This window comes from Lagopus muta, chromosome 7 (genome assembly GCF_023343835.1).
Source record: "Lagopus muta isolate bLagMut1 chromosome 7, bLagMut1 primary, whole genome shotgun sequence".
Lineage (NCBI taxonomy): Eukaryota > Metazoa > Chordata > Aves > Galliformes > Phasianidae > Lagopus > Lagopus muta.
Window position 1 is genome coordinate 2,589,712 of NC_064439.1, and position 127,927 is coordinate 2,717,638.

Here is a 127,927-nt window from a genome sequence, read left to right on the forward strand (position 1 = left end):
CACAGCAAGGGGGTTGGAACTAGGCTGTCTTTAAGGTCCCTTCCAAACCAAGCCAATGGTTCTGTGATCGTGGGAAACGTTGTGGACTTCTAAAACTCTCAAGTAAAAACTCCTGTTGGGCTAGGAGGTGACACGCTAACCTGATGGTCTGGCATAAAGTTGGTATCAAAATTTAGTTATCCAACACAACACTATTTACTCACATACATGTATTTTCTTCAGTGCTTAATGCTGAATATATATATTCTTTTTTAACTTATGTTCTACCTCCTTGCCACAATTGAGATTCCTGCAAGTTTGAGGTGAGGCTTGCAGTTCTGGGGGGGGGTTTCATCTGTCCTAACAAAGGCTTCTAAAACTTAGATGTTAGTTAGCCCAGGCTTGCTGTGTAGTTGAGAGACAGAAAAGAGCCACCCCTAGAGGGAGATTCATCTCTAAAGGAGACACCTAGGGTTAGTCACACAAATCATCAGCTGGACATGTCCTGTTCTATTTATTGAACTCTTTTATTGTTTCAAGTTAGGTGAAATTAACCCAGTCTTCACGTTCTTTAGTCAGATTGAAAGAATAAATCACTAAAGCCATTCCCCCCAAGTGCAGAAAAGAGCATTAACTTCTCCCAGGTTTTTTTCATGGCCATTTACCTCTTGGTGAATCTTTCATGTTGGATCAGAGGGCAGGTTGCATTGGCTGTATCTAACATCTCCTGTGTCTAGCAGAGGCCAAGAGTAGATGCCTTGGGAAGAGCAGAACAGAACAAACACAGGGTTCCACTGGTGGGTACTTCTAGCAACCTCCAGCATAGAGATTTCTAATTCAGTTCTATCTTTGAGTTCAAAAAATCTTCATGCATTTTTCCTCAATGAATTTTGTTTTGCTTCTTTTAAACCCAGCCAAATTTAAATATTCATCCTCAGGTCCCAGCAACAATGAGTTCCACTGTTGAAACTATGTCCCATGAGGAGACAAAACACTTTTATTTTGCTTTTGACCTGTTAATTGCAGTGGATGTCTCCTAGTTTTAATATTATGAGAAATGGTGGATGGTTGTTCTATATTCCCTTCTCAGGCATGTTGTCTCTCCATGCCTGGCTGCTTCTGGGATTTCTTTTTTACAGATCATGTCAGCTTTTAGCCCATGGCCTCTACTTGCAGAGCAGTTCCCACCTTCTTTATGCCAGCAAGGTATAAACACATGCTTGGTGAGCTAGCAGAATTCCAACAACTTTCTTATTGACTTGTACTACTTTCAAACTTCACATGGAACAAAATAATTTCCTTGATATAACACTTCTGATAACTTGCTGAAAGGTGAACCTCATTTTTCTTGAGTTAAGCCAGACCATGCTACTGTTATGACCTTAATGTTAGTTTTGCATTTAGATGACATACAAAACATCTGCTTGACAGGTATGACTTGGTGGCCTCCTTGGCTATGGCTGTTCTGCCAGCAGGCAAACTGGCTCAGGCAACCTGCACTAATAGCCAGGGGGTGTTTATATGCCACCACTGCTGATGGATGTAAATGGGGTTAGGTAAAAAAAAGATCTTTTGGACTTGAAAGCTTTAGGATCAGGTCCATTGCCTTGTCTTGTATTTGCACATCGCCTATGACATGGAGTTGACACTGAGGACCACTAGGAGTGATCCTCAGTGGTGGTGGGCACTGGAGACACATCCACAGAGCAGGCAGTATGATTGTGATCGACACTATCATCACAACAATAGCAGCCAGATCTCAAACCCTCCTAATTACAGGGGAGGAAAAACTAATTCAATGCAGTTGCGCAGCCAGCCTTTGGGTTGCGCGTCATTCCGTACGAATTTGGAGTGTCTGCTGCATTTTCATGTGTAACCTTCCTCTTTCTCACAGGAATAACATCTGCAGTTAAGACTGGGTGTGCCAAGCAGGCCCTGCAGACCTGTAGCAACCAAGGAACTTATTCAGAGCTCTTGAGGACCACTCATTTATCACTGATTAACAAGCTTAAAGGTTAGCTCCTTCACAGCCCTCCATATGCCAAACTCCTCCTTGGTGACCCAGCGAGGAAAGATGGGGGACGGTGTTCTCACTCCACATTTGAACCAGTAAATGTGTGTTTATTGATTTAGCTGTTTATATCAGCCCAAGCCCTTCATGTACCCACTTCAGGGCTATTTGCTTATCCTGCCAGCTCCACCTCATTAGGACACTCTATTGTCCCAGCTGACACTGCAGAAACCATGCCTCTGAGAGAACTCCTGCAAAGTCCAATCTTCTGTTCTGCAGCTTGGAAGATAAAACCATCTGCTGGGTGTTTGAAGGTGCTGTGTATCATCTCAGTCTAGGTGTGATGGTAATCAATATTTTAAAAAGAAACAAACCTATCTTTATTCACACCAACTAGCTGAAGGCTACTCGCAATTTCAACTGTGAACGTGAGTATAAAAGAGGGGTGGGACCCCAGTTACCTCTTTATTTTTGAAAGCGCTTGGAATCCAAGCTTTGTGAGGTAACAGCACGAGAAACAGAGAGGGGAGCAGCAATTTCAAAGGAAGAATTTTTCCTCGGGAGAGCTACAGATTGTTGAAATCAGAGTTCCTGTAAGGTTGCTCAAGACTGGGCTGGAGTTATCAGTCACTCAGGATGGCTGGTGACTCAGCCAGGGCAATCAAGTCTCTACTATGGTTCAAGTCTCTACCCTGTCTGATAGGGAGGGGAGCCTTGCACATGCATTTCTAACTGCTGCCTGTTGCCCTTGCTGAGTGGCTGTCCTGGGATAGTTTTCTCACTGAAGATATCCAGTTTTGCACAGTGACCTTGATGTTCCCTGGTTGATATTTCCAACATCAATGACTAGGACAGAAAAAACAGGTCCAAGACCATGGATGCTTGCATGAAATAAATCCTCACCATAACAAGCTGGCACCTCATGGCTACCACCACTTCCTGCACGCGACAGTGCTGCAGAATTGGGAATGGCCACTGTCTCACGTATCCCAGGAAGGAATATCACAGAACTAGTTTATTTCTCATTTCTCGAGTGCTGGCTGAGAGGTTCTCAACATAGCCTTGTTGTACCTCCTCTTTGACAAAAGGAAACACGCTTTAGGGTGTCAGGAAATGCAGAAGCTGGAATAAGGCTTCGAAGGGCCAGGCTCAGAGCATAGATCTATTTTAGATGGCTGTTTGAATCTGCCTAATGCTGCAGACCTTGCATGGAACCAGCCTGAAGAGAAGTGGAGCTGACCTCCTCTTAACACTACCACCAAGTTCATTACTTAACTCTTCACCTGTTGACACTCGCAGGCAAATCCCAGACCGGATTGTAGCCCTGTGGAATGTAAATCTGGCTATGTGCCTCTAAATTACTGTACGATGAGGGAAAATAATCCACACCTGCAAATAAAAGAGATCAGTAAGCAAATTCCAAAGCCAGGCTGGGTAGCAATGAAACGGCAAAGCTTTCAAATTACATTGGGTCACAGCTTCTTTCTTCATGGCCTGGTTAGCTGCTGGTCAAAGAATTGCTTGCTGCTGGGTTTTGCAGCTTCAAAGATGCTGTATTAGACTGATTGCTCAAGCAGGATTCAACTTGCAGATTAAAACATCTCAACGTGTGTAGGAGAGTACTGCATGTGCTTGGAGAGTCTAAACTCCTGCTTACAGCCATTGGAGACTGAATTTTCAATGTGTTTGCCTAAACACAGGTATCTGATACCACCTGGGATAATTCCTTTGAGTATCCAGCTAATGATTCAAGGGGCATGGGTCTCCTACAGGGCCCTTGGTGTAACAAGTACCAAGCCCAGGCAATGTTGCACCTAGGGAAGCTGAAATAAAGCCTTCTCTCGACTTTACTGACAAAATATGGGAATATGAAACAGGAAGTTCACAGGAAATTTTGGTTCAATTCACCTGCCTAATCTCAACGGTCTGTTGGTTTTGGCACATCTTGGGTCATCTGAGACATCTTCTTAGAGCTGCCAGGCATGACATAGATCCATGATGGTTCTGGAACTGCTCCTGGAGGACAGGCAGGTTGCTCCAGATTGAAATGCCTGCAGGACACTGATAGGCTTGTTTGTGGTTCTGTGGGCACCTACATTTCTGTGTTTGAGTCTGCAAGCTGAATCCCACTCCTTGTAATCAGTGAAGCCTGTGTGGCAAGTCTGCAAGTTTGTGGAGGCTTTGGATACCTTGCTCATATACAGGTTTGTTTGACTCTTGGTGTCTTGATTCCAGGCTCATGTTCAGGCACAAGGACACTGTGGGCTCTCAGAAGCCTTGGGATCATCACATAGAGACCAATTTGCACACATGCTGTGGATCTAGCATATCTCAGACCTGCCTGAGTTACTGTTTGTATGCGAACGGGGTGCTTGTGCATGGAAGTTGGATGTTAGGAAAAGTTTATTTTCAGAAAGAGTGGTAATGCATTGGCACAGGCTGCCCAGGGATTAATGGAGTCACCGTCCCTGGAGGTGTTCAAGTACCATGGAGATGTGGCACTGAGGGACGTGGTTTAGTGGGCATGGTGGGGATGGATTGATTGCTGAATTTGGTGACCTTAGAGGTCTTTTCTAACCTTAATGATCCTTATGAATTTATGAATCTCATAAATTTCATAAAATCTATGGATTTTATGAAAGAAGTCAGAAGAGGTGATGTGCTACCAGCATTATGGCATGTGAGCCTGGCCACGAGTTTGGTTAGGAGGAGTAGTCTTGTCAGTCCAGTACCAACTCTTTGCTGGAAATGAGATCTTTGCCCAAGTTCAGAGCACTGTTTGTCAAAGAAATGCTAAGATCTCAACTCTGCTCTTTACAAGGAGGATAGATACTTAATTCTCTCCATGTGTCAACATGTCTGTGTACATCAGTCCTTAAATTTCGCTTGGAGATAGGACTAAACCCTTGTCTGTGTGGATCTAAGAGCTGCCACTTGGTACTGGAATGGCTTTAGATTACTTCTATGGGCGATGTTGTCATGAGCAAAGCCCTCTGGTATGGCTAAATGTGACCATAGTTAGACCATGCTACCTACCTTACAGAGGAAGGGGACAGTTCTGCAAAAGAGAAGACTTTGGCAGTTCCCCCCATGGTGAAAATTTCAGGTCATGGGGCAGCAATGGATTATGAATACCAGATTCTCTTCTTTAGTTCACAATCTATAGGGGTTCTAAGGATCTATAGGGGTGGGTTAATAGCAAATATGCCCTCATGGAGAAGGTAAGAGTCACTGAGATGTGCACAAATTTCTTAGCTTTTTCTACATAAGCCAAAAACCAACCAAACAAAAAAAACCCCAAACAACAGTACTCTTGCTTGAACCTGGGGAAGCAGGCAACTCAGCTTGACAAACTTATCTCAAGGGCTCTTTAACAAGAATGTTTATCATTTATTTCAGGAAAATATGCTGAGCCTGGTATGCCGAGAGCTCTCTGTGGTGTTTGACCTGTGTTATTTGAAACAAGGTGTGGGTATGTGTTTGGGGGGGATATTGTGTCTGGGACAACACAGTATGCTACTTGTCACCCAGGACTTTCCCATAGAATCATAGAATAACCAAGGTTGGAAAAGACCTCCAAGATCATCCTGTCCAACCTTAGGAAATGGTCTTTTTTTTTCTTTTTTTTTGGCTCATTTAGAAACATTATAGGAAAAAAAACCAACAACAACAACCCAGAAATGTCCAGAAGATGATCTATGCCATCACAGCAATTTGTTATAAGAAGTGAGATGAATCTCTGGGTGTATTCAGCTCCCTCAATTTTCTATAAGGAGGTCAACAAGGATGGACATAGAGGAGATATCTGGCCTGTGAGGGCTAAAGCTGGGTGGTTTAAATCCTTCCTAAGTGAGTGGCTAAGGATGCAAGAAGACCTGTAGGATGTGGTCTGCTTCTGTTTTTGTGAGTATGGTAGCAAACAGGCACGGAGATCCAGTGAAAGGAACACCAGAGCTTTCCCCATCAAGCTGCCTTACCCTAATTACGTCCTATAGGACAATAGGGAATGGTTTTAAACTAAAAAAGGGGAGATTTAGATTGGAAGTCAGGGGGAAGTTTTTCACAGGGAGGGTGGTGAGGCCTTGATGCATGTTGTGAATGCCCCATCCTTGGAAGTGCTCAAGGCCAGGATGGATGGAGCCCTGAGCAGCTTGGTCTGGTGGGGGGCAACCCTACCCATGGCAGGGGGTGGAACTGGGTGTTCTTCAAGTCCCTTCCAACCCAAACCATTCTATGGTTCCCTGCCCCAGAGGTGCTCAGCTGAGAAATGGGTTCGTGGCTGTTTAAATGTACATGTTCCATTCTGAACTGGATTATCACTGCAGAAAGTGGGCATGGGTTTGGCACGAGCTCAAGTGGCATCTCTTCTTTCACAACACACAGCTTCTGTCCTACAAGGGAATATATGTATATTTCTTCCTGACCTCTTTCCAGCTATATTTCAGCCCATGATATGGCATAGCATTCCATCAAAACTGGGGGCTGTGAAATGGTTGGAGAAATACCCAAACGCAGGTTAAAATTAATGCTTTTTTTTTTTTTTTTTTTTAATTTTCATTATAAAGTTAACACATCTATCAAACTTAACTGGTAACAAAAGAACAGTTACAAGACATCTCTAGTGTGCTGTCAGTAGAAAAGAGGGTATTGGAAAAAAACTGGAAAAGCCAATGAGGTCACAAGCACAACAGCAGAGCAACAACACTGTCCCGATGAGTTATTTCCGCAAATATATACTCTTACTAATATATACATTTATTCATAAAATAAATAATCATTAAAAAAAAAAATCATCAGACTTAACAAAATACTGAGGAAAAAAGTGACGATCCTACTTTGTACAATAGCTTTGGAATTTCAGGTTGTATCATACATGCATTCTGTACAAAGGGTGCTCAGTGGGGTGGGGGCAGGGGCAGGCTAGGGAAGGGTTACAGACAGTGACGTAGCTCTGAACAGGGTGATGTGATCAGGCAGACAGTCTGTGGGAAGGGAAAGTAACAGCAAAAAACCCACCTACAAGAAGATACTTGTCCTTGACTTCTGGACAAGTATGTTTCATATTATGGGGAAATCCCCTGTGGTGCTACAGAGCTGTGTTTTATGCCTTTGACAATGCTGGTGGGCTCGTCAGATAGTCCAAAACAATGAGAGGTCTCCTGTTTGGGCAGATTTTGGCTGAGGAGTGACTGAAAGTGATGTCACAATAGAGACATCTTCACTAAGATGAAGAGGTGTAAGGCTGAGCTGCAGTCAGTGGGGGACAGGTGGGCAGCAGGGCAACCAGGTCTGGAGGAATGAGCATCAGTGGAATGGAGGTTCCACTGGGGAGGATTTCATCACATATAGGAGGATCTGGGAGGTTTTAGGAGCCTAAAAGGGAACTTGGCCTTGCCGTGCTTAGCAAGTGGTGGCAAGTGCATGTTGGGAAGAAGGTCTGATGAAATGGTGACTTCCCTCAAAAGCATGGGTGACACTTGGCTGCTTGCTGGCCTATGTCTGTGGCAGATGTGCCTTCAGGCTTTTTGGTAGAGTGGAACGAGTGGTGAGAAATAAATAAATACTAATAAATAAGGAAAAGGAACTTGAAAAAAGAGAGGAAAATGAGGAAAGCATCTCCTCACACCTTCCCCACTCTCCACTTCCATGCAGGGCTGTCCAAGACCTCCCTTGGTCCACAGAACATGTATAAGAGCAAGGTATACAGAGAGAGACAAGGAGACAAATTCAGATGGAGACATGCTCGTGACTGTTGTGCCTCAGGAGCTTTCTCTGTCTAGATAGTATTCACATAAGAGCAAGATTTTGCCTGTAGATGACTTGGTGGGACTTGTTTATTTTCATTATACGTTCACCCAGAGGAGCAGCAGAGATGCTCTCTTAGGGTCAAACACATTACATACCGTTCAGTAAATTGGTTTCAACTATTTTTACAGAATAGGTCCCATTCCTGCTCCCTATGGAATGCTTGTAAGTTGGGCATTGTGGAAATGATGCCTCCTATTTTATATCAGTCAAAGTGGGAGCAGAGCTGAGCTCAGACACAGATTTCTATCTTAGGGTCTCCAAAGTCTCAGAGATTGAGACACCCACTTGTAGATGCCCACAAGCATGTGTCTCCATGTCAGTTAGATGTCTAAAGACCTATATTTTATGGGGATCGTCAGCACAGTCAGTGGGGCGCAGAGCATTCAACCAGCCCTATGGTGGCCACTGACATTTGGCCAGCTGAATTGTTCTCTAGCCTTCACTGTGTACTGACTAGGAGATCAACTGGGTTGCTCGTGCATAGACATCTAGTGCCATCTGAGATGCCCTAGGGTTTCTCAGACATCTGCATGGGGCTGGCAAATATGCCATGGGACTGAAGGGGAGGCTGCACTCTTCAAGAGCAGCTGCCAGAAGCCATTGGGATACCCTGGGGCATCCAAAATGATTCTAGATGCCTATTTTCAATAATTCAATTCAGCCCTACATGCTACATTTAGGCAAATGGATCTCATCATCATTGCTTGTATGGGACTTCAAGGACCCAGCTCACATGTAGATACCTACATTTCCTGAATCCCATTCTCAGGTACCACTGCTTGGGAGTCAGATTCTGGCCTCCCATTAGTGCTTGAGAAAAATTCCCCCATTTCTCAAAATAGAGGCCAGCAGAGCCTCTGCCTCCCTCCAAATGGAAACGCCTGCACCCAGCAGCAGCTAACAGAGAACTGAGACTGCAGGATCCTGTCCCAGTGCTGGGCAGTGATGAAGTGCAGTTCATTAGCTTTTGTCAGAGCACATAAGATAGAGCTGGAAACGTAATGTGGGGTTAAGCCATGCAGAAAGACCATTGTGCAAAAAGGGAGCCAGATCCCACCACTGCTGCCCCATGGGATAAGGGAAATCTAGAAGAGATTCTCTCCTGTGCTAAGTCTCTGTTGTAACAGACAAGATTTAGCTTGGGGGGAGATGGAGAACAGAAGTACAGCTATGGAGAAGAGACAGGGCCTCCTCCCACCCAGCTCACATCCTCTCTCATCATCTGCACTCTCTGTACAGCTGTTCTCCCAAACAACCAGCAGATCTGAGGAGGAGCCAGGAGTCATTTTCCTATGGGCAGCTGATGCTGTTTATTAGTTTTAGCCTGTGGCTGATGGCTGCAGGGCAGTTTGATTGTGGCCTTTTTGTGGCCCTATATTATCTTCCTGAAGCCTATCATTAAAGCATAGAGGGAAGCCTGAACTAATTTCCATAGCACAGAACCCAGGACTGGATTCATGACTCCCAGCTCCTGCATAGTACTCAAGCTGTAACCCTGAATACCCACAAATTTTCTGCACTGAAGCCTTTCATTGAAGCTAAAATGTGACCCAGAGCCCATAAGACAAGAAAGCGTTTCTCCAGTATCTGAATTTAAGGTGGGGAAATGGCAAACACGAACACACGTGACAAATGCGTTACAATCCATGGACATTCCTGTGGCAATAGAGCTAAATGCACAGAAAATCCAAACGTATTTTAGACTGAATATCAAATGAAATTGTACTATGAGGTCAACAGGGTTGATGTGCCTGGTGCTAACTCAGAGATTTCTGCCTCAAATGGCATTTTGTGGTGCGGCAGTCCCTGCAGTCCCCTCTCAAGATTAAACTCTGACTGCCTTCATCGTGCACATGAAGCACCTTGTAAGGAGTGAAAATAATTTGGGAGACTTCTGAAATATTTTGGAGAAGTGCTGAGCGTGGCACTCAGCTAAAAGAGATAGGAGACAGTAATAGAAAACGTGCTTTCTCCTCCTCACATGCTTTTTTTTTCTCTGTGACAGAGACATCTCCAAATTCTAGAACTAAACTGAGACAATAAAAAGCTCCTACATGTTCAGTTTCTTTCATAGAAAGAAAAGAGATGAGACCAAATTCTCCCCTTGCATGTAACTCTGCTGACTCGAACAAGGTTGGATGCATGGTGGCCATCAAGCCCATCTGCTCAGCAAAAGGAAAGGCTGGATAGCAGCATGTAAGAGGAATTAAATTATATACCTTTGTTTTTATTTTTTACTTGTGTGTTACTTTTCTGGATGATATTCTTACTATAAACCTCACCACAAGTGAAGGCTGAAGGGAAGGGCACCAGGGACCATGGAGGTTGAGTTGGGGATGAATGATCTTTTCCTTTTGAGTACACACAAGCACAAGCTGAGGGGGAAGGAAGTTTCCAGAAAACCATCACCAGATAAGTGAGCAATTCAAGCATCTATGCACAGACATCGCGAGACATGAGTCCTTTTGGGTACCCCATGGTCTCTGACACAACTGACTAGATTTAGCCCGTGTGACACAGGACCTGTGGGAGTCCCATGCCATTGGAGCAACAGCTGCATTCCACTAGAACATTTCAGGCCCTAAAATGTGGCTAGACGTTTGTATCATTGAACAAAACCCAAAATCTCCTCTGCGAGGAAGACCCTACCATTCTGAAAGACTTGGAGAAACTGAGGCAGAAGAAGGCTTTGGGTTGCATTTAGAAAGTTCTCTAAATGAGGCCCCATGTATCTGAGATGACAGATAGGGAGGGATGGTGCCTCACTGCTCATTGCAGTGGGAACCCTGATATGAGACACCAAGAGAAGATAACAGAGTGGGATCTTAGTTTTTCAAACACATTTCCTGAATTGATGTGCATAAACTATTGAGGTCCAGAGTGATTTCTCCAAAGCCATGGGGCCAGATGCAGGCTGAGCATGTATACTCATCAATCCCTTACTCCTAGACCCTTAGCAGGAGCTCCCTTTCCCCTCCACATGGGTAGAGTCAGACCTTGGACTAGAACCCTCAGATGGACATGAGATCATGAGCAGAATAGAGAGGCATATGTCATTGACTTCAATAGCAGCTGCTCAATCCCTTACACTATACAACCCCTTACTACTATTAGTAGATGACTAGTTACATAATAAAACCCATTAAATATGCATAGGCTTTGTTAAAAATACTTTGAATGGGCTGGAAGTCCCCAAGCACTGAGCCTGACCCCAGCTATAAAAGAAGGAGTAGTTTCCAGCCCATCTCAGCTGATGATCAGATTGTAGCTTCACCTCTTTGACTCATGGTGGACTTCACATCATCAGACTGTACTCAGTCTGAAAGTTCATCATCTTGTATGAGCTCATCAGCTCAGGTCAGTGGAAAGACAGAGGTACATCCAGAGGGCAATTTACCAAACCCAGCTTAGATACCATCCTAGCCCATGATGAATCACTTTCTGCACTTGTTTGTGTCTTTCCATTGATCCTAGTAGAAAATTAGACAAATAGTTTAGAGTAGATGCTTGACTTTGACACAGACATAGAAATAGATCCCACTACTGCAGTCAAAAAGCTGTTTCTTCACCATTAAGAGGCATTTGCTCAGCAGACATCTATTTTTTTCCCCATGCTTCCCAAAGAGCTCCACCCACTAGTGATGTTGAGCTTGATTCCGGTGCAAATGCAGGAACTGCGAATGTTAGCATGCTGAGGATGGCACGGGGTCAGAATCCAACTCCCATGCAAAGAAGCCATATCTTTTGACCCATTCCTTCACTGGCATGGTGTACAAGAAGGAATGTGAAAGCACCTTGCTTAAAGATATTAGGGTAAATTTGGTTGTGGGTGTGATCCTGCTGAAACCAATGGTTTGACACAGAACATCACCTGCAGCAATTTGCATTCTTACTGTTTGGATAGAAGTCTCTGGCAGGAGATGTCTAACATCTCTTGCTGAGACTGCTAGCACTGCATTATATGAAATAAATCAGCCTTATCTTCCCTTATCCCACCTTTACAATTCATCATTGCCTTCCCAGAGTTTTCTTTCCTGACAGTTTGTGTCTGAATATTTGTTACTGTGGCAATGCCCCCCTGCAATGGCCTTCTTTTCCATTTGCTATAACGATCAGATTTTTCTTTTCCACTTGACTGTTTTATAAAAATCAGGCATCTATCCATCCATTGGTTCATCTTTTTCTCAATTCTTAGTCATCTGTTGCTTTCTACCAGATGATGTGTGGCCATCCACTGTGTGCAGTGTTCACGTGTACAGATCAGTTGTTTCTCTTTCCATTTCTTTCCTTCTCTCTTTTGATATTTCCTTCCCTCTCTCCTGTATATCTCCTCTCATTTCATTGCAGCTATTTTGCAGTGCACCAATAGAAGTGCTTCCACCAATACACAGAACTTGCTTGTGTCCTTGGGCACAGCCCTGAGACATACAGTGATGCACAAACTGCACCAGCCTAGGAGTAGTCTCAGGAGATGCCTTGACTCAGAGACAACCCTTGGAGGCCTCATTTCTTCCTGTTTTCTGATTAAGCTCTGTTCATTCCCTATCTCTTCTGCATATTCTCTCAGTTCTGGGAATAAGCTGACATTCTGGGAGAGAAAAGCACTCTGGTTTCTCTACATAAACTTCCAGGGCTGAACTAGCCAACAGTCATAATTACATTGCTTTGCTGTCCATGAAAAGACTCCTGTGATTCACTGGGAGATGAATCACAACTCATTTCACTCCCTGGATTGATAGGAAAGAAAAAATGTCAATCCTTGGTCTTTTTCCAAAGATAGGAACTCAAGGTATGAGTAATACAAAGAGGACACTGGGCAAGCACATTAGAAGTTAAACAGACTACAACTCCATGTTTGATTCAGTACTCGTTTATGCCAGTAATGAACAGGAATAACTCTGGTGTTGTAAATACCAAGGCAATGGGCTGAGAGTTTGGCCCAATACCCACATAGTTTAAGGAAGCCTTGATGCTTGCATCAGAAGTGAGAGCTCTTTCTGTACCTGGCAATATGAAATTAAAAGTAGAGTAACATGTATAGAAGGGGAGTTGGAAGTGTTCAGCAGAGATGGGGCAACACTGCACAGTAGAGATTTGGCTCTGTGTCCAAACTCTGAGCTGATTCAGAGTCTGGATTCCATACATCTTAATGTGTGCCACTTTTAGAGATGGGAATGGCTGTAGAAAGTAGGTGAGGAACCAAATTTGGGGAGAGGCTGAAAATGCTCCAGCTTTGGGGATGAAGTTTGGGTCACTGTCATGTAAATGCACAGGTGACAAATTGTCATCCAGAGTCAAATTCCTGACACATTTGTGGTCTAAGGGTTTTGCTAAGTGCCCAGGGGAAGCCTGCATGAGGTGCGGAGAGTGGATGGACTAAGTGCACTTTCCACTCTTGGTGATGGCATGGGAGAAATAAACATTTTCCCTTTCCTCCTCTTCTGGAGCAAGCCAGGATGCTGAGGAGCCAGATGTCCTCTTCCCAGCAGCAAGAGTTCATCCCAAGGAGAATAGCCCTGCACCATGTCCACAATGAAAACTCACTGGCTGAGCCTCGTACTGGGACACAGGTGGAACAACACGCCCCACCATCTCCTGTGGGACCATCTCCTTCTCAATGCACACACGGAGTCCTCTTCCCTTCACATACCAGGTTCTGAACTTTTCTGTACCAAGCACGTCACCTTGTGCACCAACAAGGCATTTGCAGGAAACCACTGGCAGTTCTCTCTCCCTTTCCTTCGCCTTCTCCCTCCCTCCCTCTGTGTAGGTGCCACTGCATCCTATGTCAAATTTGGCAGAAGCTACTATGCTAAAAAGTTCACGCGAAGAGCCTGCCCACTCTACAGCTCTATCATATATTTCTAGACTTCTCTGGTTCCAGGGCAAAAGTAAAGGAGAATTTCATTCCTTTTTTTTTTTTACATCATTAACTTATCTGCTTTTATTTCTTTTGCTGTTGTTGTTGTTGCTCTTATGCACAGAGTCTGGCCGTTTGAGTATGTAGATAGATCTCAGAAAGCTTAGTGCTGGTGTCCAACACAGCCTTTCTCTGGCTGAGGGAAAAGGAGATATCTAGGAAGATGCAAGTCTTTCAAAGGACACTTAATCACACAAATCACTTCAGGTGGGCGAGAGCAGAGCCAATCCATGCTTTTGCTGATGCTCTTCTTTCCAGCTCTGCGTTGCTGGCCAGCTAAAAAGCCACTGTCTCCTGCGGGATGCATCATTGCGGCGTAACTTGTGTGACCGCCAGATGAACCTCAGGATAGCCCAGAAGTCATTAGACCTATTCTATCCAACCAGTTTTTAGCCTTTAATTTTTTTTTTTTTTTAATTCTTTTATTATCAAAAAAGTAGACTTCTCTCTTGTCTCCAACCTCAAAGGAAGTAGGCTCGAATCTGTTTCTCCTCTTGGAGCCCTGCAAAGGGGCTTGCCTGCTTTACTTGCACGTGTGGACATCGTAGACTCGTATGCATTCCTGGCAGCGGACGTAGCAGCACCAGTGGAAGATACAGTGGCACTTCTCTTTCCGTTTCTCAGTCCTCGTGTTGTGCCCGCGGCCGCAGCACAAAAGGTCACAGCCGTCAATCCCATGGGAAGTGACGTTACAGATCCTGTCACGAGTCCCGAAGGAACCCGTCTCAGGGTTGGGCTCACAAAAGTTGGGTGAGTTCTCATAGTAAACCAGGTCCTTCTCAGTCGGAGCCTTGAAGAAGTTGTATTTGGGCCGCAGGGTCTCGACCCAACCACGGGATTCCCGGTGTTTTTCCACCACCATTTCCGAAGCGCTGTCGTATTTGTCCTTCAGGTAATCCCCGATGACCCTGAAGTCAGGCTGAGACCACCAGCAGGTCTTCACTTCACAGCTGCCCGAGAGGCCGTGACATTTGCACTTCAGATGCATGAGTTCTATAATAGACTGGAAAAGAGAAGACGAGAAAAAGCAAAGAAGAGGGAAGACATTAGCCTGCCATCGAAACACATACTGCATTTTCCAATTCAGCCAGCATTTAGAATCATAGAATCCTACATATCTAAAGCTGTAAGTGTTTCCATAGATACATTTGCACCTTGTGAACAAGAATCATCTTTTTCCCTCAGTCAGAGCGCTGCTAAGGTACTGAGGCAAACAAAACATTCACAACTCGTTATTTTCAGTAGCTATCTCAGATTCTCACCTCAATTTTAAACACCTATCGAGTGCTTTCAGTACAGGTTGAAGTGATTTCGTATACATTAACATTTTCCTACCTGTGTTCATATATGAATATTTCAGTGTTGTCACCCAAGGACATGATTTGGACATGCAGAAAAGCAAAGAATGGAGAAACCTACTAAAATAATGCATTCAGGAGTGAAATACACTGCTATTCCATTTGAAAATCAAAGGAATGAGAAATGTCCTAAACATCCAGACCATAACTCCATTTATTATGTATGTTTTCATGTTTGCTTCATCAAACAAGTTTCCAGCTTTACTGGTAGCTGTGTTCAGAAACCTGAAAACGAATGCATCATTTATTTTCAAGCAAATATGATTTTCTTAACACCATTTAGAAGGAAAAAAAAATTCAACTTCTGAATTTGAAAAGCTCACATTTCAACATAAAGCTCTGTCCTAGAATATATGGGAGGGAGATTATTGATCATTGGTTGCCCTCACCACTCATAAAATTAGTCCAGAGGTTTCTATTGATGCTGCCCTCAGGTATTCTCAGCCTTATGCAACTCACTTGATAATCTGCACTTTCAGACTGATCAGCAAATTTCTGGGTACGTGAACAGACGAGTGGCAGCCTGAGTCCAAGAGATTTGCCATGATTCAGCACCTTGATGTTCACCAGGTGCTTTCCTGTGTTATTTACAGAGTATCACATGCCACAAAAGAGGTTGTAATTAGCAATGAGAGAGAACCACAAAACGTTTGGTCCGTATAATCATGCTGAACTTAATCAAAGCTGCTGGCCTGGTGGTAGGGTTTGAACTCATATGGGAACTAATATGAAACACTGCCTATGGGCTCAAGCTTAGCTCAAACCACTTGAGCATGGAGGGTTGGAACAGCTACCCATGGGTGCTGGCATGGTGAGAATGACAAACACCATTCCATGAAGCAGAGGATTTCAGATGTTCAGAATGGTTGAAATCTGTAGAAGATCCAGAGACAAATCAGTGCCAAAACTGACAGTCGTAAGACCTCTCCAGACCTGAGATCATAGGGATTTTGCTCACAGCGCATCTTTTTCTGAGATTCTCACTTTAAATCCCTCCTTTTCAGCCTACCCAGCTTCCCCACAGCCCTCTGTATCTCATCACCTATCCCAGGAATGCACAGTGCCTTGGGTTACCTGGGATAATTTGGGTCAGGGCTTGAGGAAACCGCATTACTCCTTGTATTTGTCTTGCAGACAAGTTCTGTTTCAGGTGGTATTTCTTTATCTTGATAGATTGTACTCCATCTTTCAGACCAGCTGTCTTATGGTGTGAGGTGGAATAACTCCACAGAGGTTAGACAGCATCCACCTGAAGTTCTCACACAAAATCCTAGCAAAACAGAGGCTTCCTAGCATTGCACAACTGTGCTGGCTTTGCTATGGCTCTGCACAGTCATACATCCTCCTAGGCATGTGTGAGGGCTTATCCAGAAGGAAAAAGACCACATTAACCTCTTTTGATTGCAGTGATGTATCTTTCTTCCACTGAGGGATGAACTAATTTGAGTTTACTACATGAGAAAGAAAAGCAGCTATCTCATAAGAGCAGTGGAACGATCCACATTAGCAAAAGCTTTGCGATTTAGTTGCACAAATTGTTTACCATAAATTATGTTCTTTGGGCGTTCATGGACTGTTCTTGAGATGAAAAGAGAATGTCCTGTGATAGGGACTTTTCCACCTTACAAAAAAGATTCACTGTTTATGAGTCAGCCACGGTGATGAGGGCAAAACTTTGTACTTTCAGTTCCCTCGTATGTTTTTTTCAGTGGCAGAAGTGAAAACGCACTAGCTGGCTTTGGGGCATGGTCCATGTTAAATCTGAAGGCACCAGACTCACATTCTCTCTCATTTTCCTTTAAATATTCCCTGGGAAATAGAACACTGTTGAGAAGAGGGGTGGTGGGAAATGCTCTCCTGCTTTTCTCCACCCTCAAGTCTACAGGACAGGATGGGGATAGCAGGGGAAAAGGCTCCAAGCCATTGAGTTCCCTTCAAGAGCTCCTGCAGGATCACACTCCACAGACACCATCAACTCAGCTTTCTCCACCAGAATGGGCCCTTCTACACAACATGCCCGGAGTGGTACAAATGCTGGGGACTTCTGAGGCACAAGCTGAGATGTAGATAGATTTTATAGGTCTGTAGTATGAAATAAGGGGCCTGCAGTTGTACATTTGGCTACCTAAATCTCACTTTATGCAGCTGAGTTCTTTTATAGCAAGGCCTGGATGCACGTGTTCTGCGTGACTGCTGCACTCAGATTAGGATTCAGCTGCCAAAACACAAGGACATAATATCATTTCTGAGCTCCTTGAGTGTCCAAGGCATCAGATCACAGGTAGAAGAGGACCTCCAGAAGGCCCACAGTCTTTCCCATTACAAGTCCAAGGACAGACTGGATGCTTCAGAATATCTTCCTTGGGTTAAACTAAATTGCCTTTGCTTAACCAGCTGAATCCTGCCCATAAACTTTGGTCCATCTCTCTTAACTTCAGATGTCTACAGTACAGACATCTCTGGCCATATAGCTCTCCTTCCTATACCCAAGTACAAATAGGGCATCACCCAACTGAGCTATTTCAAGATCCAAAACTTCATATTCCACCATGATCCACTTACTACGGAGTGATATGGACAATTAACTCTAAGTTAGACATTTACATCTGAATGGGTGAATTTACTTTAAGACCAGGCACAGGGATACATTGGTCACCTCCCAGCAAAGAACAATTTTGGGACATGTATCACCACTTCATGACATAAAGCAGCCCAGATTTATGTTTGATTACTCCTCTTAGTTCCCTCTGGAGATAAGAAATCAGTACAGGAGATCAAGAAAGGTAAAAACAAATGTCCTTACGGTCCTTCCAGCTTCATTGTTGTGCCTGTTCATGGCTGACCGAGCATCCGGTCTGTTCTCTCGGGCATCAGCGAATTCCCGAGACACCATGCTCCCAAACTCCACGTCCTCACTGCAGCCTCCCCATTTCCAGCCTTCCCCTGGAGAGCCCTTATGACGAGTGTCACAGCCGCAGATGGTGGCCGAGCCTTCGGCACAGGACCTGGTCACTGCAAAAGCCACTCCGGCAGAAGCAATGGCATGGACGAAGGCGGATTCCCTGGTAGCTGTGAAAGAAAGAAATCGGTGAACATTGGCCTGCAAAAGGACCACGTGTGGCCATGATCAAGGCTGAACATCTTCTCTTGAGGGCATGGCAGAAAGCCACGAAACTCTCCTCTTGTCTGTGGCGCAAAGACATTGCCTTACACTAGGCAACTGTAGAATCGTAGATTGGCTTGGGTTGGAAAAAATCTTAAAGATCATCCAGTTCCAACTCCTTTGCCATAAGCAGGGTTGCCCCTCACCAGGTCAGGCTGCCCAGAGCCCCATCCAACCTGGCCTTGAGAACCTCCAGGGATGGGGCACTCACAGTTTCTCTGAGTAACCAGGCTGGATGCAAGCTCACTGAGGTCAGAAAACACAATTTAACTAAGTTAAAAAAGAGAGCTGTTGGAGAGAGTCCAGAGGAGAGCCACAAAGATGATCAGGGGACTGGAGCACCTCCCCTGTGAAGACAGGCTGAGGGAGCTGGGCTTGTTTAGCTTGGAGAAAAGAAGGCTGCAGGGTGACCTCAGTGCAGCCTGCAGTACCTAAAGGGAGCCTACAAACAGGAGGGGAGTCAGCTCTTGGAAAGGGGAGATAAATGCAGGACAAGGGGAAATGGTTTGAAGTTGAGGGAGGGGAGATTGAGGTCGGATGTCAGGGGGAAGTTCTGTGCTATGTGAGTGGTGAGGTGCTGGAACAGCTGCCCAGAGAGGCTGTGGATGCCCCGTCCATCCCTGGAGGTGTTCAAGGCCAGGTTGGATGGGGTCCTGGGCAGCCTGGGCTGCTATGAAATGGGGAAGTTGGTGGCCCTGCATGTAGTCAGGGATTGGAGATTCATGATCCTTGAGGTTCCTTCCAACCCTGGCCATTCTGTGATTCTATGTAAGTTCTTAGGATGGAGCTATGGCAAAACAAAAAGCAATCAAAAATGAAATATCTCAGGGCATATAAATTATATTACATACTAATTTGCAGGCAGCGCATCACTTAGCCATGCACAGAGCCTCAGTGTTGACTTCTGATGAATAGAATTTGGGCCATAAAAATGCAAATCTACAGTTAACATCAGCCTTTGTATTTCATGGTGAGACCAACACTCAGTGTTCCTTCACCGGGACAGCTGCTGATGGCTGGAAGGTGGGTGAATATCAGGATGGACAGATGCTTCCTTATCTATCTAAGCATTAACCCCACCCTCCACTCTAAAGCCACCTTGGAGATGGTGCTCAGCATATGGCATCATCCAGGTTCCTAACACTTTGCTCACTTTGCCTAACTAAATTCCTGGCCAAGGGGACTGGAATGAGCTCTACCTTTCTGTCCATTGCCTCATATGCTGGATGGGATCAGCCAAAAGTTTCCACTACCTCTGAGGAAACCTTCCTTGACAGCCTTTCATCATAGATAGAGATGGGAGGAGAAGGGCAGCTCAGTGTTGGCCTGGCTTTCCCGGTTTCCAGTGCTTTTTCCTCAATATACTGAAAAGAAAACCTTTCAAACTGCTTTGAAAATAGGAATGTACCAAAGGATCGGCTTTATTTTCAGTTTTCATTTCATTCTGTTTCTTCACTCACTGGAAATGACCATGGAGTTCAGCACTACACCTCAGAAAACACCTCTGCAATGCGTTTTGGCTTCAGGAAAATAACATTTTATCATTAAAAAAAGATTGTTCTCAATCCCTTGAGGCAGTTTGAAGAAGACAATGGTTCTGCTAACCTGCGTCCTTTAACCTTGTATATTTTGCCACATGAGCTCATCTCCTGCCTATAGACCAATTGACCAAGAACATTTTGAATGGTTGAATGATCAGAATAGGACAGTACTGAAACATGACTGGACCCATGAAGGTAGGAGGTCAGGTTCCAGTTGATGCAGCTTCACCAACTTTCATCGAGCTTTGCTTCATCTCATGATATACCTCCACAAATCCTCCCTAGTGTTCTCTGCACCACTTTTTGCTGATCTGAGCTTTCCCAGGGCATTTTGGCTTAATCTTTAATTTCTAGATGCTTCCAGGCTTTACAAACACAAGGAGAGTTTAATATGCCAAGCCAAAATACCAGTGTGTTCTCAGGGAGAAATCAAACCTGCACGCTTGCAGAGAAGTCTCGTCTGGACTGAAGGCTTAAGCAAGAACTTGTGCAGTGCTGCTTTGCTTTGGGAAGACTACCAAACACAGCAATAGGCAAATCAAATAATGTGCATGAACTTACAAGCAGAAGGTATGAGCAATGTCCTGGAACACAACGTTGCTGAGCATCATGAGGTTAGTAAGTCCCTGGGAGCCAGAACCAAAGGAACACTCAGTTCCACAATGTGATTTTTAAAAATCCCTATTCAGCATCTCTCCACCCTGAAGGATCCCAAAGCTGGTGACCATGCAGCTCTTTGGTTGTGCAAAAGCTTGGCTTCAGAGCATGACCAGGTGAGTCCAGTTCTAACAGGACTGAGGACTCAGCACTTTGCTCTTGCCTAAGCTCAAATGGGTTCCAGAAACTAAACCTCTGCCATGGGGAGGTTGATATGGTGTCTCCAAGGAGATCGATGGCCAGTCCCATGGTCTGTGAAAGGCAAATGCTTCTCTCAGAATCCAGTCAGTTAAACTGCTAGGATGAGTTCCATTATCCTCTGGCAGAGAGTTGAAGGATACAGTGACCAGAGAATAGCTGAAACATCTCTGCTGCCTCCAGCTGCAGCCTAACTAATCCTAAAATTTTTCATATGATCAGAAAATCATAGAACTGTTCAGGTTGGAAAAGACCACTATGATCCCCAAGTCCAACCCCAACCCATCCCACCATGCCCGCTGACTACATCCCTCAGTGCCACTCGGTCCTTGAACACCTCCAGGGATGGTGACCCCACCACCTCCCTGGGCAGCCTGTGCCACTGCCTCACTGCTCTTTCTGAGAAGTTTTTCCAAATATCCAACCTGAACCTCCCTGGCACAACTTGAGGCCATCCCCTCTTGTCTTATCACTGTTACATGGGAGAAGAGGTTGGCAGAAGAGGATGTTAGCAAATGCCTTGGAGAATCCCCTGGGCTAGGACTGAAAAGAAAGTAGCTGCAGCCACAGTGTTTGTACAGAAGGCTTTGTCCTGAGTGTGTGTGAGAGGAGTAGCCCTGTGTTAGGAGGGTTAGGAGTCCACAGGTCCTGCATCCTACCTGGGCTTTGGAGGGATTCATGAGCTCAGAAAAGAGGTGTTTCCCTGCATGCAGCTGGAAACCCAGCAAACCCAGGGAGCATCAGGCAATGCTGGCAGAGGGGCTGCAAAACTGCCTTTTGCAGGGCTTGGGCACAACTAAACAGGGGAGCACAGGAGCACAGCTTTTTCTGCAGGTACCCAGCTCTGCCTAAATCCCAGTCCATTACATCAACTGTGCACTGCTGCTGGCCCTTACTGAAAGCCTTCAGCTCCGGGAAGGTATTGATAGGATTTGCCTTAAGAAGCTCCAAATTATACTTGGCTCTTCTCTTCCCAGAAAAAAAGAAAAAAAAAAAGAAAAGAAAAAAAAAAAAGCCCACTGCCTTTTACAGCCTGTATATGCCGTAATCACTCCCCTGCTTTTGAAATGCAGCCACCCCTGGGGTGGAGTGCAGCCACCACTTAACAGCACACAACAGGAAGCAAATAGCATTGTATCTGATGGTAACTACCTGGGGAATGCAGGCAGGCAGAGCAAAGCTGAAATCTGGCCCCGGGCACTGAGGTTAGGAGTTTGTCTCTTGAGAAAGTTGCAGCCAATCTCTTTAATGACTGCATGAAATTAGGGCACTGGGTTTACTTCTCCTGCCCCTAACTTCAGGCAGCAAGTTCAATATTGACGCAGATGGAGGAGAGCCATCGCCTGAATCACGTCCTGCCACCTCCCCAGTTATGGGACTGAACTCCCATTACCGAGCAGACATGACCCTATGGAGCACCAGAGAGCTCCCCAGGTTGTAGCTGGAGGCGGTGTGGCTGCAGGAATGGAGAAGGAGTGTATAGAGATACAGATAAGCAGAAGGAAAGCATGCACTTGTAATGGAAATGAGGGGTTATTAAGGTGCCATATAAAAATGCAAGAGACTTAGCAAAGATAACAGGAAAGTGCAGTATGTTGGTCAGGTCGCCTCATTCCTCTCTGGGTGGTTCTGGTAGCAGGAGACAAGCATCTCGTTAGGACTTGAAGAGGGCTTCTGGAAAGTCATCTGGCAAGGGAAGGTTGCTAGGGACTCATATCTCATGGGGATGCTGGCTTAAGAGCATCTTAAACACTTTGTTTTCAGTGCAGCACAAGGTCACCATAGCTCTGGCTTGTTTAATTCCTGCCTGCTCCTGCTCTCAAATTTCCCTGACTTGGGGGGGATCTAAGGTACCCTGGTACTGCGTTCAGTTCTGGGCACCTCACCACAAGAAAGACAGTGAGGATCTGGAATGTGTCCAGAGAAAGGTAATGGAGCTGTGAAGGGCCTGAAGCAGAAGTCTTGATGGGGAGCAGCTGAGGGAACTGGGATGGTTCAGCCTGGAGAAGAGGAGGCTCAGGGGAGACCTCATCATTCTCTACAACTGCCTGAAAGGAGCAAGACAAGGGTTGGCTTCTTCTCAATGATATGGAAGGGCATGGCCTCAAGTTGCACCAGGGGAGGTTCAGATTGGATATTAGGAATAACTTCTCTGAAAGAGCAGTGATGTAGTGGCACAGGCTGCCCAGGGAGGTGGTGGGGTCACCATCCCTGGAGGTGTTTAAGGACTGTGGAGGTGTGGCACTGAGTGATGTGGTCAGTGGGCACGGTGGGATAGGTTGGGGTTGGACTTGGGGATCATAGTGGTCTTTTCCAACCTGACTGTCCAACCAATCCACTGTCATTTCTGGAAATAGTTTTCTAAAGAGCCCGTTCTGTGAGGCTGGGAGTCTGAATGGTGCATGTAGAACACCCCTGTGCTCAGCAGGAGCATCATTTCAGGATGCAGAACGATATGGTTGGGCAGTATTAGTATATGAATTCAAAGTTCTGAAGATGATGTGATATAAGATTCGATTTCCTGCTTTTGCACAGCTTTCTTACGGGACTTGGTCAGCCTGTGCTTCTGCTTCCTTATCCACACACCTGAAAACAACCCTGCCTATCTCCCCAGAGGCCTGCAATGCTCAGTTTAGTGATGTCTTCAGAACCGTAGGCAGAAGGCGTTGGAGCTGAACAAAGGTTCCATCAAGATGTGTGATGAGAAAGGCAAATGAATAACCACATAAATATTTTGACTGTCTGACATACGAAACCTGCTCTTATAGGTTCTGCTGCCCAGACAGTGACTTATTTTTCCTCAGTCTTTCTCTTGGTGACTAAAAGATGAACCCCAGGTCAGACAGATATTCCAGATGTGAGGGAAGAAAGACTGGTGAAGCAGAAGGACAAATGTCATGGTTCATTTCTGTTTTAAAAATCCACAGTCCACTACTTCTGTACCATAGCACATAGCACCTATTTTCTCTGCTGTTGACACCCTACATCTTTCCTTGCTCTCTGCTCAGTTGAATAGAGGTAGCAGCAGGCTCCTGGTGAGAGGGCCACATAACCCACACTCAGATATGTTGGGAACTGAAACTGCAAATTCTCTGCCCTGGACCACAGCTGGAAGAGCTAGGATGTTTCTTAGAGAGGGAGGAACTGCTATTTCCACTGGGGACTTCTTAAAAGAAAGCAGTGAGATCTGTGCAGTCTTAGAAAGAAAAGAAAGGGGGGTCTCCTGCTTGAGGTGGCTCTGGGCTGTACACCTTCCGAGGAAGGAAGGAGACCTCAGCAACCTGGAGAACAGAGAGATGAGCATCAGGGACTCGGCATCCCACTTTTCTGGGTGCTCCTATTGAAAGTATGGAAGTTCCTCAGTATATGGGACCCTGATGTCTCTAGGACAGCTACTCACACTATTCTGTGGAGCTAAACCTCCCATGCCAGCAACATTCTACTTGCCAGGATTTAGCTGCCATGCCTTTTAATACATGGCCCTTAGTGTGAAACACTGACTCGGTACCTTTTTGGCCTGGGTGATGTATGAACATCATGAAAACAACAGAACTGTCACAGATTGCCCCTGGAGATGTATAGCAGTGAAGGAAAGAGTCTCCAGGTGTTGGACACTCCTCGTTGATCATTAGTGTCTCTGCTCTTGAATAGAGGATCATTCTCCCAAGCCTACCCTAGGAATGGCACTGCAGCGATGTGGCTGCAAACTTCAAATTTCCAGCAATTTCTTTAGAGATCTTGGAAGAATTATTTAGGAGGCAGGTTAAAATGAAGGAAATGTCCCAGCTGCTCAACAGGACTCCAAGGAGGAGCACGCTGCTTTCTCTCTGCTTTGTTTTTCAAAGCTAACACAGAAGAGAAAGCTAACTGTTGCGTCAGCTATTTTAGATGCCCAGGCAACCTGTTTCAGAAAACTCATCTCTGAGGGGTTGAAAGTGTAAAGCCTTTCCAACATTTGTCTGGTAGGGCATGCACCCAGAGAGTGTGAGAAAGGGTTTAAATTCCCTCCCTGGCCTGAGGGAATACAAACCCACAGCTCTCATGCTAGGATTTGCACAAGAGTTGACACTACATTGACTCTGGATTAAAAAATAATCTAAATAAAACTCTCAACCAAAGAAACTGGAAATAAAACTGGATGCAGGCTGGCGATTCTGGAATTTGGAGTCAGCACAGTCCCACCTCTTATACTGAGAGCCTTTCTTAGTGGCTCAGGCTCCTCCTAGATACTATGGTTGGGATAAGGCATCATGGATACTACAGAGGTGGAAGGAATTGTCCAAAGACGGTGAGGAATTTGTGATATGAGCTTTGAGGGATTAGGAAGCCTACTCTTTGACTCAAGTCCCCTCAGCTCAGTCAGCCTCTGGTGCTAAACCTACCAACCAACAGAATCCTCAGAGCCAAGGACCAAGGATTCAGTACATGGAGATGAAGTCTTCCCCCATACGATGCTCCTTGCACAAGATCAATCCCTTCTGCAAAAACTGATGAGGAAAGAAGTGAAGGGTCACACCTCTGATCATTGGATGCATTTTTCCCCCAGGGAAAGGAGGAGGAAGGGTGAAATAAAAAGTGTCTAAAGGCAGTTTATTTTTATGTTCACAAAGAAGAAAATGGTATGCCAATCAGAACTATTAAATATTGGCATAGCACCAGAGGAAAGTGGGGAACAGGGAGCCCCATGGCACATGTTGTCTGAAAGATTCATCCATGCTGCAGAGCCAGTGTCCAAGTGCTGGAGGGGAACAAGAGTTGTTCCCATAGTAAAAGTGGGGGAGGATCACAGAGGTGTCACAGGGAAAATAGTGGGAATGCTGGAAACAAAATATTGGCTTTCATAGCCTCAGATATATTCCTCCTGCTTGTAGCAATAGAAGATTTCAGTTCAGATAAACCAATTAAAAGGAGTTTATAGAAGCTAACTGGCTCAGCTTCAGGCTTCCTTTAGCTCTGCTCAAGAGTGGTCCCAGTGTTCATGTTCCCCTCAACACAGCCTTGCCAACTTCAACACATCCTGCATCACCATCTCCAGGCCTGCTGCTGGAGTCTCCTCAATCACACCCTGAGCACAGTGAGAGGGGATCCTTTTGCCAAGGCTGTGGGTTGTTTTTAAAGATTCCCCTTCCACCCACTAGGGAAGGTGAAGAGGAGCAAGCGGTGGCCTTGGATGCGCTCATCACAAGACAGAAAGGGCAAGGTATGCTTCTTGATGGTAGGGCAAAACATTCCAAAGAGCACATTCCCAAATTCAGCAGTGCATGCTGTATTCATGCTGCCTATAATTATGCTCACTGTAAGGCAGTTTCCAAAGTCAAAGCAGTAGGAAGAGATCTAGAACTTGCTTAAAGCTTCCTTTTCTGTACTTGGTGGTCCTCCAAGTCTAAATGCCAAGTAGTCAAGTGCCAGGCTCTGGGTTTCCATTTAATCACAACACTGTTAGTCAGGCAGGAAGCTTTCAAAGTTATTTTCAGATATCTCTGGGGGCTTTAGGGAGGCTACAGAAAGGTTGGATCCCAATGATTGCATCACCCAGTGGGCTACAAATATTGACCAAAGTCCCTGTCTGGATATGAGCAACCATGTAACCTGCCTCAGTTTCCCTATTTGCAGAAATGCACTAAATTCATACATCACAGAACATAAAGAAACACTCATGGATGCATTCAAATGGTGTGCTCTAATGACTCACACCCCTGACCAGATCTGGTGTACTATCCATAGAGGATAGTCAAAAAGTTCAGCTTACACCCCATAGCTGGAGCTTTAAGTATTCTATCAGCCTGCAAAGGGCAAAAGAGAGAATTTTTCTGTTTGCTCTATACTGCATCCTGTCTCATACAAAGAGCAATGCTCATGCTTGGGTCACTCTTGCATAGAGCCTTCCAGGGCATATGGATTAGTGGGGAAATATTGGTGGTAGGTGGATGGTTGGACTGGATGATCCTGGAGGTCTTTTCCAACCTTGGTGATTCTATGATTCTATGATTCCAGGAGAGCGTTGGTACCTCAACCTGCATGTGTGCTGAGCTGTGCAGACCATGGCTACTTCTAATAAGCACCTCATCTGGACTTATAGGTACTGCAGGTCTTGACTGTAACTCCAAGACTCTCCAGAGCAGCTCTGTATTGCACAGGGAAGACATGTCCACAACTACTCAAACCTCCATCAATCCTTTCCAGAAGAGCAGGATTGCATGGGATCCCTTGGACGAGAGTCTAAGAGAGTAGAATCTATTATGGCACAGGATCCCTGGACACAGAAGGATCAAGTCCTTTCCCCTACCAGCCCTTTGTAAGATGACAGTCTCGGCATAGATGCACAGACTGATCTGAATGGTTTGGAGCAACATGCTATTGAAATCCGAACCTGCTGCCTTTTGGTGATGTGTAGGTTTGTCTTGGGTCCCTTCGTCTTTAGGTGCATTTCCTAAGCAGGCTTCTCTCTGTGCTTAAGGGAGACTACTTTGCAAAAATCCCAGTGTTTGGTGGCTGCAGGTAAACAACAATATTAAGTCTAACCTCCAAAAGGGATGGAATACATGCAGCTCTCCCACTGCAGGCTTCAGAGCATCCAAGAGTGCAGAACGCCCACAGATCCCACAGAGCTCCCCCACAGCTCCACGCTGGGCTCTGCATGATGCCACAGCCTCTGCCCTTCACCACAAGAAGCCATGCCAACTCCATGCCCAGCTGATTCTGCACTGTTTCTCATCAAAATCCAGCTCCAGGGTTTGTTTGACTATTTTATCCTCGTAAAAATCAGGCCCCAAAATGCAAAGACTTATGCAAATGCAAAGCATAATAACAAGAAGCTAACCACACTTTTGCATATCTTAAAGGAAAGGTTAGGTTTGGGTCCCATCTGTGTTTTGAACGAAGTTCTGATTGAGTTCTTGTTTCCTCTGAACCAGCCTGCTAGTGTCAACACATCCCTGCGAAGATGAAAGGCCCTAAAAAGACATTTGATCAGATTAGCCGTGATTCAGATCATTGGAGGGAAATTATTAAATGGGCAATTCCTGCCAAGGATAAGAGAGAACGTTGGATGGAATGAGGTTTGGATGAACTCGGTTTGTAAAACCCTGAAGGCCGAGTTCCTCTAAAGCATGCGAACAGTGGCTTTTATTTGTTCTTTTATTTATTTATTTATTTTCTCCTGTTGGTTGCTTACAGTTATCATTCCACTCAGCACACTGAGGCTGCAACCCCCAGTGCCTGTGCTCCCAAACAGGTAGAGCCAGCTCATGGAGCGGGGCCAATGCGCGCTGCCTGCTGAGCAGAGCAGGGTGGGTCGGGGGCTGGAATGCTCTCGCTAATTAGCTGCTGTCAAAATAACCCCAGGTGACTGCAGGTAAGCAGACCCCCAAGATAAGCAAATCAGCAGGATGGCCTGGTATCAGTAACCCGTGTCTGCTGCTCGCAAAGCAAACATCCCCCTATCTCCTTCTCTATCGCCCAATCTCTCTGTCGATCTAATCATTGTCATGTATGTCTCTCTACCTACCCTGCTCAATGCAAGCACGTTTTATCTGTCTTTCTGTTGGCTTGGCCATGTGTGAAACGCTCAGCGGTGGTTCCCCCCCACCTCCCGTAAATGTCTTCTGAATATTTCATCTCTGTCTCAAGGCCTGAAACTCACCGTCTCTCAAACTGCCCCAAATTACCCTTGTCTCCCCATCCGCCTGATGTCCCTGGAAGGCTTGAGACAAAAGGAAGCTGTGTGCCAATTGGGGGTTATTAGCAGAGATACACCATGCTCATTGTGGCAGGACTGAGTCCTTAATGAAAAGGGAAGGCGGAGAGGGAGCAGGGAAGGACAAGGCTGAAATTCTCCGCGGCGCCTTCCAGGTTAAAGGGATCACCGGGGTCTCTCCTGGCCTCGAAAGAAGGCAAGAAGAAAAGACAAGTCCCAAAGAGTGCTATGCAAAACAGCCCCGCTGGTCAATAGGATATGGGCAAGAAAAGAAAAATAATTGTATTCTGTTATCAGAAGCAACATGGTCCAACAAAAGGATTGCCTTCGCCCACCTGAGAATGGAATGCGAGGCTCCATTTTGCTGCTCTGATCGTATTTGACAGCCCCCCTCGAGACTGCCTGGTTGGTATGGCAAATCGTCCTTATTACCTGCTGGGGTGAATGAATCCCCCTTTGTGCTGGCACTGTCACGCCGCATTAGGTTGACAATGGCCCCAGATATTTTATATGAAATTTGCCCTCACTTGTGATTAGCCAGCACCAACTAAGTCATAGCAACCTAGAACTATGCATTGGCCGGGCCCCGTTGTCGGCCGAAAGGGAAATCCCTATTCAAATGGTTTAATAAAACAATCTAAAGGGCGTGTGAATCGTGAAAAGCATTTTCACTTTTCTCTTTAGCTTAATCTCATGGTCGCTGGGATATTGTGCTCCGAGCAGACCCCAGCAGGGTGTGGGCTAAGGTCCCCCATCAACTTCTTTTACAGCCTCCTTTTCTGCGAGTTAATGATATACCGGTGTGATTGCCTCCCGCAGCAAGAAGAAACACGCATTTGATGAAAAGGATGGACCTCCTAACACATCCTAAATGGCAACAATTTCTCATCCAAAGGTCACAGGTCGTAACCTGGATTTTGAATCACCACCCAGATCTTTTTCAAAGCCTGGCTAAAGCTGGGGGATTCTGCCAGGCCGTTTTGCACACAGACAGACACACACACACACACACACACACAGGCACTGAGCTATCTCTACTGGGGTTCCCACTTGAGGCTTGAGTTTGGTGTTAGAAACAATGAGATTTTCCCATTATTGTTATTGTTATTATTATTTTTGCCTACAGTTTGCTGTCTTTTGCATCCTTTCAACCCTGCACTGAGAGGGAAAGTGCAAGCAAGTGATGGGCAATGCAAGGTGCCTCCTACACAGCCCAGAGCTGCACCCAGAGCTTGAGCAGCACCCAGTGTGCAAGTGGAGGGGAAGGAGAAGTGCAGGGTTCCCCTTTCTGGTTTTCGCTGCTACTTCTCGCTCTGGCTGGGGAGCAGAGGCAGGATGTGGCAGCAGGCAGAGTCTCCACAAGGCTGAGGAAGAGTGCTTCAGTTTCAGCATTTACCTAAACAGGGGAACGTGGTGCATTGGTGCATCTGCAAAACGTAACTGGAAATCCCCAGGGAAACAATCTCTTTCATGAACCTCCCACAGCCAGGCTTCCAAGGCCAGAGCTTTGGGATGCAGAGGAACTCCTTTTTTTTCCCCTTTGCTGTTCTCTATTCCCCCTACCCCACCCATTCCAACATAAAGTGTTGGCTGGAAAGGGTTCTTCCATTGCTCAATATTCTCCCTTGCAAGAAGAGAGGGGCTGCAGGCTCACGCACAATGAAAGCAGCCCATGCTCTCTCCAAGTTCCCTTTTGGCTTTGGAAATCTACATTAGCCTCTCCCAGAAGATGTTCACACCAGCTGTGGTATGTTTCCACTGCAGCTTTCCATCTAATCGTAAGCCATCTGGGGCAAGGAGTGATTTTGTTATTATGTGCTTGTACAGTATTCAGCACAATGGAGCCCTGATCTCTGCTTGGGGCCTTGGAGTCTACTGTAATACAAATAATTAACCATAATAGAGCTGGGCAAATATCTTAATAAAACCATAGAATCAATTTGAGGCAATTAAGCAATTTTTTTTTCGGCTTGCAGAAGCTTTTGCTTTGCAGGCTTCAGTTGAAAAAGGAAGGAGGTTTGGGTGCTAGAGAAACTTCAGGGGAACTGCTCACTCCCCAGCAACCTTTGACAACTCTTTCTTTCCTTCCCCTTTTCCCTTTTTTCCCTTTTTTCCCTTCTTTTCCCTTTCCTTCCTTCCTTCCTTCCTTCCTTCCTTCCTTCCTTCCTTCCTTCCTTCCTTCCTTCCTTCCTTCCTTCCTTCCTTCCTTCCTTCCTTCCTTCCTTCCTTCCTTCCTTCCTTCCTTCCTTCCTTCCTTCCTTCCTTCCTTCCTTCCTTCCTTCCTTCCTTCCTTCCTTCCCTCCTTCCCTCCTTCCCTCCTTCCCTCCTTCCTTCCTTCCTTCCTTCCTTCCTTCCTTCCTTCCTTCCTTCCTTCCTTCCTTCCTTCCTTCCTTCCTTCCTTCCTTCCTTCCTTCCTTCCTTCCTTCCTTCCTTCCTTCCTTCCTTCCTTCCTTCCTTCCTTCCTTCCTTCCTTCCTTCCTTCCTTCTCTTTCTTTCCTCCCTCCCTTCCTTTTTCTTTCCTTTCCTTTTTTTTGGGGTTTCAGTTTCACACAGCTGGAGAGGCAGAGATGTTTTATGCAACTACCAGAGCACATAATACACTTTATCAACAGCTTGGGAAAGAAAACATGATTTGGAGTCTGGATCTGTGGTTCCTGGGGAATGAGGGGCTCACTCTCACAGCTTGACTTCAGAGCAGCTCACCTGCCCTGCCTCTGCCTCAGTTGCCCTAATTTCTGATCCCTGGTACTTCAGCTAGCAGCTGAAGCAATGGGATTGAACATCTATTTAGACAGAGAGGAATAAGAGAAGTACAAAGCCTGGGACACTGACTGGATGATTTACAAACAATTTTGAGTCAGGAGATAAGCTCTGGATGACAGATATTCTGGTTATAGTTGAAGCTGTTGTTCTCTGCAAGCGGAAAAGTGAGCTAAATATATTGAACATCTGTCTAAAGATGTATTCAGTTCTGTACTTGTCCATCAGAGTGCATGTAAGGACAATACAGAATGGAGTGTATTTTCTAAAGGTGTGCAAATGAACAGATCTATAAGCTCATCAAAGCTGTAACCTCAAGAATGGAAATACACTACCCTTTTCTGAAGGAAATAGCTCTGTTACTCCATAAAGACATCTGCTGGCCAGGTGGGTGCAGATCTTGAACTTTGTCATGCATAAATCTTATGGCCATACATCCCTGTGCAAAGGCAGTTTTGCTAAGAGGAGTCTGTGAAATGGTGATCATCCTGGTCTTGGTCCTGGTCATGGAGAAATGGGTCCTTCTACTTAAAAGCTGATCAGGAGAATCTGAACCACGGTGCTTTTAAACTACAGCTCTCCCTGTGTTGCACATGTATGTCCATAATGGGTCATTTTAGCTGCCCTATTACTCTGCAGAATAGAAAATGTGTCATCAGTTTGAATCAGGAAGCTGAGCAAGAGCATGCAGGATGAATGCTTGGCTAGGAGATCATCTGGCAGTCTGTCATATTTAATGTAAAGCCAAAGACTTTAGCTCTTGGTAAATACTAAGACCACGGAAATTAGATAAATGGAAGATCTCCTTCAGATTCACTGTCAATGTTGGCCTATTTAACTAGGGTGTCAAGTGTTAGACAGAGTTTAATAGCAGTACCGACAATACAAAGCTTGTAGCTTGCATCTACTTGTGATTTTAAATACTGGAAGATCTCACACAAACTGTCCAGGTTGGCCCCACCAAATATGTGCCAGTAACTACACTGAGGATGGATGCCATACAGTTCTCATTGTGTGGTGTGGACAAATGTCATAGAAGCATAGAATCATGGAATGGCTTAGGTTGGAAGGGGCCTTAAGGATCGACCTGCTGTGAAACATGCTCTCAGTGCAGGGATGAGCTCCATGAGCAATATGTCTCCAACTGGAACATCCAACCTGATGCCCACCAAGAAGCTTTCACACATGATAGTTTTCTGTTCCTCACTGAGTCACACAGATTTCTGAACTGGTGACCAGCGAACAAGTTTAAAATTAGGAATAGCTGTTAGTACTGTAAAGCTTTGGTCTCCTGCTACCTGATCCCTCCCATAATCAGAATGGCAGCAGAGTTGTTGCAGCATGAGATAGCAACCTGACCTCAAAGAAACCCAACTTGCTGCGAAAGCAAACGATACCTAACACCTCCAGACAACTCTTTCTCAACCAGTCATCATTTGTATTCATAAAACAAACCAATTTCATTAATCTTATGCTTAAATTATTTTAAGGTTCCTTAACTCACACAACACCCACCCACCTAATTAGAGAGATGCATTTTTCTCACCCAGCCCCATGTCATACACTCGTCAGCCTTGTGGTGAGTGGAGCTGGAAGAGTGCAGACTATGGAGATGCTCTGCTATGGAGATGATCTCTTCCAGCCTGATCTGCACATGGGTTTGATCCTCCCAGGCAAGGAAAATGATGGACACATAAACTGCATAACTGCCAGGTGGTGTTGAAAGCTGCTTTGAAAACAAGGGGTGTGAGCAAGTGGGAAGAAGAGACAGGTGCTGTGGGTTTTATTTCGCAGAAGAAATGTAAGGTTCCAGCTTCCACCTCTATGGGTTCATCTGCATTAATCCATCATAAGCCAAATGAAAACCTTTGATGAAGCAGTCTCTTCCTCAGGCTACACATCACTACTAGTTTTGATTCTTCTCTTTTGCCTTGTGAGTCTGCTACAGAGCTTTGAGAGAGGTGCCTGCCCAGAGAGGCGGTGGGTACCCCATCCCCAAAGACACTCAAGGTGAGGGCAGATGGGGCTGTGAGCACCTGATGGGGCTGTGTGTGTCCCTGTTCACTGAAGGGGATTTGGACAAGATGGCCTTTATGGGTTCCTTCCAACTCAAATGACTCTATGACTCTATGATAGCACAAAATCTTGCAACGCTTATACCTCTTATTCTTTTAGTTTCAAATACACTAAATGCCTGTTTGCTCTTATACCAGCCCTGCCTTCATGGCTGACAACTGATCATGATGTTATTCCTGATTTTGCATCCCAAATGCTCCTGTAGTTCTTCTGCAGGGTGCAAAAGAGCATCCACTTCCCATAGCTGGACTGGGCAGCCCAGAGCTGGTGGGAACAACGCAGGACCCCTGCCCCAACACATCAACTGGGATGAGAAGCAAGAATGATGACCTGATCTGCATCCACTGTCTTCAGTGACTTTAATGGGAGTGGAAGGCATTTATCAGGCTGCTGGATGAACCCAGTACCTTAAGGGTTTACTAACAGCACACATCGCTTTCATCCCTGCCTATCTTACAGCAGCAAATCAAAGTCACGCATCTGTGGTCTCTTGGGATGGGAGCTGCGAAAGATTTCTCTCTTGCTATTAAATGTAATCTCCCTTGGTGGCAACGCTGACACTGCCCTATGTAATAAGTGGAGGCGGATGGTATGTGAAGTGTGAAAAAAATAAGAGAACAACCAAGAACCCTTAGGAAATGTCTTTGAAAATCAGTTACTGAATAAATCTGGTAAAGCAGAAAATGTAGTTTGGCCATCAGCAGAAAAACATGGGGCTTGATTCTCCTCTTGGCCTGGTGTAAATTAGAGAGGCTTTTGTCTGATCTTGTGGAAGGAGAAGTTAAGCCAGTGTTACTGAGGGTGCCTCTTGTTACAGAAGTATTATTCTGAGGCACCTCACTTCCTGCAGTTTTGCAGGAAGCTGTTGTTTGGAAGCACTTTGCTCTGAAGGAAAGCACTTTAGAGATGCACTGACCGGCTCAGAACAGATCCAGAAAAGCTTAAAATCATAAAAATCAGAGCTGGACCTTGCCCCTCTCTGCCTAAAGGCAGGATCCAGTCTGCCTAAGCTATCCCTGACAGATGTTTGCCTAACCTGTTCTCAAAAACCTCCCAGGTTGGGGCTCCCACCCCTTCCCCAGGCGATCTATTCTCATGCTTCACTACCCTCACCATCAGACCGCACTTCTGAAGGTCTAACCCCAAACCCCCACCTGCGATTGAAGTGGACGTGAAGAAGAGCTCATCAAACTAACCTGGTCAAAGCAGAGGAGGAGGCGGAAGTGGGGAGAAAGGGAGGAAGATGAAGGAATGTTGCAGAGCAGTGTAGCATCCGTGATAGAGCTGGGAACGGAGCTCAAGTCCCTCGGCTCTGTGACTTGTGTGTGAGTCACAGTATCAGCGGGGAGCCCTTACCTTATTAATCCCAGTGGTACCCCTCCTTCCTCCTGGCTTTTTTCCTATGCTCCCTCTTCTCACTCGTTTCCATTCCTCATGGTAATTTCCTTTGCCTTTCAGCACCTCACATGTGCCCTCAGAGGGAGAGGGTGTTGTAACATACGCAGTCTTCGGCTGATTCATCCTTTTGCTTGTACATGACTAACACTCGTGCTATTTGTCTAACTATTTCTATTGATGTACATTTAATATGTAAAAATTTAATTAAAGCGTTATTCATAAAAAAATATCTGGGCCAATTTAATATTATTTTTTTTTAAATACCCACAGGGAATATTCCAATTAGGAGCTAAACACCGGAGAACAGTGTCAGATTCCACCCCCATCTCTAATCAAAGCAGAAGGTTTTGATATTATAAAGAAAAAGCCACCAAAACCACAACATTATTTACAGGCATTCACTCTGCAGGTGCAGAGATCAATCCCAAGAGTAGCTGAGAACTTCCAGCTCTTGGTGGAAACCAGTGGAAGATACTCCATGTCTCTGAGGAGAAGCCAACCACGCACCCAGAGCCAGCTCCTCACATAGTGGGGATCTGTGCTAATGCTCTGATTGGAAAATTTGCTGAATCTTTCTAATCAGCTTGGTCCTGCAACCTTTAATCATGCAAATAGCTCACGTCTTCTGTGCAGCTCCAGACTTGCCAGCAAAAGGCTTGCAGGAGTGAGTATGGAAATGGGAATTGGGATTTGTGCTGGCACAACAAAGCTTTTGACGTCTACAGGCCTGAAAATGCAACCTTCCAAATGGATGCTTCTCCAAAGTTAGCAGGGAGGGGTAAAAACTCTTGGGCTTGCATATTGCATGGCCCAACAAGTCTCTGTAGTGGACAACGTGATTCAGGACCTTTGCAGAAATATTAGCATTTTCTGCTTCCAGATAGACAGGGACAATGCAAGTAAAGGAGGCAAATAGAAACCATGACCCTAAAAGCAAAGGAAACGTCATCCAGATTTGTTTATGCTAACAGGATCCACTTGGTTTGGGTCTTGGGAAAAGGCTGAGATCCAATCACCCAGTCTTTAGTTTAACATCATCCAGATCTGATTCACAACCTCGGTCAGAAATTTCGGTCTTCAGCAGTTTAGTGTAACAGTGTAATAGTGGTTTAGTTTGAAAGTCTGCCCAGGACGACTCCCCACAGGAAGGCTGGATGTGTTGTGCGTAGTGCCAAGCGGTTGGGATAACAGTGAGGACACAAACGTGACTCAGGGTGGGATCCCAGTCAGTGCTGATGGATGCCTAGGGCTTCTCCAATCCTTCCCAGCCTTCTACTGTCCATGACAAGCAACAAAAACACCTCCCAGTGCTCTCTAACAAACTCAAAACTGCAAAAAAACAGCAAGAAGCAAAACATTCAGTCCCTCCCATCCCAAGTGATCACCTTCATCCCAAACCTTCATCTGCTCTGTGGATGACATTTGCCCAGAGGCCTTTTTAAGGTTTTTCTGGACTTGTGAAAGTCTGGAGAAGCTTCACTGTCGTTCTGGAGCAGAAATGTCATGGGTTTTCTCAAACAGGGACTTAAAAGTGAGGCCTGTGGCAATGGTGTGCGTCACCAACCGAAGGAGTGCTCCAAACTCTCTAGCAGGAGACTGTAAATGAGTCAGGAGATTCACTCCTCAGGGAGATCTCCAGGACCATTTAAACCCAACTCTTCAGGCGTTTTTATGAAGTTGCAAAGGCTCAGCCATTTACTTGAAGAGCCATTTATGTCTCCAGAGGGAGATAGTAAGGACTTGAAATATGTGCTGCTACGTGATTTGGAGCAGCAGCCTAGCAGTACACACGTAGGAGCTGTTAGATATGCTAAAATGGGAACACAAGCCGCCTCTTGGAGACTTAAGGAGGGATTATAGCAGATGAGTCCTCATTTAGTTTTCCAGAAAAGCAGTAAAGATAAACCTGGCTGCTCCTTTGCAGGGTGTTAAAGGGAGATTTCCTGGTGGGTGGATCTCCTCAGTGGGGCTTTATTGTATCGGCAGTGGGGCGGGAAGGAATGGATTAAGCAAGTGGCAAAGGGGATATGGAACCTTTGCATGTGTTCACAATGGAGATGAGCTGGGGAGGGTGGAAAGCTGTCAGCGGTCTAAAGGCAATCAGGCTTGGGTCCTGGCTTATGACTGACCACATGGCTGCTCTTGAGCTGAATTTCTTCAGGAATTCAGCTGTGGATCCCATGCTGGGTCTGTCAGTGGTGACCAACAATAGGGCTCGGGTGTCGTGGGGCCTGCTGGACACCCTTCTGTGGGAGGAAATCAGCCACGTGGAGATGGTGAAGTTGAGCCATCCAACATACTCCAAACAAAACTATCCTGTGTTTGAACAATGGCAGTGCTGGAATTATCTCCAGCCCATAAATTACTCATTTTTATCCTCGTCTTCTTGCTTTTCTTGACTGTGTACTGTTTTTATAGTGTATTTCTTTGTTATGAAGTAGATTTTGGTATGTTCTCCTCTTAATCTGCATGTTTGGTTGTCTGTGCTGGATATGCATAGGCACTACAAGCATCACAATAAACTCAGGTGCAGATTTTGGGGACTGAGGGGAGCCCATAGAAAGCTTAGAAGCTGAGAGCAGAGCTGAGCAAAGCAGAGCTGAGAATGGTTTTGACTTCACCCAGATGTGATCTCCTCTAGAGAGGAGAGATTTTGGTGGGGAACTGCAGAGATTATTCAGATTTCAGAGCCCGTATTTACCCTCATGAAGTACAAGTCAATCTTTGAGGCTCCAAGTCCTGCTAAGTAAATGCATTTAACTTAAGAATCACAGAATCACAAGGTTGGAAAGGACAGAATCACAGAATCACAGAATGGCCAGGGTTGGAAGGGATCTCAAGGATCATGAATCTCCAACCCCCCTGCCACATGCAGGGCCACCAACCTCCACGTTTAATGCTAAACCAGGCTGCCCAGGGCCCCATCCAACCTGGCCTTGAACACCTCCAAGGACCTACAAGATCATCTAGTCCAACCGTCCTCCCATTATCCTTGCTACCACAAGATGCCAATTGCCCACCATCTGGAGATTCCTATGGTCAGAAAAGCGTGAAAATGAAGAGTTCTCATCCAGTAAATCGTAAGCACAGAATACACATACTTCACACTGGTTAACTTCAGTAAGCTAAGGTAGGTTAAAACAGTATTTAAGGCAAAGCATTTTGGGCATTAGCTCAGGTGAGTAAGTTAAGCTCAAGGCAGGTTTGGGTATTAGTTTGGCTGAGTAGCTGAAGTTCAGGCTGTCAGAGCAGGGGTGACACCCCAGCAACTCCTGAATCACATCTGGCTCTCCAATGTTTGCATACATCAGCTACGGCGTGTGGTTAGTGGCAGGGCTATGCTGCTCAGGGACTAGAAAGCCCAGTACTGCTGTTAGTCTGGACTGTGGCTTGCTTGCCCAGGCCAGCTCCAAAGGAGCAGGGTCATTGTCTAAGGTAGCACTGCTGCACCATGACCTTCAATTTTCTGATCTATGTTGCATGTAGCTCACAGAGTGGAAGATTTGCTTTCGCACACTGGGATTCATCTCAAGCTATCTGATCCCAGTCAGAACCAAGCCTAGATCATCTGTCATTTTAATCCAGGTTACCTGGTTTGGTTACTCAGTGCGAATTGCCCTTCTTATTCTAGAAGGGTTGATAGGATCAAAGAACAGTCTGAAACATCAGTAGGCACAACCCTCTTGAGAGGAGGAGCAGCAACTGAATAGCAAAGGAGCAATCAGCCCCACAGCCCCTCAAATACCCAAAGACCCAGCCCTAGCAAGAGAAACCCAGTATGCTGTCAGCTTTTGGTGAAAACACAGTAGTGACCAACACCATAAAATACGTAGATGCACGTAGTTGAGACTGCTTGATGGAGTGATCTCACTGAGTTGCAACACTGATGATTACAGCTTCTTTTCCAGAGAAGCTGTAATGCTGATACAAATGTTTTTTAATTGCATCTTTCCTCCTCTGAAGACTGTGTAACTACTATTTTGCCGTGAGCAGCAGGTATCAGGCTTGTGCCAAGCTCTAATGGTGAGTGTGGCTGTTAGAGCACAGTGTTACCCATTTCTAAAACATCTATTAGGAAAGTTAGGTTAAACACAGAGAGATGCTTGGATTCCTTTAAAGAAGCACAAAACAAACCCCTTTTTCACTCTTTCTTCTCTGTGGTGTTTGAAAGCACCGGCCTCAACATGAATAACGAGCTAAAATACAAGCATTTGGTGGAACAGATGTTTTCTGAAGGCTAAGGGTTGTCCTGGGTCGAAATGACAAAGCTTCAGGGACAGCTTTTAACTCCTACATTTGATTATTAGTTTCTGCTATGTTTGGGCAAGCATAGGAAACATGGTAGTGACAGAGAAGTTCAAAAGCTTCAGTGTCCACTTGGCCTCTTGAGGGCCACCACAAGAAGGCAAGATGCTGTTTGAGAGCTGCATGCAGCTCCATGGAGCTGTGCAGTATTTTGTTCTATTTGCATTCTCCTCAACTTTAAAACTGTATTGCTGGATCCAGGTTATACTTAATAAGGTCATATGGAGGACTTGGCAAAACACATCATGTGTAGGTGCCTTCCTCTCAGGGGCTCACAAAGTCATCTCCAATGCTTTCAGGCACAAGTGATGTGCGTGGTAACATCTGACTGAGCAGACACTGCTCAGGAGAGCTAACCATAGGCAATATTCCTAATTTAAGCTGTACTATATTCTATCTCTATTACAGCACTGCCACTGTGCTGGGCAATGACTGAACATCCTACAGACTGGCTCTCAAGATTCATCTACATACTTAAATTCAGCTGTAGAGGAATCTATATCCAAAATGCAGTTAGGAAAGCAGACTGAAAATGCTAGATGAACACAGACATCTTTCTCCACCAAGAATCAACAGCACTAAAATACTTTGCCACCTTTTGTTACTTCTCTAAGAAGAATCTGTGCAATTTCCTGTTGGAGCATCTTCATGATGGGACTCAGACTTTTATGACAGGGGAGAATGAGTCATGGGTTTGGGGCCTACCTGTTACAGCCCTCATTTTATAGAGCTGTAAGGCTGCTTTATGAATTTAGGGGTCCTTAGGAGGGCACTGCTGATACTTCACTCTCAGTAAATTTGGATTCAGGCAGCTTGTCAAATTGAAGGAGTTATCTGAGGAGTATGCTGTGCCTCAGGCTAGTAATGAGGGCCAAAAGAATCAAATTTACATATTATGGGAAATTCTGGGTTGATTTTTTTTTTGAGAGAGAGAGAGTTCAAAATTAGACAGAAAATTAGACAGAAAATATGAGTGTCTGAATGGTACTACACAATAAAAGACTGGGAAAAAAATGTTGTCGAAGCATTTATTCTTGTCGGCATTGGAATTTTGACAAGAAAGCACCATTCTGCTTCAATAATATCCAAACACTTCAATATTCTACAAAATATTAAGTGCTCTGCAATGAGCTTCTTTGATAGTATAATGACTTGCTATTTTGACACAAGATCATGTTCGAAATGAAAAGAAGTAAAATGAGTTCTTTTCAAGAACTCAAGTCATTCTGAAAAGTACAAAGAATGAAAGTCAAAACTGTCCTTTTTTTTTTTTTTTTTTTTGCCTTGAAATTTAGGAAGTCTTGCAAAACATCTCCATTTTGATGCAGTTGACTTTTCTGATGGAAAAAAAAAAAAAAAAAAGGCCCAGAAAATAAATAAATACATTTCAAGTAAGGTTGGATTCTGTGCGCTTAGCCTAAGGGGTCCCCAACTTTTTTATGGCTCCAGGTCAATAGAAATATCTCCTAGTGCCCTACCCACCCATTCACACTCCCACAACATCCCTGTGGCAACAGCTTCCCTGGGAAAGCAGCACGATTAGGAAAGGATAAACCATAATTATTAGCTATCATTTAATGTGATTTAGCACCTGGAAATAATGGAGAGGAAATTGTGCCAGATGCTTAGTCAACAAACTGCAGCCTACCAGGAAACGTTCCGCGATGCATTACTGCCCCATTGATCAAACTTGAGAGCAACAGCTACACGTAGGCCAATAAAGCTACCTAAATGACACTGCAAGAGCTTCAGAGCCCTGTCTACAACCTGCTTTTAGAAATATCCTGTCCTTTCTGTGGTCCTCTCCATGAGAAATGGATATGGAGCAGAAGCAGGACCTGCTCCACTGTCTCTATCAAAGTTAAAAGCAGAGCCTGAAACAGAACTAGAATCTCTCTTTTCTGCCTCGTTCCCCATCCCTGGCTCAAGCTGGGTCTGGAAAAGGCAGCTAGATAACATGTATGATTTACAAACTGTTTCTGAGATGAGACAAGATGAAATAAAACGATGCTCTCCATTCCTCCACTCATGACCCGTATCCATTTCCAAGTTCCACCTCAAGCCTTGCGTACAGCAATGTATTTCCCTCTTTCTGGTGAACATTCTGCCCTTCTGTCTGTGCTTTGCCTTTAGGTTCTATGGTCACCTGCATCCAAAGCTCCAAAGCCTGCTTGAGTTTCACCATGTTCACTCCTACTTCCTAAAAAAGTCTCCCTGCTCCCAACCCCAATCAAAACATCACCATGACCACTTCATTCAAGTCTTTCCCTGAAGCATACCCATATTGAGACATATTCCTAGTCCACTTTTATGAGCTCTGTTACAGTGCTGTGCTGTGGGCCAGAGTCCTAGAAGCATCTCAGTGACCATGGGAGGTGCTGGAGTAGAAGATGGAGCACCATATGCTTCTGTGCTTAATGCCTTGGGGGTCCACCTCACATCATCCTCAGGTACTTTGTCTTCACCTATCTTATGCTGTTTGTCCAAAAAATGCCTCTCTTGTGCAGCACCCCTGACTACCGGGGTAGTCCTGGTAGTCCCTGCTTACTTTGTCCCATCCCTGGAGGCATTCAAGGCCAGGTTGGATGGAGCCCTGGGCAGCGTGATTTGGTAGGTAGCAACCAGCTCATGGCAGGGGGATTGGAACTGCATCATTGAATCATAGAACCATTAAGGTTGGAAAAGACCATTAAGATCATCTAGTCCAACCATCAACCCATTACCACCATGCACACATGTTCAATGTGTAACCATGCACAGCATGTTTAAACCAAATGGTCCTTAAGGTCTATCCCATCACTTCCAACCTAAGCCTATGATCCTGTACTTCTGCAGGTGCTGCTTCCCACAAATTCTGTAACTTTGTGTCCCCCAAGTGTTTGGGAACCCCAGAATTCTGCTTTACTTCTCCATCTAGCTTTGTCATCACTGCTCAATCAATAGTGCTGCAGCTACTGCAGCAAGGCCCTAATCACTCCAGCACATCATTCACAGGTAGAACAGAACAGAAACAGAGTCATAACAATCCCTTTTAACCTTTCTGTCTTGCTGGTTCCCAACTCCTGCCTCTCTGTTAATCCTACGGATCTTCTTGGATGATGAGAGTCCGTCCTTTGATGAATGTGCTCCCTGAAAGACGAGGGAGCAGGGAACCATAGGAGTCAATCCATTAAGAAACGCACTTTCTCCTGCAGCAGAGCCTTGCAGGGACTGTGCTATCTTCTGCTGTGAACAGCCTGGGTTGTGCTTTGCTTTTTAGCCCCATGGGAAGTGCCAAGAAGGGAGACAGGCTATGGGGATGACCTCTGCATCACATCCATTCCCCTGCCATGCAGAAAGGAGTGTGTAGGGCAGATTTATATGCTGTTTTCCTTCTTGCTGCCCTACCATATCTGTCTGGGGAGACACTGGAGGAAGTTGCCTGCTTCTTATATACAAATCCAACCAGATGATCCCACAGCCCTTAAAATCCCTGCCTCTATTCAGCTCTGCCAGCTCACAACATAGGGTTAAAAGAGAAAGAAAAAAGAAAAAAAAAAGGGAGCCACATTCACAAGCTCGGATCCCTCTTTGTCAGAAGACTTTGCTTGTTTGGGACATTTGGTACATAGGAGCATACCGTCATGGACCCCAGCCCAGGACCGGTCCCATGGTCGATCACAGCCGTGCTGAAGGTTGAAGCCACCACGTCCCCTTCCCCCAGTGCCCACGGCGGTGGCCTTGCTGTCCCCTTTTCCCTCCCTGGCGTTCGTCCATGCGTGTGCGTGTTTGCGCCGCCCGTTGAGCGCCGAGGGCCCATTTGGGGCCGGGATTCTCCCGGGACAAAGGGATGCTAATCAGCTCCCTCTACTGTTGCCTTTTGTCTAGGACTAGCTCCCACGCTTGGACTTGGCACTCTGGGATGCGGCAGAGGGAGCTCCTTGTTGCAACCAGCCTGAGCCCAGTTGGGGAATGCGATGTATCCAGCAGGGAAAGGGGGGCGAGGGGGAGGCGGGGGTTGGGGGAAGGAAATAAATCTATAACTGCCAGCCCATCGCATTGTGCGCTGCCGGAGGCAGAAGTTTCCAATGCCTCCCGCCGCCGGGAGAGACGGCACAGGTTTTGTAGCCACGAGCTGCCTTGCTCCCGTTCCCCTCCCTGATCTCCAGTCTCCTGTTTTAGTCGCCATTCCCCACGTCGGGGCTGACAGCTGAAAGCTGGTGAGGTGGGAGGTAGGAGGAAGCACAGCAAACAAACAGGATCGGCTCCTGGCGCTGCTGCCGTTTCCTTTTCACCATCGCTACTCTCTCGGGTTTAAGCTCGTGCCAGGGGGTTGGCTGCAGAAAGCAGCTCTTTGCATGGGCTGTCTCTCTGCAGAACCCTCTGCAGAGGTGCAAGAGCCAGATCTTTATTCCAGGTGGGAAGGTGAACAGGGCAAAACCTCCTGCAAAGAAAACCAGACTACACCTGAGCCCACCCAGCCACACCAGCCTTCAGCTGACTCAGCTGTTCGCTTTGGAGAGGCAAATGCAACCAGCTATGATGCTAACACAATCCTCTGGGTGCCATCCTATCACAGAATAGAATCACAGATTAAGATGAGAAAAGACCACTGAGATCATCCTGTCCAAACCCAATCCAGCCCCACCATGCCCACTAAACCATGTCCCTCAGTGCCACATCTCCTGGTACTTGAACACCTCCAGGGATGGTGACCTCCCTGTGATATACTGACTTATGTAATGCACACAATACACTGGCTTATATAAAATATACATAATATGCTGGAATAACATACTTATGGCTGACTCGTCTCCCAAAGTAATCCCCAGCTCCATGCTCAGCTTATGCTGACACTGAACACAACCAATGCTTCTGTCCTAAGCCAGGAGCTGCCAGTCTGTTTCTCAGCAGCACTGGCAAATCTCTGGCCTGCAGTATTTATGCATCTTGATGGCTGAGAGGAGCTTGCACAGTCACATTTTCAATCCTGATCCTTCCAGTTTCCTTCCCCATAGTTACAGGGTAGAGTTTGTAGATCTCCGTTGTTGATACCAGGGCAGCTGCCCAAATTGCCATTAGCGGAGAGGTAGACGGGGTGTGGTTGGAAATCAGATCCTCTTGGGAAGAGTTTCATGAGAGAGCAGAGAGTACCTCCTACATGTAACTAACCTCCTGGATGGATCAGTATCTTGTGGCTTTCTGCTCATGCCTTACTTTATTGCAGCAGTGAAGAAGCCTGATCTAGAGCAGGGAAAGGGGGGGGAGGGGGGGGGGGAAAGCATTTGGCACGGAGACAACAGAGATGCCAGAATGCCATCAGGAAAATATGATGAGGTCTGCTAAACGTCTTAATTTTAAATCACGCAAGACATTATGAGATGGGATTATGGCTGAAATAGCATAGGATTGCCTCGGTGGTCCAGGAGATCCTTTCCAGTGCTGGGTTCTAATGTTACTAAAATGGTCTTTCCAATAGAGGCTGGGTGTCAGGACCACTTTCCAACAGGACAGAGATGGGGGTGGGAGCTCTCTGCCCCCAGAGTGGGCCTCTAAGAAGCACACATGCAAGGCTGAGGCTGTAGCCCTAGGCTCCCTCTATAGTCAATGGAGAGGAATAAACATCTTGGTATGATTCATGTTATCCTGAGATAGGTGTCTCAGATAGGTCAGATGAATTGCACTGCGGAGATAGTGATTGCTCTCCACTGACTACAAAGGGAGCCTGGGGTGACTAGCTCAGACTTTGACATCTAACTCTGGGAGATGAGATCAGCACTATCTGAGAGCCCGTGGAGCAGTACTGTTACAACACAAGAAAAAAAAAAAAGGAGACTTGTGTCTCCCAGGTATTATAACTGAATTTGGGAGTCTTTGTTCTGTTCCTGCTGAACCTGGGGAAAAGCTCAGATGCGTTTTGTTAGGCACAAGGTGAGCTGTGTCATCAATGGGTAGAAGGGAAAAAGGACACCTCGACAAAGCTGCATCTTGAGAGAGACACAGGCCTTATTTCCAGAAGATCCAGGATCTAAGTTAAGTTTAGCTTCAAACAGTGCCCTGCATTCCGTGCAATACCAGCTGTCACCTGAATCCCCACATCTCCAAGCCTGTTCTGCCCCTCGTGTGGTCCTGGGAGCAGAAAATTCCCACCAAAGAGCCAGCCTCCCTGCTTTCCCATCCTGGGTTGACGTAGAGATGCAGAAATGTCAGGGTGTGAATAGTCTCACCCCAGACGTCTACAAGACATCAGATGAGTCATGCCCCTGAGGACCCCAGCATCAGATGAAACTCCCATGACCTGTCTTGCTGTCTGATATGGTGCACCCAAAATTTTGCTGACCCATGCTCTTCTGCAGCCCTCAGTTTCAACTTTTGAATTTCCTGTGGTCGAGAACAGTGTCAGAAGTTCTCCCAGGCAACGTGCTTAGAGAAAGAAGCAAAGACAGTGCTTTGCTCTAGAAGAGTTGTCCTGAATCTAGGAGAGAGAAATATAGTGGATGGTTGTCAATGCCAGAGCAGTGCTGCATTGAGACTACTAAAAGGAGTGCTGTCTATCCCTTGGTGGTACGTTGAGATAAGGCATCTTTTGGAAAGAGATGTCCTAGTGAAATTCAGATCTGGGGGTCATTCCAGAAGTCTGGAGGTGAAATGCTCCAGCATGTGCCATGCAAGAAATCTAGATGCACTGGCAGTCCTGCTGTGCCTTAAACATCAACACTTCAGGAAAGAAAGCAATGGAAGGAGGGCAGAGGCATCTGTATCAATAACATGCTATTATTGCTGACCCTTTCCTTTGCCAGATGGCCACCAAGAAAACAATTTGGAATCAATTTCTGAAGGATGCTTTGCTGTCTACAGGGCACTGTCCTCTGGGGGAATGGTTTTAAACTGAGACAGGGGAGGTTTAGGTTGGATATTAGGAGGAAGTTTTTCAGCCAGAGGGTGGTGTGGCACAGGAACAGGTTGCCCAAGGAGGCTGTGGATGCCCCATCCCTGCAGGCATTCAAGGCCAGGCTGGATGTGGCTCTGGGCAGCCTGGGCTGCTGGTTGGTGACCTGCACACAGCAGCGGGGTTGGAACTGGATGAGCACTGTGCTCCTTTGCAACCCAGGCCTTTCTCTATGATTCTATGATCATGAGTGAAGGTTTCAGTAATTCTGCGGGATTCATGGTCGCCCTGGATGACATGCCATCCCACCTTGATTTGTGCTGGACAGCAAGACCTCCACCCAGCTGAAGCAATGGCATGATCTCAAACAAGTTGTATTTCACATCATACCCATCCCGATCTCTGCATAGACTGGAACCATACCACAGTGAGCATCTCTTTGCCACGAACAACAGGGCACTCCATTGTTTCCGTGGCTTTGGTCATTCCCATTTTAGCAGGGCCAACAATTATTTCCGGAATGAATTTATGCCCCTGATCCTCCACATCACCCACTAGGCTCTCATTTGTCCAGCAGGGAATTTGATGTATGTCCTCAGAGGGCACATCCGACGGGCGCAGATGCTTGACAAAGCCACCCGCCCCGGCTCGTCCGAGCCCCATTGCACGCCAGCAAATGCCCTGATGTACAAAAAGGAGACGGAGTGGCTTCCAAAGGTTGCACGAGTGTTAAACTCTAATAAACAAGCCCCATCGGTGAAAGCTGAAAGAACCTGAGCCCTCCCCAACAAAGCATTTAATCCAGTTTGGCGTAACCTTTGACATTATTAGGGATCGCAGTGACCCTAATCCAATCAGATTGATTAACTAAAGCAGAGACCCCATAAGCTGACCCCCCTCTGGCCTTTGCTATTTAGCCCTGACCAAACAGTGGGAGAGACGTGCCATATTTACACCACAATGGGTCCGCGCTGAGAACCTGTTTCATTACAGAGAGACTTAAACTCCCATTACTCCATCAATGTATCATTCTTCAATAGTTCATTAAAAGCTGCTCCTCCACAATAACTATTAACCATTTCTCAGCCCATCTGGCAGGTTTAGAGCCCCAGCCAGTCTTTAGCAGAAGGAGGTGGGAGTGAGTGAAAGAAATAGACAGACAAGGGCTCCCTTTTTAAATTTAAACCAACCGAGGGGCTTAAATAGCTTGAGGTAATTTACTTTTATTGAAAGGGGGAGGAGACGAGGAAACTTTTATTTTGACTTAATTATGTGCTGAGGTCCTTTACAGAGACAAGGCTGCGAGAAGCTTTCATTGTGTTCCTTCTCTTGAGATTGGTTCATATTTCTGACCAGAGGAGTCTCAAAGAGAGCTTGCACTGTGCTTAGAGGGGAGAAAACGCACCACAACTTAACCATAAATAGTGTCTTCAGTCCCTAAATGTTAAAAGCAGGTCAAGTGGCACCATTCCTAATAGTCACTTGAGCCTGAGATGGAAAATGCCCGCTGGGTTGCAGGGTTCACTTTCTGTTGTTGGTGAAGTCATGTCCTTCTATGACATCCTCCAAACTTTAACCCTGCATATTTTTAAAGACAACTTAAGCATTTTTCCTTCATCCTTTGGAAACTGAAAGCTATGGAAACTGCCTTACAAACAGCCCAACCTCTCAGATAAGTTGCCGGGCACAGCTCTGACTAGCGCGGTTTCTCAGCATCGCATGGCTATATCCACAGTCTGCTTCACTGCCTCACAATATACAGATGGAAAAAAACATTATGAGACCCAAGGAAACAAATGAGAACAGATTTTTTTTTCCTTTAGAATTCGTTCTGCTACAAAAGCTCAAGTGAAGGTTGTTCTCTCCACAGTACCTAAGATTTGAACTTCAGGGAGGCTAGAAACTGGAGCAGCTTAACACAACTGATGGGCAGCTGGGTAGGTTTAACAAGGAGATCAGACCTGCTTCTTTTCCTACAAGAGCATCCTGTTCTCTGTACATCAGCATAAGACACCTGAAAAACCCATTTCCTAGCAATTCAGAAGGAAGATCCAATGGTGGCACCTATCTGAAATTTTCTCCCCAAAACTGTGCAGGGCAGGCAAAAAACCAAGGGACTGAATAGCTGGATGGGTTGTGGGGCTTCTGCTCCTATATGGCTTGAGTTAAAAGGCTATGGGCCGTACCTGTCAGCTGTTGTCTCCAAACAGAGGTCAGCCTGGATCCTCTGAACATCACTGTTCCCTTGTGATGTGCTCATGAATACCGTTGTGATTTAATATGTGATTCGTTCATCCTGGCTAGGGATATGCTAAATATATATATATATATGCATACTACATATACAATATTTATATATTTATATGCATATTATATTTATAGGAGCTAAAAGAAATGGGATTTCTTCCCACAAACAGGCTCATGGGGAAAAAGATTTTGGTTTCAGATCAGAATATGGCTGTTAAGGGGAGCAGTCTGGTGACAGTTTGGCACTGCTGAATCACAACTCAAGCATAGCCCTGAATTAGCAATGAGATAGCAAAGCAGCAAGGGCAGCTCAGACAGTGAGGCAGCCTCAGAGAGATTGGGGCCTAGGAAGCGTTTCCTGAAGGCATTAAAATCAATCCTTTGCAATCAAAGAAGTCCAGATAGTTATGTTAGGGAAAAAGGAGTTGCTTTAGTGACCATCTTGTGCTGGGGGTGGAAGACGGGGCCCCTATTGACAAAGATGGGGAGCTGAAGTCGGATCTAGAGTGACTTAAAATTCCAGCCACAAAACAGAGTTTTGCTTTCTTTCTCTCTCTCTGTTTCTCCTTCTCTCTTTCTGGGTAGGAGCTCAAATATGTTCCTACCCTGGGGGATCTGCCGCACAAGAATGTGACTGAGCTGTTTTTTCTCCCCCCTCCTGCTGTAGGTGAAGCAAAACTGAAGGGTGGTTTGATTCTCCCTCAAGGAACAACATTCTTCAGTTATGAAATCGTCCCAGCCTTCTCTCCCTCGCTGCGCCCAGTTACTGAAAGCCTGCAGACTCGAGCACGGACGGACCCTTCGTGCTGATATAGCTGTGAGATAAAGCTTGTGGGATCAGAGCCCCTTCGGTCAGCAAGAAAGTGAAGATCACTTCTCTCCTGCTAGCATTCCTATGGGATAACATCAGGCGTCTCAACCAAGATGTTCTGCATGTCCTTGAATTGGGCTTGTTCAGCTTGGAGAAGGCTCTGGGGAAAGCTCATTGTGCTCTTCCAGTACTGGAGGGAGCTTATAAGCAGGAGGGGGAGCAATTTTTTACGTGGTCTAATGATAGGACAAGGGGAAATGGCTTTGAACTAAAAGAGGGGAGATTCAGGTCAGATGTTAGGAAGAAATTCTTTGCTCAGAAGGTGATGAGGCTGTGGCACTGCTGCCCAGAGGGGGTATGGATGCCCCATCCCTGGAGGTGCTCAAGGCTAGATTGGATGGGTGCTGGCAGCCTGAGCTGGTGTGGAGCAACCAGCTCATGGCAGGGGGTGGGAGCTTGATGATCTTTCAGATCCCTTCCAACCCAAGACATTCTATGACTCTATGACATCAAAAGAAGACAAAGGTGTTAAGTTAATTGGCTCACTTACTCCCTGTGCCCAGCGCATGCTTTTGGGAAAGTCACCCTGGGCTTGTGCCTATGGGAAAATATTTTGCTCTGCTGACCTAATTCAAATGCTGTAGTCACCCGGGAGTGATGTACCTGGAATGGTTGCTTTAATTCTGTGCCAAACATTGTGATATGACACCTTGATATGGGCTTAAGCGCACCACACTGCAGCTCCTGCAGGTGTAATTGTTTGGGGCTGATCTCTGATAAACCTGAATGGTGACACTGGTGTTAGCATCGCGTCCCAGCTCTAATAGGGTAACAGCATCCACCCATCAGCTGAAACCACACGCTCCTTTGGGTGTGTGTACAATGCCTGTTAGGGCTGGTGGAAGCCCTGCAATACAGATCGTAGCTCTGTTCTCTGCAGGCTGCTGTTATGTTATTAAGTGTAGGCCCAGACTGGACTGTGAAGGTGTGCTACAAGGGCAAAGAAGGATGAAACAATTCTTATGAGCTGAAATAGGTCCCTGCTCACTTATAGGTGAAAAGAACAGATGGTATCAAGAGTCAAGTACTCAAACATCACTACATTCAACAACTTGGGACAAAACATTGGTATAAATGGGAGCTATTAGAGATGTTTTGTCCCAAGTTTTTCAATGCCCCATGTCAGAATTTGTTTTAATTTGCCATATCCATAACCCAATGGTCAACACCATTGACTCAGGGTGAGTTCCTCAGGCTTTTGATCTTCATTTTATCCCACAAGGGCATCAACAACGATTGTCCAACCCTTAGGAACCATCTCCAACCATTACTGCATTCAGACACTGCCCTGCAGCCCATCACCTTACACCAGAGAGCCACAGATTTACTTGTCAGCCCTATGAGAATGTTTACATTTCTTCTTGTCTCTACCAAGTGCCTCTGCATCAGGTTTGAAAAGCTTGGATAGGGTCCTGTGCCCCAAATTTTTTTCTTGCCTCTGCCATTTGCCTCCTTATGAAATTCAGTCCTGTCTCCACCAGCCCATTTTACATGGAATTTTATCACACAGCAAGAAGTTCACAGTGGGTTTATCTCTGATGCTATTCCACTGTGGTCCTTGCTTTCACCGAACACGTGGCACCGGGCTTACCTTTGTCTAGCACGGGTCCGAAGATGGCCAAGCTGTCATTGACAGTTGTGCAGTTCCACCTCCTCCCTCGAAATTGGTGTTGACACTCTTGGATCCCAATCTTCACCCCTTCTGCTACGCTGGGCATGATCTCCACATAGTTCCGACAGAATCGTAGCTGCTTGGGGACCAGTCCTGGGATGCTCCCACAGAGGATGGGCTGAGTCCCCAGAGAGGAATACTGGTGACCAATTGCCAAGGACCTGGAAAAAAAACACAAGGAAAACAGATGTTGTCAGTCTGACATTCAGTTTTGTATTTGGTTTCCAGGAATGGGGAAAGAAAATCAACATTTTCAGTTCCTCCGTGCATCCTGCTCACCAGAGAGCATCCTTTCCACTGTCATCTCTCTCCAGAATAACATCATTATGTCTCTCCTGAAGTTTCCTAGAGGACCAACAGGCAAGCAGCTCTACCTTTAATATCTTCCTTCCCTTTCCTTCATTCTCTCATCATTGTACCTCTTCCCAAAGATGCTCACCTCGTGCAATCAGTTCCACTTGCAAAGAGATTAAGCCACATTTCTTTCTTTGGAAGCCAAGTGTACTTGCACTAGTGCAAGCAATTTTTATTGGAAATCTTTGCAGCTGAGGAAGCCCAGGGATCAGAGAATCAAAAGCACCTCCAGAACTATACAAGGTAATAACACTGACAGTAGAAGACTCCAAGACTTTAGAAGATCACAACAAATTTATGAATACCACCCAATTGATCTGTGTACCTTACCAGGTAACTTCTGAGACTGATCATAAAGATTTGAGCAGGTTGGACCTTGAGAGCTTCTAGAAGCCTGACTGAGCTTAATGATGGTCCAACATCAGTGCTGTCCTCCTTTATGAAAAACTGGACTCATGTTACTAGGAACATTAGTGCAAGGATGCATGGAATTTTGGATCCATGGATCCATTGGTAACCTCTCTGAAAGTACATTCTGGAAAAGATTTTTTTGCTCGTTAGTATTTCCACACCTGCTTAGTTCAGGCATGTGCTTTGCAAGGCTTTATCAGTTTGAACTGCTTAAAAAATTAAGTATTAAAAGTCTGCCTCTGGATATTAAGTTCAGCAGATTTGCACTTCGCTCTCACACCAGTTTTAATCTGGGAATTTTCAAAACCAGGGTTGCATTTTCATAAAACCCAGCTTTGCTGTGCTGTCACGAGGATATGCAAAACCTGCTTTGGCCATCAGTCTGTGAATTGCTCCAGTTAAAATGAACAGAGTAAAATAAAAAACCACAACAATTGGAGTGCAGATTCTGCGCTGAGCCAAATGGAAGTCTTCTGAAAGGAGTGTCCACGAACCATTATGTTGGTTGAAGCCTTAGAGACAAACAAGTCAGCTATGCACAGAGATCAGCAGATACGTAGCTAATTAGATAAATTTTTAAAGTGTTTTTACTGGTGCTTCTAATAATAACCTTGATTACTAAAACTGAAGGGATTTTTAGAGTATAATTTCCTATTCTTCTAATTAAATCTCTTGATTGACTTTTCTGCTCAGAATTAATGACAAACAGAAACTTGCCTGGGCAGCGTGTATTTCTGTTTACCTTCTTTTTTTTTTTTTTTTTGCTATGTGGTTTTCATTTGGGAGCAGCCTGGTGTGTTTGAATTTATCAGCAGGCACCCAGGGAATATGTCTCCCCTCTCTTTTGCTCTAACATTGTCAAGTAAATGAATTTTAGATGGACGAGGTGAAAGGTGTCTGTGAAAGCAAACATTTTTCAGCTGATTTCCAAAACTTAGGGGCCTTTTTCCACCTCAGCTGTGGTTTGAGTTGAAGATTCATCTCAGCTAACATTGAAGGACAGTTCTTCCTATTCCGGGGAGGGAATATGAGGCAACTATGGATTGCCTTCCAGAAGTGCCTGACTCTTCCCAATAAGAGGAAGGCAGGTAGAAGGACACTGACTAGGAGTTGTGCTCATCTCATCTACCTTCTTATGTCTCCAGCCGATCTACACACCCCAAGCTGCCTTTGTAATCAGTCTGAGGAGAGAAACAGGCATTTCTAGGGCACGATTCATCTGCCCCATTTTAGACATCTGCTTAGGATGAGGTGAATCATGGCCTTGCCTCCATTGAATGTATTGGCTAGACTAGAGAGAATAAACCCTGTGTGAGCAGTTGAGTGGGATGTGTCTGCACTGTAGAAGTCTCCGGATGAATCATGTCATTACATCTAACAACAGGTACGGCTAAGTTCCTTAAAATTTCCCACCCAGGAAAGGTGAGTACTGTGCTGAAGTCTGTGCAAAGACCCAAGCAGTAGGAGGGAGGTGAGTTCTTGCAGGAGCCCACAGAAGAAAGCCAAGAAAAGGACCCAGCTAACTTGTTTTCCCTATCTATGTGTCTTGATGTGGGTTTTCTTGAACTTTTGATTAATTCAGGGAAAAACTAGTGGCAGAAAAGCACCTGTGAATGGATCCCATGCCAGACCAACTGGTGTTTTCACTTTGACTTCACAGTGTACTTTTAATTTAATTGTTAAGCTATAAACAAAGCGCTGGATCACACTTGATGGGCTAAAGACACCTTTTGAAACACTACTTCAGGCTGCAGGGGGCTTGCTTAGGGTGTTGCCCCTATGGCCTTGCTGGGCATACAGAGACTTAGGGTGCCACATCTCCAACTCCAAGTCTATTCAGAGCCCAAATGCATGGGAGATAGCAGCTATTCCCAGAAGGCAACTTAGAATACTTCACCTCTGAAGTTAGATGGCCCTTATCTCTGTAAACAGTGAGGAGAAATAGGTGTTTTCACTGAAGCCTCCAGCCTCCAGAGAAGAGCACCAACATTTGCTCTGACTCATACTTCAGAGAATAGTTTCTCCACTGTCTATAGCAACTGACTACAGAGAGTCTAGGATGGCTCCTTGCAGTACTTAAAGCTAACTTGGGTTAAAATATTTACAGAGCTTGTTCCACATCTGCTAATGTCACCAGCATACATCCCAAAGCTTTCCTAACAAAGGATCCACTGTGGTAGGATCAACCTGCTGTATGGTATGCCATATTATGAAGCCAGGACGAGGACTTTCTTCAGCCACTTCAACAGAACCTAGATGAAACTTTAGGACACCAATTAAACTTCAGTTTATCTGAACAACCGAACTCATGCCTCTATGTCTTTTGGAAGTTACTGCAGCAGTACGCTGTGAAAACACAAATCATAGGAAGAGGAGTTTACAGGTTGGTGCCCTCAACTATTCGTTTCCATTGTTGGGAAGATCATCTAAGATAAAAATTAAAAACATGTAGAAATACTTTTAATTGCTTTTCACACTGCTCCCTTCTCAATGCAGCAGGGAAACAGTCACACCTTACTTTGATCTGTGTTACAGTCTGGAAAGTTTAATCTGCAAAAGACAATCTCATGCAAGAGTCTTGTTCTCAAGGCGTCATCAGGCACCAAGACAGTGAATGTAGAGTTGGAGTGTGCAGTCACTTGACTTTCAGTCAGAACTACAGGGTGGAATCTCTACATTGGTCCATGCACAGTGCCTCTGCTGCTAAACACAGCTAGGTACAGTCCTTTTCCTTCCTTACTTACAGACTCTGGAGTGTGATAACATCAATTAGGACACCCTCTTTTGGTCTCTAATTTGCTACCAGAATCCAGATGTAAACATTTTATCCCTCTCTCTAAGGTCAATTCATCTTTAGGAGATTGATCACAAGATATGAGCCTTATGAACCTTCTAACCCCACCCATCCCAAGCAAGCAAGCAAACAAAATCCACCAACATCAACACCTGAAAAACAACAACCAAAACCATTAGAAAAGACTTGGAAAGACTATAAAGATCATAATCTCGTTTGAGTGTTACTCAACTTTCTGGTAGCTCCCATCTTTCATTCTCCTGTTTCCAATGATCAAATCTGTTTTCTTTGCATTTCCCATTCTCCTATGCTCTGTTTCAAAGCCATCTTCTGCATGATGGTGATTTTGAAAAGATGGTGTCAAGAAATGGGCCAAGTGGTGAATACTGTGGTCTAACCAGTCATCATCTTCAACTTTTTTAAGCAACAGCTCTTTCTGGATGCATTTACACCAACATCTTCTTTTTCACTGGAGAACTCATGAAGCTCTCAAGTTTTCAAAAATGCTGATTCCTCTTACAGGTAATGCTCAAGTTTGACCCAATGGAAAGGGCCGAAGAGCCATTCTTTTCAAACCAATTAGCTTTTTCTTGCAATTAGCTCAGTAGGAGCCATGAAAACACTATTCTGTAAGTCCACAGCCAAAGTTCTTGGCTTATCTTTAAGCCTTGCACGCCCTGAAGTGTTTAATTCAACCTCGAGTGAGCATTTTTTTGCCAGCACACCTAGAGAGCTCTTCATTTCCCTTATCTCAGTCTATCTGCTCCTTCAGCAGAGTGGTTGTAGATAAGTACCTGGCCACCTTCTTAATAAATTACATGTACTCTCCCTCTTGGAATGGACACCTCAGTCAGTTTATGCAGAAGAAATATGCAGGAAATATATTCTCAGAGGTTCTTCAGAATGAAAAAAAGAGAAGGCTTCAGTTCTGGATGACCTTGCTGTACAGCACCACTCCACCAACTTTTCAAGGTCACTACCTTCTCAGTGCTGGCTGTCAAAAGTCCTTGACGCATCAGGTGCAGCATGTAGAGGCGAGTACGCCTACTTGCCTCTTCCTGAATTCTGTTATTCTTGAACTCTGTAGGGGCTCTGTTTTGCTATTCATCTTGGAGAGGCCTTTTGCTGGCTCCAAGTGCTGCTGAGAGCGGATGTCCTTCTGGGATCCCTGACATGGGTAAAGTAACTGCTTTAATTGAATTTGTACAGCAAGAGTGTAACGTCTCTGCAGCAACCCAGCATAAGGAACAGAGAGCACTTAACTCCCCACTGAACACTGAAAACTGAGCACTAGCAGTTACACTGGTTATTTTGCTTTATACAGATGGACGGTGGCAGCAGAAGTTAAGTCAAAGGATGTTCATGTGCTTATATTGGAGGGAATTTATGTTCCCTTCCAGATGCATTAGGTCTTTTTCCACTCTGCTCCCTTTGCATGGGCTTCCCTAGCAGGAGGATGACAGAACTCCTCCAAATCCTCTCTCATGACCCATCCAGATTTCTAGAGGTTCACTTCACACTCTTTTCCTTTTTCCCTCATTTTTTGTTAACTCCCTGCCGTGCCACAGAGCAATCTATCCAAAATGATGCATTCTCACAATGCATCATTTGCTTTCTACTAATTTCTACAGTAGTACTACTTCTACAATCTACTTGTAGTACTACTTCTACAATCACACAGCATCATGAAACTTAAAAGACTGAAATGAGGAAGGTGGCTGGAGAGATCTCCATAGGTCCTGGCAGGACCTCCATAGGTCCTATAAGGAAAACCTAGTGTTGTCTCAGATGTCCTTCTAGTAGGCAAGAAGAGCTCACAGAAAAGCTGCTTGCAGGTGATGAGCGGGCACAGCTCTTCATCCTACAACACCCAATTTGGCCCTCAGTGGTGCCCTAACCATCATCCACTACAGGCTGCTGAGGTCAAGAACATGAGCTTCACGCACCTGAAGATGCTAAAAATATGTTTGAGGAGGACATAGCTACTAGGAGACTCTGGAGTTTCAAAAAAATTGAGGCTGCTCTGAAAGGTCATTGGCACCTGAGTATTCAAGACACTCAAAGAATAGGACGTATACGTTAACCTTGATTCAGTTTCCACAAAGACAGAGTGCTTTACAGGGCTGGCATGCATAAAGAAGAGCGATGGTGTCCATCCAGTGCACATAGATGGAAGCTGGTAAGGTATCCAAAAGCATTTCAATCGGAGATAGGGACTAGGTGTAGGGGAGGTAGATAAACCTATCATTTCTTCCTTTCCACTTCTATGGCATACACCAGTTTCCAGGCTCAGTGAAACACTTCTGTAGACTTGAATCACCAGATCAGAGATCAGATGGGTAGGCAGACAGAAATATTAATAGACCTATGTTCATTTTCATAGAAAACCACTAGTTTTACAAAGAAAAAGAATGAAGAAAGGGAAGGGAGCACACCCAAACCCATCATCTTAAATGGAAAAATAAATCATTCTGCTAGCTACTTTCCCTTTGGATGCATTTGATTTCTTTCTAGACGTGAAGACTGCTCAGATCCAAGCAATTTAACATGTGAATTGTAGTGAAAATTTTAATTTGCTTAAGTTGAAGATATTTCAGTCTGGAATTTGAAAAACTGAAAACGACCTTAACTTAGATGAATGGTCTGTGAATGTCTATAACGGTGATTGCAGCAGCGTATTCACCTTCTGGTCTCTGAGCATTTTCATATTTACAGATTATTCCTGAAAGGTCCACAGAAAGAATGAAGAAAACTAACCCTGTTGTTAGCCAATGTTCACTGTGCTGAACTTCCAGATTTTTTTTTCTGATCTGGAAAGAAAAAAGACTGAAAACTACTGGATTAACTGTTCTTTTCAGATCTGTTGTTACAGTCCCTCTTCTTTCATCTGAAAGGAGAGGACTAGCGCTATATTTAATTATTTTTTTCTGCTCTAGCCCTGAAAGTATGTACATAATTGAAAAGCTGGGTCAGATCCTGTAAATATACAGGCACGGAGGTAACTTTTCTCCCATGAATAATTCCCTCACCTTTACTCTGCATTAATAATAACGATGGTGGTGATGATGCAGCATTGTATTTCTCTAGCACCTTTCATCAGAGGATCTCTGAGCGTGGGACTCATCTCACCCGACTTTGACCATTAAAAGTTGTTAGGCATCTCAGCCAAGTAAGTTAGCACTCTCCTCGAGTCCATGGAGCGGGATCAGCACCTCCAGAGGGCAATTGGGCCCATCCTAAGATAGGTGCCTCAGATAGGTGGGCTGAATCACGGAGATGCCCAGGAGGCAGCACTGGCTGGGGAAAAGCTTGGGCGATGAGCGTAAATTAGACGCCTTGTTTTTAGCTGAAGTGAGAGAGCTGGAATCTCACCCATTTTCGCTGAACCTCAGAAGTGCCTGAGGGCTGCTAGGAGGACACAGAGGGAAGTCTTTGCTTGCTGATGGGTGGCAGCTCCCTCTAATGTGAACATGGCAGCTTTTTCCAAATCTAGACCCAACAGCTTGGGTCTACATTTGGGAAACAGCAGGCTTAACGACAACTTCACGTGGATGCTAAAAATGCTGTGTATAAATATTTGAGTTGAGGTTTGGCCGGGACAGTAAATTCCCACAGGAACTAAGGCACACCACAACACTCAGCACCTTCCACTCTGAGTGCAAGAGATGTTGCTTTGACTTTGTCTTCCCTTAGGATCTACACAGTAGAAGGGAACAGGAGAGAATACGAGTATTAACAACCTGGTTCCTTGCAAAAAGTCTTAGGAACTCTTTAATTACCCAAGGCAATTAACTCCTCTGGTGTACATGTCGTCTGAAAAACAACCCATCCAGCAGAATAATGGCCCCTCAAACCATATTTTCAAGCCTGGCTCCAGGACCTGATATTGGTTCAACATCATGTTCTTCATTTGGGTCTTCTCCCTGGAGGTCTCTCCACTCAGATCTGCCTCCGTGCAGCTCCATTTACCTCGTAAGGTTTGCCAGGATCACAGCACGTGGTATTAGAGATGTATAAGCCTTAACATTTTAATCTGCCACCTACACTGCAGTTTATGAGCGCTGTAAATCTCGTGGTTACAATGAACTCATCTAATGATATTGCTGATGGATAAATTTACCCGGGATGAGGAACAACAGTTACTTGCAAATGAAAGAGGAGTAATTTAAAGTTTCATGTAAACACCTTTGCTGCCTCACTTCTGACTTCTCCGAGCCTAACCCCTACCAGGGTTTCATGACAAATGGAAAGTATGTATGCATGTGCGTGTCTGCTTCTTTCTGCCCTGTTTAGCACGGGTACATTTTGGGCACTGGGATCAAGTTTTACATTTAAAAAAAAAAAAAAAAAGAAACAACACAGATTTTCTGGGTCAGGAGTGATAAATTAGTGGAACAGAGGGAAGAGAGAAGGCAATATATTAGGCAAATAGTAGAAAAATGTCTACAGTATAAATAGGTATTTAGACTCCTACTATGAATTTCAATAATAATTAGGAGCGTGGCTAGTCTTATCCTTCCTAGTTCTCCCTCCAGCCCCCACAGCATCCCAACCTGAACCTTTTAAAATGATCAGCAATATAAATTATATGTTGTGGTTTCAAACCTCTCATTAACGCTCATCCCCCTGAACTGAGGTCTGTTCTGGGCTATGTCAGTGCTAAATACCTTGGAGGACTGGGCTCAGAGATCTCAGATGCTTGTGAAGATTGGAATTGGACTTCTAAATTGCTTAAGTGCTGAAGCGCTTGGGGGAATTTTATCCTGAAACTGCTTAGTGATGGAGCCCATTTTGAAATGGGAACCATGGACAGAAAGCTGTGTTGTGCTGGTTTAAGTAGCCCTATAAGAACAACATGATTTTCTCTGTCCCATCCACTCATCTCACACACCAAGTTACCAACTTGTCTCACCCATTCCTCCCAGGATGCCTTTTGAAGTTGCATTTGATCCTACAACATGTGCACGTACCCTCGCCCTGTTATGCACACACACACGTCTGTGCGTTCCCTCTTTGGCTCTAACTGAGTCATCAGGCTCACCAAATGTGTGAACTCACGCTATAATGTTCTCCCAGAAAAATAACAAATTGATTTCATTTTTACAGGCTACAGCATGCTATATAATTGGAGACACTGCCTTGTCAACTCAGACCGGTCTGACCCGACCAGAGACATTGCTTACAGCTGTTTACGAAGCCATAAACTTTCTTCCTCTTTGTTTTTCCTTCCTTTTACACTCTCTCTCTTTTTTTCTTTTCCCTTCTCACTCGAATGAATCCCATGGACACTTTGTCTTCTGCTCCTTAAGGAAAATGTGGGAAGCACTGATTTAGACAAGACCTACTGTTTGTGTTTCAAGTTACCACTGTAATCAATGGGATTTAAATCTATGTAGTTTGGCACATCAGGGAGCACTCAGGGAGTTATATTCATCTGACCTTCCTTAGCACAGTTTTATGGGGGGCTGTTTTGCATACAATTTTACAATGCTTAAAAACATTTTATCTTCAAAATACTCGAATACTCAAAGCTTAATGAAATGATTTTATTTCTGTGGGAAAAGATCAAACACTTGAGTTTCCAAAAAGGTGTTTCCATTTTCAACCACTGAACTGAAAAGAAAAAAAAGATAACAAGCCCCAAAGAGCTTTTAATCTAGTAGTACTATCCATCAAAATTCCATCTAGCTACTTCACAATACATTATGGTTGTGCCACTTTTCATATCACCCATCCATCAGTAACTCAGCATAGAGTCTAAACCTTCTTTGGTCTAAAATGTTACCAGATTCATTTCATTTGATTCCTCCAACAAGCTCCAAACCAGATCAGTGCTAAAATCAGCTGTTCCAAAGCCACAATGTAGTTATGAATGCAGCTTACATCATCTCTGAAGACCACCTCCATACACAGAATGGATGTAGGGCTATGGAGAACACTCATCTGATTCTTGGCCCAAGCATAGATGGAAAAGGACATAAGAATTGGACAGGGAAGAAAAACATCTTTCCTCCAAAAATGTAACAAAAATTTCCAGGTCTGTATTTGTCTTTTAAGGAAAAATTAAGGAAAAATTGGAAAGCAGTGTAAGGTAGAGACTTCCTGAACTTCTCCTTCCCTCTATTTTGGAAAGGCTGTAGCAAAAGACATGCTGTTCAGACAACAGAGAATATGCGTGGGGAAGTCCATAAGGAGCATCTCAACCTAAGGGAAGGTCAACCTTTGTTCAGAGATCAGAACAAGTTTTGCAAGGCTCCACAGTATCTAGCCACAAAGCTATGAGACCCAACATTTTTTTGCTCTGTTTTTGTTGATCTCTTTATTTTGCTTTGTTTTAATTCAATGGCAATTTCTGGAGTAAAAGAACATCTGGATTTTTTTTCTTTTTAATTTTTTTTGCAAAGAAGCTATTTTGCATTGGAAAAAATCCTCATGTCTCTTTGACATGTTTCAGCTAGATCCCAGTAAAATTAAGGAGGCACGAACTGATGAGTCGCTCAAAGGTACAGGAAAAATGCCAGTGTATGTCCTGGCATTTGCATGTACTTTGAGAATGAAAAAAAAAATTCTCAAAGATCTTCTCTGACAACAGAGCAATAATGAGAATAACAAGAGCAATAAAACTTGATGCGGGGAAAAAAGAGAAAGATTAACTTCATTTTGCAGTGCTGGCTTCTCTACCGCTGCTTGTGGATCAATCTTGTCTGCTGAAATGCATGCACTGAATCTCCCTTATTTTCCCAAATTCGTTCTGAAATGAGGGGGACAGGTCATAAGGCAGCCTAAATTTCTTGGTTTGCTGAGGAAAACTCCCAAACTTTCTATGTCTGTGTCAACAGCATAACATTAAATCAATATTTTGTAATTTTTTTCTGAGATGAGAAGCCATATAGATAGATAGATAGATAGACAGATAGACAGATAGATGAATGTCTGTTCATAAGCATAATTCATAAGCAGCTTGCTTTTCTTTGCCATCTTCTTTGGACTAAAAGAGGCTACTCACTCTAAAGGTCTCCAAGACTATTTGTCCACAAAGGGTGATTTGAATGAAATACTCTTCCAGCCTGTTGACTCACTAAGCAACTGACCCAGATGTGTTCTCTACAACAAGACTGGAGAACTACTGCACCAGACCACAGAATCACAGAGTCACTAAGGTTGGAAAAGACCTCTAAGATCATCTCATTCCAACTGTCAACCCATCACCACCATGACCAACCCATCACCACCACAGAGAAGGACTGAGCTTTCCTCTCCTGTTTCCTCTCCCTAAAAGTGCTGGAGTTTGGTGCTTGCACACCAGGAGCCAAGTTTCGAAGAGTTCCTTCTCCAGGTGACTCAGCAGATGTGGTGCCTTGATGTTCCTCACAACAGCATAACCACTCTCCAGCTTAAGAAGCTCCTAGTGAGATTAGTGACCCAGTGGCTGGCTGAAAGAAGGCTGGTGGTGGTCAGGGGAGAAACTGGGCTGAGAGAGGAAGCGTGTGGATTTAGAGGAAAGAAAGTGGGTAGGGAGATGTCCTGGAAGCAAGAAAAGCCAAATCTCCACCTGGGAGGATGAAATAGGAGGCAGGATGAAGAGCAATGACCATAGCAATGGGCTTGTTTTCCCTTGCTATCCTTGTGTGCTCCGGGGTTGAGGAGCCTGAAACAGCTGGGAGCTGCACCTGCAGACCTCTGCGCAGCACCACAGCCCTAATGATTTCTTTCTGAAAGTGGCTGGGGAAATGCAGACAGGCTGCCAGATAGTGATCAGCTCGCAGAGGGGTGATCACTATTAGGCAAAGATACCAGCTTTGACATGCAGCGAGGGAAGCGGCCAAGAATTTGGGAAAGCAATCCCAGCTCTCTGCTGCAAGCTCCTGTGCCAAGATACCTCCTGTGTTTACTTTAGAAACCAGAGACGAGCCCTCCTCTTCATAATAATAATAAAGCTGCAGGGTCACTCAGCTTAGCAGATGGCTTCCTTCCAGCTTGGATTTCTTCTTGTTACCTGCAGAACTGATGCACTGATGTTGCTGGGGGATTATGCAATGTTAATAACTACGTTTCGTAGGAGATCTGAGCAGTGACAACGTGAGGCTGTGGGAAGGAAGCTCCACGGGTGAAAATAAATCAACTCATAAATAAATCTCATGGAATCACAGAATTGTTGAGGTTGGAAAAGACCACTAAGAACACCACGTTCAACCCCAACCCACCCCACCATGCCTGTTGACCGTGTCCCTCAATGCCACATCTCCACGGTTCTGGAACACCTCCAGGGATGGTGACTCCATCACCTCCCTAGAAAACCTCATATGGAACTTCTGGACGTTGACCAAGAGCCCAAGTAGCCACAGGAAACAACACAGCACTCCTCAGCTGGAGCTCACTGCTCTATTCATGCAACAGAGCAGATCCGTCGCACCAAAGAGCTGCATAGCAATGACCCTGGATGCTCATCCTGCAGATTATGGCTTTCCCATGTGCAAAGGATTAGATCCTAAATAACAAGCGGTGCCTTCTGTAGGAGGGACAGAAACAGAAATTGTGCAGGAATATTCCCTTGCTTTTCTTTTCCATTAACTTGATTAATTTGAGCTCAATCAAAACCTGAAGCTCTGGATGAGATTGTACAGAAATCCTCAAAACATAAATTCCCCAAAGCATTTTGTGTGTGTTTGCCATTTTCTCCTGTGATGCATGGAAACCTGCACCATCACAGTGTTTTTTCCTTCCTGCTATTACAATCATCTACTTGAGATTTTTCACTAGGTGAGATTAAGTTAAAATATTCACCTTCCGAGAGTTCTTTTTCTTTATTTTCAAAAGCAATGAAATATTTTGTTGCAGTACAAGTAGCTTATTCCTTGCGTTTTCCACAATGAAACAATTTTTAACTTCATAATTATTAATGTAATTATTAATCTCATGTGCTTTAGGACATTGAAAAGTACAAATCTTGAGATATTTTGTCTGGCCTGAAGTACTCAGTTGAACGAATCGGAATTATAGCAACTCATTTTGGGTAAGAAATAAAGAAATTTTCAACGTTCCATGTTGTCTGGAGAACAGACATGTTGTTTCCAAGGTTTTTAGAGAAGCAATACATTAAGTGGTATACAGACTTCATACTTCAGAAGGCCTTGCACAACTCTTGATTTTACTATTTGCAACAAAGCACTGTGTACTATTTGGAACACAGCATTTACATCAGAGCACTGATATGCTCAGATCATTAATTAACGGTACTCATTTTCACAAATTGTTATTAAGGTCCAAAGCTTAGCTGGGATAAGTGGGGATAAACTATTTTACATGAGTCAGCAATGTCTGGAGATCTGACAGCAGAGAGATGTCAGGGTTTTAAAGGTTTCTAAGCGCTTCAGCTGAACTGAGCATTACCTCATTTGTAACTAAATCGAGTGGACAAAGAGACAGCTTTCTTCAAAGAACAGCCTATTCCTTAACTGCTGGGCTGCAAGGCTGAGCGTGGCAATGAGAGCAAAGCCATGCACATAAGCACGTTTATCCTTGATGCCACCATCAGTTGTTTTCTGCCTTCTGTTCCCTTCCCTTTCTCCATGTACCCACGCACAGACACACCTATTGACACATCCCTGTCGGTGGAGGCACGATTTAAAAGTTCTCTGTCCTAGCACACCCAAGCTCTGCCAGAAACATTGGGTGCCCCAAAGGAGCTCTCTCTTACATCTTTTTTTTCTTACTAACATTCATGATATCTGGAAATCAGAAGCTCAGAGCTAGGTGGATCAACTATCCAAAACCCGGGGAGACATTTCAAGATGCAATTTGACTGCGCATGGGTGTCTCGTGTCCCTACAGCTGCCCATGGGGATCCTATCTAACACCCAGGTGCCACAACAACTGTGTGTAGGACAGGTCTTCCTGTAGGAGCTGTGTGGAAGCTACCAGCCCCATGTGGGTGTCGTGGGCACTGTCTGGAGTCTATGGTAAAACTGGGTGCCTTGATGTGGCCCACTGGGCTGAGTGTCCAGCCCGGTATTATGCAGGAATCTAAAGCAAAGATTGGAGCAAGCCATCCCACGTTTCCCAAACAGCCAATGGAGAGAAGAGGGTATAATTAAAACACGAGTCATCTGGCCTAGTTTTATATTCTGTTTCAATTTGAAATGATCTTATCAAGCTGTAGATGTCCCTGTTCTTTTGCAGGGGCGTTGGATTAGATGGCCTTTAAAGGTTTCTTCCAACTCAAACAGTTCTAAAATTCTATGATTCTAAGTGACATGCTGGATTCCACTCAACAGGTATTACAACTCAGATATGAATTACTGACACTGGAGGTGTTTAAATGAGATGAATCCTACCTTGAACCCAGAGTGGTACAGTCAAGTGATAAACAGGAGTTTGCTATTCACCCATACCAAACTCTTTGGCCAAGCAAGGACTTGGTTTTGGAGGAGCTCCAGTGAGACTTACTGAGATCAGAAGGGAGTTTGAAGTAAAGTAAAGGCCCTCCATGGGAAGTGTAACAAATACAGGAACAGGCACCTAAAACCAGAAATTCCCACTGTAGTTCAGGACAGGAATCTCACTGAGACATACAGTGATGAACTGAAGGTTCAGGGCTGCTCCCTTTGCTTGTCTCTTTGTAAGATAGCTTTTCTGAACCAGAGCAGGGAAACCGGTGAGAGAGCATTGCAAAGGTCTGGAAACTCCTCAGAAATTCTTAAAGAAATCACCACCAACAAGAAATCTCACATGCTCTTTCTTTCAAGTTTCACTTCAGCAGCCCTGCAATCTTACTGACTCATCAATATATACACTATCCAAACTCAACTGCTCCTTTGCTCATCTCCTCGATGCCACTGGCCATCGCATTTCAGACACAGGATTCACCTGCAGCAAAGCCAGGAACTTTGATTTGGCTGAGTCACCTCTTCCAAAAGGGTACCCAGTCTTGACCCCAAAACACCCAGAGATGGGGAATCTACAAGATCCCCTGGGGATGTGCTCCAGTGGCTAACCACCTTCACTGGTAAGAGTTGCTGGTGCTGCTGGAGCCAATTGCTTGTGGCAGAGGTGGAAATTATGGGTTGCATTGTAGGTGCTCGTGGAAGAGGAATATGACTTTCTTGACACAGGTGCTAAAGGTATTAATGGGAGTCTTCCAAAATGGGTGAAACTTGCATGTTACCTGGAACAGGAGACTATGAAGTGAAATAAGTCAGTCTCCTATAATTTTTAATATGAGTTTGGTTTGCTTCCTTAAAAACAACAATTAGAAGCTTCACCCACTCCCTGCAAGAGATTTAATTCCTTCTGCTGCAAAGAATCATGCAAGAAAATATGCTGGAGCGCTCATGGAAATGCTTCTGCTCTGTATTCACTGCAGTGAGGGTGATCTCACCAACCAAGGAGGGAGTTGCTGGTGGGGAGGGAGGGGAAGATTTGCAGGATTTTAAGAGTCTCACCAGGCAGGATGGGGTCTTACCTCCCCCACCCCAAAGCTGCTTTCCCCTTGGCTCCTCACACCAACCTCCTTTTGCTGCTGCTGGTGTTATTGACACATATTTCAAACAAGCCCGTGCAAGGGACTCAAGACACATTACATTGCACATGGTGCCCCGGGCCACAGATTCGCCTCCTTACACCGACAGCACGTTTTGCTTCATAAAGAATGGGCAGGCCTTCACCTGGAGCTATTTATCTGGTGTGCTCAGAAGAAATAAGGGAGAGGGAGAAAGCCCTACATGCCCATGTTGGCTGTTAACCCCGTCCTACATACCCTGTAAGTGGCCAAATGCTGACCTTTCTCTGCATGAGGCCTCGGCCACCCTCTGCTGATGAACCTGGGTGGATGCCTGTGATCCACTCCCTGGTTTTCATACACCTGTGTATAGATAAAGCACTTTCCAGCACTTCTTTATAACTGCATCTAGTTGCTTGTTCAGCCCCTCCAACATGCTCCATCACAAAGAGCTCAGTGATGTGCCACATTACAAGGGGAATCACAGAATCATAGGGGTTGGAAGGGACCTCTGGGGATCATCTAGTCCAACCCCATTGCTAAAGCAGGTTCCCTGCAGTAGGTAGGCAGAGTAGGAAGCCTATCTGGTGAATAAAAGTTGCTTATGCACACCTCTTTCCAGGATCAGGCTAATCTTTCCTTGCTGTTAGCAACAGGTTTTTTTTTCCTGCTTTCTCTAAATCTTTCCATCATTGTTATTATAATGATAATTATGACTATTATGCCTTGAACTCGAGTCTAAGATTAGGGCTCCCATTGTGCTAAGAGCTTTATGGAGAAATGTCAAAGAGCTGGTTCCAGTTGTAGAAAACATTGTCTGCAGTCAGGCAGGTGCGAATGAGAGAGAGTAAAGAGGCCAGGAATGAGGTAGGATGAGAGGCAGCAGCAAGCAGAAAACTAAGCTCACAGTTAGCAAAATAGCAGGAGTCAGCACTGGTGCCTTGCCTAAGCAAACCCAGCTCCTCTGTGTCCACACACGTCAAAATCTCAGCAGGGAGAAGGAAAAATCTCCCTTCAATTTCTGCAGAAATGCGGAGCAAATGCCCCCTAAAAAGTTCCTCACTGGTATCAAAATCAAAGCAGAGAGCATTCCACCCCCCCACCCCCACCCCCCCCACCCCATACTGCTGAGGTGGTGACCTGCAGTCAGGTCCCTTTTGGGGGCTGGAAAGCTGCCAGGGATCCAAGGCAAGGAGTTGCTAACATGTGGCATACTCATAATTCTTCAATTCACCCACCTTTTTTCCTGTCTCTTCAGATTAGATTTGAAGTGCTCCGGGGCAGGGACTGTCTCTCACTTAGATGCTCATTCAGTGATTAGGACAACGAACCTTTCGGCTTCCTTGGATCTGGCAGCAGCTAACGTATCGCAATTAATAAATGATGGGGAATACCTTGAAAGGTTAGATGCTAAGTGACAGAAGGCTGGGAGTGGGTCTGAAGTTGTTTTTGATGTATTCGTGGAGGGTTCACGGTACAGAGCGTAGACATTTCCTAGCCCTGTGCGAGGAAAAGGAATTAATCCCTCTGCCTTGGCTGTGAGAGAGGAGCATGGAAGCACAGCTTATGGCAGGAAGGGTAAAAGGAAAATTGAATGGCCTAGCACGCAAAGTTTAGGCTCAGTGAACTACTGAGCTTTTCCCAAAGAATGGACACGGAGGTGAAATCTCATGGGAGGGATAAAAAATCACTCAGCAGCTCATAGTTCGCTGCCAGTGGATCTCAGACTCTCCCTGTTCTCACATGCACTCAGAAACAGTGTGAGAAGAGCAGGAAACTGTGAGTATAGTGAATATAAATGAGGACTAAGTAAGGCAGTTAAGTGATAAGGGAAGCTCAAGTCATCAGTGAACAATCCATGACTAGTAAGTAGTGTTGAAGAAGAGAAAGACCAATAAATTATTGTTTAATGTCCGATTAGGGAATATACAAAGATGCTCACAGACATACACAAACGTACATTTATAGTACCTAATAATAAATTAGCCATGTATAGATAAACAAGCAGATAAAGAATGGAGTTTAGGATATTTCTGGACAACCACTGCTAATACTTGTAATAAATCCCAAAGTGATGATGGAATAAAAGAAAATGCCAAATAGGTCAAATGCCAAATCTCCTGTATTGTTAAACAGCAAATGAATAACCATAAATCTGTTACCTGAACCAAAAAGGAAACGGATGATACCAAGACTGAATCCATAGGGAATGAAAGAGCTGTAATATAATTAATAGTAGTAACCACAGTTAAACAAAATGTGAATTTTAAGATGAAGTTCCTAAATATAGATGGTAAAAGTAACCCTGCTGAGACAGCACTCTTGCCAGAATATAAAGAATAAGAGGGAATGAAGAAATCTAAATGATAATATATAGGATGAATGCAGTACGTAATAAATACATGCACAGCTGACAGCTCTCTATGATTCTGCTTGGCAATTAGCATCAGGAGCAGTTGTTTCTAACAGAAATTCCTTGAGATCTTCCAAAAAAAAAAAGGACCAATGGTCCAAAAAACCCTCTGTAACATCAATTCTGAAAAAGTCTGTTGGTCACTAAAGCCCAGGGGGGGAAAGAAGGAGTTGAAGAGAGCAGTGAGGGATTGGTTTGTACCCAGATAGAGCCACCGTGGTGCCCCAAATGCAGGTGGCAGAGTGGCATAAAACATGCTGAGGCTCCAAGGGAATGTGGGGCTTCGGGCATTTGAGCCCCCCAACATAAATTTTGAGCACAACAGGCTGGGTAGAGAATGAGGACACAAGAGGCTCTGAGTATTAACAGAGCTTCTTTCTAGTGACTCAGAGATAACTAGAGTGCTGGTCTGATTTTTGGATGGTCCTATGTAGAGCCAGGAGTTGGACTCAATGATCCTAAAGAGTCTCTTTCAGCTCGGGCTGTTCTATGATTCTGTGATTCTGTGACTCAGGTTATTTGTTACTTTATGGATCTCAAATGCCATAGTATGCACAAAATCACAGAATGGCCAGGGTTGGAAGGGAACTCAAGCATCATGAATCTGCAGGGCCACCAACCTCCACATTTCATAGCAGCCCAGGCTGCCCAGGGCCCCATCCAACCTGGCCTTGAACACCTCCAGGGATGGATGGGGCATCACAGCCTCTCTGGGCAGCTGTTCCAGCACCTCACCACTCTCATAGGAAAGAACTTCCCCCTGACATCCAACCTCAATCTGCCCTCCCTCAACTTCAAACCATTTCCCCTTGTCCTGCTGCCATCTCCCCTTTCCAAGAGCTGACTCCCCTCCTGTCTGTAGGCTCCCTTTGTACTGCAGGCTGCACTGAGGTCACCCCACAGCTTCTCTTCTCCAAGCTAAACAAGCCCAGCTCCCTCAGCCTGTCTTCACAGGGGAGGTGCTGCAGTCCCCTGATCATCTTTGTGGTTCTCCTCTGGACCCCTACAGTCTAAGAACAGTGGTCTGAATGTGGACTACACGAGTTTTAGAAAAGGCCACCCTGAAGTCTTTCTAAATTCTGTATCTAAAACACAAATACTAGACTTGATGAAAGAGTGACCAGGTGTAACTCAGACATCACAGTCATAATGGCCCTGAAGTGACAGAATTGTACTTGGCTTTCCTTGAAGGCTTCCCACCCAAGTAGTGACTCAGCTCCTTATTGTTTTAGGTTAGGAATTTGACACAATCAGGTCCAAGATGGCCCATAGCTTCAGGCCATAAAGACCCCTATCACCAAGTGCTATAAAATTGTCTGATCAGAGGAGCTTTCACCACAAGCCCTCAAAAGGGCTGAGCACCAAGATCTGCCTTAGACAATGGTATTATATCTACAGCCATATAAATAGTTGGATGGATGAGAGGTGGATAAGATCATGGGTTTACAGTGCTGTCCCTCCTGCTTTTAACCCATCCCAGAGTTGGTTGAAACCAGGATGTGGCAAGCCTTAAAGGGATTTTTATGCCTTGGAATTACCAGCTTTCTTCAACCTTACAGGAATAAGGATGTTGATTCTCACCGGTAAATTGCTCCCACTCAGCACTGACTTTCCTTGTTGATCCTTTTAGCACCACCTTTTTGTTTCGAGCACCTAATCACTTATCAGCGAAAGCCCTAAACTAAAAACACTCTTTGGAAACAGCTGCAGCCCCTTGGTTCCACTGTCCTGTGGCATACTGTTCAGGAATGGCTTTTGCATCCCAGATTTTCCCTGCAGGTGATACCCTCTACATTTTGGGTCACCTTCGTGAAAGACACCCCGTGTTAGCAGAGGAAAAGGCACTGCTCCAATTTGTATGCTGCCTGCTGTGACAAGACAGAACTGTCTCTTCGGTACCCAGAATTTGGTTGGCGCCAGAGCTCTGGGAACAGACTGAAAGGCGTGGGTTGCTTTTGAATGAATCATGTTTTTAATCATCAAACACTGCCAATCAGAATTGCAGCAGATTTTTCCCAGTTTTTGTTTGACCTTAAGAATGATAATTTCAGGCTCCCACCTCTGGATGAGGCACATATAGGAACTTAAACAAGCACCGGCTAATGAAGCCTCACAACCCTCCTGTTGTAGATGGAGAACCTTCAACACCAAAAGATAAGTGATTTATGAACCTGTACACAATGGAGCTGACATTAGATCTGAGATAGTAATCATCCTAGCGTGCACATGGATCAATTATATCAGTAACTGCCTTTAATTAAGAGGGAAGATGGCACTGTTATTAAGGTATGGGTTGAGGACTCGAGGACTGTGGGTTCAGTACTCCGTTGAACAAAAGATGCTTTGTGGGATGGAGTCAAATCGGGCATTTTGGTTTGCCTCAATTTCCCATCTGTAAAGTGGGAATAATATTACCATAGCCCTTCATGAAAGTAGCCAGGTACTTAAGGCATTAAGAAGACTTTGAATGCTTAGATGATCACTAATGAGTGAGCCCTACTGCAGTGATGAACTGAGGCTCACAAAGGCTCACGTCAGGCGCAAGAACATAGCAATGTCACTGAATTTATTATCTTCTGAGAGAGCCAGGAGGATACATATCATGTCCATAACCAGCTTGTTAAAAGTAAGTTCAACACATTATGCAAACCTGACTTCTAACTCAGGTGTACTCACCGGAGCATCAGTGAACATTAATTTGGGTGGGGGAGGCTTCATTTCTGTTTCTGTGTAGGAATCCCCCTAACTCCACCAAAAATTTTTCTCCTACCAGTCCTCAGAGCAATGCCAAATAGAATTTTTTGCTTCATCCCCTGATTACTGGTGTACTTTTTTTTACCTTAAAGCATTCAATCCATTCAAGAAGAGAGACCAAATGATGGAAAGGTGGATTTTCTTTCTCTGACTCTTACGTAAATTAAATTTATTCCTGATTTGCTTGACACCCCAGCAAGGCCAGGGCTCAAAAGACAAATATGTATAGACAGATGTCTCAGATGCTTCAACTTGTGGTTTACTTAACCAACATTTTCATGGGGATTAGATTTAATGCAATAGAAATGAGCAATCTCATGCATGATCGAGGCTTTCCTATGTAAGATGCAGTAACATTGGATCCTGCACTGAAGAAATCACCATTGTTTTAAATCCAGACTTCCATACTTCAAATACACGAAAATCTCCAAAAGTTAAAAAAGTAAGAAATCACTGTTTAGAGTAGCATTTCCAATAAATCTATGTTCAGTTCTATTTTCAAGGCTGCATGTGTCGGGGGTTGGTGACCCTGAACATAGCAGGGGGGCTGAAACTAGGTGAGCATTGTGGTCCTTTTCAACCCAGGCCATTCAATGATTCTATGATTCTATGACCAACAGTAATCACCCACTTAATAGATTTCACTGAGAATTTGATTACAGATGGTATTGTTTCTTCTTGTCAGTTACTAAGCTGAAAATTCTTTGAGGATCTCTATGATATTTTATCAGTCATAGACCAAAGTGGGCACATAATGCACTTCCATTAGATGGAAAGCTTGATCCGTAGCCTGATCCATGTGACCCAAAGACTAGTGATGAGTAGAGCCCAAACAGAAGCATGATACAGTACTCTGAGTCCAGAAATGAAATTTAGCTGGCAGGCCAAATTCAGCTTGCCAAGCTCAAGTAGCTCAGACGAACGCAGAACAAAAGAGGCCCGTGGTTGTCTAATATCTGGTACTCACATAGCTGTAGGAAAGAGTCCTGTGCAAGATACCAACGGGCCCAAACTGTCACATGCACTGTCCCTGCAAATACAAATCCAGAACAGGCTCCACTGATCCCAGGGAGCCAGGAGCTCAGCTCCTGAAGAACAGAAATGGAAAGGTATTTTGTATGTTTCCTTCATTGTATGAGCACTGCCTCCATCTGCCCTCAGTGAAAGCAGCATTTCCTGGTGTGAGATGGTTACAGAGGTTTCCAAGGGCTTAGGACAAAATAGAACAGGATCTTGGTCATCTTTTTTTGCACATCTCGTGCCATGCATTAGTTCTGCCTTCTGACTGAGCTTGGGTACCTACACAGTGTGATGAGATCAACTTAGCGCACTATAGAGATTCAGGGATTTGATTAAAGCAAGAAGATAAGAACCACAAAGGCCAACTTTATGACTCTGCTACTGATAAGGTGACAGAGCAGGGACTAATCCAGGTGCTAGAATAACTGGTAATAACCTTGGAGCTGCTCAGAGCTGTTTAATGACCTGAGAATCTGGGGAGCACCGGTACATGGCAGGGATTCCATGTGCCTGACATGGTCTCTACTCCAGGTTGTGAGAGGAGGCACTAGGTCACTAGATTGGATTGATAGGTCTATACTGAGCAAAGGGAGTTCTTCAGACCCAAATGTTGGTATCTGAAATCTTGTCTCCCGGTGCATCTCAGATTCTGGAACACAATGTCACAAAGGTGAGGGGAAAAAAGAAAAAAAAAAAGAAAAAAAAAAGTTGGATAATTCAGCGTCTGGGAAACATTCCAAATTCACTAGGCAAATTTGCTTACATGAGCTAGGAACCTGCATGTCACGCCTCAGCTTGGAATCAATCATATTTCAGTAGCTAAGGTAAAATATGCAGTCACTTCCAGCTGAGACAAGTTCAGCACGGCTCGGCCAACGGGGTGGAGGCTCCATTTTTGACTCACCTAATAGAGTTACTGCCTAAGGACCATGAGGATCTCCGTGCAATGTGCACATGAACCATGAAGTCCAGCCAATGCTGGGAGTAGGGATGGGGAGGATCTGTTCTTGTACTTGCCTGCCAATGGGATGGGAAGTGCAAAATTCTGCTTCTGAGTTTGTCTCAGCTGGAATGAACTCACTGCAGACATAATTCATCCAGGCTCTGTCCTCTGCAGCTTTCTGTGTAAATCTCATCCCAAGGTGTTTTGGAGCAATACATAACGTAACATGACAACACTGCTGGAATCCAGTGATCTCTATCAGCACTGAGGGAAGGCAAATCCTCAGATGGTGTCAAACAGCACTCCTGGACTCTCAGAAAATGAGGGCTCAAGTCTTTAAAGGCATTTAGCAGCTACTCTGTCTCTCAAAATACCTACCCCATTTTGACTGCTTCTACCAGCTCCACACCTCTGTATCTATACAGCTGTGTAAGCATTCGAGGCAACCCAGCAGCTAACACAATACTGAAACTTCAGCCTCAGGGACTCTATAGATGATCTTACAAGCTCCATATTCCCTTCTATCTCATCAAGTCAGCCACTGAGCTGTGGCTTTTTGACCCATGTATATGCATTCTTTTGGCCATTTTACATGTCCTGTGAGAAGCTCCTTCTTTAGAGCCAACTCTTTGATGGCAAGAGCATACTGATTGCCCAACTTTTCATATGGGTTCTAAAGAGAGAAGAAGCACAGTACTTAAATGGCATTGATCCTAAGGGTCTTCTTATATCTACCATCGATGCAACCCTTGCACTCTACCTGTGAATGAGAAGAAAATTACCATCTCATGCTGAGAGTGAATTCTAAAACATGGAAATATCTAGGTCCTCCATCAAGGTGCAGGAGCTTCCTCCTTCACTTCATCCCCATTTATGAAAATAAAGAGTAAAGCACTCATCTCAGTATTTCTGACCAATTAGTCTATTCTCATATACACCAGAGATTCTCAACTACTCGTTTGCAGTTCAAGTTCATTCTGGCTCACTTAAGGTTATCCTTCTAAAGCGTGGATGCCTTGTTTCACCTAGTTAGTCAGTTCTTACTAGTTCTGATGGAAGGAAAGGCAATTCCAGGAGGCAATTCAGCCTGCCATACCTGAGTTATCAAAAAAAGACAAAAAAATCCTATTTGTGGAATTCAGTTGCTCACTGGAATCATGATTAATGCTGTGAAGGCACATTAACCTGTTCACAGCATTTTATTGGCACCAGATGGAAATTATAATGTCACACACTGTAATATATTTCATAAAATGGAGATTCCTGATACAAATTCTTCATGATCTTGCCTGGAACCATGCTGAACACATTAAATTTTGGTACTTCCAACATTTAAAAAAGAACAAAAATCTTTCCTCTACGCTCTGACATTCCGGAAAGTCAGTCAAGGTGCCTTACTTAAATTTAATTGCTATTTCCTTCTTTCCTTTATCTAGTTATGTCCACTGCTCCCTGTGTATCCCCCCTATCTGTGTTCCCTGTGTTACGAACCCGTGGAATTATTTGTCTTTGCTTTAACTTACTATATGCACCTGACAAATGGTTGAGAGCCATGATCAAATTATTATCATATCACTATTTGGTCTGGATTAGTGCTTGCTGATCTTTGCTCATCAACATCAGTTCCTTCCAACCCTCTGGCTCTTTGAAAGCTCTCCAGTCTGTCAAGATCCTCCTGGCACGAACAGGGGATGAAATACAGTAGTCCAGGTGTACCCACTCTGGAGCCATATCATCATATCAACTCAATTCAGGGGCTCAGTGCATTGAATCATGTGGGTTTTTCTTTCCTGTCATCTTGCATTGCACATTTAAGTTGAAGGATGCATGTCTGTACATAGCTGATCCCTTCACTTGTGTCTATGTGAAGTTGTGCACGTTGACATGGTAACATTTTCATAAATGTAGAGGTAGGGGCTCTGCCTCCCTCTGTTTACTCACCAAGGTGATGAGAAGCAAGTTATTGGCAAGCAGTGAATGAGACCAAGTAATTGACAAGTTCCTGCCTGCCAGCAGAACTGCTGCCACTGTCCAAGCAAGTGCTCTTAGCCTACACCACCTGAGAGGGGGAATTTATAAGCTTAAGTCTCTCCCTTTCACCTTGAAATTAGATGGAGTTGGGGTCCTGTGTACCAGGAAGTGCTGCAGTGCTGATGGCTGGTAAATTCTTGAGCAACAGCAGCTGTACTGCAGTCACCTGAAGATGGTGGGTTTTTCAATTAATGCTATATTAATAATTATTAATAATTATATATATTATAATGCTATAAATGCTTTGATAACCTTCCTGCCTTCAACTTTAGTGCAGCTGTTGTGGTAGCAAACTTGAGGTTATCCTGTGCAACAACTCAACCTATTCTTCTAGATAAGACCAACAGACCATAATTTTCTTTTTCAGAGGTGATCAGACACAGCTCTAAAGCAGTAATGCTGAATGACTCAATTAAAAATTGGTGCCTGGTGGTACTGGCATCATCAATTTCCACTTCTCCAAACACAGGCTAAACCTGATCTGAATGAACTGAGCCAAAACTTGGGAAGATGGTTAATTCTTCTCTTTCTTATTTCTCCCCACTGATTCCACAGTCAGTGATTCCCAGGATGTCTGGTTATGGACAAGCACTCCATGTCCAGGCTAGTAGACCTCACTCCCATTACTAGGATAAATGTTCATTGCTGTGCATAATTTACATAAAATTATTTTACACATAATATTGTTTTTAGTTGGGAAACAGACATTCTGTAGCAAGACTACTAATATTTACTTTTTGACGGAAATTGTATGCACTTGTTTGAATTCCCTGAGTGGAATTCAATTCCTTAAGCATAGGTGTGTTGAGTACCTTTGAGGGACTTTATGTGTCTACCTGGCTCCAGCCTGCCTTGCTGAAGCACGTTGATAGCTCAGATGACACTGAGCATCCTGAACAGCATTAAACACTTAAGTGCACCTAACTATATAGTGCCTTTAAAGCTCAGCTGAGTGGAGTGGGGCTCAGACATAGATATTGGCATCTATATTGTAGAAACCCAAGTTAAAGTATCTGAATCTGAGGCTCAGGGATGAATTCAGCTGCATGTGTACTTCTACATGATGGATCCCATGTGAGATTCCTGCACAAGGCTTGCAGATGTGACCTGGGAAGCCTGTACCTTCCTGGAGCAGCGTGTGGACTCCAAGGAAATCTCAGATGGCTGTAGCTAATTGTGCTCAGCCACACTCAGTGCTGAATTTGAAGATTCACTACAAGCTGCATTAGACCAAAGTCCCTTTTTTCTTTTCTGTGATGAGGATTGCAGCTGAAATAAGGAATTACAAAAGTGAGACGACAGTAAAAGCAATCTATGTTAGGAAAGGAAATTTGCAGCACTGTACAAGCAATTGAAAGAGAACTATTTTAAAATAAGCTTGTTTGGTTCGTTATTTCTACAACTCTCAACCTCACTGTTGATCTCTTGTGGGTGCAGGTACACAGCCACCTTGGAATTTGGCAAGTTTCCTGTTATTTTGGCTCAAGTGAAGACAGGAATTGTCTTCTGCAGGAAATCTCCAGTTCTCTGAGTCATCACATACGTCTATAGAACGTGTATTGAAATCACTAATGATTTACCTACGGGAGATGTCATTGCATAGCAACATGGATTATAAATATATTATTAAGTACTACCTATTAAATATTACACTGCACGTGGCAGATAGGTTGGAATTAGATGATCTTTAAGGTCCCCTCCAATATAAGCCATTCAATGATTCTATTTCTCACTAACCCTGAAATACAGATAGACAGCTGTATCTGCATTTGAATAATCTACGCCAAGATTGTCTGAAAATTAGTTTATTCTCCTTTGAAAAGGGTCAAGTCGCATCTAGGATCCAACTCACATGAGATGGCACAGCTTCTGAGGTATGCATGTGGGGTTGACAGTTATGAGATAGGAGTTTTGTGGGACCTGAGTTCCATTTTGAACTGGCAAGCAGAGGGCCTTTGCATAGCACTCAACACCCAAATGCCTGTGAGAAGACTGCACTGGGAAGTGGTCTTCATCTGATCAGCTGATGACATCTACAATCTAGAAGTCTACATCTGAGCAAGTCATCCAGATTTTCTTATCAGCAATGAAAAGAAATATGCCCTTTCGGAGTACAGTTCAATTGGTCCTTGATTATTTTTGTTTGTTTGTTTTAAACTCTGTTTAGGATGGGAAAAGTGGCTTACCAGGTACCATCCATTTCTCCTCTCTTTTGACAGTAAATGAGTCAGAATGAGATATCTGTTGCAGATGTCTGAATAACTACATCCCAGAGTGCCTCCTGAAGGAGTCGGTACACAGACATCAATGCATGATAAATTTAGATCTCCACTTAGGGCTCAATCTCATGGTCAAGCTAGTGAAGATCAAATTGCATTGTGCTAGTTGACCCACAGTCCTACATATGTGGATTGCTAGCCTACAGCAAATGCTAGTGAATGTGATTTAAATTAACCCTTTTTTTATTGTGGGTAAGCACAGTCTAATTACCCGACTTGCTGCAGGCTAGCAGCGAGCATGCAGACAGCTACCAAGGGTCAGCTGATGTGTGGTAACTTGTTACACCGCAGAAACTTGATCGTGAGTTTAATTTGCTATAACTTCCACACACAGGCAAACCTTTAGACCTAGATTCTAATTTCTGCTGGAGCCTCGGGCAGTACAAAATTGACTAAAAGTTGTATTAAGGAGAGGGAGCAGTCACACCAATACCCCTCTACAACACGGTGGGCGTCAGCCAATGTTCCTCCAAACACGTCCATTTTGCTTAAATGAAAGTATCTAACAGTAGTAGCAATCAAATAACCTAACTCCTGAATTCTTCTCCAGATTAAAGCATTAAAAGATGCTTGCACCATGGAGCTGCAAATCTCTTTATCTGGAGGCAGCCAGTATCCCTCGTAACACATTTGAACCTAACAGCAAACAATCACATGTACTACTTAGAAATAAATTGTTGTAAATGACTTTATAGTACTCCTGTTTCTGACCAGGAGAGAAAGAAATAAAGGTCACTAATGTGCTTATCCATAGCTGCAGTGACAGTTCAGCTTCCTCTAAGACAGAAACACAATCTCTTTACTACTTGCTGTTAAACAAAAAAAGATCTTTCAAGAGAGCTACTATCCACATTTCCCACCATCCCATCTATGCTTTCTGCTGACATGTTCAACAGCAGTTTCAACGTCAGGAGAGATTGGTCCATCTCACCAAGTGCAGGACAGACTACGGGGCCTGGAATAAATTATTGCAACTGTTTTTGTCCCAGACCTTCAGAGGTCCATAGGGCAACAGCAGGGGGACAAACTCCAGATCAGATCCTTACATTATACAGGCTTTTTTCTCTATCAGGCAGTGGAAGAGATACCAGTGGCAGTTCACTGAAACCAACCAAATTCACCTCAAAAACAGACCTGAAACACAGTGAGATTGGCAAACCTCATGAAGGGAAAGGATGGAATCTCCCTCCTTCCTGACAGCTTCTGATCACAACTGAAAGCTCTTCCCATTAAGACATTTGAGCCCATAGCAATTTGTTTGGATGAGCAAGGAAAAATACTGGAGAAGTACTCTTCATCTTAAGAGAGGAGCTTGTAGAGCCTTGCATCTCAAGCCCACTGTCAAAAAGGTGGAAACATCAGTCACCTAAGGCTGGAGATTATCAGGATGGCACTCTGCTCACAGTCTGAGACATCAGCACACAGATGTCTGCATACGAAAATGTGTCTGATAGGGCAGTTATGGCTTTACTGAATTCACTGCATGCAAAATTTTTAGCAATTATGCCTTATCTACCCAGGACTGCAGGGGTCCCTAATTACCTCTGAGATAATGAGGCTTTTTGTAAGAAAACCCTGGAAATGCCAGACCTGTGTTATGCTAAAGTGCAGCTCTGGTTGCTCCCACCTTCCTCTCTGACTTCTAAACAATGCACATGTTTGGATTACACTGTGCAAATAACTGAAAGTTTCTTGAAAGGTAGGTGAAATGCAATGCAAGGAGCAGGAATTAAGTGAAGGGAAAGATGTTCTGGCATCACAGAGGTACAGGAAAGTAGATACATGTTTCAAGAACAGAAAAAATGAGGCCAGTATTGTAACTTTGGCAAAGCTGAGGTTTGCATTTACTTAGAAATTAAGTGTTAACGCTTTTGCCATATCAGTAGGAATGGGAGAGTCCATCATTCAAAAAAAACATTGCCATGGGACTGTGAAGGTCAGCGGAGGCTGAGCCCATTCTCTGCAAAGCCACATTATTTGTAGTGACACCTTTCCTTTGCTCAGGATGTTCTGAGAAAATCTCACAGTTTCCAGGTTGCCTCAGCTGCATGCATATCCACAAAAGCTTAATGAAAAGCCAAGGAATATTCTTATGAAATCTTTCTGCAGACAGAGACTTTCTCCTTGTAGAGATCTGAAGCAAAGCAAGATGGAAGCTTCTAGAGATTCATAGCTTGGTTAAAAACTTCCCTGGAGTCAGGGTTAGCAAAATTAGATTTTGAAAAGACATGTAGGTACTAGTAAACTTCTCAATCCATAAAACTGTGCAAGCAGCTTCCGTAGTTTCCTTAGCCACAATGACCTCATATTTCATCTGCATTGCAATTCCACTGGTACGATGTTTGTCAGCTGCAGTCCCCATCCTCTAGGCTATAGAGCTGTGCCAGCTCACACCATTTCAGCTTTAGACAGGTTCTCAAAGCTGCAGGACTTCAACAGATTTGCCACAACCTCTCAATTCACTAGGGCTGAAACCTCATACATTCTCATGGAAGAATCCAACGCTCATGCCAATGCTGGCTGCCTGGAATGGACATCATCTTGCCTCTCTTTAACCATATGAAATTTAGGTATCCAGTCAGTGATATCATTCAGGACTCCTCTGTCCTCATTACAGAGAGATCCGGGCCTCCTAAGGCCAAGTTGCTCTGTCTTAACATAAGCATCTAGGGAGAGTGGGCTAGGTTGACTTTTTGGAGGTTGTCACTACAGAGAAAACTAATATCAAAGCCATAGTCTAGCTGTTTAAGTTTTAAATGACATACATCTTCCAAGGCACACAGAAAAAAAAAATAATTAAAACAAAGAAATCAGGAGTTCAAAAGGAGAGGTTGACAAATTACCTTTTAGCGTGGTTAGGTGGTTAGTATGGACAGCTGGCAAATCAGTCTAGTGTATCTCCAAACTATCATCAAAGTTACACTGAGCCATTGGCCAGTCACAAACCATAAACCACCCTTTGAAGTGTGCAATGGTGAAAATATTCTTTTATTTCAGCTGCAATGATAATAAAGTTCACATTAATGAATTAGCCATAAATGAACTAGCACTTTGCACACCAGGCTGGTAACAATGCTTCAGCCCTATAGAAATATGCATATTATCAGTCTCTGTAAATATTCTCAAAAAAGATTTCTGGAAAAATCCTCTTGAACCTGGTTAAGTTTTTTGGCCCAAATATCCTGTTTTTCATCCCGAAGGTAAAACCTGGCAGATTTGCTTCTACTTTGGACAGATTATAAAACTCTCTTTCCATGGAAAAGGATGTCATTTTCAATTCTTTCCAAGGCCTCTTCGTTATTTGGGTAGACTTGCCTTCCCATTTAGTTTTCAGTTTTAACAGAAGACTTTTCCTTTCCTGAAAATAGCTCTGCAAAATTGTATATACTTCAGTTTCTTTATGTACCTAAATTGGAAGTACTGTATTGTATTTGTCCCAGAGAGGATCTGGGCCTTTCACCTCTTTTTTTTCCACACAGTATCACCAAGGAAGGTCAAGGATCTGAGAAACACTTAAGACTTCTCATCAGCTGCTCTTAAAATAGGGATAAAAACCTTCCAGACACCAACTGGCATTGCATCAATGACATCGCTGGGTGCTCAGGCACTCAGTCATACCTCCCAACATTAGCTGTCTAAAAGCTAGGTGTTTTGGTTATTTCTAGAGGGGATGGAGAAAGACAGGCAACTCCAGACAGTGATTCATCACATCCACCAAAGATATCTATCTAAGGAAGGATGAATCGCCTTCAGAAGATGCCCATCGTTCTAGAGGGAGGTAAGATGATTTGCTTAGATATTTAAGCATTACATAGCTAAAATTAAGTGAGTGAATTCCATCCACAGAAGTCTGTTAGGGGAGTGTGCTGCTCATCCAATAGAGAGTGCGGATACTGCTCTTTGTGTGCTTGGAAATAGTAGGTGTCCTCATAGATTCTGAGCAAGCCCTATTTTCAAACAAGAGTGTTCCACGTTAGTCAAGTGCTGCCTCAAAGATGAACTGATCTTTCCAATATAACTTTCAGGGAGATGTCTCAAGAGATCCTGAGTCAGTCATACTTAGGGTCATCATGAGACAAAGTCCCACCACATTAGCATGTGCTTTTTGATTGGAATGTTGAGTCCAGTTCCTGGAACATTGTAAGGATGTTTTCTGTTGTTCACTCAGTTGGGCCTATGCACAGTTATACCCAGCCTGTTCCCAGGCACAGTTGTCTATCTTTGCAATCTTGTAAAGCTCCCAGACCAGTATACCAGGAACTGAAATTGGGGTCTTCTCTTTGGAGCTGCTGCCATCCTTAGTGGCCATTTCCCAGACCTATGGGAAGTGCATGAAAAAGTGCTGAGCACCCACTGACCTCCAGGCAACCTGCAGGTAGTGTTCATCTCTCAACCACAACAGTTTTTCTTCACATGGCTAAGCTCTTTTATAAACCTAACTTTGCATCTCCACATGTTTAAACCTCTTCAGAGCTCAGGGGCTGGCTGTGAGAAATGGGAATATTAATATTATGTCAGTGCCCAGAAGGTCTCTGACTATGAGGCAGGCAAAGCTTGTAAGGCATCAGTAGAGGATCTGCCTGTGTTAGTTTAAGCTGGCTGCAAGGCTCTCAGGAGTTGTTCTCTGCCAAAATGAAGCAGTGGAGTCAAATTTGGCAAATACTTCTTGGCAAACCAAAAACACGTTAAAATGTTTGCAACTGGAACTGTAGAATTGGAAGATTTGGGGATATGGTAAAAGAGAAAAGTTTGGTCTAATTTTTATTTTTATTTTTCCCCCGGGATGAAGTATTAAGGGTACTGAAGTTAGAGGCACAGCCCCAAGTTACTGGGAGTCAAACTGGGGCGTGAGCCATGTGAACACCCATGTGAATGTTCTTACCCCCTGGTATATATGAACCGTCTTGCATTTATTGCAGGGTAAGAGCATTCACACGGGCAGTTACCACAAAAAAACTGGCATCTTATTAGTTCACACCCTAACTTACCTCGTGGTAATTTGTTCATGTGCCCATCCCCTAAGGTGCCATTCCCAAAGAGAAGTTGCAGGACGCAATGTCCCCTTTGTACACAGTCAGCAGCTTAGTGGTTAGGGCACTCACCCATGGTATGGGAAAATGAGTTTCATAAGTTTCCTCTCCTTGATTTGAAACAGGAATTTGAACCCAGATTTCTTAAATCTCAGCACCACAGACTAACCAACGCATTATTCTTTTTTTTTACAGAACTACCAAATCAATTATTCACATTGATTGAGTTTTGGCCAACACTGGGGACTCAGCCAGAAACGTGCGAAGCTCGGAGCAGAAGCTCTCAACCTAACACCCATAGTACCTAAGTCCTGGGTGCAGATCAGATAGATACTGTATAGATGGATTTTGCAAATGTTGAAGCCCATTAGGATATACACAAACGTTCTTGCAATGCTGCCTTTGCATGCCCCAAAACCCCATCCAGTTCCTAGCCAAGTTTTGCTACATGTTGTCAGATATATACAAGCCTTAACTGGGTTCCTTCTCTCTCCTGCTATGGGATAAGAGATGGGACTGAGAGATATGCCTATAATTTACATACATTATTAATGTATGTCCCTGATAGCATGTATAATAATGTGCTATGTATAAGCCCAACACAGGAAAGATTCTACCTGTTCTCGGGCTTGATCTCAATCTGTGTGACCCAGCTTGGTGCTTGCACATAGAAAATGAACAGAAATGCTCAAATATTTAGGATAAATACAAGGTTAAGCAGCACCTCCCTGGCATGGAATCAAAGTATGAAGCAATTTGCAGGATCAAGACCTAAATCTTCTGAATCCAAGAACAGGTCAAACTCAAGGGAAATCTAGTCCTGACTTCAACAGAGTTTGGAGCAACCTTTTTGTCTCTTCGACTTAGCTGCCTGTTTCTGTGAGACTTGTGCCTATTCAGCATCTCCCAGAACTTGTGCCAAACAAAGCTCACTTGGCTGGTGGATCCAAATGTCATGAGGGGTCCAGCAGACAGGGAGCAGGATGGCTTGAGCCTTGGCTTCTGCAGGAACCAGCTGTGAGAAATGGAACAAGGTAGCTGAGAGCCTTTCAGGAGTCCATCCCTGCTCCCAGCCTTCCAGTTCCTCCAATGCCACAAAGCACACGTCCTGAAGGACATCCTTCTCCTTGCAAAAGCTCTCCCATTCCACCTCTGCATTTTAAAGAAACTATCAAAGGGTCTGAATTTCACAGAGAAAGAGGCAACACTGACTGGAAATTACACATATGACACCCGAGGTGTCTATATCTATTCCCTCCTGGTCGATCTATATCTATTCCCTCCTGATCCTGAATTATGCCTAACTTAGCAACCAAACAGTTTTAACAGCAAAACCCGTGAGCACCCTTGAAATGTAGGCAGTTAAAAGGATTGTTCACATGACTTCTATCACTCTTCCATTATACTGATCCCAGCACATTCTTCTGGGATCAAAGAAGATCCCAAGCATCTTCCCCGACTTCCTGAACTGTCCAGGAAATTTGAGATGAGCCAAACCTTTCTGCATTCACAGTAACAGACACAGTATGGGAATTTGAAGACTAAACTGCCCAAATGTATGAAGAAGTTTGTGCAGACCTTCTCAGTAAGTTCAGCAGAACCATAGAAATCTCCAACTCACTTAAAAGCTGAGTGAGATCCTTTCTTACATAAAACCTTTGTCACCTTCCACATTCAAAAAATGGAGGTTCTTGAGTTTAAGTTCTTACAAACACCGTATTCAATAATGTCTTTAAATGGAAAACACACAGAAAAAATCAAAGCTAATTCCTCATCACCATGTACCACAGGCATAGGAGAAGGCAATATGAGTTTGTGATTCTTGCTGCAGTTATTTCAGAATTGTGGTTGTTCTTGAGGGTAGTATTTATCACGGTACATAGAATCATAGAATCATGAAGGCTGGAAAAGACCACTAAGATCATTTTGCCCAATCCCACCATGCCCACTAAGCCACATCCTACATCCACCTAGCAGTTCTTTACTGGTTCCAAATATTAGTCCAAATGACTATTTATTTGACCAGTGATGCTTCTGCATGTGTTTCTTGAACAAGCTTTTCCACCGTAAGCTAGCACCACAGCAAACAAAAAGAACAGACTTTTACAGAAACATAAATTCCTTGTCTATGGGGTCCCATAGCTGAGGGATCCATATGAGCTTAAGAAATTGAGAATGATGGAGCTTCAGCATTTGACCTAACCTAGAAGCCAGCCACCCAGGCAGTCATCTTATTCTATCACCAGCACAGAGACCAGCTGCTACAGAGAGTCATTACGTTGGCAGTGCGATTGGCATCCTGGGTAGGTCTGGTAAATCACAGTGAGGAAGTGTCAGTTTTCATTCACTGACTAGAAAAGGAACTTAGATGATTACTTCAGATGAGATGTCCAGTTCTGACATGGGGTAGGATGTGCTCAGCATGACTGAAGTACAAAAGTGTTGTGTACATCCCTACAGCACAGTGAACAAACTGAAACTCTTCGCTCATGATCTCTGTCATACAGACTCGTGAGTGTCCTGCTGCCCTGGCTGTTGTCCTCACTCCAGTGGTTTTGCAAACAGTGAGTCAAAGTCAGTCTAGCACAGCTCTTCTGTATTCCAGTCTCTGCTCCATCACCCCATGCTGCACATTGGCATGGGATTTGTGCAGCCTGCCTCTGCTAGAAACTATCAGAAAAAGTCATTCCTCTTTTTTTTTTTCCTTCTCATCTATCCAGGTCACCAAGATATTTCTTTAGGCTTGTGTAGGGCAGAGGACAAAGATGGCCAGAGGTCTCATGTCCTAAGGAAGTGTTTTACCCTAGGTTATCTTTTCCCCTGGTTTAACACAGTGTTTACAATTCATTACACAGTCAAGGTCTTGCATCTTGTCCTACCCTTCTTGTACTAAAAATGGACATAACTGGGCTCTTCCATGCAGGTACCCAGACAAGAGCCTGTATTGGCCTGCAAAAAAATCTGTTGTTGGAGAACAGGTCCAAAGTTCTCAATTTGTTTCGGATGTGTGCCAATGTCTGAGGCGGTAGGAGTTACCACTAACAGCACTGTTGGTGGCAGACGCTACAGGTAGATTAGCTGAGATGTATTTGTGGCTGCAAATGCATGCCAGACTATATAACCCTTGAATTAGTTTCCATCCCACAGTTTGGAAAGTCTGCTGGTAGACGTTGCAGTTTAGTAATCGTAATAGTTGTAATAGTAGTTGTAATAGTAGTGGAACTGTTAGAATGCTGTGCTGCCAACACACTGCTTTATATTACAATTGAAATGGAACCTTTCACTCACCAGGAGACTTGAGATCTCACAATGCATCAGTGGGACAGATGGACTCACTGCTCCTTTCTATCACAGACTTCCCATATGCCTGTGGGCAAGTTACACCAAGGATTGCAGTGGGCACTGAATTAGCATTTCCCTGTCTGATTCCTAATCTTCTGCTAATGTGTCTTATCTATTCTCTTTCAGCTCAGATGTTTGCCCCCATCTGTCTGGTCCATATTACTCTTTCAGGCCAAAGCTCACTCCCACAGCACCCTTGGTCTCCTGATGTTAGTGACTTTCAAGTTTTGCAATCAATCTGCTAATATCCATGACCTGACCTGTTAGAAAAACACTGTGATCCAGTAAACTCCTTCCTCATCCAGCTGATATTATTGTTAGCAATGACTCAGTGCTAACTACCTCTCCTACCCATCGCTTCTTTGTGGCTGTGATTTAACCCAGCCTGTGGCACTTGAGGGTGAATGAGATGATTTCTGGGCTGAATGATTTAATGACGGTAGAAGTTGTTGCACCTATTATTGCAGACCCACAGTGGGATGTATCTCAACTAGCCTAAGGTGCCTAACAGTTAGACGGTTATATCTGTGCTGTTCACCTTCTTTCCTCTGTGAAGAGAGGTGAGCAATTCAGCAAAGCAGCAAAGCTAATCCACTTTCTCCTACATTCAGAATGAGCTCAAGGTATTCATGGACGCTGCAAACCCTGGACAAGGGGCAGCTCAGTAAAATCAGTTGATTGCTCAGGTTGCAGCAGTGCACTCAACACGTTTCAGGCATAAAACAGGAATTATACATCTAAGTAGCCCTGCACTTCACTTCTGCCTTTTTTCCATGTAGCTCCATTGCTTTGTTTTAGCACTTCCCCCAGCAATTCTTTCCATATGGTAGCCAAGCCATGCCTTTGCTAATGTTGCCCTGGAGATCAGGCTGCCATTTTCTCCCTAGCTTGACACTATTTGTAAATAGGAGTGTCACAAGGCCTTGAAAAAGGCAGCACACTCTTCAAGCCAGCTGGTGGACTGGATAGGCCAGACTGGAAGGAAGGTCAGATTCCTCACTAGCAGAAAAAATGTAGTGTATCAACATAGACATCAATGCACACATCAAAATACCTATAGCCCATACTCCTAGCACCTGACATCAAGAGGGCACTGCTCCCAGAGCCTACAGAATGGCTCACCATTGGCATTACAAAGCTGACACAGGAGGAGAGACAGCACTCCTGTGTTATGCAAGGTCAAAGCCAGGTGCCCTGCTCTCCTGGTATGGATTGGTAAGGTAAAGTCTTTCAGAACAAATGCACCGGCTCTGCTCTTCTTATGGAAGAATGTGCCAGAGAATGATACTTCATAAGAAATCTCTTTAAATGCCTTTCTACTATATGGGAATTTTTATAAACTCTTCCATACCAGTGTGCAATGCAACACCAGGTCTTTAAGTGACAGATTTCTATAGGTATTTCAATCTCTAAAAACGTAAAGAACTGCCTACTGGGATTTAGAAAACAGTCTTCCAATGGGAATATCCTCTTAACTTTCTACATATCTATCTGGATCACTGAGTACACGCTTTTAGGAGTGGAATCAGAGAGAAAAAAAAGGAGCTGAATTCATCTATATAAAATGAGATATGTTCATCTGACCTCATCATCCAGGATCCTGTTGCAGGCAATGGTGAGAAAACTGGCACAGCTGGGGAGTGATTCATCCCATCCAAAGGAGAATGCCTAACATATGTCAGATGAGTCGCATCCTATTTCTCACTGATAACTCTAAAGGAAACTTGGCTAGAGACTGCTAAATATGAGAGATTCTCCTCCAAAAGGGACAGAGATCAAACCTCGATCTCCCAGAATCACAGAATGGCTTAAGTTGGAAGAAATCATCTGGTTCTAACACCCATTAAACAGATTTTCATGCCTCTAAAGGAACAGTGGGCCTCCCAGTAAATTCTCCAGACCTTATTTGATGGTGACATTCAATCACTTTTCACTGGGCTTTGGACAGGATCTCACCTGTCCAGCAAGATCTTAGACTGCCTCACACCTTCCCAGTTAATACAGTCCTGTGAAAAATAGAAATGTTCCCTTACGTGTGTCCTCAGATTGCCAGGATTTGGAGTTGCTCTCTGTCATGCCACACAACAGTGTCTAGCAACAGGCTCTATTGTTGCTCTTCTGGGGACAGAGGGAAAAACTGAATGGTGGGCTTGGCAGCTGTTCAAGGAGTTTCGTTCCTGCCTTCCCATCCCTTAGCAAATATCTCTATTAGACAAGGTGCACTCTTCTGGTAGCTGAAGAAACTCCTGCTCTGCTCATTGCTGCTTGGCTTTGTTCCTGGCTATAGCAGAAGTGGTTTCTGCCTTTTCTCACTGCTGTGTCCCAGAGTGGCAATTCTGTGGAATAACAGCAGATTCCTTGGCAGCCTGAGTATGCCTAACCTCTGCCATTAAAACTGTGTCTTCTAAAAGAGATGGGAAGGAAATCTGAAACTGGAAACGTGAAATTCAGACTGGGAAAAGAGAAAGGATTTGGTTTCAGAGAACTGAAAGTAAAGCAAAGCCAGACAAACTCTTTGAAATGCAGATTCAGCTCTTAAGGAATGACTGTGTCCTCTGCTGACACGACTAGATGGAGATGCAAGAATGCCATTTTGAATCTTATTTTTCAAGTTTTCAATTGACCTCCCATTGCATCAATGACCTGTGGATGTGGTTGGAAGATAGAAGGCTCTAGGTGTGTTTGACAGCAGAAGATAAAGATCTGGGGAAGATGTATTTGTGCTCCAGAGTGTGCTGGATTAGAAGCTGGATCAAACGTGTTACAGAGCCACAAAACATTCAAGCTACTTAGGCTTTCAGCAATGGTGCTGAGACATGGCAGCATATAAGACAGGGTGAAACTTCTGAGGATAGGGTTGGTTTTAGTCTGGAAGGCATGCACGTTGCTGTGTATGATCAGATCACCGAAGGACCCACTCTAGTATACCAGTAAGCACTGTGCACCAAGCAGCTTATTAAAATAGATGGAGAAAATAAAGTCCAAGACTTGATTTTAGGCATGTTTTAGCCAGGCAATGATAATTAGCAATGGAAAGTGCAAACGAAGCCAAAAGCACCTGGCTTGGATGGAGACATCCGAATTGCAGACATGTAATGAATAAAGTTAATTCCACCTTGTGACTTCACTCAGCTGCCTGCAGATAGGCATCAAGAGCAACTGAGATGCTGTAGGGTTTACTTGATTGGCTTCCATCTGCTGCTCAAAAAGAAGCATGGCATCTCTGGATCTTATACGATCCCCTCCAGGCCAGTGAGGACTAACAGGATGCCATCAGGCATCTGAACTGAAAGTAGACACTTACACTTGGGCACCTGATGGAAAACCAGGCATCTTCACTTTGGGATTAGACGCCTTTCCTGCAAGACAAGCTTCAACTGAACACTAGGATTGATGCATGGGGAAGGGCTGAGCTTCATATCCTGTGACAGACACGGGGTCAGGCTAGAAATGTGGAGGTCTCCCATGATCTGAGCTCAAAGAACCCCTGAGGCGCACTCTGAGCCTCTGAGGAAAATCTGACTTCCCTCCATAGAAGAGGGGAAACGGCCATCCCAGATACCTGGGACACCTTGTGAGGTCTGTGAGAGGGGAACTAGCCCACACACGGACGTGACCTTGTGGTGAAGCTTCAGAAAGATGCAATGAGAGAAAAAGCATTTTGCACCAATACAGTCTGGGAAGAAGAACAAGCACACTGGAAAAGATTAACAGCATCCCTGCAAAAAGCAAACAAACAAACAAAAAACACTATATCATAAAAAGCACAACTCACTGTCATCGATACCACTACAGAAACTGTGATGATGAGACCAAAGGCACCTTGAACTCTTTGATGGCCTGGGCTCTACAAATGCAAAGTGCTCTCCTGGGTATCAGCAACATCCAAGTGGGAAAGAGCCTTCGAATATGCAGGTGGCAAACAAGGGGAAGAGACAAACAGTGTCTTTGTGATGCATAACGCTCTCTCCAGGCTTAAAGGCCATTTTTAACGGCAGTGCCCTATGTTAGGAGTTCAAAACAAGGGAGTTAACATATTGGTTCCTTTTCCCTCCCTTTGTTTTTTTTTTTTTTTGCAAGCACTGGTAGAATTTGGAGTGAACTGGTGAGCTGCTGATTTTTTACGTGTTGTGCTTAGGTTATAACAGAATTTAAAGCAAACCAGCAAACCTTGCCACTTTTAAAGGGGCAGAAGGGAAGAAAATTGGTGTGAGTGATCCAGGATGGAAACATTTGACAGAAGAGGAGTAACCTTGGGACTGACCCAACAAAACCCTGGCTGTTGGGGGAGGCCCTCCCTGGATACAGTCTGCTGTCCTGCTGAATTGATGTGGATCTTCTGGACCCTGGGTCTTCATTTGGCTCTCAGAGGTGCCAGAAGAGCAGAGGTGCTATTAGTGAATCAGTATCAGCACAGCCTTGGGCTGTGCTACATCCAGCCTTATCTGAGCACAGCACATGGACAAGATACATGTGGGCAAGATACTTCTCCCTCTCCTATTTCCCCTCAACTTCCACTGTGTTTCAGGGCTTTTTTACTGGCACCATCACTGTGACACCAGCCCCACCTGACTGGGCAGAAAGCACCAAACTTCACCATTCCCAAAAACGTTCTGGGTCTATCTGTGCCTAGAAAGCTGTTCCCTGTCTCTGCAGTGAACATCTCCAGATGTACATGTTTCTCTTCTCCAATCCCAGGTCTGTCTAGGGGATTCCTCAGTGCACTCACTGCAGAAACCCAGCTGTCCAAATGGAACTCCTGTGACTCAGAGCCAGGAGGATTCCCTCTGTAACACACTTGTGCAATGCTCCTTAAGTGCAGTCATTATGCTGTATAAAAAGTCCTACGGAACGTGGCTAGGATATTTGAATCATGCACTCAAGTGACACGAGCAAGGGAACATTTCCCTGAGAAATGCCAGTGCTGAGCAAGGTGGAAGTGGGTCTGTGGACACACAGCTGTTCTATTGGGCTTTTCTCACCTTCTTGTAAACACAAAAGTAACACATCGGCTCCTGGTGAGGCCTCCTACAGAACATCATCCTTTCTCTGCTGCTCTGAGCCGAATTAGCTCATTGCAGTTGTAGGAAAAGGGGTTTGAGCTGGTAGAAGATCCCATCATTTGGGATGGTGATACCAGCCTCGTTTCTCCTGGCACATCCAGGGCAAGAGCAGCAATCTTTGTCTTTCCTTTCCTAAAAGAGACCACAGACTCAAAGTAAAATCTAAGGTTTCTCTGGCCTGACTCTTGAGAGATCAGTCAAAATGTCTGATTATTTTTTTTTTTTTCCAGACAGAAAGCAGGGATGGTGACCATTTCCAAGCTCTAAGCCAGGTTGGATGGGGCTCTATGCAACCTGATCTAGTGCTTGATTCACTGGTTGGCAACCCTGCCCACAGCAGGGGTTTGGAACAAGACGATTTTGAGGTCTCTTGCAACCCAGGTCATTCTATGATTCTGTGATAAATTTCCAAGGCCTAGTTTTACAGCTTAGTATGGAAAATGCCATGTGCATGGGTGAAATGTTACATCAAGGTGGCACGAGAGCTGGGAGAGGAGGATGGGACTACCTATGACATTAACATCTACTGTCCCTAAGCAACCAGCTCTCTACTCTGCCTCACGCTGTGCGCTGCAATAGCACCCATGAACATGGAAACTGTGCAGAAAGGTCTTTAGAAAGAAGAAGAAAAGATCTGCCTTCCCTTGGTGAACCAGACAAGTGAACGTCTTGGTGGTACAACCAGCCCTGCCAGGCAGTGCTAACAGAGATCCAGGAAAGGACCTTTAAAGTCTTCTGCTTTCGCTTACCTATCTGTAAAATGGTTATAAGAAACAGAAAATCAGAGAATCAGAGAATTATTTGAGTTGGAAAGGACATTAAAGGCCTTCTAGTCCTGCAGTGAACAGGGGCACCTACAGCTCCTTGTCCTACCACAACAGACCCTGCTAAAGAGTCTGTCCCCTTCCTTCTCACAGCCTTCCTTCTCTGAGCCTGTCCTCATAGGGGAGCTGCTCCATCCCTTGGACTAATTTTGTGGCCCTCTTCTGAATGTGTTCTAACAGGTCCATGTCTCTCCCTCACTGAGGACACCACATCTGGACACATCTTTTACCTTTCTGGACACTTACCAGTGCCTAAGCCATATTACTAAGTGTTCCATGGTTTTCAGATGAGATGTCTTAGAGGTGTTCAAAGGTATGTAAAGGATGTGTTTTGACTGTAGAACTACCTGAAAAGGGCTGGGAAGCAAAATAATTCACATTTCTTTATTCTTTGTTAGAAAAAGCTTTCTTTTCTTGAGCCAATGCTTTGGTCCAATGCCTTTGCATGCTACACCTCAAGCACAAACCAGGCAGGAGCAGTTTCCTACTACTGATATTGATGCAGAAAGGTCTCCTCAGTGCCCTCTATGCCCATTGCTGCTTGGGTGCAAATCACCCCTGCTATGCTTAGGAATATCCAAGATGATAGGAGAGTTGATATCTGAGAAAAGGCTAAAGCATCATTCTGTGATGACGCACTGTCTGGCAGAAAGGGGCCATGTAAGATACTGTTGTAACATAGGTGTTACATATATATAAAGGCAATTCCCAACCCTTGGGGCAAGGGTGGGAGAGGAGAGCATGTAGAGGGATTGCACCACATACAACCACCTCTGCAGAGGAGCATGACAGCTGTTTAACATCACACTGCAACCTGCTGCAGTAGCAGAGGAATTGAAGATGAATACCACTGCCTTGGAAATGTGAAAATCCTCAGCTCGAGTTAATGGATCAGAGGAAGAAGGGGTAGATGCAATTCATGTTTCTGAGCTCTACAGCTTGCTTTAGGAGCTCTGATGTCAACCTGCTTGGCTCATGCTGTCCCTTGGGTGACCTTCCATGGCTCTGCCTTCCTCCCGGTTAACGAGGAATGATCATTTCTCACTTAACGTGCTCGCTCTCTGCCAAACCTAAGCTTTGGTTTCTCAAATGTGGAGCCTGCCAAGACTCAGCTCCATTCTCTAGGATTTGTCATGAAAAAAAAAAAAAAGGAATTGTGTTTTTCATGGGATCCAGAGCTCAGCTTGGCTTTCACTGCATCCCAGTGCAAATGAGGGGCTGTTTCCCTCACCCTAAGGTGGAGAAATGCCAGGAGAGACCTGAAACATGGCACAAACTAGGACTTCATCCATGCATTGCTCTTCCTGCAGTGTTGCCATTCAGCTCTCAGGGACACATTCAGCTGTTGCACCTGCATACTGCTGGAATAATTCTTCCAGCATATCTTCCCAATGGTGAGGCTGCCCTTCCACCCTGCTCCCATAAGTCCATATTTCTTGAAGCACAAGGAATAGGAATGGAAAAACATAATGAATCACTTTTTCAAAGCCTTCTGGGTTGCAAAATGGCTACTATAGAAAATCACCAGCTTTGGCCAGTCTCATCCTACATGGATGATTCAACCAACAGTGCTGCTTTAACCACTCTTGGACAACGAGAAATAAGAAGCTAAAATCAATGGGAAAAGAGGTGGAAGTTAGGAAAACATCCTGAACACATATCCTTCTTGTCCATCTTCAGTGATGCTGCTTTCACTCAGCTCCTAGCTGTTACTGCTCATCTCTTAACCCAGTTTATTAGGAGGCCAGTGCCATCCCACCTCACTTAGGTGGTACAGAGAGCAGCAGATGAGATGGGAGCTCCACCAGATCTCACCTATCAACCTCTGATACTTTTATCTCTCCACTTCGTGGCTGGACAAGGTGCCCTTAGTGATCCTTTCCAACCTTAGTGATCCTAGGATATCTCACGTGGGGCTTCCAGTTCACCCCAACCAGTTCACATTGCATCAACCTGCATCCCACCATTCTTCCTGAATCAAACCCTTCTTCCTCCCGAGCCATTTCTGCACTCTCTGGCTGTCCCTGAACCAAGTCTGACCTCATGCCATCTGCTAAGAAACAAAATATATACGCATTTCTTCCACTACTTGTGCAGCCAGCCAGTTAAGGCAATGCAAGTTAGCTGGGAAAAGCTGTAACACTGTGGTGCCTCCACTTGTGTCTGGACCCCAGCAGGATGGGGGACATCTAATCCTCTCTGCTCATGAATTCTGCTTCTGCATTTCCTAATTCTCCTTCCTCTCTCTCTTCTCTTATTTTGAGGCAAACAAGAGCACTGAGATTTGAAATAAACACGGGCTTATCGTTATTATTTTGCTATTGATCTGAATGCAGGAGAGCCTTCAGGGGCTGCTTTAAGTGGCACAGCGCAGTGCAGTGCAGTGCTGGGGAAAGTCCCATGGAGTGCCGGTACCGCAATAAATCACGCTGGCACGTCCCTGCAAACTTAACTTACAACCTCAGTCCCAACAGCACCCGCCTCCCTGTCACCCGATCTGTCCTACGTTATTCCCAAATCCCATTTCTTCCCTTTCTGAAAGCACGTTATTTAGGAACTGCCTGTTTTTAGGAAGCTCTAGCAGCTTTGCCCCCACATCGTCACTAAAGGATGCAGGCAGAGCACAGCAGCTCGGGGGGATTTTTTCCCTTTTTCTCCATGTTTTCTCTTCTCTTATTCTACATTCCCTCCCTACAGACCGGGGGCTGTGCAGAGCCCACCCAGCACTGCACAGCCCCATTTTGAGCAGGTGCTTCTATGCCACAGTGGGAATGGCAACTCGAACGGCACAGCCGAGCAGGGGGCTCTGCTTGGAGGCAATTACAGTAACAGCCACATGCCTGCTTGCTCCCCCTGACAGATACATGCCTGGTGTTTCCCCCAGTTTCTTTCCTCTGGGAGAATAATTAACCAAACCCTACAGGGGAGCATCGTTTCTCAGTCCCTGGTTTTGCTCAAGCTGGGAGCAGAGCGAGCATCCATCGCTCTGCGCACGTTGGGGTGAGGTTATGTTTTAATTAGGAACTCTCATTCATAGGGGGGACAATTTGGGGATGGGGGATGAGGGATATTCTGCCCCGAGCAGTCATGTGGCTGTGAGCAGATGCTGGGGAGGCTTTAAAAAGTGATGTTTGAGGAGAGGTGTCTGTTGCTTGCACTCCCCGAGTGAAACATTTCTGGCTCTGTACTCCCTACCAAAAGTGAATAAAAAATAGTGAAAATGTGTAATAATAATAACAAAAAAAGGGAAAACGGAAGAAAAAAGGACAGCTTTCAATTCAAATAAAAGAAAGATAGGCTGTCGATTTTCTAAACTGAGTAGACTGGAAGCGAGCTGTCCTTGCAGAGCACAACGATTTGGAGGAAGAGGACTGCACTCCCACCGCTATGATCTGAACGGGGCTGTCCCGAGTGCCCCCACGCAGCCCTCGGCCCCTTCACACCCCCCCCCGAGTACCCCCAGGTCCGGCCAAGGGGCGGCTGCGGGTTTTACGTCTCGTTTTGATGATAAATAAACTGGGACAGGAATGTACACGGAGGGAAAAGACAGCAGCAAGCGGAACAGCGCCCGGCCCGACTCCCCCATCCCTACCCCGAACCTTCGCATTTCCATCGCCTGAAGGGATTTTGCTCTCTTTGCAAGATAAACGTCTAAAACCGCCGGACGGCACCGAGTGAAAGGATGAGAAGGAGGGGTGGGGTGGGGGGAATAGAAAAATATAGAGAGGGAAGGGGAAAAAGCATCACCGCTTCGGTCCCCCCGCACACAGCCGATGTGCGCTCGGACCAACTCCTGTCCCTTGTGCCCCCCCGGCCCCACCCCGAACCCCACGAGCTGCGGGCTCTGCCCCTCGCCGGGTGACAGGGGAATATTTATGTTGGTATTGGAGGAATGCGCTTCCTTCTCCAATCAGGAATGCAACCGGAGTTTCTAATTATAAGTTAGACGGTGGCTGGGAATAAAAGATCGTTTTTTAATGACTCCCGTCCAGGTGCTGCTCTTTCTGCCTGTCTTCCCAAGAGCGCATTTGCATTTTATGGCCTCTCTCCCATCCCAACGATTTCCCTCTGCTCTCAGACATACCTGACATAGTTGCAGGGACTCTGCCTTCAACGCACCGCGCTCAGCGCACCCGAAACCCTCTCCCTCCTTTAGAGGCGCGTCAAAAGAACAGCCGAGATAGATATAAATGTATCTATACATACACACACACACATTCCGCCGGTGCTCAGCAGCACCTCCCCAGCTCCATCCCCGAGCTCGGTCCCTCCGCGGGCTCACCCCGATCTCCCCCCCCATCCCAACAGCCTCCAAACACCGTCGGACCGCTCCGCACCCGCGCAGCCGCCGGAGGAGCGCAGAACTCTCTTTGCGCCTTCCCCTCTCCGCTCTCCCTCCCTTGTCTAAGGGCTTCCCTCAGCCCAATTACCTCCGCGGGGTAATTAGAGCAGATCGTGCAGTTACATGCCTTGCCCAGCACCATTTGCTTTTTTTTTTTTTTTTTCTTTTGGTAGGGGAGAGAATAATAATAAAAAAAAGCTTTCTTAAAGGCGTAGGGTGAGGAAAAAGAACCCGAAAATGCCTTTTTTTTTTTTTTTTTTTTTTTTTTTTTTTTTTACCCCAGTTGGGACCGCGCAACTTTCCGCTGCCTTCCGCGCAGGTCGCTGTGCCCCTCTCACCTCTTTCTTCCCATTCATTCCCTGCATATCCTTTAAAGCGAAGGGGGGAAAAGACATCTTTCCATCCTCTGCCCCCCCCTTCCTTCCACCTGACTGGCTCGAAATCACCTTGAAATGCTCATGTCAACTTGTATCATTATCTCTTTAATTCAGGCAGCGCCTTTTGTTCTGCACAGGAGAGGATCAAAGCGCTTTAAAAAAAAAAAAAAAAAAAAAAAAAAAAACAACCGAAAAAAACCCCAACACACGCAGAAGAACTTTCCGATCGCTCCCGCTCTGCTACAGAGGGAGAAGGAGAGCTCAGGTATAACCCAGTCAAAATAAACAAAGCGAATGCATAAATAAAAGAGGTGAAATGCAGGTTCTAAGAACTTGCTGGCGCTGGAACAATCCCACCTCCTTTAGCTGAGTGGCAACGAAAGGAGAATTTCAAGTCACGGTGAGCGCAAGGGGTTGCAGAGTAAAGCAGAGGAGGGGAAAATAAATGAAAATGAGAGGAAAAAAAAAACACGCGCACACACACACACACAAAACAACAACGAAGAAGAAGAATAAAACTTACCACCAGATTGGGTAACTTGACAGAGCCTGACTCAACCCACAGAGAAACAGGAAATATCCAAAAGAGGCCATTGATGAAAAGTTGTCTTTTTTTTTTTCTCCTTTTTTTTTTTTTTTTTTTTCCTCCTCTCTTTAAACCGGAGTTGCCAAAACTTTCCTTTCTTCCGAGGCGGGATGATTATTTTAATAATAGAATAATAACAATCATTTATTCTTTCCTTCCTTTCCCCCCCCCCCCCCACCACCACCACCAAAAAAAAAAAAAAAAAAAAAAAAAAAAAAAAAAAAAAAAAAAAAAAAGGAAGAAGTCAAATGAAGTGAACTCGACCCGACCAGGTAAAATCCTCTCTCTCTTCTTTCTCCCTTCCTCTGCTAACTCTCAAGGAAAAAAAAAAAAAAAAAAAAAAAAAATCTCGGAGAGGTAAAAAAAAAAAAAAGAAAAAAAAAAAAAACCCTTCTCTCAGCCAAAGCACTGAAGGCAAATATTAAAAAAAGAAAAAAAAAAAAAAAAAAAAAAAAAAAGTTTGAAGTAGCTCTCTTAAAAAGGACCCAATCAGCACTTATTGCCAAAGGGAGAATTCTGATGCTTTGGCTTGTTCTGTCAATCAGGAGCGCGAAGTCAGGAATGAGCTAATTGCGAGGAGATAGTGTTTTAATACTCATTAGGGGGCACGTTGGCCCACAAGCCAAGGGATAAAATGTAGTTTTAAAAAGGGGAAGGAAGATTTAGGGGGTTTAAATAGACAGGGGGGACCCCTGTGGATTTGGGTAGCTATAACAACCTGCCCGGATTTCGCTCCCTGGGTTGAAGTGACTAAAATGCAAAAAAAAAAAAAAAAAAAAAAAAAAAAAAAAAAGTGTGAAGTTGTTGGTTGTTTTTTTTTTTTTTCCCTTTTTAAATCATTATTTTCTCGCGTTCTCCTTCTCGCCGCTCTGCCTTTTCCTCTTCCTCCCCTCCCCACATTTTCAACCAACTTTCTAGAAACTTTGGGTTGGTTTTGTTTTGTTTTGTTTCGTTTTTTTTTTCCCTTTTTCCTCCTTGATTCCCCCCCACCCCCCCCCCCAAAAAAAAAAACAAGAAAAGAAATAGGGCATTTCCCCGCTCCCAAACACACACACACACCCCAACCACACACCCCCCTTCCCCACCACTCCAACCAACCCGAGATCCCACGGCTCCAGCAAAGATCTCTGCTCCAAAATCCTCTTCTTCCACGCAAATCCCAACGGGGTCCATCCACACCATCCCCGTTGCTGCAGTCCCAGCCTGGACTTTGCCACCGCTCCGCCGCAAACGACTTCATCCACCAGATCCACCCCACGGGGCTGCAGTCATTGATCTCTTCTTTCTTTTTGTGTGTTTGTTTGTTTGCTTTTTTTTATTTTCATTTCTCTCTCTCTACGCATCGCCAACCGTTTCTCTCCTTGCGGTGCCGGGGGGAGAGGGGAAGGGGGTGAGTTGGGTTCTGATACCCCTCATGTTTTCATTGGGGGTGGAAAGAAGGAGAAAGCCATCGTTGGGAATATGATTATAAAGACGTAGCTGCTCCGGCCGGGGTGTGCGCTTCGATTTGCTGCTCCTCTGGGACACATTGTTGGAAGCTGGCGGTGTCCGTCAGTGAGTGTCACCCAGCTGACAGCCGTTCCCCTTCCCCGGGGTCGTTTGAAAGGGGTTGGAGAGGAGCAAGCAGGAGGATGGAGGCACGCTGGATGGGCTTCGGGATGTTTTGTCCCCGGCATAACGACAAAGATCCCATTTTCCGCGACGTCTTTGGGGTCCGCGGTTGGGTTTTCACCTTACTATTATTTTTTTTTCCTTTAATATCTATATTTTTATTGCTATTATTTTTTAATTTCTTTGCTTGACGAGGTTACACTTTATCTGTGGATCAGAACATCTCTGTGGCTCACACGGAACAAAGAGAGGTACGGTTTTAATGACTCGGTTGGAGGAAGGCTCACAACCGTGCCTTTGCTCAAATCAAAATGCGCTTTCTTTCTCATTAAGGATTGCATACCTATTTTCCCTTCGCAAGGAATATTTATATTTACACACAGAAAGCTTTATATGCATATATATAAAGACATGTTTGTGTTTAGCTAGATGGAGAGATAGACTCATTCTAGTGAAATTACACCAGAAACGCAGTTCATACGGGGATATTTAAATCATTGGGAATTTGGCAGGGGTCGGGCCCTGATTATTTTCTTTAGGCTTGGATGACAAGTGATTGCAAATGGGAGCGCTGGCAAGTGTGCTGAGATCTAATCGCCCCGTGTAGCCGAGCTGCAGCCGATCCGAGCTTGCTGCTTCCAGAGGAGGGACCAATGCTCTCCCATTAAATCCCTGCAGCGTCGGTGCTGCTGGGTGCACTGGGGGTGATGGGATCTGGGGAGGGAGAAGGGAGTTTGGTCGCATAAGGTAGGGCGAGGAAGAAAGGAGGACGGTGGTGGTGGTGGCGGCGTGTGTGAAAAAATCATCTTAAGGACTTTCCCTCTGTATTAGAGAAAATCCCATCCAATTATAGCATTACTGGAAAGAACCAAACGCTGAGGCTTTCAAAGGAGGGGATTTCTCTGTCTTTTCAAGTGAAATTGCTCATACTGCAGACGGGAACACACACACACACACATACACACACACACAGACCCCCAGACACCAGCCCTGGCGTGGGGGTCCCTGGTGAGGTGCAAACGAGGAGGAAGGGTCCGACACGCATCCCTCGCAGGGGTCGAGTTAATCTCCCCTCCTTTTGTTCCTGGGGAGAGACTTAAACATCCCCCAGAGCCTCTGCCCCTCCCACCTGGAAGCACCAAGCAACTTCACCTGAAGGGACACATTCAGCCACTCTCCCTTTTCCCTCTCAGCCCCGCAGCTGCTGGCGGGGCAGGATGGAGATAATCCACTTTGTCATAGGCACACACACACATACACAAAGCAGGATCACACTGATTCCTTTGGCAGGCAGCACTGCCACTTGCTCTGACACCAACTGCTTTCAATCGTGCTGATAAAAAGGCAGTTTGGTGTATGATAGCTATTCTCCGAGCTGGGAACTACCCTAGGTTCATTACCTTTTATCAGCAGTGCTGTTGAATTAGTGCCCTTTAAGGGACAAATTGTGTTTGAGCCAGGAAAAAGGCTGCCACGGGCTGCCTGGGTTCAGGACTTCTTGCATTTGATTGCTGAAATCAGCAGCATTTTCTTCCAAGAGTGGTTTTTAGGGCCTGATGTCAAACCTTGGCTGAACTCTGCCATGCTTGTCCATTGGGTTCCATCCCATCCACATCTCTTCCAAATATTCAGACCAGCGTTTGGAGACGTGTTTCAGGGTTGGCAGGATCTGGCTTTCAGTGGGTTTGATGGTTGGACTAGGTGACCTCAGAGATCTTTTCCAACCTTAATGAATCCATGATTCTATGATTCTGTGCCTGCAGCATTGCCTTGGCTTCTTTGCTCTTGGCACTGCTTATGGAGACGTTCTGAGTTGTGGATCTTCAGGGGTGGGCACAAAATCACAGTCCTGGTGGGGAGACAACCTGCCATGGTGCCCAGCAGGGTGATCACCAGATTTGTTTGCTGACTTCCCAGGCTGCAGCTGTCCAAACCCTGCTGCCAAACCCTTGGCTGCTTCTATGGCCAGTGGAGCAAAGGAAACCTGAGCAACACAGCTGACTGTAGCCTATGGGAGGTAGGTTGGACTGCGTTTGGTGTTGTACATCTCTCTATTTTGGATTTAATTTCCAGTTGGTGTTCAGTCTCCAGATGGTTGAAGTTCAGTGAGGTAACTATAGGCTATTGCTTCTTCTCCAGGCTCTGAGTTTCTCAGCTCTGTAGGATGCAAGTTGTCCCCAGCTACACGTGGACAGCACACATCTGACAGTGCCTAAAAGCTCTGACCCCTCCGTCCAGGTTCTTCTGTGCCAACAGCAGACTGGGATTTTGGTTCCTCCTGGTTTCCCATCAAAGCATTTCTGTACTAAGTAGATGACACTGCTGCCCTCTGACCACAGAACTCATAGGAAAATGAAAGAAAGTTGAAAGCATGAGGTCCAGAACCAAAGGTGGGAAGGGTTAAGACATAAGGCCTGGTTTTCTATTTAATAGAAGCAGAGCACCCAGAGAGCTACAGAGCTGCTAGACCTGCTGCAGAGCAGAGCAGATGGATGTTCCTTCCCTATGGCCTTTTATACACTGGAGCTTCTGCCACCTCACCTTTGGTGAAGGAAACAGCTATCTGAGGGGAGGGTTCCTTTCTCCTGCTGTGTGTGCTTGCAGCTCTACCTGCTGGCACTGTTAGCTGCTTTAGATGGGCAGTAGGTGGTAGGACCAAGCCTTGAACTGGCAATGGGGCTGTGCTGTTGCTCTTGCCACCAGTCCATGCCCAGTTGCTGTGCCTGAGATGGTCACTTTGTAAGGACAGGAGACCTCTCCATCTAGGGCCTGTCTAACAGCAAGGCTTGGGGTGAAACCAGAAGCTCCTTGACATCTTTCCCTGCTCCCTTCCTGCACCCCTGCCCTTCCTGTCCCTTTCCCCCATCACCTGCATGCCCGTGACCTGCAGGAGGTAGGAGAAAGCCTCTCACCGTGTGGCTCTGGCCCACCTAGTGGTACAGCAGGAGAACAGACCTGAGAACAGCCCAAATATGTAAACAGTGCTGCAGCACCAGGGCTTTCTTTCCTTTGCTCACTGCTCAAGAGCCCCGAGAGCCCCAGATGCTGAGGGGCTTGTCTCTGTGGTGGGCTGTCTGAAGGAAGGTAAGGTTATGGCCTTGGAGGATGAATGCTGGGTGCTATTTCTTCTCCAGCCTCACACATTCAGTTCTCTGAAGGCTTAATGCTCCAGAACAGTGTCACTTATCAGCCAGGTCCTTGTCACCTGCACACAGAACAGCACAGGGTCGGTGGGATGCCAACCTGCCTGGCTCTGCCCCATTGAAGAGTAGGTACAGAGCAGGCAGGGAAAATATCCTCTGGGAGTGATGGTAACAACTGGTCACTTTCTATTAAACCCACTGACTTTGTCACTTTATATCATCTTCTGCAGATCCCCCGTGGATGGTGGCAAGAGGAATGCTTGGTAGGTCCTGACAGCAAGGAAGGCTTTTTGTGAGGCTCTTCCTCATGAGGAACGTGGTTTGGGGAAAAAACAATTTGATTTGAAGGCAAGCTGACCCTTTGAAGGCAACCTTAACTCAAGGAGGATGTAAGGAGCAATTCTGTGAGAACTCCAGAAACATTTCCAGTTAGGGACTAAAGGATCTGGTCGGTGGAAATCTTCCCTCGAGGACTAGAATTCAATAAACATATACCTAACCTGAGCTGTGTGTGTGCAATGTGTGTTTACTCATGTCAAATTTCTCTAGGTCAGATTCAGATTAAAAAAACCCTGTTAATTATCAGTGGAAGCAGATTATCTCCAAGAGCTCGAACCTACTATTATATATACAAATAATCTTCTATAGGGCGATGCAGGCTTAGATGGTAGTAACTGAACACAATGAAATTCTCCTGAGGGAGTAGTAATTAATTTCTATTAACTATACTACTTCAAATGTCAGAATATTTTAGGGTCTCGGGGGTGGATGGTCCTGCATCCCTTTCTGGAGACATCCAGATGGTGACATCCATCACCCCAAATCTCAACATCCAAAAGGGGCACTGCAACATGTGAATACTACAAATGCAAAGGGAGCTCTTGGCTGTGGAAGTGAAATTCTCCCAGTGAGTATAATCAAATGGCCTTAGGGAGTCCTTGTGTCCTGCAGCCACCGCTCATTACACACAGAGATAGCCCAAGTAGCCTACCTGCCCAGTTCTAGAAAGTTAAAGCCAAGCAATTTGATTCTCACCATTAATTGTCAGTACTGCAACAAGCATAGAACAATAAAACCTTCCAGGTTGGAAAAGACCACTAAATCCCCAAGTCCTACCCCATCTCACCATGCCCACTGACCACAAGCCTCAGCACCACATCTCCAAGGTTCCTGAACTCCTCCAGGGATGGTGACCCCACCACCTCCCTGGGCAGCTGTCCCACTGCATCTTTCAGAGCCAAAATTGTTCCTGATGCCCAACCAGAACCTCCCCTGGTGCAACCTGAGGCCATTCCTCTTGTACTGTTGCTGTTACCCAGAAGCAGATGCAGACCTCCACCTCCTTTCAGGGAGATGTAGGGAGAAATAAGGTCTCCCCTGAACATCCTCTTCTCCAGACTAAATCACCCCAGAATTTCAGTAATACAGCTCATAGGAGGAGCTGTGGGGACTTTGGGGACTTTGGGGAAAAAATTCCCACTAAAATCACCCTCAGGATAAGGACTGGCTTTAAAATTATAGTATCTTTACTTTGCTCCGTGCAATTCCTCTTTACAGAAGAGAGTTTTGGGGATATACACTTGAATAAGAAAAAAAATAAGGATCTCAAGAATTGGTGAAACAGAAAGATCAGCAATAGAATCAGTTATTTACTGAAGCATTGAATCACTGATGCTGCAGTTTTCTAATCGCGTTCTTACAAACCATTCAAGCAACCTCTTTTAAAAGGGCCTGGCACACTTCTCACTCCTCCTGCAGGTGAAAATAAAAGAAATTCAAATTGGAAACAGAGTTTTAGCCCTCTGTGAATGCGCTCCTGATGCCACTCTTTCAAACGCAACGATGCTATCTATTGCCCTGGATGAGCATTGGGATTTAGCCTTCTGCTTGCAAATCAATGCTCATCTTAAACAGGGATTACTCCGTGCTGCTGACAAGTACAAGACTGGAAAACTACCCAGACTGGAGTGACTCCTCCTTGGGCATGGAGTAAGGCTAATTAAGGTACATTAAAAGCAGTAAATAGAGTGCAATGTGAAAGCCTGGGAGCATCTCCTCTAACGCTCAGTATTGCAGCGGTGCCCCGGTGGGAAGTTTCCAAACTCCTTTGTAATGTGCTTTAAAAGTGAAGAGCATCAAGGCTGTTAGATTGCCTACTGGTTTGATGTCAGATTTATTTTCAGGCAGCTCAGTGTGAAATACCACGATGGCAAAGCGGTTAAGGAAACGATCAGCTGTGTTGCAGTGGGTACTGCCAGCTCCGTGCAGTGTGTGAGGGGGGGGGAGAGTGGAGAGAGGCTGAGGTTTGGAGTTGTGGATGCAAAGCTTGATGATCCTTGAGGTCCCTTCCAACCTGCTCTCATAGGAAAAGAGTGGGCAGGGGGTTGCCTGGTGTTTCTGCATTAGGAGACACTGGTGCCGCAAGAGAAAGCCTTGTTGCCAATCAGTGGGAAGGAAAGACAATCCCGAGCTCAGGGAAGGAAGAAGAATAGGCAGATTTGGATGAGCAGGTTAAAAAAAAAAAAAAAAAAAAGCACAAAAAAACCCCACCAAGGTGCTAAAACCTCAGCCAAGGGAGGTGTTGACAAGGGCTCTGAATTGGGAAATAAACAGAAAGGAGCTCTCCCTTGCAGAGCTTGAATGACAAAGAGAGAAAAACAGTGCCTGGAGAGTGTCTCTTACCATTTTCATCACAAAAGCTGATGGTGGGGGGGAGGTTTTAATACGGCAACGAGTCTGACTTTCTCTCTCTTTCTCTCCCTCCTTTCTTTTTTTCCTCCCTCTTATAAACAGAGAGGACAAGAGGTCATATCCCCAGGCTTTAAAGAGACATTTCTTCCCCTTCGAGGGAGGGTGGATGTTCTTTCAGCCTGTTTACAAATTAGTCCAAGATATGATGTCTTAATGGAGTTGCTGGGTGGCCACCTGTCCCGGACTTTCTTCTGGTGACTTTACTTATCGTGCAGGAGTGACACCTGCAGATGGTTTCTTGCCCAACTCCAAGGTCACTTGGCAAAATGGGGAAAACACTAGGACTTGAGGTTATGGTGAGATGCTTGTGCCTGTTTTGCTCTATCACAAGTGTTATTGAGGACTGAAGACAGGTGCAATACATGTGGGATGGTTTTGGTGAGGAATGGCTGTGATCTGATCTGGAGTTGTGCATTGAGTGCTGTAAGGATAGAAGGACAACTCTACATGAGGCTGCATTGCTCTACTTTGCTCTCAGCCTTCCATTTGCAGATCAAGCCTGGGCTCTTCCATTCTTCATGCCACTTTAAATGTCATTTCCAAGCTCTGGACATGAAGTGACATGGCCTACACAGCAAGTAGCTCAGTGGGAAATGGTCCTATAGCCATGCTTCTTGTCCCTCTGTCTTCCTCCTTCCTACATGGGCTCTCGGCTGGCAAGTAAACGTTGAGTTCGTATTGCAGCCCGTTTCTCCCAGGGGGAAAGGAGGGGAAACGCAGTAATAAGGTCTTTCTTCCTTACCTGTACACTTATTTTCATACAACTTAATCTCTCTGAAACTTTTATCTTTCTGCCAAATTTGGCTGGGATTGGCTGAGGGGTTCAGAAGTTGGAGGGGAGGAAATGAGCGGATAGAGACGTACAACATAATCAGCTAAACCAAGTTTCCCAAGGAAACCAGACTTCAAATGCAATGCAGCCCTTTACAAGTCTTGCAAGAGCACTTGCAAACCCCAGTCATGAGCCAGAACCCCCCAGTGCCAGGCACTGTATGAACATATTCCTTAACACAATCCTTTCCTCAGGCCACTGCTCAGGAGTTTAAAACAAGAACTTGAAGGCACGTAAGGTTGGCAAGCACCAACTTTTCAATATGAATGTAGAGCAACTCCCTTAATGTGGGTTGCATTTGGCTGGATTCAGCAAGACTGCAGAGCTGGACTCTGCTGGAGTTGATTTTTTCATGGGAATGGCAAGGAAATCTCAGGGCTTGGAGAACTCTGCCTCCTAACAGCCCTACTTGGCTTCGATCCTACCTAGAAATCCCATTGGCTCTGCAGAGTAAGAAGGGTATGGAAACTGCAGGGCTTGGCCCCATTGGCAGCTGTGCAAATTTTTTTTTTCCAAGAAAAAGGGTTTATATTCTTTCCCTGCAACCAAGTCAGGTAGAGAAAGTGCTTAGGTCTTCATGGGGGACTGGATCACCTGTATGCCATTGCCCTGCTGGTGTTGCACCATGGATGAGCTGATCCAGCATCTGGAAATACATCTTTATCTGCTAGCACATGCTCCAATCTGGAGGCTGCAATGCACTGCATATTCTTTCTTTTTTTAGGGAGCTGTGGAGCTCATATCGGCTCCTCATGGCCCTGACTTTAGGCAGCTCTTCCCAGGGACCAGTGGACAGGAGGTCAGAGGTATCCTAGGGCTGTGTTCCCATGGTAGGTAATACCTCTTCTATTTTAGGGAGATTTGTGTTGATTCAGAAACTCTTCTGGAAGTATTTGGCTCATCACTTCTCAACCCTGCAGTTCCCAGCAAAGGGATGGCTCTGCTCCCAGCCCCGGGACGTGGTGGCAATGCTGCCTTTCATCAGCACCTGCTTGAGCACTGGGACCTTCAACTGCCACCTAGGAAAGCCCTGCAGATGATTCCAGTCCTCTCTGGTGATGCTTCCTCCTTCTCTCCCTCCATGTACTCCTCAGAGCTAAAGCTGCACAAGTCTGAGCCTGTACATGCAGCACACATTGAGTGATGACTCTCCACACACCAGTAGTCAGCTCTTTCTGCCTCTGTTTCCTCCTCCCAGAACTTGCAAGGTTTTAAGGAATCAAACACATTTGGGATCCTGAGTTTCCTCCCAGTTTTAACTTTAAAAATAGATGTTCTGCACTGTCTCAAAGCATGGCAAAGTCTGGACCTCCCTAGGATACAAGGGACAATGAGTTTTAGGGTGGTTGACACAACAGTGTTCTCATCTCAGCTAAGCGACTGGAAAATGCCCTGAAGCAAAGGACCCAATGACCTTGTTTAAAACTAGCAAGGGTACTTCCCAGTGTAAGGTTACAGCTGAAGAATGGATGTAAGCAGCTTTTTAAGTGAGATGTGGATGACAAGAGAAGGGTAATATCTTCCTCTCATAATGGTAGGGAAGAAGAGGAAAGGTCTCTTGGATCTGTGTGTCACAAACATAGCATTGCCTTGGAGGAAATACTCTCCCATGAGCTTTGCACCATCAAACACCACATCTCTTCATTTGAACCTACGTTGACTGATAGCCATTTTGATGCTGTTGTCCATCATGAGGAACGTGGTGGAGCAGTGCCAGCTCTGCTCAGTCCTTGCTGTTAATCACGGTTGGCATCTTTGAAGAGATGCAACTCCATGTCTCTTTCCTGGGACTGAGGACAACAACCAGCAAAGCGTAAAAAAGACCTCTCCAGCATTTTCAAGCTTTCTTCATCATCTTGTATGTGGAAAAGCAGCCTGTCACCTCCTTTAGACTGCAGGGTTACTGCAACACCACGGACCATGACATATGGGCTAGATTTCTCAGGGTCCAGGTACCATGGAGGAACCATTGAGAGGCTCAGCCCAGAAGAAAAAAAAACAAAATTAGGAAGAAAGAGCTGAACTGTGCTGAAAGAGATGGAAAACGAAAAGATGGGAAGAACAGGGAAGAGGAAAGGCAGAGGCATCTGGGCTGGAAGAAAAAGACCATTTCCTGTTACAGGAGGTGAAGAAAGGAAGAGCTGTCTAAGTTTTTGGTTAGAGCATTGCTTATGGATGTGGCATCAAAGTGGTACAAATGTAGTGATGGTTTAGGCTGAGCAGGGCTTGATGGGCATCAGACAAATGGGACAAGTAGCCTGCAGGCTTGTTGCTTGTATCCATGTGATGCCATTGAAGAACCTACACTGATGGTCACCATCCATGGACTGCCACCACTCTGAGTGCCCCTGATGGACAAAAACCAGACAACCACAACAATATAAAACAAAACAAAAGGCAAACACAATAAAATAACAGAGAAGGGGAGTCAGTATATCTAGAAAGAAAGTGAAAATAGGGCTTGGAGTTCTCATGTCTTAACAGCCCTCTATCAAAATTAAAGAAAGAGTGTGAGAGAGAGAGAAGAAGAGGAACAAATTAAAAATATCAGGATTCCATTGCTGAGAGGTGGTGAGTAAGAGATGCTCAACATGATGAACAGGATAGGAATCAGTCAGGGAGCTCTAATTTGTCCTAAGTCATGATAGCATGATACCAAAACAACAGAATAAAAGCCACATAATTGAAGCCAGTAAAAGAAGACTTAAATGGAGATGAACTTGCTAATAAATTTCTTTTTTTGCCCCACTTACTCACCGTGCCAACATACGACCATCCATGGACCACAAGGGATAGTTGTGGAATATCAGTGAATGAAAAATCCCCATCACAAATGATCTCTCACTGTCCTATACCTATCTGGCATGTCAACCTTGCATGCAGTTAGAAGATCCACAAAAACAAATCAGCCATTCTCTTTTATGTTTTGTTTTTAACGATAATATTTTATTCCCTGTTTGGATTTGGATACAAAGATGTGTCACCTTGGTTTTGAGACCCACTTTGTGAAGCACATTTTCTCCTTCTTGGTAGAATCATAGAATCACCAAGGTTGGGTGACCTTCAAGGTCATCCAGTCCAACCATTCACCTACCACCAATGTTTCCCCAGTAAACCACATCCCTTAGTACAACATATAAATGTTTCTTCAACACCTTCAGGGATGGTGATTCCACCACCTCCTCAGATATTCCATTCCAGTGCCTGACCACTCTTTCCTAGAAGAAATTGTTCTTAATATCTAACCTGAGGGCAGACTCCTGAAGCCACCACGACAGCCTTACTCTGTGTGAAAGTGAAAGGCTGAGGAAGACTGAGGCCTGAGGGACATGAACAGCCTCCACCCATGCTCTATGTTCAAACAGAAAGACAAAATGTTGTGTTCAGGTATGGCTTTGACTCTTCAAAGATATCAGAGTGGTGGTTAACCAGAGAGAGAAAGGTTCCTCTATGTCTATATATAAGGCCTGGATTCTCCAAGATATCCCTGTCTAACCCAAAGACTTTCTACCTCAGGAGGTAAATAAAGTGATGAGAATGCAACTGTTGGGCCAACCATGATTGATCAGATTAGTTATCTGCTTCATTTAATAGCCAGCTACAAACTGTGCCCAATTAAATGCTCTCCTTGGGAATGACTGTGTGGGAGACCATCCACTTACATGCAGACATAACAGGATGCTTTCTGCCCTGGAATGACAATGCTTTACACTGCTCATATACAGAAACGTGTAATTCATTTTGGTATTGAAATAAAGTATTGGCTGCTTCCTTCCTTCAGTGCTTTGCAGAGATCTGCTGGTAAATGGTGTACTGCTAGAAATCCCCTTATAGGCATCAGAAATGCAACTGCATCTCACACAGCGACTAGAACAGCACTGCAAACTTTTAGCTGATAATTCCCAACAACTGGTCCAGAATGCGACTATAAATCTGGCATTTACAGAGTAAAAGGAGAGCATTTACTGTAAAGTAAAATGCTCTGCAACCTCCCTTGCTCTTAGAGTAAGACAATGTTTGGGGGATCCCCAGTGTGGGTGTTGGCGAGCACCAGCCATGGTGCCCTCCACAGCTTTGCATGCAATTCCTGCACTGCAGAAAGAGAGCTAAGAGGTCAGACCTCTGTACAGAGGGTTTGGATCCACGTGTCCCAGGAATGGTTGAGCCCCACATCTCCTGTGCCATAGAGAATCCAAAGGAGCTCAGTCTCACGAGGCAGCGATTCCAGTAGGTTTCCAGTCACCATCCATCCCTGCAGCTCACCCTTGCTTCAAGGCACTGCAATTTATTTCTTCTCATCCTCAGATGCCCCTCACATCGCTAGGTCTGCGGAATGCAAACAGCCACTGCCACCTAGTGCCCACGGGAGAGCTCACAGCTGCAGGAAAAGGTCTTTGGGGACAATAGCGAAGGGTGTAGGAACTGAGGGGACCCGCCAGCCGCAAAGGCCCTACACCCGTGTAGGTACTTGCGATGTTAGGTTAGGTTTGCATCGGGAGAAAGTATCATTGCCCATTGATTTTCTGCTTCTCGGGCAGGTAGAAAGGGAATATGAGCTCCGGAGAAGTGCTCAGAAATAACTATAGATGTTTGTATAATAGGCACATGGAACCAGCTGGAGATGTCTTATCTACAGACATTCTGCTGGATTTGGACACCTATTGCCTTTTCAGCTCCTACTGTTGTCCTTTTGGATCAAACTTTCCCTGGACAATGCTGGTGGCAGGTGGAAAGTTGGAGTAGATGATCTTAGAAGTCTTTTCCAACCTTAATGATCCAATGATTCTGTGCTTCCACGACCCACAGGCAATTCACCTAGCTGCATCCAACATCATCACTCAGCAGACTGTTAAAGTCATTACATGAATTGATTATTATGTCTTCTTTAGTGTAAGGGGAGCCCACTGCCTGGAAGGGCTGTGATTTAAAGGGTCTGCTTCCCAGCAATTCATCCTAGCATCTCATGATGACTTGCTTTAGGATGGTCTCAAGGCACTTCTCATACCCCAAGTTTCAGCCTCACTCTTAAAACAGTGGATAAACAAAATGGGACTGAAGTTACTACTGCAGTCCAGATCAGTCATGGTGACATTTGAAGAGGGTCTGTGTTATCTATGTTGTACTGTCTCTGAGAAGCCAAAAATAGAGCTCATACAGCACACCACAATCACCTCATACTGCAGTGAGGAGGAAAAGGGGGAGATTTTCAGGTCTCCCAGGTAGGGTCTACTTTTATATAGAACCTAGCCAAAAAAAAACCGACTTTGGTGGCAATACAAACCATGTTGGAATGCCTTCTAGAGGCTCTCTCCGTGTCTGAATTGATCTTGAAAATTGATGCTAACACGGGCGGGTCCGCAGCAGGGCACTGCTCGTCTGCTGGAACTGGTTGGGAAAGGTTTCATCTGCCAGAAGATGGCACTGCTTCTCCATGGAGCATCGCATGGGAACAGGTGCATCCCCATACGACGCAGCACACGCTCTTCTGTCTGGCATAAAACCCATCCCCTACGTGCTCCTAGGGGCCTCGTGGGCTGCTGGCTTGTTGTGTAGCTTTATCCAGCTTCTAAACGTCCACATCTTCTGCATAACAAATGCCTCACATCCCAAGGTGGACTAAAGGACAAGCGGTGCTGGGTTGAGGTGCTGTGCCAAGCAGACTCTGGAGGAGAGGGGCAACTTTCCTTGCCTGTCTGATGACTGACAGCTATGTTGCCAGCATTCCAAATTGCCATGCTCTGTTCCTCCCATTCTCAGCTCTTGCCAAATCCACCCATGACTCTCTGCCTCCATGGCTAGGCAGTGGAGTGCTATGGGGTGCAGGTGACTCTACTGGGATGGCTGGGATGGCTTTAACCCCATCTTTCTCACTCCTGCTCCTCAAGGCCATGGAATTCCTCACCTCGTGGATGTGCTGAAAAGCTGTCTCCTAGTCTTAGTCTTACTCTTACTGCTATTCTATTTCCTGCACCATTTCACTGCCTTATCTCAATGCTCTGCCTTACAGAAAAGTACTGAAATAATTGTATTACATCTAGCAAGGCAATTTTTTTTTAATGATGATTTCTCTTTCTCTCTACACTTGTAACCATTGGAGTTGTACACTACTGATGTGTTTATTCCAGCAAATGGTGGGACCGTGTTTGGACAAGCCCACACAACAACGGAAAAAGCAGGAGACTGAGGACTGTTATAGAATGGAATCATAGAATGGCCTGGGTTGAAAAGGACCACAATGCTGATCTAGTTTCAACCCCCCTGCTGTGTGCATCCATCAGTAGATGGGTATTTCCATATTGTATCATCGTGTTTCATGATCTCTGTGTTGAGATCTCCCTTACAGCCAATAGATGGGGCCATTGCCACACTTACCGCCTTCAGCCTAGCAGAGCAAGTTCAACGAGTGCTCACCGGAAGGTGGTTCCTGAGCTCCTGGGATGAAGGCTTCCCATGGCTGTGGTGATGGAATGCTGTCTTGGGGAAAGCTCTATGTCTGGGGCCACCTTCAGCCCTTAGCAAAAGACCAGAAGATATGCAGGAGAAAGTCTCCTATTATTCCACTTCTTTTCCATAGTAAAAGCCTGTTGGATATCCCAATAAAGCCTGGAGAACTGATTCCTCAGAGGAGGCCTGGGGCTTTCCCTATCTTTCAAAGCAGGGACCCCAGGGATGAACAGCACTGAGCTTTTCCCAGTGCCTTCCACACCAACCAGTGCTGAAGTCAAATCTGTCCATCCACTGTTTCCCTGAACTCTCCACATTCAGTGATACAGGCCTGAGAAAATGGAGCTATTAATAATGCAGTGACTCAAAGCACTTTGAAGAGGTCATCAGCTGCTCTTCCCCTGTCTACCAGTGAATCACGGGACTCCCAGAGCAGCATTTAGCAGCAGCAGTAGATCCATCAGAATGGTGGAAAATCCCCACATCTGGGGGGAAAATGGAGAAACGCCACTCTGAGAGGAAGACAGGAATTCCTCTTTGGTTCCAGTTTCAGCAGTCGTTTTCACTCCCGTGTGCACTGAAACCTCAGCATGTAAAAGACAGAAACAAAGGCACCCACAGCAGAGTTTTCCTGCTGATTAATTGTCCTTGGACATGATGCAATAATCAATTTGAAGAGAGTGATGCTCTGACTTACTTTGGCCTGCTGGCTACCATTTGGTGAGTGGGTTTCATTCTCTGAACCTTAGAATTATTACTTATGCCCTGTGAAGAAAGGCGTTGAAGAATAGCCCAGTCAGCTCAATTTCAATGCAGTACCACAAGTTCTGTATTTTCACAAGGCTATTGCTAGTCACGCTTGTCAATTTCTGTTTCCAGCCTTGTGCTTATTAATGGTATCACTCTTTTTGTTCAGAAATCCCCACATCAGAAAGGAAAGTTCAGCTGGTTGAGATGGTCCAGGATGTCTCCATTGCCTATAATGTGGTGAGATGGTGTTGCTCACGAGCTAAGACCAGCCTTTCACAGGAAGCCATTCATCAGCAGCAGGACTTGAAAACAGTTCTGAATTGCTCACTGGTTTACCTCTCACTAATGGCATTTTCAAAATGATGTTAGAGAATCACAGAATCACAGAAACACCAAGGTTGGAAAAGACCTACAAGATCATCCAATCCAACCATCCACCCATTGCTCAGACCTGCACACATACATCATTTACATATAACGTGCACCTATTATGCATTACATAATGCCATGTAAACATCTGCAGAGCACAGATTTAGTTAAATGTTCAGATGAAGGATCATCCTTTCTTGGAGAATAAACAGCATTTGTTGCCCCAAAGCAGGGAAAAGTGAGATTTCAACATAGCCATTCCAAGATCTGAGGGTAGAACTCTTCCTGGATGCCCAAACTAAGAAGAAACCTTTCCTTTCTCTGAATATTCAAGTCTTGGGTTTTCCAGGGAGAAAATACCCATTGTTTTCACTGTAACTGAGAGACCCCGTCCAGCCTTTTCCTGCCTTCTTTGTGGTGTATGGAAACCCTGCCTAACACTATTTGAGCTGGGCCTAATCACAGAGCCACAAAGTACATCTCAGGTTGGAAAGGACCTCAGGAGGTGTCTGGCTGAGTGAGGGGTGATGAAAGATGTTGCTGGGGGGACAGATGTTATGGGGAGATGGATGGGATGGATGGATGGGAAACATTTGTTCAGCGTGAAGCTGGGACACAGAAAGAATGTAGAGCTGGAGGAAAGAGAGTCCCTGGGCTGATAAAAAGCTTAACAAGGGGATTAAGAAAGGCTTATGCAAGCTGACCACGGTGATCTTTGTATTTTCCGTTGATGATGCTGTTTACCCGGCTCCAGCTCACATTAACGATCAACACTGTGCTTGAGAAGCACAAAATCTCCCAGCAGATAACTGCTGATGGTCTGTGATGCTCCAAGTTTTGTTGTGCCTTTCCCATACAAACCACAAGCATGAGGGCATGGTCATGCAGTGGCCAAGTGGTTCTGAGAACCATTTGGTCTCACTCTCGATCGGTGCTGTAGGTGTGCTCTGTCATTCCTTTGACCACGGATGAAATCAGTATCTTCCATGTGCAAAACATCTGAATGTGACAAAACTGTATTTCTTTTCCCCTCCTGGAGCTCCCAAAAACTCCTCATTTCTCCATAGCTCCCTGAACTTGCATGAGGATCTGCCTTGGGAGTGCTGTGCTGTGGCTGCTCGTAAATCAGGGGTGCAATGGCATATTTGAGAGTGGATGCTTCATTGGTTAGTCCTTGAACTATGGCCTAATACGTGTGAATGCTGACAATGATTTACAGGCCAGGAGTGGTTTGCATGCTCACACACACACGGTTACAGGTGCCAAAATGCCCTTGTGTGCTGACAGCTATGTACTCCCCTCCATCCCCTGGGGGTCCTGGCATGGGACAGGCAGGTCCTGTCCCTTTGATCTGGTGCCACCAGCTGTGCAAGGTGAGGGGGAAGAGCAGAGCCCTTCAACCGTCTTCTAAACCCAGTTTCAGGTTTAGCATCAGGACAGAGGAAGTGAGGGCAGGTAGGTGATGGTGAATCTGCTGTAGGAGGAACCTGAGGTGAACCCTGCACCCCAGAGAGAGGCCACCACATTACATGTGAACCCCCACAGTCATTTAGAGATGTTGTGTTTTGTCCTGAATTCATGTTTTCCCAACAACCTGAGGCCTGAGCAATACCTCTGACACTACATAGAGCAGACAAAAGCAGGTTCTTTTAGTTTAAAGACAAGCAGAATGGTGCAAAGCATATCCAGACATCTGCATGGCATCCCCACTCCAGACAGGTTGGCTGCCCCAAACTGACCAGATCTACATCATTAAATGTGGTTTAAAACCACATTTCCCCCAGAAATGGGTTAGAAAGTATAAAGTAATTCCAGCAATTACATACTGATGAACATACATATCTCATCCTTAGATACACACCTAAATTAATTTCATGCAAAAATGAAAAACTTGGACAAATGTTTCAAAGCAAACCACCCAGTGTGTGACCTGTGTACATGGTCCAGTGTTGTGTGATTCCTTCTGAACACCATAAAGAAATAGGACAGCATGTCCAGAGTCTACAGTGCACACAGCAGAATGTTTTCCTACTAGCTTCTCTTAGGAAACTGACATTAATCCACAAAAAAACCAGGTGGACAGTGAAGATAAACTGGAGAAATAGTGATCAGAATTCCCTTAGCATCCTTGGCATACATGGAAGGATGCAAACGCAGAACCACAAACAATCTGTTTAGTGGCTCTTTCGAAGGTCAAAATTTGCTTTGTGTGGGGGTATCAGACAGTGGTGTGCTAGCTAATCCATCCCTTGAAAGCTAGTGGGCCCCATAAAGATCCCCCCAAAATGCTATGCTGAATCCAGTAAATTCAAGTAAGATGAAGTAAAGCAGTCACTTATTGTCTGCCAAGCATATCTGACTGATTTCTCATGTCCTTGGTGGAAATGCCATGGTAGCTGAGCCCCTTTCTCTGACACTGGTCCATGCTGCTCTCCCTGGCATGAGCAAGAGACTCAGAGATATGAGCATGTGCATGGCCAAACCACCCTGCAGTCCTCACTGATCAGATCTCCATGGATCTAGAGTTCAGTAATGGGAGTTCAGACATTGTTCAGATAGAGACCACAGAGCTTGGTCCATTTGCCTTAATGTGAACATCTAGTGCTATTTGAGGCACCCTGAGGCATTCAGGACATCCCTATGAACCTGGCCTTTGGAAACCTGCTTTCGGATGGAGTGGCAACTGGAGGTTGTTATAGGAGATCCCACAGGGCATTTTAGATGGCATTACAGACTTGTGTTAAGCAACTGAATTGTGCCTCCAGATGTAGACAGCAAAAAACAAAAACAAAAACAAAACAATAGAACGTTCTTCAGTGTACAGCCAAACCCAACCTCTACTGCTTCTACAAGACAGAAGTTCATCCAAAAGCATCCCGTGGTCAGCAGAGCTTTAACTGGCAGTGGCAAATGTCAAAAGAACAGCCAAGCTGGTGAATATCTGGTGACTGGGAGATGAAGGTGGGTCTCCATCTCAGCATGATTTTCCTGGATGAGAGCTCTGTGACCAGCAGTCTCCTGGCCAGCTATGAATGAGCAGCCCTGGGCTCTTGCCAGGCTTGCCTCTGGCCATATAGAGTTCATGTGAAGCACTTAGGAAGTTTTAATATAAAACTGCTTGCTATGGGAGAGTGATTGACATTCAGAAGGGGAATCACCGAAAATCAGTGTCCGGATAGCTTGACCCAAGTTATTTCTACAGCAATCACATTGGGAAGAGAAATGACATTGTATAGAAATGCATGTTTGAACTCTGCTGTTTTTTTTAGCTGAAAAACACTTTGGGTCTGGAAGAAAAAGAAGTGTGGTTGGGGAGAGACCTGTTCATTTGCATCTCACTGCAATGTTCTGTGTTGGGCGTTCTGGGGGGAGTTTTTCCTTTTCTCCTATTCTTCTTTGAATAAAATATTCTTTGTTCAACTGATTTATTCACCTTGGCGAGCAGGGGAATTTTGGCTCCCTGGGCACCAGAATGCTTTGCTGGACGTCCTGAAGTCCCTGGCTGGGGAGGCCCAGACTGGTGTTCTATAAGTGAGCCATTCCCACTGCAGCCTGGTCAGTGCTGCTCCTGGGTCTGCAGACAGGTCACACTAATGTTTAACTTCAGCCTGTGTTACTGCATTCAGAGCTCTTTGTTTCCTCACATCTAGATGAGCTTATTCTTTCCCTTTCTCAGCAGTGGATACACTGACCCCATCTCCTTCCTTGTCTTACAAGTCCATTCCTTCCATTGCCCTTCACAGGGCTTTATTTGAGACCCCTCTTCAACTCAGTTGCTGTCTCCTCTCTAGAGGAGTCATGCTGTTGGATAGGTGATCTTTAAATGTCCCTTTCAACTCAAACAATTCCATGATTTTATACTCCTGTGAGTATAGAAAGCCTGAGACAGGTCAAGGCTTATTTTTGCTAGGAAGAAAGCACAGATTCCTGCCTTACAATGAGTAGAGCGTCCTGAGTTTTCATATATATTAATAGCACAAATCCTGGAATATAGGATGTAGGGCTCTGCTTCATGGCAGCTGAGCAAAACCAGAGTGCGGGTCTGTGTCTTTGTTACCTTTAATTTTATGGAATTGGCTATTTTAGCAAAGCCAAAAGGCTCATCTGCATCAGCAAGGCTGTGGGCTGTGTCCCACAGACTGCTCTCAAAATGGAGATACTGGTCGCACAAGGACAAGTGGAAGAAGTTCTATGTGAAACCAGGGCAAAAAGATCCGTGCCAGCTTAGGGCAGAAGTCTGAATCTATTTCCTTGCTAAGAAAATACAGGCTGCCCCCTGTTTTAAGACCATTTTGTCTCTGGAAACAGGGACTAACTTCTACTGCTGATCCTCTAACCTCATGGCCATGACCTCTCCCCGTCATCCATCACAGTGTTCGTTGACAACAGAAGAAGCTGGCGAGGCTGAGGAGTTGGTGCCTCTCCAATTGGGAAGTAGACCTCAACTTCAAAGCCACCCATCCATGACCTGGAAGGCTGGAAGCACTTCCCAAGTGACAAGTATCCGCTGGGAGGAACAAACACTCAAAGTGTTTGTAGACCATTCTCCCATTACCTCTTACCACTCTAGATGATGACACAAAGTCAAGGCGGTTGTTCCTAAGTGGACTTGAAGTGCATTGAGTGTATTGAGTCATAAGCATTTCAAGGCTGCTGTGGGGAGCCCTTTGTCTGGCCTGTGAGCTGCTTTTGTTTGAGATGTGACTATTTTCATCTAGAAGTAAAATGCTTACCCAGTCTTAGGTTGCCTGGTTGTGTGATTTAAGATATACAAAAGTCACTGCATCCTACCGAGGGAGATGAGAATGTATTAATGGCATTTACAGAGAGCATAAGCCCAGCATACCAAAGGTTGGTGATTCCTTCCATCCCTTTTAGAGACACCTGTCTTGGGATGACACTGGTCATGCTCTGGTAGTGACCACCTGGAGAAAGTGGGGCTGGATGTTCAGTTTAGACCAGACATAGAATTAACCCTTGTCACATTGGAGTAGCTTAGACTGAAATCCCCATTACTCTCAACAAGCTAAAGTGCCCATTTATCAATGCTACATAAAAAGAGATTTGTAGGTCAAGACGTAATTATGTAGTTTGATTGACTGAATGTAGTAAATCAGAAAACTGGACCCAGAAGCTCCTGCTTCAACCTTGGCAACATCTACCTTCTCATCTGGATGACTCCAGTGCTCCTAAGACTCAAAGAATTCACTGTTTTAAAGATGTCAAAGCAAAAGACACCTTCCAAATGACACCAGCAAATCAAAGATATTTGTGAGTAGAATTTGGCTACCTGACTCCGAGGTCCCAACAGTCTTTGCTGGGTCTGTGCAGACAGTGCATAGATACAATGCAGGGGTGAGATGTGTGAAATTGGAATCCAGAAGTATGGAGCCGGATGGCGCCTGTGCAAAAGGAATGAGAGGTACCTGTGAGACTCTGAAATCCTACATGTTGTTGGCTTTCAGCCTGACTCGGTGCATAAAAGATGCTGGAGTGAATTGGAGTGAATTGTGCATGGCAACATGCAGTCATTTCTGTGATATCTGGCAGTCATTTAATAGCTGCCAAATGTTCTGGGATTGGACCCATTTTATGTGGATCTGTGTCTGTGTGCCTGTTCATGCACACATTTTTACATGTGCACACACGAATGGTTGTATGTGGACATAGATACATATTTATGCTTGTCACTGCTCCAGATGCTTCCAGCAGTTTGGAGCTTAGCATTCCTTCTCTCTGCTGTTCTCCCAGCACCAAACACTTTCCCTGCTCACAGCTGGGAAGCCTGTCACATGAACTGTAGGTACAGAGCATTATCTGCATGGGTTTACTCGCTGAACAATGCAAGTAGATGATTAACCATTAAAGCAACAGAATTTGCTGACCCATTAACCACAGAGGAAGGCTCTCTGATTTGCTGAACAATGGGTCCTATACAGAAAGCACCCTGACTTGTCCATCTTGCCAGTGCCGTGCGGATATTGCAATGGAATAGCTCGGTTTGGACTCTCATGTGGCCAATCGTGCTCCCAAGGCCGGTGCTCCCAACATTTTCATTGTATTGACCTTGGAAAGGAATCCTGCCCAAATCCATGCTCTGTATCAAACCCCAGGAGGCTTAAAAGCCTTCACCCTTGCTTTTCTATGCCATCTGTCTGCATGTTGCTTTGCTGGGGATGCAGAAATGCGATGCCTGAGCTCCACAGACACAGTGGCTATGCCACAGATTTGCTCAGTGGGAGGCATTGGTGAAGCACCCTTCATTTCTTGCATGGGGCAGAATTAATCGTTCCTTTCTAGCCCATCAGTGCTAATTAAACCCTGCATTGTGTACCTTGCCTTTATATGCATTCCTAGTCCAATCTCTCCTTTTGTTTTCGCTATATGGATTATCCAGTACTAATTGCCTATCATTTTCCTTGGGGATGCTGCTAGAAATTCAGGGTACTAAATTAACTTCTCTACATTCTAAAGAGAAGGAAAAATTCTGATGTGGTGGTATGATGAGGGAATCTGATCCATCAGGATGTCAAAGTCATTGAGACACAGATACCAAACACTGTGACATCTTCTTCAGGATGCTACAAGGCATTGGAATGGGTGGATGTTCTGCAAGCTGTACGTTTGTCAAATGAGAGACCTCTGTGTGTCTCAGGGTTCTAGGGAATAGTGAAACAGAAAGTTCCTCACTGCATGTATTATGTAGATCTCCAATAGCTGTATTGGAAGCCTAGCCTATTTCTGATGGAGATGTCTACACTGCAGACATCTACACAAAACTCAGTGAATCTCATTCGAGGACAGAACGGAAATCATATTGTCCAAATATATATCAACTGGCAGATTTGGGGCCAGTTCTGGAGGCCTGTTTATCATGATAGTGTCCCACAGTCAGTGATAGCTGAATGCCTAAATATGAGGGCATCACACAGTTCAGCCCTGAGCCATGGCAACGGCTGTATTTGGAGACCACCCCAGCTGCACCAGCGAGCTCAGTACTGATATTCACATTTTCCCCAGGAGTGAGTTACCTATTGAGAGCTGGCATTTTTATTCTGTCTGCTACTTTAGATGGAAAGAAGTGGTAAAGGATTTCAGAGATGTGGTGGGCTGGAATAAGGTTAGTAAGAGCCTGAGCAGCAGCTGGCAAATTGCAAAATGATTATTTCATCATGTGCAGGGAGGTATTAAATACTGAACAAGCAGGCAGAGAGCCGGAGTAGCAACTGACAGATAGCATAGCATACATGATCCTTTACCTAGACAGTCCTAACCCTAGGAACATTTAAGTCTTTACGAGCAACCTGGGTGTCCAAGCTCCCTCTACAATGAAAACACTCAGTGCAGTCAACGAGGTGGTATTCAAGTGTCCAGACATGGTCATCTAGTGCTGTTTGAGATGCCCTGCAGCTGCAGAAGACACAGGTCCCCCTTCACTCCTACATCACTCCTTCCAGACCCACCTGGATGCCTGAGGCTCAGAACCAATGGGTTCTGTGTTTTGCCCAACACCCATCCAGGAACATCATGGCTGACCAGACCCCTGACAACCATTCCGACTTCTGAGCTTGAATTCTCTTTCCAAATGCTCCCATCGTTCATGGGAGTGGAGACTCTCTGATGGGAAACTTTTTCCAACTGGGGGCTCAGGAGCCAAAATCTGTCATTCTTCTCATGCCCAACTCCAATTGAAGACCAGACAGACAACAGCCTTCAAGACTACGACATTTCAGTTCCCTCAATAAATCATAAACCTGCTTCACTAATCTTTAAAATAAGACTAAACATCATCAAGGAAAACCCTTTTATTAGCATGAAATGTCCAAAAAGTGAAATACCATGACCAAAATCACCCTTCGTCTAAAAATAAAAGCAAAGAGAGAATTTCTGCAGTGTTGGAAAATACCCGACACAGGTTCAATGGGTGGGCTTGATACTGTGACTAGAAAAATATTTTGCTCAGTTTGTTTCTGGCTGTTTTGCAGCTGACGGGTTGCCAGATCTCTCATGGCTGGATTCCTTCTGCTTTGGCACTCAATAAGATGGGTTTGCTGGCTAACCTGCATGGCATGAATAGGTGGCCATGCTGCAGGACTCAGGAAATGACTCCCAGTAAATATCCTAGTGATATTCCACTGTTCTGAGACATCTCAACTCAAGCACAGATAGTGAGTGGTTTTGGATCACGCTCTTGGCACCTCTCCACAAAACTCAAGCAGCCTCGGCATGACGTGAAGAGAGGAGAAGAAAGGGATCCTGAACCCCAAAAAAGAGAATTGGAAAGTGGGGACAGAAGTAAGTGAAGAGACTATTGCAGGGAAAAGGAAAAGGAAAAAGAAAAGGAAAAGGAAAAGGAAAAGGAAAAGGAAAAGGAAAAGGAAAAGGAAAAGGAAAAAGAAAAGGAAAAGGAAAAGGAAAAGGAAAAGGAAAAGGAAAAGCAAAAAGAAAAGAAGAAAGAGAAAGAAAAGGAAATATATACTATCACACTATCCAGATCTACTCTTCCTCCACTGTTGTTGGGTCTTGTTCTTTGCCATGTTAAAAAATGGACTAGCATCCTGTATCCCTTCACAGGGAAGGCAGTGGAGAGAGCTGGATCCAAATGAGCTTCTCCAGCCCCATCCACCCACACATGCTCTGTTCTTTCCTTCCTTCCCATGACCACTCACTGACACTCAACACATACCATCTCATCCCAGCCACATCTGGCCCCATGCATAAGGGCAGTCCAGGAAAAGCAGATGCTATGACTTGTCAGAGGAAAAAACAAAAAACAAGGAAAAAAAAAAACCAAATGAGATGGTGACAAGAAACTAGGAACAAATAAAAGGATGATGATGATGATGACGACGACGATGATGATAAAACAAGGGCAGTAGCTATTTAGAGGAACTTGAAATATCTCATTGTGGATGGCAACGTGACAGGTATGGTTAGAAAGCCGTGGACACCACATATTACAAAACCTCAGCTGAAAATGCTCCAGGATTCTATGGGATTTCCTCTCAGGAGTGGGCACACATTTCTCTACACCTCCCTCTGAGGATAAAACAGTGATCACTGCCAGGACACACAAACAAGGTCCTGTTGGGCTCCAAAAATGCAGTTCTTCTCCCTTCTCTCTCTCTCACCTGTTTTTCTTTCTCCTTTCCCTTTTTTCCCCCCACATTATCGTATCTCTCCCTTTCCCTCTCAGAACTCTTGCACAGTTAATATATGTTCAAGGTCAAAGACCCTTGACTTGTGCACATCCCTGGTCATTGCCATCCATCCCTACAATACAGTGGTTAGGTGTGTGACCTTAAAGATAGAGAAACAGGTTATCCCAGGGCAACTGTCATCCTAAGGATGAGGTAAACAGAAAGCTTTACAGGAGCAGAGCTAATGAGGTTTCCTATGGATCTATAGGCAGTTTCCTGAACTCTGCCCTCACAGTAACCCACTGAACCATGGGTTCCCCTGAGGCCTCTTCTTGTGCAATCACAACCCCAAGTTTTCCAATTTCCCATCTCCTGTTGGTCCCCTACCACCTCTAGCATCTCCCCAACCAGCTCACCCCCACGGCCAGGGGTTTATCAGGGATGACACTGCATGCACCACTTTTTACCCAGTCTGATACTGGTAGGACAAAGGGGAATGGTTTTAAAGTAAAAGAGGGGAGATCTGGAATGGATAGGAACATCCAGAAGGTGATCAAGGCCAGGTTGAATGGAGCCCTGGGCAACCTAATCTAGTGGGTGACAACCCTGCTCGTGGCAGAGATTGGGGCTGGATGGGCTCTAAGGTCCCTTCCAAATCATTTTCTGCTTCTATGATTCTATGCACAGCGTTATCAGCAAGCTAAAAAGAGCTGCTGAGCTCAGCCAGGGGACTTTTCTTCCACTCTGCATGGATTCAGGTCTCTCTCTTCTATCTGGCAGTTGATTTTCCTAAGGAAGAAAACTATCAGTAAACACCCTCAAGTGTTGGCTGGTAACTCACTGTGTTTTACAGCATATCACAGAATCACAGAATGGCCAGGGTTGGAAGGGACCTCAAGAATCAGGAATTCCAACCCCCCTGCGACATGCAGAGCCACCAACCTCCCCATTTAATGTGAAAAGAATCCCTGCTTGCCTGACACTATTCCTTCAGACCTAAAGAATACCTCCTGCAGCTTTGTCTAACAAAAACATTCATTCCTAGTATGTCTGATTGACATCAAGACAACAGGGCTTTACTTCACACTGGGACTAATTGCATTCAAAGTCACCCTGGCCCAGACTATGAAGTCCCTGACTCTCCACGAAATCACACCAGGAAGGTGCCCATGTTAAGGATAAGTTGTTTGGGTTTACTCAGAGGGATTTACATTGATGTTCCCAACACATTATCAGATTGGTACAGGCTGCCCAGGGAGCAGTCACTGTTCCTGGAGGAGTTCAGGAGCCGTAGAGATGTGGCACTGAGGGATGTGGTCAGTGGGCATGGTGGGGTGGGTTGGGGTTGGACTTGGGGATCTCAGAGGCCTTTTCTAACCTTAATGATTCTATGACTCACTTCATGCAATGCTCATAGACCACTAGGAGAAAGTATTCAGCCCCTCCATAGAGAAAAGCCATGAGCTTGGTGCTGCTTTTAGCTGAACTCACCAACAGTAGCTTCAAATTAGGGAAAAAGAGGTGAATGTTCCCAAAGATCACCCTTCTTGCATAAGATGCAGCTCTGCTGTGTTTTTATTGAAGTTTCCTATTTTTTTTTTCTCTTTTTTTTTCTCCTGGTGGCACAACAGGGCAAGATAATCATAGAATCATAGCATGTCCCCTATCAGAAGGGATCCGTGAGGACCATGCGTCCTGGCTTCACACAGGACTACCCAAAAATCAGACCGTGTGTATGAGAGCTAACAAATAAATAAAAATACAAATTAAAAAAAGGAGCTGGTCCTACTGTGGAGTGACCCTGGACCAGATGACCTCCTGAGGCCCCATATTTTATGAGATTGTCTATCGAGAGCTCGCAATGCTCAGAAAAGAACTGCATGAGCCTGTCACCTTGGGCCAGGAATAAGTGCTCACACTTAGAATCATAAAATCATAGAATGGATTGGGTTGGAAGGGACCTTTAAGACCATCTAGCTCCAACCCCCCTGCTATAGGTAGGGATACCTCCCTCTAGATCAGGTTGCTCAAAAGCCCCATCCAGTGGACTATAGCTGCCATCTAACAGGTGCTTGGGGACCTGGTGGCTAAACCTCATTTTAAAATGGATTCTGTGATCAGTTAAGAGAAGGGATCTCTGAGGGGAATGAGGGTTAGAGAATCCTATTGCCTGTTGAGATTTGGTAAGGGGCTCTGCTTGGGGTCTGTCCCATGGCAGCTTTCTGCCCTGGCCTGATTCTGTATGCTTCCATCAGATCAGCTCATTTTGGGGCAGAATCAGAGAGGAATGAGCAAAAACTCAGCAGGCATAGCTCAATGGGCTATGGCTTGGTCTACCCTGGACCCCATGGCAGATGGATCTCAGGGGACAAAGCTGGTGGCCCCACCTCCTATAACATGGAGATACACAGACTTACAGCATTGCTGTGTCCCTGCATCTCTGCCCTCCTTAGGAAGCTATGGCATGATAGGCTCTTCTTTGCTTTTGCCTTCAGTAGCTCCAAAGCAACATACTGGAGTTGGTTTAGAGCCTTTTCTTCTCTTGAAGAGCTGGGGACACACCAGACAGGAGCTATCAGGTCCAGCTTCTCCTTGTTTGCAGTGATTTGCACTACCCAGAGCATGGAGGGATGCTCTCAAACTGGTTCCCAATGGAAACAATGGGCATATTTGAACCACATCTCTGCCCTCTAAAAAAAGCTGGCCCTGGAGGGCTGGGTGATGGCAGGTACAACAAAACAAAGTGCAATAAACAAACACAAAGCAACGCAACACAACACAACAAACACAGCAGAGCAACACAACAGACACAATACAACAAAACAACACGAACAACAAGCATAAAGCAACACAACACAACTCAATGAACACAACACAGCAAACACAAAGCAACACAACAACAGAATAAATACAATAAAACACAATAGAACAAAACAAATACAAAGCAACACATCGCAACAAACGCAAAGCAACACAACAACACAACTCAGCAAACACAACACAGTACAACACAACAAACACAACACAACACAATAAGGCACAACACAACAAACACAATACAAAAAACACAACGCAATGCAACAAATACAACAGACACAAGTCAGTGCATTGCTCAAGTTCAGGGCTGTCCCCAGGGTGATGCCAGCTGCCCAGTGGAAAAGAAGTGAGATCCTGGCTCTGAGCCCACGTGTGATCACTCAGAGTGAGGAAACACCCTGGAAATCCACGTGATGGTGAAAATAGAGCAACTGGAAACTGCATGGTGTGGTCCCAGGGATGGTGGAATAACCAAAAACCCGTGGGCAGGCGGTGAGCCCGGCTCTTGTCTGTTATTTCAGACCGTATCCGGATGGCAGATAAATGCCAGGCCCACTTCTAATTAAGGAAACTGAGGAAGGAAACACAGCTGAAGGCTTCTCACAGAGCCCGGTGAGGTCCCCACCTCTTGCTGCCTTGCTTGAGTTACTCTGGTCTGGAAGGAGGTGCCAACTATCCGGTGGGGAACCCATGCAGAACTGGCAGCAAGGGATGAATGAGATGACCTCATGGGTATTTTCCTTCCCTCTATGACTCAACCACCCCGCTGAGCTGGAAGCACCACGCTGGAGAGCTTCGATTCATGCAGCAAAACCTGGGAGTGCTGTTCAAAAGTCCTTGCTTCTTGCAGTGTGGAGGATGGACAGGGAAAAGCACGCAGAGCCATAGGGAGGGGAACGCCAAGCCATAGAGGAAGCCAAGTTTCCTTCTAAAATCCTAGCAAGGATGGTGGTAAGGTCTCTTCTGGGGTAGGGAAGCCTCCGGAGCAACAGGAACAATCTGAGCCACTCAAGAGCTGAGTCATGGAGCAGGAAAACCTGAAGTCACCCTGCAGATGCCCTGTGCTCTGATGTGCCCAGGAAGACTGGTGGGGTGGCCACGGTTGCCTTGGCTGCCTGAGGAAGTCCTGGTGGCTGTCACAGAGCAGTGTCACCCATGGGATGGGAGGCAGGGTTGGCCCCAGTGGTGAGACATCAGGCCCCAGTGTTGGAATCTGGATCCTGCTAGCCAGATGGAGGGGTTAGAATCATAGAACGGCTTGGATTGGAAGGGACTTCAAAAATCATCCACTTCCAACCCCCTGCCATGGGCTGTTTGCCCCCTACCAGATCACGGTGCCCAGCACCCATCCAAACCTGGCCCTGAGCACAGGGATGGGGCATTTAGCTTGGAGAAGAGAAGGCTATGGAGAGACCTCATTGTGGGCTTCCAGTACTTGAAGGGAGCATATAAACAGGAGGGGGAACGGCTGTTTGTGAGGGTGGATGGTGACAGGACAAGGGGGAATGGTTTTAAAGTGAGCCAGGGGAGGTTTAGGTTAGATATTAGGAGGAAGTTTTTCAGCCAGAGGGTGGCGAGGCACTGGAACAGGTTGCCCAAGGAGGCTGTGGATGCCCCATCCCTGCAGGCATTCAAGGCCAGGCTGGATGTGGCTCTGGGCAGCCTGGGCTGCTGGTTGGTGACCCTGCACACAGCAGGGGGTTGGAGCTGGATGAGCATTGTGGTCCTTTGCAACCCAGGCCATTCTATGATTCTATGATTCTATGATTCTATGATCCACAGCTCTCTGGCAGCAGTGCCAGTGTCTCACTGCCCCCTGAGTAATGAATTCCCCTAACATCTAACAGAAATCTCCCCTCTTTGAATTTAAAACTGTTTCCCCTTGTCCCATCACTGCCAGATCCTGTAAAAACTCAGTCTCCTTCAGTTCCATAAACTCTTTTAAAAATGTATATCTGCTGCTGATCCCAGCACAAAAACAGCAACGGTGACCACCACCTTGCCCAGCATTCTCATTGTGCTCAGTATCTTGTTTCGACCCTAAAGAAGACCTTACCACGTTGACAACAGCACTGTTTTCTGCTGTCCTTTGAAACTGTCACTAAAACCATCAGACTTGGCTGCTTCCCTCCATCCTGGAAATACAACACTGAAACATCAAATGCATCCCGGCTGTGCTGATGTGGCACTGCCCTCTGCTGTCGGTGGTTTTGTGGACACCCACCATACTGAGCTGAAGCACCGGCTCTTTTTCCCCCCTGGGAACCACTGCAGGTCCTGGAAAACCATCACACAGTCCTGGAAGGATGCTGCAGTCAGCAGTGGTGCGTGGTCTCCCAGCAATGCATCCACGACGACTTCAGCATCCTTAGCCTTCCCCTTTCTGCTGAAAGCAGAAGCGAGGACTATTTTCAGTGCTGTCTCACATCGGAAAGTGTCACGCATGTCCTGGTGCATCGCCCCGACCTGCTGTGGGCAGAGGAAATGAGTAAGGCCAAGAGCTGCTCTGCCATTCCAGGAACCATCCCTACACCTCTGCCTGACGAACCGGAGTTTCCTTCCCCTCTCCCCATGCGGGCACCCCAGCTTCTGAGGGATGTGCACGAAGGGTGACTCTTACACTTTTCCAGCAGGGAAACACTCAGGCAAGGCCTCCTGATGCTAAATATACAACCACGCTCATCCTCCCCTCCTATGTTGCTGTTACCATGTCCTATGTACTTATGCTGGAGAAGCTAAGGTGGGATCACAGAGACACCCAACTGTGACCCCATATCTGGTCACTTTCTCCCAAACTCTTCTTGAGGAAAGGCCTCTAGATGGGGCTTTAATGCAGTATTGCTGTCTGCTGAGCCTGAAAGCCATTTCCCATCCAGAACCTGCACAAAGGTGCAGGGGCCACTTTACCTTGAGCATCGCAATGAGGGGACTGAGATACCCCCTTGCCCTATGGCACTGTGCAGATCCAACAAAGCAATGCTCCTGCCAGCATGGCTGGCACCCACTGGGGTGTTGAGCTGCACTGGAACACCTCAAACCCAGCACATGGATGTGCAGTGCTTGGTGTGATGCATTACAGGCTGCTCCTGGAGGTTATCCGAAGGTCTGTCCAGCACCTGAGTATCACCTGCTGGGCACAGCTCTGCTCAGGGTTTCGTGGCCCCATGCCCATCACTGTGGGGACATGGGGTGGCTCAGCAGTGTGACACACACACACGCACATGCTGGGGAGGAAACCCTTTTTGTTCTCAGCTGCTGCCAGGTGCTCTAAGTGTGAGCTGAGCGTGACGGTGAGAGTGACGTTGAGAGCAGCAGCAGTTCCAAGGGCTGACATTTCGGGTATTAACTGCTTCCCAACCGCGTTGCTCACCCTTTGCATGCCCCAGTTGGCTTTTGTGCACAGATAACCTTGCAGGTTTGCTTAGCCCTTGTATTTATTGCCCTCGCACAAGTGTCTAGAGCTTGCAAGAGCATCTTTGCAC

General features: G+C 45.2%; 1 protein-coding gene across 2 annotated transcripts; it reads right to left on the bottom strand.

Annotated features, from left to right (window-relative positions):
- Positions 1 to 14,241: 14,241 nt before the first annotated feature.
- WNT3A (Wnt family member 3A) lies at positions 14,242 to 97,799 on the bottom strand. Of its 2 annotated transcripts, none has more exons than XM_048951648.1 (4): positions 97,699 to 97,799; positions 50,448 to 50,689; positions 17,880 to 18,145; positions 14,242 to 14,721 (listed from the first exon to the last, which is right to left on the bottom strand). In XM_048951648.1, exons 2-4 carry the CDS (start codon positions 50,572 to 50,574, stop codon positions 14,242 to 14,244), a joined length of 873 nt encoding a protein of 290 aa, XP_048807605.1. In that variant the 5' UTR covers positions 50,575 to 50,689; positions 97,699 to 97,799. The 2 variants fall into 2 exon arrangements, with proteins under 2 accessions (XP_048807605.1, XP_048807604.1); XM_048951647.1 differs by lacking the exon at positions 97,699 to 97,799 and adding an exon at positions 96,526 to 96,596.
- Between the last annotated feature and the right edge of the window lie 30,128 nt (positions 97,800 to 127,927).

Bases quoted from the DNA above. Each gene is read 5' to 3' on its own strand.
- WNT3A (XM_048951647.1), bottom strand. From the start codon at position 96,596: ATGGCCTCTTTTGGATATTTCCTGTTTCTCTGTGGGTTGAGTCAGGCT. The intron at 50,690-96,525 runs GTAAGTTTTATT...TTTTTTTTCCAG, and splicing joins TCAAGTTACCCAATCTGGTG to GTCCTTGGCAATTGGTCACC. The intron at 14,722-17,879 runs GTAAGGACATTT...TCTCTTTTCCAG, and splicing joins ACAATGAAGCTGGAAGGACC to TCTATTATAGAACTCATGCA.